General features: G+C 43.3%; 2 protein-coding genes and 1 non-coding gene across 3 annotated transcripts; 2 read left to right on the top strand and 1 right to left on the bottom strand.

Moving 5' to 3' along the window:
- Nucleotides 1–253: 253 nt before the first annotated feature.
- Nucleotides 254–5,754, bottom strand: RPL24 (ribosomal protein L24). Its single transcript, XM_066241138.1, has 6 exons — nucleotides 5,640–5,754; nucleotides 5,441–5,516; nucleotides 4,765–4,875; nucleotides 1,258–1,394; nucleotides 887–950; nucleotides 254–378 (listed from the first exon to the last, which is right to left on the bottom strand). Exons 1-6 carry the CDS (start codon nucleotides 5,642–5,644, stop codon nucleotides 298–300), a joined length of 474 nt encoding a protein of 157 aa, XP_066097235.1. The 5' UTR covers nucleotides 5,645–5,754; the 3' UTR covers nucleotides 254–297.
- TRNAV-GAC (transfer RNA valine (anticodon GAC)) lies at nucleotides 3,834–3,909 on the top strand. The gene has a single exon. It is a non-coding gene; the product is annotated as a tRNA-Val (tRNA).
- Nucleotides 5,755–25,185: 19,431 nt separating the features above from the next.
- Nucleotides 25,186–115,917, top strand: GABRR3 (gamma-aminobutyric acid type A receptor subunit rho3). The gene is made up of 9 exons (XM_066241203.1): nucleotides 25,186–25,594; nucleotides 41,080–41,198; nucleotides 64,691–64,758; nucleotides 71,279–71,502; nucleotides 76,737–76,819; nucleotides 78,313–78,453; nucleotides 94,532–94,684; nucleotides 107,477–107,673; nucleotides 114,375–115,917. The coding sequence occupies exons 1-9, from the start codon at nucleotides 25,473–25,475 to the stop codon at nucleotides 114,675–114,677; spliced, it is 1,410 nt and encodes a 469-aa protein (XP_066097300.1). The 5' UTR covers nucleotides 25,186–25,472; the 3' UTR covers nucleotides 114,678–115,917.
- The last annotated feature ends 5,979 nt before the right edge of the window (nucleotides 115,918–121,896 follow it).

Raw genomic sequence — 121,896 nt, 5'->3', positions numbered from 1 at the left:
GCGGCAGCTCTCCAGGGAGCACCCCGTGCCCCGCCCCCAGCATTTCCCTCGCCTCTCCCTTTCCCTAAGCTTCAACGGCCCTGCTTTTGCTTCTGTAACTTGTTCCCTGAGTCCATTTCTTCTACAGCTCGCTTCTCTCTCCCCGACTTTCTAAATAAACTATTCTTTGGGGGAAAAAGCCTAGTTCTTACATTCTTAACTTTGTAGTTCAGCTATCACCATACAGGCACAACATGTAAAAAACACACCACAATCTAGTTATAGCCAGGCCTTTATTTAGAAATCTGATATGTTAACTTAGCGTTTTCCACCAACACGGGGAGCCGAAACCTTCACAGGCTTCACAATCTTTTGCTTCGGCGCTGCCTTTGTGGGAGCCTGCAAAAAGATATGTTGTGTAGAATTATTCCACGCAACTTTGTGTTAATCACCCCTCTCTATGCCCAATGTGGGATACTGAGTTGTATCCTATGAACAAAAAAGGACATTATTTTTGTTAGTCATAAAGGACCATTATTAATTTTCTGGGTTTTTTTTAAAAAACTATGGTCATCTAAATTGATAAAAAAAAGGACATTATTTTTGTTAGTCATAAAGGACCATTATTAATTTTCTGGTTTTTTTTTTAAAAAACTATGGTCATCTAAATTGATAACATTGACCAAAGCTGCACACTCTACTATTATTGAAAACGTTTCTGTAAATTTAAAATTTCAAAATAAATTTTAAGAAACACTCACCCAGAAACCAGTCAAAACATCATTTTCATTAGAGCCTGCACTAAATTCTTTAAAAACTTGAAACTTTTATTTACTTATTACAATTTGGATTAAAAATGTTTTCCTGTTTTTTAAATAAAAAGAACCAAAGACAATCTCATAATTACCTTAGTAGCAGCCATTGCTGTCTTTTTAGACGCTTGCTTAGCCTTTTTTGCTTCCTTGGCAGCCCTGCAGGGTTAAAAATAACTTAAGGCAAAGCACTTTACTTCTTAAGGACACAGCTTATTAACAAGGAACCAGTGTGTTATGGAGAAATAGAATTTATCAATTTATCATATTCCTCCCCCATCCCCAATTATTTTTAAGAGAAATCAAAAGGGGTTGTCTATGTTATTAACCACCAAGTCAGTTTAACGTATATTAGGAATTACACAGTAGCTTTCATTGCAAATAGAAATGCCAGCAAATCAATCAGACTGTATTATGAACTTCTGACTATTAAACCTCAACAACACTCACAATGAAGGCTCCTCACCTGATAGCTTGTTCCCGTTGAGCTTTCCTAACTTCAGGTTTCTGATTCCTCTTGGCCATTATGTCAGCAAGAGAAGCACCAGTGATGGCCCTCTGGAATTTGACAGCTCGGCGGGTCCTTTTCTTTTGAATTTCTTCCTACAAAGAAAAAAGATGGGGAACAGGAATCATGAATTTGGGTGAGGAAGGGAAATGAAGTCTTTTAAGATTAGTTTCTGTCCTAATCCATTTAGGCTGCTGTAACAAAACACCAGACTGAATGGCTTGTAAACGACAGAAGTCTGTCACAGTCCAGGAGGCTGGAAGGCAGGGTTCCAGCATTATCAGGTGAGGGCCCTCTTCCTGCTGTCACTACGTATCACACGGCAGAAGGGGGAACGGCACAAGGGGGGACGGGAGCTCTCTCTTGGACCTTTTATTATGGGCTGGTTAAACCATTTATTGGAAATCCTGGCCATTTTTTACTACAAAGAGTTAAAACTCTAAGAAAGTTAACCGGACAGTACTTTAAAAGTGATTTGTAAAATCTTTTAAAGAATTTTACTTTTGGAAAAAATGATCAAACCTTAAATCACATATTTTGTTTTTCAAACCTTAAATCACATATTTTGTTTTTACTCAAAGTACTGTCACTGGGAGTAAGTCAAATTAGAAAATATGAGAAGAAAGTCACCACGTGTTAGGGCAGTGGTTGGCAAACTCACTAGTCAACAGAGCCAAATATCAACAGTACAACGATTAAAATTTCTTTTGAGAGCCAATTTTTAAAAAAAGATTTTATTTATTCATTTTAGAGAGGAGAGAAAGAGAGAGAGAAGGGGTAGGAGCAGGAAGCATCAACTCCTACATGTGCCTTGACCAGGCAAGCCCAGGGTTTCAAACTGGTGACCTCAGCATTCTAGGTCAATGCTTTATATCTACTGTGCTACGACAGGTCAGGCGAGAGCCAAAATTTTTAAACTTAAACTACATAGGTAGGTACATTGTTACTAACTTAATTAGGGTACTACTCCTAATTTTGTGGAAGAGCCACACACAAGGGGCCAAAGGGCTGCATGTGGCCCATGAGCCACGGTTTGCTGACCACTGTTTAGGGAATGTCCAGGAATCAAGACAGAACACTTCAAATATTTGCAGTGTACCCTAAGTCCAAGAAAAATTTTAAAAATACTCGAAGAACTGTTTATTAAGGCAAGGATATGCAATTATATTTAAAGTTTTAAACAAACTATATGTGGAAAACAGGGAACATTTGTGATTAACTGCTCATTTTACTTTAAACATTTTACTGAGATGAAATCTTATTATAGAGAATGCCATTATTTACATGTTTATATTAATCTCAAATACATCTCAAAAATATTTTCCTTATTGTGGTAAAAGATACATACCAAGTTAACCACTGTAAAGCATTTTTAGTGTCTAATTCAGTGGCATTAAATACAACCCTAATTATGTGCAACCACCAAGCTATCCATCTCCAGAACATTTTCAGCATTCCAAACGTCGTACTTATTAATGACAGCTCCCCATTCTTCCCTCCCCCGACCCGGTATCCTGTACTTTTTGTCTTTATGAATTTTTGCCTACTTTAGTTACCTCATAAAAACGGAACACTGGGCCCTGGCCGGTTGGCTCAGCGGTAGAGCGTCGGCCTGGCGTGTGGGGGACCTGGGTTCGATTCCCAGCCAGGGCACACAGGAGAAGCGCCCATCTGCTTCTCCTCCCCCCCCCCTTCCTCTCTGTCTCTCTCTTCCCCTCCCACAGCCAAGGCTCCATTGGAGCAAAGATGGCCCGGGCGCTGGGGATGGCTCCTTGGCCTCTGCCCCAGGCGCGGGAGTGGCTCTGGTCGCGGCAGAGCATCGCCCCCTGGTGGGTGTGCCAGGTGGATCCTGGTCGGGCACATGCGGGAGTCTGTCTGACTGTCTCTCCCCGTTTCCAGCTTCAGAAAAATACAAAAAACAAACAAACAAAAAAACGGAACACTGTAACATTTGTCCTTTTACTCTGGCTTATTTCACTTAGCACGTCTTAAAGGTTCGTGCATGCTGGCCCGCTGTCAGCTTTTTAAGGCCGAGTAATATTCCACGGTGTGTACACAACACACTTCATTATTCAATACACTGACGGGGCTCTGGGTTGTCTCCACCCTTTGGCTCTTTATTGTGAATAACAGTGCTATGCACACACCAATGTACGATTTTTCTGTGTTAAGTTCCTATTTACAATTCTCTTGGATATATACTTAGAAAAGAAATTGCTGGATCTTACATTGCTCATGCCATCTTATATGCAGCAATGCACGAGGGTTCCAATTTCTCCACTTTCTCACCAAAACTTATTTCCCTTTTTTGGTAATGGCCATCCCATGAAATGTGTCAAATCCATTCTTTAAAAAAAATTTTTTATTTATTGACTTTAGCCAGTGAAAAAGGAAGAAAGAGAGATGGGAATATCGACCCAGTCCTGGATATGCCCTGAACGGTATCGAACTGCCAACCTCTGTGCTTTGGGCTGATGCTAACCAACCAAGCTATCTGGCCAGGGCTCAAATCCCCTTTTAAATTCAGTACTGTGGCCCTGGCCAGTTGGCTCAGTGGTAGAGCATCAGCCTGACGTGCAGGAGTCCTGGGTTCGATTCCCAGCCAGGGCACACAGGAGAAGTGCCCATCTGCTTCTCCACCCCTCCCCCTCTCCTTCCTCTTTGTCTCTCTCTTCCCCTCCTGCAGCCAAGGCTCCATTGGAGCAAAGTTGGCCCGGGCGCTGAGGATGGCTCTGTGGCCTCTGCCTCAGGCGCTAGAATGGCTCTGGTCGCAACAGAGCATCGCCCCTGGTGGGTGTACCGGGTGGATCCCAGTGGGGCGCATGCAGGAGTCTGACTGCCCCCGTTTCCAACTTCAGAAAAATACAAATAAATAAATAAATAAATAACTAAATTCAGTACCGAGTAATGTGTTTCACTCAAGAAGTGCTTACTAAACATTCACAAGCTTCAATACTCCAAGTCTCCTGGATACTAATCCCACTGTTTTCTGCACTCAAACCTTTTCTCAAAAACCTCCATCAAGCTAAAAGAGCACTTAAAAAACCACATCCCGTTTTGAGAACAAATTTCTACACTGGAAAACTCCACTGCTATCTATTAGGACTAAACACCATAATACAAAAAACAAACAAATTACCTAAGCGCTCAGCTTTCGTTCACTGAAACACCTCACACTCTTCCACGGTGCCCTGGAACCCAAGCGCGCTTAATGTCCTTTACCTGACAGGCGAAAGGATGCTTTCAAATCTCAACTTGGCATTTACTGCGGGCCTAATAAAATATACACAAGGAGCCACTGTTTCTATCACTCAACCATTTCTTTCACTGTCTGGGGACTTACAACTGAAGAGCACGTCCGCACACTGTGTCATTTAGCTACCACTTTACAGAAGAGCAGCAACAGATGACCCGAGTTTGAACGACCCCGAGCCAGCCCCCCACACCAAGGCGCGTTCCACTTACCGACTGTCCCTTCTTGTGCTTCCTTCGGTAGAGGACAGTCCAGTTTATCTGCCGAGGGTTCCTCTTGGAAAGGAAGGCCGACTCGCATTTTGCATTTAGAAACTGGAAAACCTATCACGACAAATTCGAAGAGCCTAAGGTGCCTACTTAACGGTACCAAGCAGAGGAAGGCTGAAGCTGAGATCCTGAGCGGATTCATAGTTCTACCCTCATTTTACTCAGCTGAGGCCCAGAGACCAAAGAGCTCGGGTCGCAACCCGGCAGATGGCTGGGCAGCTGCTCGGAGATTTCTTTCTGCCTTTGGTCCCGTCTTTGAGGAGCTGGCGAAGCGGGACTCCTGTCGCAGGGGAGGGTGGGGCGTCACCTGGTTCCTGTCCCTCCCGGGACCCCCGGGGGTTTTGGTGTTCATAAAATCGCCGGACTTTATGGCTCATTTTCCTCACAGCGGGATATTCGTGTGACACAAACTCCCAACTTGCGACCTAACTCACCCCAGATCAAAGCTCTAGAACGGTTCGCTCGGAGGCTTCGGATCCCTACAGCCACCGCAGACCCGCCCTGGAGCCGGCCTCTCGGGGACGAAGAACGACGCCGCAAGCGAACCCGCCCAGCCCGAATGAACGCGGTCGCTCCCGGGGGAGCACAGACCGCGTACGCCCGACGCGGCCTCCAGTACCTTCCCGTCGGTCCTGGCGTAGCGCCTCCCGTGCCCGGGGTAGATCTTGTACCCGCTGAAACTGCACAGCTCCACCCTGTAAGAAAAGCGAGAGCCCATGAGGGAGGGCGTCTATGGCAAAGAGGAGCCATGTCGGGGACCCCGGGGAGGCGATCTGCCCGAAGATGGAAAAGGATTCGGATCCAAGGTTCCTGCTTACTTCATGGTTCCGGATGCCGGGAAGAAGGCGAGTGGGTGAAGAGAAGGAGAGGATCATGGGAAAAGGACGTGTCAAGTCGTCGGGGCAATCTCCTCCCCTATTTCCTTCTCTAATCCGGGCGCTTGGTGATGACGTCACTCCGCCAGGCGCCTGATCTACGTTTTGAGAGCAGCCCCGCAGGCACTTGTGCCGGAGTCATTCTCTCCTACGGCGGGATGTCCTAGAGCCACTCCCTGCTGCAGGAATGTGAACTCTTATAGTTTAGTGACCCACAGACGAATACCCCTCAGGTAAAACTTAAAGGCACATTTTTGCCCTCCGTCTTGGCCCATCCCTCAACAACATTAAATTTTAATAGTTTCACAATTAGCAAAAACGTAATGACATCTGAACTGTCTCCTGGCCGTGCGAATCGAATTGTGCGTGATGGTGCTTTGCATGAATGATAATGAGCATTCATTGAGTGCTCTATGCCAGGACGTGTGCTCAAGTATTTACATACATTAGTAGTTCACACAGTTTCCTAAATCCCATTTTGAGGCGCTACCGTACCTCAAAATGAGGACTGCCATCGAGGAAGGCCTGGGCTGTGGAGCTGCTGCCTAATGGAGCCCAGACCCCGATGTTGTGCAGAGAAGGGCAGAGCCCTTGTCAGAAGCTTGGAAAAGAGCTCTGGCCAGACCCACTGGACGGCCAACGTCTCAACCTCCTGTACCTAATACTATACACTTCAGCATGTATGATGGGTGGCAGTGGCAGGAGGCAATCCTAGGAAACAAATGTGAAGATTGATTTATATATAATACCTGTATAAGCAGCTTACCCCTGAAAACGTTCTGTAAATAGGTAGTTGAAGAGATTTAGAAAGTCCAACAAGGTGGCTGATGAATGTTAAGAAAGCTGTACAGCCTGACCTGTGGTGGCGCAGTGGATAAAGCGTCAACCTGGAAACACTGAGGTCGCCGGTTCAAAACCCTGGGCTTGCCTGGTCAAGGCACATATGGGAGTTGATGCTTCCTGCCCCTCCCCCCTTCTCTCTCTCTCTCTCTCTCTCTCTCTCTCTCTCTCTCTCCCCTCTCTATAATGAATAAATAAAATATTTTTAAAAGGATGCTTATAAAAAAAAAAGAAAGCTGTACAATTATGCTGGAACCAGTCTCAAGAACGAGTTATAGAACTCTGAGTGGAAATGAAGAGCAAAGAGGAAGAATTTGACAGCCTGGCCAACTCTGACCAGCTGTTGAGAATTCCTAGTATACTTTGGGAAGATATTGTCTAGACTGTAGGCAAATGACTGCCTCAGGCTTCCATGAACTTAATCAACTCTGACATTCATTTCACTCTGTTTTAAGTCATTGCTGATTAAATATATTGTTATTTACTTGTTTTTATTAACTTTAGGAAGAGGAAGTGATAGAGAGAAGAAACATTGATCTGTTCCTGTATGTGCTCAGGAACAATTATTGCTATTCATTGGGCCAAATAATCAACCTTTTTTATATCTTCATGTCGTATAGTTACCAGATATCCATTGCCCCTGAGAGTCACTATCTAAGGGAGGTGGTTCTCAGCAGCCGAGCCAGATGCTACTGACAGCTGGAGGATGCTGCTGGTCACCGTGCCTGTTGCTTAAAGGGATCTGGATAGGGCATCTCTATATTTACCATCCCTACAGACCAAGTAATCACATTCTGGTGTTTTCTTCCGATAACATCCTCTTCTCGGATGTAGCATGGGTCTTGCCTTTTTTACAATCTATCACCATAGTGCCCAGCAGGCTGGTCATTCCCAAGACTCTTAGGCATTGACTTCAGGGAGGGCTTTGAAAGTAATGCCCAGTTAACTTGGTTAGAAAATTGCTAGGTTTAATGTAGCATTAAAAATTATGAAGCTTTCTTTAAAATTATGATCCTTCCTTCCTTCCTTCCTTCCTCCCTCCCTCCCTCCCTCCCTCCCTCCCTCCCTCCCTCCCTCCCTCTCTCCTTTCTCTCCCTTTCTTTTCTTTCTTTCTTTCTTTCTTTCTTTCTTTCTTTCTTTCTTTCTTTCTTTCTTTCTTTCTTTCTTTCTTTCTTTTCTTTTTCTTTCGCCGGGAGAGACAGAGAGATAGGAACATCAGGCTGTTCCTGTATGTGCCCTGACTGGGGATCGAACTGGCAACCTCTGTGCTTCAAAATGACATTCCAGCCAACTGAGCTATCTGGCCAGGGCTTTAGAATTTTGAAGCATTATTAAAATTAAAAATCATGAAGTAGGTCTTAAACTTAAAAATTAGAAAGCATTCTTTAAAAGAGTATACGTCTAATCAAGTCTTTTGATCTACCGATTATATATGAAATATAGGGGACAGAGGGAGACGTGAGACGACTCCACAGAGGTGCCATCTGCAGGACTTAATTTCCTTAACGGCATGTAAATTGGGGGGGGGAGGGGAGAAATAAAAATGTCTATGGACAGGATTAGCTGAATAACTACTTTTCAGGGCCCAGGGTAATTTTCAGGACCCCCAGTGTCGGGTCCTTTGTGTCAATAGCAAGAAAACGATGCTATTATATATACTAAAATATTCAGTGATTTCTTCTGCAATTTATCTTTTGACCTCTCGTGGTATTTTTTTCATTTGCTAGTAGAGGTCAGGAAGTGGGGTCAGCCATCTCTTTGCACCACCCTGCCGGCCCAGCCTGTAGTGAGCTGGCAGGCCCCTGGGTGGGCATGAGCTGCTGGCAGAATGCATGGTGGCTTTGGAGAGAGGGGAGGGAGAGGTGGAGGCTGGCGTCAGCGGACTCTAGAACCTGCGGCTCTCTAAGACCCCTGTCTAGAGGGTGAGGAGGCCCAGGAAGTGGGCCCACGTGGGAGCCGAGGCTCCGAGCCCAGAGCATGTGCTCTATTGTTCCCCTATACTTCCCTTACACAGATGCAGAGGTACAACTATCAAGACTTTCCAGACAGCCACTGCAGAGCATTAAATCCCCAGCCTGAGGTGCTCCTGGGTGTTGGGCCCTGTGTAACTAGACTGGCTGATGAAAAGAAATTTAAGAGCCTCCTTAACAAATTACAACATATGGCTCTTTCCCCTCCCTTCTTTTCCAAATGAGAGGAGGGGAGATAAACTCCCACGTGCTCTGACTGGGATCCACCCAGCAACCCCTACTTTGGGCCAGTGCTCTGCCCATCTGGGGCCGTTCTCTCAACCAAGCCATTTTTAGTGCCCGAGACAGAGGCTCCATGGAGCCATCTTCAGCACCTGGGCTGATACACTTGACCCAATTGAACTGTGGCTACTGGAAGGGAAGAGACAGAGAGAGGGAGAGAGGAAGAAGGGGGAGAGGTGGGGAAGCAGACGGCGCTTCTCCTGTGTGCCCTGGCTGGGAATTGAACCTGGGACATCCACATTCTGGGCCGTCACTCTACCACTGAGCCAACTGGCCAGGGCGCAACCTATGGATCTTATTTGAGGCCTGATTTGCACAAACAAGCTGGTCAGGCAATGGGGTAATTGGAACACTGATTGGATTTTTGATGATATTAAGATGTATTGTTAATCTTTTGGGTCTTATCATTGCATTGTCATTACATTTAATTTTTAGAAGTTTACCTTCCCAGATACACACTAAACATTTATATTTATAAAACAGCAGGATAGCTGGCATTTGCCTTAAATTAATATGAGGGAGAGTCCAGTAGGTAAGGGCACGGATAACAAAATGACCAGGAGTGGATAATAACTGAAGCTGGGTGTTGAGCAGGGGAACAGTCTCTATATTGTGATGTACTCCTAATTACTTTTTCAGGGTAAAAAAGTTTCAGACAATGATAATCTGCTTTGGATAAAAAAGATTTAACCCCCCACAAGTCATTCCTGAAAAATAGGAAAAGTAAGTACCACCTGTATTATTTTGTAATAAAAATATTTACAGCAAAAAAAAAAAGTCATACAGGAATGTTTGTAGCATCTTTATTCATAATACCTACAGGAAACAGTGTGGGTGCCCCATCAACAGGTGACTATATAATCAAACTATAATGTATATACCTATACAATGGACTACTACTCAGAAATAAAATGGAATAAACTATGGATTTTCCACATCAACCTGAGTTCCAAAACCATTGTGCTAAGTGAAAGACTTGCAGAAAAGTACATACTGTGTGACTCCACATATATCAAGTTCAGTTCACACCATGCAAAGCTAGCGTGTGTGGCAAAAGGAAAGTCAGCCCAGTAGTTGCCTCCGAAGGGAGAGAGGAAAGTTTGAACGGGGAGGTGTGTAAGGGAACTTCCTGTGTTAATAGTAATGTTCTCTATTTGTATGGGTTTCAGGTTGATTACAGAGCTTGCCAAAATTCAGGAAATGTTCACATAAGATTTGAGCATTTCACTATATCTACATTTTAATTTAAAAGAAAGAAAATCGTGAGTAAATATTGAGCAGCTGTTAACAAAATACTTGCTTACGTATGTGGAGGGAGGCATACTGATCCGTCAAAAAACAAGCCGGGTGGAAGGACAGAGAGATGGATGGGTAGGGGAGGGGACAAGTATAACCCAATGTTGATAAGAGAATCAAAGCGGTGAGTTTATGAGTGTTAACTATGAGAGGCTTTCAAATTTTCTGTATTGTTGGAATCTTTTTTATAATAAAAATTTTTTATTTACTTTTTTAGGTTTTATTTATTCTTTTTTTTTTTATTAGAGAGAGAGGAAAGAGAGAGAGAACAGGGGGAGGAGCAGGAAGCATCAACTCCCATATATGCCTTGACCAGGCAAGCCCAGGGTTTTGAACCGGCGACCTCAGCATTCCAGGTCGACGCTTTATCCTCTGCACCACCACAGGTCAGGCCTATAATAAAATTTTGTGGGCCCTGGCCGGTTGGCTCAGTGGTAGAGCGTGGGCCTGGTGTGCGGGGGTCCTAGGTTCGATTCCCGGCCAGGGCACACAGGAGACGCGCCCATCTGCTTCTCCACCCCTCCCCCTCTCCTTCCTCTCTGTCTCTCTCTTCCCCTCTAGCAGCCGAGGCTCTACTGGAGCGAAGATGGCCCAGGGGCGCTGGGGATGGCTCCTTGGCCTCTGCCCCAGGCGCTAGACTGGCTCTGGTCGCAGCAGAGCGACCCCCCAGAGGGGCAGAGCATCGCCCCCTGGTGGGCAGAGCGTCGCCCCTGGTGGGCGTGCCGGGTGGATCCTGGTCGGGCACATGCGGGAGTCTGTCTGACTGTCTCTCCCCGTTTCCAGCTTCAGAAAAAAAGATAAATAGAAAAAAAAAAAAAATTTTGTGAATATAAAGGGAGCCATCTTCTGGACGAAACTGGTATTACTGATTGACTCAAAAAGTCAATGATTTATATGACTTGATATTGATAACTTGACTGTTTTTCACATACTCTATTGGTTCTCACTTATATGCCTAGGCCCTCTTCTTTGGCTGGAAATCTTTCTTCCCCTCCACGGGCTAACTTCCCACTCAGATTTTACTTCCTCTATAACAGAATTCTGTGAATAATAAATATTTTAGGCTTTGTAGGCCAAGAGGCAAAATTGAAGATATTATATAGGTATTTATACAGGGTGGGGCAAAAGTAGGTTTACATTTGTGTAAATGTAATTACATAAAATGCAGAATTTATTATTGTATTATTTATTAATTATTTTATTATTTTCTATATGAACAATTGTAAGCCCACTTTCCCCCCACCCTCTGTCACAAGAGAGAAAAACGATTTTCAAATTATCACTGATAAAATTTAAAACATAATAATATTGAGTACAAGTTGTTTTTTTTAGAGATTTTATTTATTGATTTTAGAGAGGAGAGAGAGAGAGAGAAGCAGGAAGCATCAACTCATAGTTGATACTTTCTTTTTTTAAAATTTTATTTATTCATTTTTAGAGAGGAGAGAGAGAGGGAGAGAGAGAAACAGAGAGAGAGAGAAAGGGGGAGGAGCTGGAAGCATCAACTCCCATATGTGCCTTGACCAGGCAAGCCCGGGGTTTTGAATCAGCGACCTCAGCATTTCCAGGTCGATGCTTTATCCACTGCACCACCACAGGTCAGGCTCATAGTTGATTCTTGCGTGTGCCTGATGCAGGGAAACCCCGGGTTTCAAACAGGCGACCTCAGAATTCCAGGTCAACACTCTATCCACTGTGCCACCACAGGTCAGGCGAGTACAGTGTTTGTAATACAGGTCTACGAAAGAGAAGAATGAAATTCTTTTTTGTAAAGGTGGATAACATTTCTCTTAATTAGGGTTTATCTGTTAATCCTGATCTGTAACTAGATATTACACAATTAATTTTTAACCCAAATTTAGTCTTTCTTTTAAAGACTTTATTTATTGATTTTACAGAGACAGAGGAGGGGCAGGAAATGAGAAGTCCTTGCTTCAGCATTCTGGCTGTTCATTGGTTGCTTGTTGCGTGTGCTTGACCGGGCAAGCCCAGGCTTTGTTGTTTTTCAGGGAGGGAGAGGAGAAAGACAGACAGGAAAGGAGAGAGATGAGAAGCATCAACTCATAGCTGTTCATTGATTACTTTTCATACGTGCCTTGATGGGGTGGGGTAGGGGTGACTCCACCCGAGCCAATAACTCCTTGCTCAAGCCAGCAACCTCGGGGTTTCACACCTGGGTCCTCAGTGTCCCAGGTCAATGCTCTATCTGCTGTGCCACCACTTGGTCAGGCAAGCCCAGGCTTTTTAATAGGCAACTTCAAAGTTCCAGGTTGGTGCTCTATCCACTGTGCCACCATAGTCCAGGCACCCGAATTTTGTCTTTTCACTCAGATAAACACTGCCCAATACTGAGATGAATCCAAGGGTGTATGATTTAAAAATTAAAAATATATATTTTTGATTTTAGAGAGAAACATCAATTTGTTGTTTCACTTATTTATGCATTCATAAATAAGTTGGTTCCTGTATGTGCCTTGACCGGTATTGAACCTGAAACTTGGCGCATCAGGAGGAAGCGCTAGCCCACTGGGCTACCTGGCCAGGGAAGGGCACGTGATTTAAATTGAGCATATTAAGCTCTGGCCGGTTGGCCAGGGGATAACATTGTTGGCCCTGCGTGTGGATGTCTTGGGTTTGATCTGTGGTCAAGGCACACAGAAGTGACCATCTGTTTCTCCCCTCCCCGCCTTTTTTCTCTCTCTTTTCCCCTCCTGTAGCCAGTGGCTTGATTGGTTCAACTGTCGCCTCAGGAGCTGAGGATAGCTTGGTTGATTTCAAGCATTGGCCCGAAATAGGGGTTGCAAGTGGTTCCGGTCAGGGTGCATGTGGGAGTCTGTCTCTGTATCTCCTCCTCTCAATTAAACAAAATTGAGCATATTACTCTCTTGGAAGGCAATTATAGAGTTATATCATTCTCTGTACATTTTCTGTTTAGCATGTGAGATCTAATCATTTCTTATTTAAAGTTAAGAAAGCCTGAAGGTGGTGGTGCAGTGGATAGAGCATTGACCTGGGATGCTGAGGGCCCAGGTTTGAAACCCCAAGGTTGCTGGCTTGAGCGGGGGATCACTGGCTCACCTTAGCCCCCTCCCACCCCATCAAGGCACATAAAAGAAGCAACCAGTGAACAGCTAAAGTGACAAAACTACAAGTTGATTCTTCTCATCTTTATCTCTTCCTGTCTCTTTCTTTCTCACTCACTCTCAGAAAATAAACAAAAAACAAAACTGAGAGCTGCTCAGTGGCACAACTAATGGGTCTTGAAATATGAAAATTTCCTTTGTATTTGCACTGAGATCTCTCTAAAATACTAGCACTGTAGCATGAGCTCGAAAAATATAACCGCTGCAAATTTGTATGAGAATGGAGATCTTGCCTTTCTTGCCAAATTTCTTTACTGCAGAGACCTCGGGGTTTCGAACCTGGGACCTCAGCATCCCATGTCGATGCTCTATTCACTGTGCCACCACCGGTCAGGCCTGTGCTCTGCTGTGTTGTCTTGTAAGCTTAGGTTGAATTTATTAAGAAATATCATTGAATGATCACAATTAGCAAGTTAGCAAAAATGATTTTTAAAAAATTTTTTTTTTAGAAAGAGAGGGACAGACAGGGACAGACAGACAGGAAGGGAGAAAGATGAGAAGCATCAACTCATAGTTGCAGCACCTTAATTGTTCATTGATTGCTTTCTCACATGTGCCTTGACCAGGGGGCTACAGCAGAGCGAGTGACCCCTTGCTCAAGCCAGTGACCTTGGACTTCAAACCAGCAACCTTTGGGCTCAAGCCAGTGACCATGGTGTCACGTCTATATTATCCCACGCTCAAGCGGGTGACTCCATACTCAAGCTGATGACCTCGGGGATTGAATCTGAGTTCTCAGTGTCCCAGGCCAACACTCTATCCATTGTGCCACTGCCTGGTCAGGCCCTAAGATCACATTCTTTTTTTTTTTTTAAATTATTTATTTATTTATTCATTTTTTAGAGAGGAGAGAGAGAGGGAGAGAGAAACAGAGAGAGAGAAGGGGGGAGGAGCTGGAAGCATCAACTACCATATGTGCCTTGACCAGGCAAGCCCAGGGTTTCGAACCGGCTACCTCAGCATCTCCAGGTCGACGCTTTATCCACTGCGCCACCATTGGTCAGGCAAGATCACATTCTTAAACACTATATTTTATTGTCTCCTAAGGGTCTTCCAAGTCACCTAAATCCATCTGCCTAATGAATACAGAAGAGAAAATGGAAGTCCAGGGAGGTTAAAAAGCTTTCTAAAAACCATGCAGTTAAAAAAAAAAAAATCATACACTTACTGTCACATACCCTCCCAGAGCCAAGTCTCTCAGCTCCTATCTCATGTCTTTTTATTTTATTTTATTTTTAAATTTTATTTGTTTATTTTAGAGACAGCGAGGAAGGGGGAGTGAGAGAGACAGAAGCGTTGATCCGGTTCTGTATGTGTCCTGAGTGGGGATGGAACCAGCAATCTCTGCACATTGGGGCAATGCTCTAACCAAACGAGCTGTTCAGCCAGGGCTATCTTGTGCCTTTCATTTTTATTTACTATTTTTTTTTTCTTTAAAAAAAATTTTTTTTTCTTTTCTGAAGCTGGAAACAGGAAGAGACAGTCAGACAGAATCCAGCATGCGCCTGACCAGGATCCACCCGGCACGCCCACCAGGGGCGACGCTCTGCCCACCAGGGGGCGATGCTCTGCCCCTCCGGGGCGTCTCTCTGCCGAGACCAGAGCCACTCCAGCGCCTGGGGCAGGGGCCAAGGAGCCATCCCCAGCGCCCAGGCCATCTTTGCTCCGATGGAGCCTCGGCTGCGGGAGGGGTAGAGAGAGACAGAGAGGAAGGAGGGGCGGGGTGGTGGTGGTGGAGAAGCAAATGGGCGCTTCTCCTGTGTGCCCTGGCCGGGAATCGAACCCGGGTCCCCAGCACGCCAGGCCGACGCTCTACCGCTGAGCCAACCGGCCAGGGCCTTATTTACTATTTTTAAAGATTTTACTTATTGATTTTACAGAGAGAGGAGATAGGTGGGGGAAGCAAAAAGTATCAACTCATAGTTGCTTCACTTTAGTTGTTCATTGACCGCTTGTCCTATGTGCCTTGACCAGACAAGCCCAAGGTTTCAACCCGGCGACTTTACACTCGATCCGCTGTGACACCACAGCCTTCTTACTACAGTACTCGTAATGGGCACTTTATTTTAGAAGGAAGTTTCTTTTCCCACAGTGTTTACCTCTGTAAACTATCTTTCCGAGAGAGAAAACAAAGTGCTACCCTTACATCTAGGAAAGATACTGCCTTCTTTAAATCTAGGAAAGAGTTGAAACCTTACAAATATCAGTGTTCAGAAAATCAACATTCTTGGTGAATCTTCATTTAAGATAAATACTAATTGCATTTTCCTTGATAACAGGGATTTCCTTTATGCCTGAATCATTTGGCATTATATCATCAATCTTTTCATTTGCCTGTATTGGTGAGCCCAGTGCAGTATGGTTTTCTTTTTGTAAGGAAAATACTTAATAGTGTAGTGTGGTCCACTTGGAATTTTGTGGCCTATGCTGCCATCTGGTGGTCTTATTGTACTATTACAGTATGATGGAGACCATTTTATTTCATGTAACCCACTTTTCTCTGAAGCAGAGCAAGATTCTTCAGATTCCCCGCTCATATCACAACTGTTTCTGTATTTTAGGAATGAAGTGGGAGAGAAGTGAAAGAGGATGATGAAAAGGAAAGATACCTTACTGGGGCTCTGTAAACTCTGGGAAACGGGGGAGAAAACACCATTTCTGAGTTGAGAGCAAGGTGTTTTGGAGGGATAGAAAATGCCCCCTACTGGCTGCTCTAGGCACAGACTAATTATATTGTATTTCCAATATACCAAGGCAAAAACCGAAAAGAAAGAAAGAAAAGAAAGTAAATACATTGTGCACTTAATCTCTCCAATCTTGGTTTCCTCATATGTAAAAAAGAGAATAGGGGAGTAGTCTGATCTCCAAAGGTCCTTCCACATAGCATAACTGCACAGTTTCCTACTGAAAATATTTGCCTATGTGACATCACGCAGACACGTTGGGAAATTTCTGGAGGCTTAGTATTTGTTGGCAGATGTTCTTGATTCAATCTAAATAAGACCTTTGCTTTCCTTTTGTTTTCTCTTTGTAAGCAAAATAATAGCTACATATCCCAAGATGAATATCGGGGACCCAGCCCTGCCCTGCCAGTTTCCTCTGTGGCTGCCTGCGAAGGCGTGGAACTGGCTGAGACGATCAGGGTGGGAGAGGAGGGAACGGGAGGCAGTGTGTGCGAGGAGGAGCTTACACCATTACAGAGCTCTGCGGGGACCTTGCGATTCACTTTATTTCCTGGTAGTGACCACTTTCTAATTTTGACAGATGTGGGTTTTTGATTGTTCTTAAAGAGGATTATGGGGCTCATAAAGAAAGCAGTAAAGGAATAAGGTTAAGGAGTTGATTCAGCATCAACAGAAGCAGATGTCTATTGTAATTAAATTGAAACTCTAAGACCTTATGTGGGCCAATTTTTGTAGCCTATGCCATTGCCTTATTTCTTCTTTTATCCAAGCCATTTCCCACTTAAAATTCATAACTGACACAATACAACTGCTTGTCTTCCTCCCTTAATGTTGATATTGATGTAAGTAGTTGGTCTGGCAAAGGTTATACAATAAAGAGGTCAGATGGATTTGCATAATTGTCATCTCTACGTTGTGGAAGTGGGCAGCCAGGACACCCTGACTTGATAAGAGATGGTGAGGAGGCATATGATCTATCTGCCGGATCGTTCTGAGAAACGTGTCCCCAAATAGCTTCACTGCTGGCCTGAAAGGTGGACAACTTCTACTTTAGGATTATCTCATTCTGTCAGGTCAAAGTTTGCTTCAACAAACCCCCTCTTAATGCCAGTATTGCCTACCCCTTCTCAGCTACCAATATTGCATTGTGAACTGAAAATTTTAGCAGTAATCAAAATTAGTCTCGAGCCTGACTGGTGGCGCAGTGAATGAAGCGCCAACCTGGAACACGGCGGCCGCCAGTCTGACTGAAACCAAGGGCTTTCCCTGTCGAGGCACATATGAGAGACAGCTACTACTAGTTGATGCTTCCCGTCCTGCCCCCTTCTTTCTCTCTCTTTTTCCTCTCTCTAAAAATCAATAAATAAAATCTTTAAAAAAATAGTCTCGAGATGATAGGGGGCATAGAATTTAAATGAGGAAGATCTGTAAAGCTCATACTTACCTGTATCAGAATTTCCCAGACTGGCTACTCTGGAGGATCACTGTTTTAAAGAAGAGTATTAAGCCTGACCTGTGGTGGCGCAGTGGATGGAGCATCAACCTGGAACACTGAGGTTGCTGGTTCGAAACCCTGGGCTTGCCTGGTCAAGGTACATATGGGAGTTGATGCTTCCTGTTCCTCTTGCCTTCTCTCTCTCTCTCTCTCTCTCTCTTTCTCCTCTCTAAAATGAATAAATAAAAAAAAAGTTAAAAAAAAAAGAGGAGTATTAATAGGCATTGTGAACTGGTAAAAAAATGAGATCTGCAGTCAACTAAGTTTAAGAAATACAGAATTCAGGAGAACTAAAAAGGCCCCCCCCTTTTTTACCGAGGCTTTTAATATGTTAATAATTATTCAATAAATATTTATTAAACACAGACTATATGACAAAAATAGTTATAAGTGTTTGGGGTAACCCAGGAAACAAAATAATCACTGTTGTGTAGAGCTTACGTTCTAGCAGGATTAGACAATGAACAGTAAACATAATAAGTGAAAAATATAAAACAAGCTTAGTGGTGTATAAGTTAGAATTGTAACAAGGGTTATTGGAGGAAAAGGAGCATACTGCCTTTTTAAAAAGGGTGGTTAGTGTATGCTCCATTGAACAAATATTTAAATTTGTTAAAGGAGTTAGTTATAAAGACACTGGGATTAAGAATGCGTCAGGCAGCCCTGGCTGGTTGTTTGAGTGGATAGAGCATGGGCCCGGCGTGAGGACGTCCTGGGATCTATCCCTGGTCAGGGCACACATGGGATGCAACCATCTGCTTCTCTTCCCCTCCCTCTCCCCCTTCTTTCTTTCTTCCCCTCCCGCAGCCATTGGCTTGATTGGTTTGAGTGTCAGCCCAGGCACTGAGAATAGCTTGGGTTGTCCGAGCATGAGCCTCAGGCACTGAGGATAGCTTGGTTGATCTAAGCATAGGCCCTAGATGGGGGTTGCTGGGTGGATCCTGGTCAGGGTGCATGAGGGGGTCTGTCTCTCTACCTTTCTTCCTCTCACTTTAAAAAAATGTATATATATTTTATTTTTATTTTTTTAAAGACTTTTATTTATTCAGTTTTCAAAGAGGAGAGAGAGAGAGAGAGAGAGAGAGAGAGAGAGAAAGAAGGGGGGAGGTGCAGTAAGCATCAACTCCCATATATGCTTTGACCAGGCAAGCCCAGGGTTTTGAACTGGCGACCTCAGTGTTCCAGATCGAGGCTTTATCCCACTGTGCCACCACAGGTCAGGCTGTGTGTGTGTGTGTGTGTGTGTGTGTGTGTATTTTTTTTTAAAGAACTTTTTTTTTTTTTTTTGATTTTATTTATTCATTTTAGAGAGGAGAGAGAGAGAGAGAAAGGGGGGAGGAGCAGGAAGCATCAACTCCCACATGTGCCTTGACCAGGGAAACCAGGGTTTCGAACCGGCGACCTCAGAACTCCAGGTCGACGCTCCATCCACTGTGCCACCACAGGTCAGGCTGTATATATATTTTAAAAAGACTTTTTCCATTGAGGAAAATAAAGAGTCATTGCAGAGTTTTGAGGAGAGGAGTAAGTTGATCTGACATATTTTTAAAGATTACTGGTTGTTGTGTTGATAACTGATGGAAACCTTGCAAGGGAAGGGCAAGGAGACCAGCTGGGTAATACTGCAATAATTCAAGCAGGAGATGATGATGGCTAAAAGACTAGGGCAGTAGATGAGGTAGTTGTGGGAAACATTTGGATCCTGGATGTGTGTGTGTGCGTTATATTTCTTTTTTCTTTTTCTTTTTAAATATTTTTTATTTATTCATTTTAGAGAGGAGAGAGAGAGAAGGGGGAGGAGCAGAAAGCATCAACTCCCATATGTGCCTTGACCAGGCAAGCCTAGGGTTTTCAACCGGTGACCTCGGCATTCCAGGTCGACGTTTTATCCACTGAACCAGCACAGGTCAGGCTCTTTTTTCTTTTTTTTTTTAAGTGAGAGAAGTGTAGATAGTGATACAAACTCCCACATGTGCCCCTATTGGGATCCACCCAGCAACCCCCATCTGAGGCCATGCTCGAATCAACTGAGCTATTTTAGGGCCTGAGGCTGACGCTTGGACCAAAAGAGCCATCCTCAGTGCCTAACCAACACTCAAGCCAATTGAGCCACTGGCTGTGGGAAGGGAAGAGGGAGAGAAGGGGGAGAGGGAGGTGGAGAAAAGCAGATGGTTGCTTCTCCTGGGTGCCCTGACTGGGAATTGAAGCTGGGATGTCCGTATGTCAGTCAGGCCCATGTTCTATCCACTGAGCCTACTGGCCAGGGACGCGGGATATATTTTTAGGTTGGATTGAAATATGGAGTGTGAGAGACAGGAGTCAGGAAAGACAGTATAGTCAGTTGATATGGAGAAGGTTAGGTGGATTGGAGGAAAATGTTAACAAGCTTACATTTTTTTTTTTTATGTGCCTTGACTGCGGGCCTTCAGCAGACAAAGTAACCCCTTGCTTGAGTCAGCGACATTGGGCTCAAGCTGGTGAGCTGTTGCTCAAACCAGATGAACCCGTGCTCAAGCTGGCGACCTCGGGTCTCGAACCTGGGTCTTCCACATCCCAGTCCGACGCTCTATGCACTGCGCCACCGCCTGGTCAGGCAAGCTTACATTTTTTAAAGTTGAGTTTATTTGGGTGACAATGGTTAACATAACTACACAGGTCTCAGGTGTACAATTCTACAGCACATCTTCTGTATACCATAGGGTTTGTCTCCACAAGTCAGGTCTCTGTGCATCACCATTTATTTCCCCGTATCCTCCTCCAACAAGCTTACTTTTGGACACATTAAATTCGGTATCCTCATCAGACATCTCAGTAGAGATATTAGGCAGTCAGTCTGACACGTGTCTTGGTCCCACTCAGGCTGCTCTCACATGACGTCACAGACTGGGTGGCTTATCAACAACAGAAATCTCGCACAGCCTGGAACCTGGAAGGCCGAGGTCGGGGGCCACTACAGGCAGATGAGGGCTCTCTTTCGAGTTGCAGGCTTTTCACAATATCCTCACGTGAGGGAAAGGGTAACGAGGTTCTCTGGGTCTCTTTTATAAGGGCACTCATCCCATTTATGATGACTCCATCCTCATGACCTGATCACCTCCCAAAGGCCCCACTTACTAAAATCATCACCTTTGTGGGTTAGGATTTTAACATATGAACTTGGGTGAGGACAGAAACATGCAGACCACAGCAACATGAAATGGAAATGAAAAGCCTGAACTGAACACATAAATTTGGGAGTGTTTATTTAGCCTATGTATGGGTGTTTTTTTTTTGTATTTTTCTGAAGTTGGAAGCGGGGAGGCAGTCAGACAGACTCCCGCATTCACCCGACTGGGATCCACCCGGCATGCCCACCAGGGGGCGATGCTCTGCCCATCTGGGGTGTTGCTCTGTTGCAACCAGAGCCATTCTAGTGCCTGAGGCAGAGGCCATGGAGCCATCCTCAGCGCCCGGGCCAACTTTGCTCCAATGGAGCCTTGGCTGTGGGAAGGGAAGAGAGAGACAGAGAGGAAGGAGAGGGGGAGGGGTGGAGAAGCAGATGGGCGCTTCTCCTGTGTGCCCTGGCTGGGAATCGAACCTGGGACTCCTGCACGCCAGGCTGACGCTCTACCACTGAGCCAACCGGCCAGGGCCTATGTATGGTTTTTAAAGCCACAAGACTGGATGAGATCACTAAAGGAGTGAGTTGATAGAAAAAAACCAATAGAGAAGGGGGATCAGATAATAGGACTGAGGCATAAGGATGAGAGAGGTAAGAGGAAAACAGGGTAAAGTATCCCAGAAGGCAGCTAAAGAAACTGTTTCAAATGGGAGGGAGAGATGGGGTCAGTCAATGTTTCCAATAGATCAATTCAGTAAGATAAGAACTGAGACTAGGCTCTGGCTGGTTGGCTCAGTGGTAGAGTGTTGGCCTGGTGTGCAGGAGTCCTGGGTTCGATTCCTGGCCAGGGCACACAGGAGAAGCGCTCATCTGCTTCTCCACCTCTCCCCCTCTCCTTCCTCTCTGTCTCTCTCTTCCCCTCCAGCAGCCAAGGCTCCATTGGAGCAAAGTTGGCCCGGGCACTGAGGATGGCTCCATGGCCTCTGCCTCAGGCGCTAGGATGGCTCTGGTTGCAACAGAGCGACGCCCCAGATGGGCAGAACATCGCCCCCTGGTGGGCATGCCAGGTAGATCCCTGTTGGGCACATGCGGGAGTCTGTCTGACTGCCTCCCCGTTTCCAACAAAAGAAAGAAAGAAAAAAAAGAACTGAGACTAGACCATTGAAGGAACATCCCCCATGTTGCTGAAGGACAAGAGTACTGTCAATGTGCCATGTCATGTGAACTGTGGATCTCTGAGTTATAAATAAAATGTTTTCCAAACTCAGCGCAGAACAGTTTTTTCATAAAATATCTCCAGTTTATCCAAAACTATGTTGGGAAATGTTGTATAGTGATATTAAATGAAGAGTGTAGCCCAGGTAGCAAAGAGTGCTAGGTCAAGGGCTTGGGAACCAGGATCTCATGATAACACTGAGGTGGAAAAGAAACTTGACCAGAGCGGAGTCCTGCAGCAGCCAAAGTAACAGTAAGTTAAAACCAGCAACTTGTCTTAAGTTTCTTCTGTTGGCTGGATCTTTGTAGAAGAGGAAAAGGTTACTGGCCCAGAAACACCTGAAAAAAGTGGTTAAACTTCTTTAGCCAGTAGGCAAATTAAAATTAAAACCAGACATCTAACCTGACCAGGCGGTGGCGCAGTGGATAGAGCGTGGGACTAGGATGCGGAGGACCCAGGTTCAAAACCCTGAGGTTGGCAGCTTGAGCGCGGGCTCATCTGGTTTAATCAAAGCTCACCAGCGTGGACCCAAGGTCGCTGGCTTGAGCAAGGGGTCACTTGGTCTGCTGTAGCCCCCCGTCAAGGCACATATGAGAAAGCAATCAATCAATAAACAACTAAGATGCTGCAACAAAGAATTGATACTCTCATCTCTCTCCCTTCCTGTCTGTCTGTCCCTCTCTCTGTCTCTGTCACAAAAAACAAACAAACAACAAAACAAAAACTAGGACATCCATTGGATTGAGTAACATCTAAAAGCCTGATAATACTAATGTTAAAAAAGATTTTAAGAATGAGAAGTCTCATTCACTTCTAGTGGGGTGGTAAACTGGTACAATCACTTTAATGTATGTAGTAAGTTTGAAATGTGGAAATTGTTCAGCCTAGCAATTTTGCTTCTAGGTATCTACTCTAAAAAGCTCTTACACAAGGCCCTGGCCGGTTGGCTCAGTGGTAGAGCGTCGGCCTGGCCTGCAGGAATCCTGGGTTCGATTCTCGGCCAGGGCACACAGGAGAAGCGCCCATCTGCTTCTCCTCCCCTGCCCCTCTCCTTCCTCTCTGTCTCTCTCTTCCCCTCCTGCAGCCGAGGCTCCATTGGAGCAAAGATGGCCCGGGCGCTGAGGATGGCTCTGTGGCCTCTGCCTCAGGCGCTAGAATGGCTCTGGATGCAACAGAGCGACGCCCCAGAGGGGCAGAGCATCGCCCCCTGGTGGGCATACCGGGTGGATCCCGGTCGGGCGCATGCGGGAGTCTGTCTGACTGCCTCCCTGTTTCCAGCTTCGGAAAAATGCAAAAAAATGCAAAAAAAAAAAAAAAAAAAAGCTCTTACACAGTGTACAAGAAACTACAAAAATTTACTGCAGGCCTGCTTATAATAGATTATTTATAATAGAAAAATAAGAAATAATGTCTATCTACAAAAGAATGAATATATAAAATGTTATATATCCACAGAATGAAATAACATGTAGCAGTTAAAAATTAATTAGGGCTCTATCTATCAACATAATAAATCTCTATATTAATTGAGAGAAAGAGTAAGTTGTAGAAGTAAAAGTATAATGTAATATTATACAGTTTTTTAAAATGTGCAAAAAATTTGTACATTATTTATGAACGCATATACCATAATGATAAACACTAGATAGAGGACTGGTGAGAAGCAAGGATTTATGCCTTCATTCTGCATATTTGTAATATTTTATATTAAACATATATTTTTAATATATATATTTTTTTTTACAGAGACAGAGAGAGTCAGACAGAGGGACAGATAGGGACAGACAGACAGGAACGGAGAGAGATGAGAAGCATAAATTATTAGTTTTTCGTTGCAACACCTTAATTGTTCATTGATTGCTTTCTCATATGTGCCTTGACCGTGGGGCTACAGCAGACCGAGTAACCCCTTGCTCAAGCCAGTGACCTTGGGTCCAAGTTGGTGAGGTTTTGCTCAAACCAGATGAGCCTGCGCTCAAGCTGGTGACCTCGGGATCTTGAACCTGGGTCCTCCGCATCCCAGTCCGACGCTCTATCCACTGCGCCACTGCCTGATCAGTCTTAAACATATATTTTAAAGAGAAAAGACATGTCTAATAAACATAGAAGAAGGTTTTAATGCCTGGGCTAAGAGAAGATGTAACCCAAGTCATAAATTAATGTGATAAAGCTATCACACAGGATACAAGGTGTTAAGGAGACAGAAAAATTTGAGGAAATTTTTTTTTTCTTTAAAGATGCTGCAACTAAGAGTTGAGGCTTCTTTTTTTTTTTAAGTCTTTATTCATTTTAGAGAGGAGAGAAGGAGGAGAGAGAGAAAGAGAGAGAGAGAGAGAGAGAGAGAGAGAAGAGGGGAGGAGCAGGAAGCATCAACTCCCATATGTGCCTTGACCAGGTAATCCCAGGGTTTTGAACCGGCGACCTCAGCATTCCAGGTCGACGCTTTATCCACTGCGCCACCACAGGTCATTAAGGAAATTTAAGAATTCCTTTCTCGGCCCTGGCCGGTTGGCTCAGCGGTAGAGCGTCGGCCTGGCATGTGGGGGACCCAGGTTCGATTCCCGGCCAGGGCACATAAGAGAAGTGCCCATCTGCTTCTCCACCCCTCCCCCCCTCTTCCTCTCTGTCTCTCTCTTCCCCTCCCGCAGCCGAGGCTTCATTGGAGCAAAGATGGCCCGGATGCTGGGGATCGCTCCTTGGCCTCTGCCCCAGGCGCTAGAGTGGCTCTGGTCTCGGCAGAGCGATGCCCCCTGGTGGGCAGAGCGTCGCCCCTGGTGGGCGTGCTGGGTGGATCCCGGTCGGGCGCATGCGGGAGTCTGTCTGACTGTCTCTCCCCGTTTCCAGCTTCAGAAAAATACAAAAAAAAAAAAAAAAAAAAAAAAAAAAGAATTCCCTTCTCACTATACTTCTGGGAAGAAAATAGCATTCTTCTTAAGCCCTCGTTAACAGTCCAGCTCTTGCTATATTACTTCACTTGTGATAGTCTACAGAGCAATTTAATTTCGCTGGCATGCTCATTCATTGATAGCTTGCATATATAGAGGGAATACTTCTGCTCTATGTATGCAAAGCGCCTTTAGGAGAATGTGTGCCCATAATTTAGCAGTGATGGCCCGTTCATTATCTGCTGCTCAAGACTTATTTTTTAGTTGTCAAAATACTAACAGTATTAAATCTAAAATTAAACCACTTTTGGTAGCGATGGAATAATCATTTAAAAATATACTTAATAGTTTGCCAAGAGTAATAATTTATATTTCTTTTGTTTGTACTATGGCAATCTGTATGCATTTAGAGAGATAAAGGAAAAGGTCTTCAAATGTGCAATTAAAATTAAATTAATCATCTTTGTTCTCAGTAAGCATATTACTTTGCCAAATGATTAAATATATTCCAATGATATTGTGTTGGATTAAGGGGATTTGATGACCAGCCTCCCTTCCTTGTCCGCCGAGGACTGCAGCTGAGAGTTCATTGCTCCTCTCTGAAGACCCTTTCCTGGGAGGGGGAACCGGAGGATATAAACTGAAAATGAAAAAAAAATCTGCTTTGTTTTTCCTAAATTGCTGAAGATCCAGACAGATGTCTGCCTGTAGGTGATGTGAGTTTAATTCACTAAAACAAAAGACCGGCACTGAAGGCAACGTCTCTTAGTTCCTTGATGCCTTCTACCTGGCACACTATTCTGTAAGAGGCACAGAAGCAAAATTGCTAACTGGATTGGTTGCATCCACCTGCAAGCCAGAAGAGATGGTCCTGGCCGCCCTGTCGGTCCTCACCTGTATCTGGATCGCTCTGCTGCCCGATGCCTGTGCTGCTGCTGCAATCCAGAGGCCCCGCCAGCCCTGCGCCTCGCCAGTGGGACGAGCCCGGTAAGCTCCCCATAGGGTCTCCTAGGCAGTTAACGCCCGGTTTCTCTCCCCGGCTGCCTCAGACTACGGGAAACCGAGAAACGAATCTGTAACGGTAGCACCTCTTTGTGGTGGTGATTATCTCTGGAGATAGAATTCACTCACAAATATAAACCGCCTCTGATAGCGTCAGAAGGAGCCGACTGTGGGATCACTGCTGGCATTTGTTAGTTTGTTTTTGGAAACAAAAGATAAAGGGCTCACATAAACATCTTTTTTTATTAGGGAATGTATTTCTTCAATGATTAATACATTCATTTTTAATGCATCACTGAGGAAACTTTATGTTTCTTCAGATTTTTGTTTCTGAGTGTTAGTCTAACCAGCATCCAATGTCAAGGACTTGTAAAGGTGTATAGTTTCATATATTGATGAATTAATGTTGAAAGGCATTAAAGCCCTTTGTTGTCTTTCAAGAACAGTTTCCATACCTTTGAAACATCGTTGAACGTCAATACATCATCATGTATTATCTAGCATCAATCACTGAGAGCACGTTTGGACATGCTGGTAAGAGAGCAGAGCTAACAACTAGGGTGACCAGTGCCTCCCAATTTGCTGAGTATTGTGTGGGTTTGGCACTCAAGTCTCAGGAATCCCTTCTGTCCCAGGCCGGAACAACTGTTTCCTGATTACCCATGCACCCTTAACAACCAAGAATGACCTCCTGTTGGGGAAAAGCTTTTCACCACGCACAAGATTTCCAGAAGGTCCCAGTCGAAGAAACTGAGGAATGAAGGTGAATAATACCCTGTTTCCCCGAAAATAAGATATCCCCCCAAAATAAGACCTAGTGCAATTTTTTTTCAAGCTTAGAAATATAAGGCCTCCCCTGGAAATAAGACCTAGCGCGTCTTTAGGAGCAAAAATTAATAGAAGACACTGTCTTATTTTCGGGGAAACAGGGAACCACCCAGACAACCTTGGCAATCAGTGGGGTGACAGACGTTTCAGCCAGATCGCCCTCACAGCTTGAATATTTGTGAAGCACTCACAATAAGATCAGGAAAGAGGACAGGAAAACTCAGAAATCCTTCTGAAGCCTCAGGTGTAACGACCCAAACCAAAGAGGTGTGGGATGAGGGAGGAAGAGGTGACTGGATTCCTGACCCCTGGTCTGCTCTGGAAGGTCCAGGGCCTCCCACACCTTCCTCGGGGCCTCTACTTCCACACCTGGGTCTGAGGCGGCAGGAAAGCCTGCCCGGCTCAATCGCTTTCTGAGTCTCGTTCCAGGCAATCAGGCAAGGCAGTATTTGGGAGACGTGGGGCATTCCACCAGACTATATATTTTTTTCAGGTTGTTTATAACATCTGTATAGAATATTTTATCTAATTAAAAAATATGTGGAGCCTGACCTGCGGTGGTGCAGTGGATAAAGCGTCAACCTGGAAATGCTGAGGTTGCTGGTTCGAAACCCCAGGCTTGCCTGGTCAAGGCACATATGGGAGTTGATGCTTCCTGCTCCTCCCCCTCTTCTCTCTCTCTCTTTCTTTCTACTCTCTTTCTCTAAAAATGAATAAATAAATTCTAAAAAAAAAACCCCGATATGTGGCGACTGTTTAAGACATTATTTAATACTCAAACAGGAGATGTGTCGGTTTGTTTGGTGAATGCGTAGATGAGAAGGTCGTCACAGGAGCTAACCCACCCCACTGTCCCACTCTCAGTGGCAGACTTGCTGCATGAAAATTTACCATGTGTGTTTTCAAAGTGTTACTGAAGGGGCAATAGGAGAACATTGCTCTCTGTAGAGGAGTAGGGATTGTTTACTTACGTTAGACGTTCACGTCGTCAGACCCTGTTTCAATAACGACGGGACCTCAGGGTCTCTGCCACGTGGGGCCACGCATGTTTATTCACTTCTGTGTATCCTAGGCGAGGTGCCCCTTTCAGCAATAAGTGAGAATATGAGTCATTCAATTTAGGTCTGTTGTTTAATTCTTCATAGAAAAATCCTCTAGGTCCCGAGGAATTGAGCAAACCGCCAACCGTGGTTCAGAAGCGGCCGCTTAGGAGGAAAGCTAGGCGTCGTCCCTGCGTGAACAGCGTTACCCAGCCGGCCAGTTTCTGGGCTGGCACTCGGGACGTCGTCACACATATTTTAAGGCATTTTGACAAAAAATACAGAAATTACTTTATAGGGTCGTTTCTGGAGCAAGGAGCCCAGGATTCTCCAGACCTTCCTGTGTGGATAGATGCTATGAGGCTCTTGGCCCCACAGCTAGTCTGATTATTAGTAACTGAAGAAGTAATGAATGATCTAATTAATACTCCAATCCTTCATAACACAAGAGAACTAATAGAATAAACATGGACGAAAGGTATGATCTTCCTTTGAAAATTATTAAGTAAAAGTTTTTGCATTACCTCACATTATTTGCATTATTTGGATCCAGTTTTCATGTAGTCAATCAGACCCTTAAATGTTTTGCTATTAATTACTTTCATTCAGACTATAATTTTACACTTTACCCTCAATGTTTTAACTAAACATTTAAAAAAATTTTACATCTAAATTCTCCCTTTGTTTCTTAAAAACAAAATGGGGGTGGTAGTGGTGAGTAAAATCAGTTATGGCAGATGAAAAATTTTCCTGTTTTGCCCAGGGAAGAGATTTGGCTGTTCAGGGATGCAAAGACAATTAGATGTGTAGACTCATTGAATATTAATTTGACAATTGTATTGAGTGCCTTTTATACGCCATCTTATGTGTTGGTGGTTAGGGATAGTAGGGGAAAATGCACTGTCTCTGGCCTTAAGAATAATGAGCAGAGTGTTGAGTCTGCTTAAATTGGCTGGCAAGAACCACCTGTTAAATTTTTAGGAAATTTTTAGCTGGCTGTTAAAACAAATATTATTAAAATTAAATTATATAAACATACATTAAATAAATTGTTTTTATTTTTTAATTGATTTTTTTAGAGCTAGAGCAGGAGAGAAAGAGAGAAACATCAATCTGTTGTTTCACTTATTCATGCCATCATTGGTTGATTCTTGTATGTGCCCTAACTGGGGACGAAATCCTTAACCTTGGCATGTTGGGATGATGCTCTAACCCAGGGGTCAGGAACGTATGGCTCGTGAGCCAGATGTGGCCCTTTTTTTAATATTTTTTTTACAGAGACAGAGAGAAGTCAGAGAGAGGGATAGATAGGGACAGACAGACAGGAACGGAGAAAGATAAGAAGCATCAATCATTAGTTTTTCGTTGCGCATTGTGACACCTTAGTTGTTCATTGATTGCTTTCTCATATGTGCCTTGACCGTGGGCCTTCAGCAGACCGAGTAACCCCTTGCTCGAGCCAGCGACCTTGGGTCCAAGCTGGTGAGTTTTTTGCTCAAGCCAGATGAGCCCGTGCTCAAGCTGGTGACCTTGGGGTCTCGAACCTGGGTCCTTGCACATCCCAGTCTGACACTCTATCCACTGCGCCACCACCTGGTCAGGCAATGTGGCTCTTTTGATGGCTGCATCTGGCTTGCAGACAAATCTTTAATAAAAAAACACAATAGCCTGACCAGGCGGTGGCGCAGTGGATAAAGCATCGGACTGGGATGCAGAGGACCCAGATTCGAGACCCCAAGGTCGCCAGCTTCAGCGTGAGCTCATCTGGTTTGAGCAAAAGCCTACCAGCTTGAACCAAAGGTCACTGGGTCCAACAAGGGGTTACTCGGTCTGCTGAAGGCCCGTGGTCAAGGCACATATGAGAAAGCAATCAATGAACAACTAAGGTGTTGCAACGCTCAATGGAAAACTAATGATTGATGCTTCTCATCTCTCTCCGTTCCTGTCTGTCTGTCCCTGTCTATCCCTCTCTCTGACTCACTCTCTGTCTCTGTAAAAAATAAATAAATAAATAAGAATTAAAAAAAAATAACATTAAAAATATAAAACATTCTCATGTATTACAATCCATTCATTTCCTACCGCTCATGTTCATGGTTGCGGGTGGCCTGAGCCAATCACAGCTGTCCTCTGGGGCAACACCAAATTTTTATTGGATAATGCGTAACATACACGGGTCGTTGTATGGCTTTCATGGAATTACATTTTAAAATATGTGGGGTTCATGGCTCTCTCAGACAAAATGTTTCCCGACCCCTGCTCTAACCAACTAAGCTCCCTGGCCAGGGCTAAATAAATTATTTTTTAAACTAAGATAATAAATACTTAAAACTAACCACTTCCTTACTAAATTTCACTATTACCTATTGTTTTTGAGAATATTTACATCTGTATGGTAGAAATATTATACTATACCATACCATCCTATCTTTTCCTATTCTGTCCTATAAACTATAGTATATACTACAATAGATTATTGCATTATGTTATGTTATATTATATTACATTATATTATATTATATGACACTACACTATGGGCTGTGCATATCTCTGTCATATCAGTAGCTTAAAAGTAGCCATGGTGGGAGTATTTACATCATGGAAATCAGCAAATACTACAAAATAGGGCTTTTTTCCCTCCTGGAGAGCAGCTCGTTAAACATTTACCAGCACATGTATGAACCTAATGTGAAAGCAAGCGGGTCCTAGGGATGCAAATGCAAGTAGGACAGAGAGAGACTGCTTCCAGAGGAAATGGCGGCTCAGGTCCAGCGTCCCTTTGTCATAAAGAACTTGCGGCCAGAGTTGCTAGATTTTCTAATTTTGAAGAAGAAGCAGGGAAATCGAATTTTCATGTGAAGTTTTCCAGTTTAGTACACCAGATGGGCTATCCAAAAAAGTATCTGAAGACCAGTTCCTAATGTGGTCCAGTTTCTTCATTTCACAGGTGAGGGATCTGAGACCTCATCACGAAGCTCATGATCTGCTAGAGCCCTAGGTCAGACTTAGGGGCTATTGTGATCTCCAGTGGGTCATACACTGGCAGCCGTGTGCAGAAATGTGCGTCTGCATAGGTTTCCCCTCTATGGGAGGTTGCTGACTAAAGTTAGGCATGGATTCCCAGAATTCAGGTGTTCGGGAATCAAAGTCACAGATTCTTCTGGATAATGCACCATGTCCTCGCTATGAAATCTCAAAAGCATCAGGGACTTTGTATAAATATTGGATCCAGAATTATGAAGGCCTTCTTAGTGATCAAAACTTAGATCAACTAATTTCCTCATTATTTTACTGCATTTTGTGCATTTGCATCTATGTAGCCTAATAAAAACATTTTTACTTCATTATATATATTTAAAAAATATATATATTTTTTACAGGGACAGAGAGAGAGAGTCCGAGAAAGGGACAGATAGGGACAGACAGACAGGAACGGAGAGAGATAAGAAACATCAATCATCAGTTTTTCGTTGCGAAACCTTAGTTGTCCATTGATTGCTTTCTCATATGTGCCTTGACCATGGGCCTTCAGCAGACCGAGTACCCCTTGCTCGAGCCAGAGACCTTGGGTCCAAGCTGGTGAGCTTTTTTTTTTTTTCTCAAGCCAGATGAGCCCGTGCTCAAGCTGGCGACCTTGGGGACTCAAACCTGGGTTCTTTCGCATCCCAGTTCGATGCTCTATCCACTGTGCCACCGCCTGGTCAGGCTATTTTTATTTTTTAGTGGGAGAGAGAGACAGATAGGAAGGGAGAGAGATAAGAAGCATCAACTTGGGGTTGTAGCACTTTTTAGTTGTTCATTGATTGCACAGGTCAAGACCTGTAATCTCCAGCCGAACCAGTGACCCCTTACTCAAGCCAGTGATCTGGGGTTTTAAGCCAGTGACCATGGGATCATGTTGATGATTCCACACTCAATCCAGCAACCTTGCACTCAAGCTGGTGAGCCTGCGCTCAAGTCAGATGGGACCTTGCTCAAGTTGATGACCTTGGTGTTTCCAACCTGGCTCCTCAGCATCCCAGGTCAATGCTCTATCCACTGCATCACCACCAGTCAGGCCATTTTATATTTTTCTAAAGAAAAATCATAAGTCTACAAGAAATTTTTTAAATGTTGCCTACACATTATTTGAGATGCTAGGCTGGGCTTCTCTGTGAACTGGTTCAAACAGAGTCTAAGTAGAAAAAAGTTAGCAGCAGGAAATTCTACTAGAATGACAAAGAAAACGGAATGATAAGGTGGAAAGCTATTACTGAATCCTTATTCAGAAAAGATCTTAGATGGCAAGCCCAATTTGCTCTAGATAATTTATAAAGCATTTGTTACACAAATCCAATAATGGGTGTTTTACATGGAAAAAAATACAAAGAATTTCAATCATGCTTTCCCTTTTTCAAGCTCACTTCTATCCATATTTAAATGCCTACATGATTTTTCATGTTTAAAGTTAGTGTAGCCTGGCTCTGGCTGGTTGGCTCAGTTGTAGAGAGTCAGCCTGGCATGTGGATGTCCTGGGTTTGATTTCCGGTCAGAGCACACAGGAGAAGTGACCATATTCTTCTCCATCCCTCCCTCTTCCCTCTTTCTGTCTCTCTCTCTTTCTCTCTCTCTCTCTCTCTCTCTCTTCACCCCCCACCCTCAACCAGCCATGGCTCTATTGGCTCAAACAAGTTGGCCTCTGCGCTAAGGGTGGCTCTGTGGTCTCTGCCTCAGGTGCTAAAAATAGCTTGGTTGTAGAGTAACATCCAAGATGGGCAGAACATCACCCCATAGAGGGCTTGCTGGGTGGATTCCAGTCAGGCACATGAAAAAGTCTGTCTCTCTGCCTCCCCTGCTCTCACTTAATTAAAAAAAAATTAATGTAACCTAACGAGGTGATGGTGCAGTAGACAGAGCATTTACCTGGGATGCTGAGGTCCCAGGTTTGAAACCCAGAGGTCACCAGCTTGAGCACAGACTCATCCAACTTGAGTGCAGCCTCACCAGCTTGAACGCAGGCTCACCAGCTTGAGTGTGGGGTCGCCAGCTTGAGCATGGAATCATCACCATGACCCCATGGTCACTGGCTTGAGCCCAAAGGTAACTGATTTGAAGCCCAAGGTTGCTGGCTTGAGCAAGAAGTCACTGGCTCAGCTGGAGCCCCCTGGTCAAGGCATGTATGAGAAAGCAATCCATGAACAACTAAAGTGCTACAACTATGAGTTGATGTTTCTCATCTCTCTCTCTCTTCCCATCTGTCTGTCCCTGTCTGTATGTCTCCCTCTCGCAAAAAAAAAAGAAAAAAATTAGTGTAGACAGTATTTTGTGCATTTCCCACATTGTTTCATGAACATCATAATGGCATTTTTAATCACTCCATATAATTACTTTGAATTAAAAATACCAAAATTACTTACTTCATTATTGAACATTCCTTTTCAAGTTTGAACTGCTATGAATAATGGCATTAAATATTTTCATGCATGTAATTTTTCCTTTACCAATAAAAAATATCATATTCCTGGAAATGAATTACTTACTTAAAGCATATAAATTATCTTGATAGCTTTTGAATTTTATTTCTAAAGAGGTTTTGCCAATATTTGCACTATCAACAAAGTATAAATGTTCCTATTTCATTATATTCTCAACAGCATTTTTAGATTTTTAGTTTTCTGCTCATTTAATAGGTATAAAATGGTACTTATGGTTTTAATTAGTATCTCATCGTTAACCCTCTAGATTAAATATTTTCTAATAGGCTTGTTAATTAAATCTTCCTGGGTAAAGAGTTTATTCCATGTTAGACCTCATTGTTCTCAAGTCCTCATCCCAGTGGACTAGTCAAACGTGTTGGCACTGGGGAAAGCAGCTTTGTGAAGCGACCATGTGAGTATGACTCACTTGAAATGAGTTGTTGTTATTCCACTTATTAAACTTCAATGGATCAGAATGACTTGGATGCATTTGCTTTTTCCCAACCAGTTTTATACTTAAAATGATTATTTTTGTCTAATTTGTTCTTTTCAAAGATTCCCTTAGTCCTCCTGAAACCACTCAAAATCTAGTTGTTGTTTTTTTTTCACCAAGACCTCCATTTTTTGTTTGTTTGTTTTTTTACAGGGACAGAGAGAGAGAGTCAGAGAGAGGGATAGATAGGGACAGACAGACAGGAACGGAGAGAGATGAGAAGCATCAATCATCAGTTTTTTGTTACGACACCTTAGTTGTTCATTGATTGCCTTCTCATATGTGCCTTGACCGCAGGCCTTCAGCAGACCAAGTAACCCCTTGCTGGAGCCAGCAACCTTGGGTCCAAGCTGGTGAGCTTTTTTGCTCAAGCCAGATGAGCCCGCGCTCAATCTGGCAACCTCGGGGTCTCAAACCTGGGTCCTCAGCATCCCAGTCCAATGCTCTATCCACTGCACCACCACCTGGTCAGGCTAGACCTCCATTTTTTTTAGTTACAACATTATAGTAGAGTTTCTGATACTGAGAAGAGGAGCATAGAAATGTTTCCTTTGTTTATTATTTTTAAAAATTTTTTCATTGATTTGAGAGAGAGAGAGAGAGAGAGAGAAAGAGGGGATAAAGGGGGGGGGAGAGAGAGAAAGAGAGAGAGAGAAGCATCACTCATTCCATTTAGTTGTGCACTCATTGATTGCTTCTCCGTACATGCCCTGACTGAGGATCAAACCCATAACCTCCAGGATGACACTTTATCCCCTGAGCCACCCTGCCAGAACAAAATATATTTCCTTTGTTTCACCCAGGAAGGAACAGTTTTAACTTAAAGAGAAAAAAATGATAAGCATAACCAAGCCTTACACTGCCTATTTCTCCATGTCCATAATGCTTTGTGGGAGGAGACAAAGATTGAGAATGAAGATGAAAGAGTCTTCCGTGAGTCGGGATTTCTTTGTTCTATCCCATCAGGACTCAGCCTTCTAGAAACCCCTGTCTTCAGACAGAAGTTTCCAAAACCTTTTTTTCAGTAGCTGGTAAAATTAAATCATTCTTTTCTAGAAAAGGGGAGAGGGCAGGAGGCACAAAGTAGTTTATAATGATCCATACATGGAATAAGGCCAGAAAGCTCGAGATAAATCTGATGCTCCACTATAAATTAATCCCCCTTATTAAGCATATTTGCTTGTCTTGTCTTTGTTCTATCCAGTCTTCATTTTATTTTATTTATTTATTTATTTTTTTACATAGGCAGAGATAGACAAGGACAGACAGACAGGAACGAAGAGAGAGATGAGAAGCATCAATCATTACGTTGTGACACTTTAGTTGTTCATTGATTGCTTTCTCATATGTGCCTTGACCGCGGGCCTTCAGCAGACCGAGTAACCCCTTGCTGGAGCCAGCGACCTTGGGTCCAAGCTGGTGAGCTTTTTGCTCAAGCCAGATGAGCCCGCGCTCAAGCTGGTAACCTTGGGGTCTCGAACCTGGGTCCTTCCGCATCCCAGTCTGACGCTCTATCCACTGCGCCACCACCTGGTCAGGCCAGTCTTCATTTTACTAACCTTTCTGTATACAGGGTGGGACAGAATTTACAGTTGTGAGTATGCAAAACAGAGCAAAAGCTATAATCATAATTTGTATGTCTTTTTCCATAAGAAACATTGTAAACCTACTTTTGCCCACCCTGTATGTCATTTAAATTTTTTTTTATAAAAGAAGGATCTTCAAATATAGCACCTATACTCTAAGAATATAATGTACCCCTCAGGGTGCTTGCAACCTATCACAGGGGCATGTGGGCATAAAGTTTTAAAACAATCATTTCTGGATCTTTGACTTCCTTTGACCTCTTTTCTAAAATTGAAACACCTGAAAACTGGCCTGAAGTATCCTTTATAGCAGTGGTCCCCAACCTTTTTTGGGCCACGGACCGGTTTAATGTCAGAAAATATTTTCACGGACCGACCTTTAGGGTGGGATGGATAAATGTATCACGTGACCAAGACAAGCGTCAAGAGTGAGTCTTAGACGGATGTAACAGAGGGAATCTGGTCATTTTTTTTATTTATTCATTTTTAGAGAGGAGAGAGAGAGGGAGAGAGAGAGGAGAGAGAGACAGAGAGAGAGAAGGGGGGAGGAGCTGGAAGCATCAACTCCCATACGTGCCTTGACCAGGCAAGCCCAGGGTTTTGAACCGGCAACCTCAGCATTTCCAGATCGACGCTTTATCCACTGCGCCACCACAGGTCAGGTGGAATCTGGTCATTAAAAAAAAATAAAACATCGTTCAGACTTAAATATAAATAAAATGGAAATAATGTAAGTTATTTATTCTTTCTCTGCGGACTGGTACCAAATGGCCCACGAACTGGTACTGGTTTGCGGCCCGGGGGTTGAGGACCACTGTTTTATAGCCTCTCTTCAGTGATTGCTTTGTCCTGTTTGACAAAATAAAGGCATACCTCTCCCTCTTCCTGAATCATGTTGCCTCAGTGTATACTATCTTTCTGGATACAGAGACCATTATAAATATTATTGTTGAGGTAGTAAATGACTTTATTTTATTTTTTTATTTTTTAAGTGAGCAGAGGGGAGATAGAGAGACAGACTCCTGCATGCGCCCCAATCAGGATCCACCCCGAAACCCCTGTCTGGGGCTGATGCTCGAATAGACCAAGCTGTCCTTAGTACTCTGGACCGATGCTCAAACCAATCGAGCTACTGGCTGTGAGAGGAGAAGAGACAGAGAGAAGGGAAGAGGAAGAGAAGCAGATGATTGCTTCTCATGTGTGCTTCGACTGGGGATTGAACCTGGGATCTCTGCACGCTGAGCTGATGCTCTGTCCCCTGAGCCAACCGGCCAGGGCGACTTTAGTTTAAGTGACACATTCTTTTCCAAACTGGGTGATTTCCTTTTTTTCTTTCAACTAAATTAAAGAAAGAACCTACTTTGTTAGGTTACAAATCATTAGAAATAATTGTTGATAATAACAATGTGATCACAATGTGAATTTCAGAATATAAGATGGAATTTAGATAATTAAGTTGAATTGCAGAAACAAAATTTCTTCTAATTCCATGAACTTACTTATATTTGAACAAAATTTGTCGATATTTTCATTTATGAAAGTTAAAAAATAGGATCATGGAAATGTAAATCTAAACCACAATGAGATAGCACTTCACACCTGTTAGAATGGCTATTGTAAGAAAGACAAGAAACAGCAAGTGTTGGTGAGGATGTGGAGAAAAGGAAGCCCTTGTGCACTGTTGGCAGGAATGTAAATTGTGCAGCCACTGTGCAAACAGAATGAAATTACCTCAAGGAAATTAAAAACAGAACTACCATATGATATAGCATTTCACTTCTGGGCATTTTCCAAAGAAAATGAAAACACTAACCCCAAAATATATGCACCCTCATGTTCACTGCAGCATTATCTACACAATGGCTAAGATACGGAAACAACCTAGGTGTTCATCAATGGATGAATGGATAGAGATGTGAGGTGTGTACACACACACACACACACACACACACACGATGGAATATTAGTAAGCCATAAAAAATTGAAATCTTGCCATTTGTGACAGGATGGGTGGACCTTGAGGGTCTTATGCTAAGTGAGATAAAGCAGTCAGAGAAGACAAATATCATATGACCTCACTTATATGTGAAATTGAAAAACAAAACAACAATAACAAAAGCCAAACTTATAGATACAGAGAACAGATTGGTGGTTGCGAGAGGCAGGAGGCAGGGGTGGACAAAGTGGCTGAAGGGAGTCAAAAAGTACAACCTTTCAGTAATAAAATAAGGAAGTCATGGGGATATAAGGGACAGCATGGTGATGACGGTTAATAATACTGTGTTGATTATTTGAAAGTAGCTAAGTGAGTAGATCTTAAAAGTCCTCATCACAAGAAAAAAATTTTTGTTAGTCTGAATGTGACAGATGATCATTATGCTGTATACTTAAAACTAATATGTTATGTTAATTATACATCAATATGTTAATAATTATACATCAATTATGTTTATTATACATAAATAAAAATAAAAACATTTTAAAAGTAAAAATTATTAATAGAATTTATTCTAGATCTGGTTTCATTATAGCAATGAGTAATATTAATACACAGATACAATAAATAATTGGAGATAATATACCATTACTCCATTAAATTTTATTACATTTTCAATAAAATTTTATTCATAGTTTTATTTATTTAATTTATTTTATTTTATTTACTCATTTTTAGAGAGGAGAAAGAGACAGAGAGGGAGAGAGAGGAGAGAGAGACAGAGGGAGAGAAGGGGGAGGAGCTGGAAGCATCAACTCCCATATGTGCCTTGACCAGGCAAGCCCAGGGTTTTGAACTGGCGACCTCAGCATTTCCAGGTCAATGATTTATCCACTGCGCCACCACAGGTCAGGCCTATTCATAGTTTTTTGGGTTTTTTTCTATTCATAGTTTTAATAAGTACTTATCAACTCTTATATGAGTTATGGTTTGCTCCATTTGTAGTAGTTAGAAAAGCTTTAAAAATTTATTGTCAATCTGCATATATGTGTCTTTGCAAAGAGGTATGATAGGCTGATAAAATTCAAGGAAGGAAAGAGGATGAAAATGCAAGTTTCAAGAAAACAAGAAATGAAATAAAATTTCTGATTTAAAATTTTAAATATTTATTGATTTTAGTGAGAGAGAAAAAGAGAGAGAGAGTAACATCGATCTGTTCCTGTATGTACCCTGACCAGGAATCAAACGGGCAACCTCTGTGCTTTGGCATGATGCTCTAACCAACTGAGCTATCTGGCCAGGGTTAAAATTTCTGATTTTTAAAGGGGAGATTATTTATGTATTAAAAAATGCAAAATATGGGTAGTTAGAGTCAAAGAATACATTAAAAGCAGGAATATGTTTTATTTTAAATTATTAATATTTAAGCAATTTTTAAATTTTATATAAAAAAGAGATGTCTACTTAAATATGTGTGAAAGAGTGCATACATTTTTTCAATTCTTTTTGCTGGTATACAAGACACATAATCCTTTTTGAGAAATAGATGGGGTACACATACATTCAAGTGTAAATAAATATAGGATACCTCACGGCATCAGAAGAACCCTCAGATAAGACCATGTACTTTCAGCTATTGTCAAGAGTGCATCTCATAGCAGGCTCAGTGCTCTGTGTACTTGAGACTCTTAATTAAGATTTATCCTTCCCAGACTCCGGAGGAGTTATGCTTCTGAAATGACACATATGGAATGTGCCATTTAGTTGTATTTTATTACCAAAGGAGTTAATAAATTTTCATGAGTTTCTATCCAAAGTTACACTGCATTTTTCTTAAAATAATAACTAGCTAGTTTTTACTAAATGTCTACCGTTTTCTAGACCAGCGGTTATCCTGAGAATTTTTTGTAAATATAAATTCTCAGATTTCAAGCTTATTGAATTCAAAGCTCTGGCCACAGGGTCCAGCAATCCAAGTGACTCAAATGCAGACCAAAGGAGATAATACTTAGAAACATCTGGTATGGGGTGTTGACCTTAGCAGACATTTAATCAAACTAGCTGCTATTACTTTTTCAATATATAGTTCATTCTAGCTCCTTGAAAGACATTTTCTAGTTAATTCTATACCCTCAGAAGTAGGAGTTTTATGTGTTTAATTATTCATAGGATATAATGACTTCATGTGTTTAACATCAAAGTCACTGTCTTCTACCAAAACAGATATTTTCCCTCTCGTCTCCTCATCTCTATCTACGCCAAAAATTCATATAAAAATCTCTAAGCGTTTCAACTGGAAATGTCCCCACTGATAGAATATACTGGGTACTGTCAGGTGCCCTTAAGCCCGAACATATTTCTTCAACCAGCCGCTTGAGAATGTGAAATTCTCACCATTAAAGTCACTTGACTGAGTTAAGAAATTGTATTCACAAGTCTTAGGCAAAAATTTACATCTCTTTGCTGGAGACGATATTCATCAATGTAAAAGCATGTCAGCAATTCAGCAACTAGAATTCACCTGGTAGACCTAGGTGTTATTGCTGCAGCTGCTGCTGCTGGTGACAGTGACGATGACAGGCATGCGTCTCTGGAAGGTGCAGCTGAGCAAAGTCTCCAGCACCCGGGACAGGTGACAGCTGCATGTTACTTACAGAGGAGCTGTGCTTTTGCAGCCATTCTGCCTCCATAATGTAGAATAACGCCGAGAAGTATGTATCACAGGACCAAAAACGGGTCAGGGAGACTCAGTCAGCCACACCCAGAGAGGAGCAGGGACTTCCTCCCCGGCCAGGACTCCGCCATCCAATGGGCCCCGCTCCGCTTTGTCTTGCTCTGGAGAAATGCAGGTGAAAACACACTTCACCTGTGTCATAACTGGACTCAGCATCAAGCCCAATCAGTTGCCAAATCCATCTACTTTTTCTTTGGATTCCTCTCCATTCTCATGCCCACTCCTCAAGTTCTAGAACCTACTACAGAGATTCGACCGCTAATGTCAACCGGCATCCATACTTTCTGCTCATTATGTCTTTGTAAAACACTATTTTCATCAGTTTACAATTTGGGAGGCTTTTTCTTGAACCATCTTAAGACAAACATAGTTAACTTCAAAGACTCCAAGAATCACTTATGTAGATGTTTAATGCAAATTCCTAAGCCCTGTTTTCTTGGCTTCCGTTTTAAGTGATTTGAGGTGGGGTTCATGGATCTGAATTTTGACCACCTCCACTCAGGTGGTAGGAATGAGGCTTTCCTGGTTTAAAAATCATGTTCTTGAAAATAGAACTACCTTATGAACCAGCAATTCCTCTACTGGGTATATACCCCCCAAACTCAGAAACATTGATACGTAAAGACACATGCAGCCCCATGTTCATTGCAGCATTGTTCACAGTGACCAGGACATGGAAACAACCAAAAAGCCCGTCAATAGATGACTAGATAAAGAAGATGTGGCACATATACACTATGGAATACTACTCAGCCATAAGAAATGATGACATCAGATCATTTACAGCAAAATGGTAGGATCTTGATAACATTATACGAAGTGAAATAAGTAAATCAGAAAAAAACAAGAACTGCATTATTCCATACGTAGGTGGGACATAAAAGTGAGACTAAGAGATATTGATAAGAGTGTGGTGGTTCCGGGGGGAGGGGGGAGAGGGAAAGGGAAAGGGGGAGGGGGAGGGGCACAAAGAAAACTAGATAGAAGGTGACGGAGGACAATCTGACTTTGGGTGATGGGTATGCAACATAATTGAACGACAAGATAACCTGGACATGTTATCTTTGAATATATGTATCCTGATTTATTGATGTCACCCCATTAAAAAAATAAAATTATAATAAAAAAAATCATGTTCTGAGAAACATTACCTGTCAGTGTATTATATCCAAACTCAGTTTGTCATTTAAGGGACTCCAAAATTTGGTTTATTGTATCCGTTCCACCCTTATCTAATAAAGAGCGAATGTTGACAGAGCGTTGGCTATGTGTAACATGCACTGAGAAAACGAGCTTTTATGTACAGATTTCAGAGGATACAATGTTGAACACCGATGTCTAACCTAAATCAAAGCTTCCAGGAGCATGTGTATCTCAAAGTATTTTTTCCTTCATAGGGACAGCAAACAAGAAACCGGAGGGAAGAAAGGGGACTGTGCCCGAGTGTGGCCGCCGCCGCAGGAGCCGCTTCTCCGCATAGACGACCACGAGTTTGCAATGAGACCTGGATTTGGAGGTGAGTATTATCTTTACAAAACCCTTATGTCACAATGTATTGCGCTGCCAAAATGAAGTTGAAAATATGAAGCAACTAAGACCAAAACAGGCCCTGGCCGGTTGGCTCAGTGGTAGAGCGTCAGACTGGCGTGCAGAGGTCCCGGGTTCGATTCCCGGCCAGGGCACACAGGAGAGGCGCCCATCTGCTTCTCCACCCCTCCCCCTCTCCTTCCTCTTTGTCTCTCTCTTCCCCTCCCGCAGCCAAGGCTCCATTGGAGCAAAGATGGCCCGGGCGCTGGGGATGGCTCCTTGGCCTCTGCCCCAGGTGCTAGAGTGGCTCTGGTCACAACAGAGCGATGCTCCGGAGGGGCAGAGCATCGCCCCCTGGTGGGCAGAGCATCACCCCTGGTGGGTGTGCCAGGTGGATCCCGGTGGGGCGCATGTGGGAGTCTGTCTGACTGTCTCTCCCCGTTTCCAGCTTCAGAAAAATACAAAAAAAGAAAAGAAAAAAAAAAGACCAAAACATCAGTAAAGGCCTTTCATTAAAAAAAAAAAAAAGGAAACAACCTGACCAGTGGTGGCTCAGTGGACTGAGCCTCGGCCTGCGATGCTGAGGGCCCAGGAGGAAGCCTGGAGGTGCCAGGTAGAGCACAGGTTCTTCGGCTTAAGTGCAGGATCATCAACAGGATCCCAAGGTCTCTGGCTTAAGCCCAAGGTGACTGGTTTCAGCAAGGGGTCACTGGCTGGGCTTGAGCCACCTGGTCAGGGCACGTATGAGAAGCAATCAATAAACAAATAAAGCAACTACGGCTTGATGCTTTTTTCTCTCCTCCCCTCTTCCTTCCTGTCTCTCTCTCTCAAAAAATAAATGAAAGAAAACAAACAAAATAACTTTTACAGTGATATTCTCTTGAATGAGAACAACTGATAACTTATTTTGTCTTTATGCGTTTTAAACTGACCAAAAAAGATAAATATCTTTGCCCTGGCCGGTTGGCTCAGTGGTAGAGCGTTGGCCTGGCGTGCAGAGGTCCTGGGTTCGATTCCCGGCCAGGGCACACAGGAGAGGCGCCCATCTGCTTCTCCACCCCTCCCCCTCTCCTTCCTCTCTGTTTCTCTCTTCCCCTCCCGCAGCCAAGGCTCCATTGGAGCAAAGATGGCCCGGGCGCTGGGGATGGCTCTGTGGCCTCTGCCTCAGGCACTAGAGTGGCTCTGGTCGCAACATAGCAATGCCCAGGATGGGCAGAGCGTCGCCCCTGGTGGGCGTGCCGGGTGGATCCGGGTGGGGCGCATGCGGGAGTCTGTCTGACTGTTTCTCCCCGTTTCCAGCTTCAAAAAATACAAAAAAAAAAAAAAAAAAGATAAATATCTTTAGTAAATATTAACACTATTGGCCCTGGCCAGTTGGCTCAGCGGTAGAGCATCGGCCTGGCGTGCGGGGGACCCGGGTTCGATTCCCGGCCAGGGCACATAGGAGAAGCGCCCATTTGCTTCTCCACCCCCCCTCCTTCTTCTCTGTCTCTCTCTTCCCCTCCCGCAGCCAAGGCTCCATTGGAGCAAAGATGGCCCGGGCGCTGGGGATGGCTCCTTGGCCTCTGCCCCAGGCGCTAGAGTGGCTCTGGTTGAGGCAGAGCGACACCCCGGAGGGGCAGAGCATCGCCCCCTGGTGGGCAGAGCTTCGCCCCTGGTGAGCGTGCCGGGTGGATCCTGGTCAGGCGCATGCGGGAGTCTGTCTGACTGTCTCTCCCTGTTTCCAGCTTCAGAAAAATACAAAAAAAAAAAAAAAAAAAAACCCCACAAAAAACACTATTAACTAATCGTAACTAGTATGAGTTCAATAAATAGTGAATAGATATATTTCCTACCACACACTAACTTGTTTCAATTAACACCCATAAATTGGATCATGTGATATTCATGAGCTCTTATTGAATGTTCTCATAAACCGGAGCCCCTGGCTGTCATGGAAGAACGAGGATGCCAAAGGCCCGGCTCCTGTCTTTTGATCACTTTTAGCAACTAAGACTGATCTAAATGTTGGCGTGTCAGGCAATATGCGCCACCTCCTTCCATCCTTACAGTGACGCTAGAAAGTAGACACTGTCATGGTCCCTAATATTCCAGTGTAGAAACTGGGGTTAAGAGATTTGCTCAAGGCCAAGAAAAAAGCAGTGGTGGAACCAAGGTGGAATGGCAGGTAAGGAGGGTAGAAGGAGGCCCTCCCAGAAGACCATACTTGAAACAATGTCTTTCTTCCCCTTGCTTTGTTTAATCTGTGCATCTCCGAGAAGGCCACCTTTTTCAGACATACATAGGATGCGGTGAATTCAGCTGGTTAAACAGGCTCCTCTGCCCACTGCCAAATCTACCCAGATTCTTCTGTCCTTGAGCTAAGTTTCCCACTCTCACAGTTCCTGAGTGGATACCTTTTCAGAACATTAGGGGTGCAGATAGAAGAAAAGTTAATGTGCTGGCGAGAAGGCAGGATCCTCTGCAGGGGCACAGTCTCAGCCTTTTGACAAATAAATAATATACATACTTCCAGTATTCAGGGTCAGGTGGGGGGACTTGATACTCACTATGTTGTGGTGAAATAAAAAAGTACATCCAGTAACAGGTTGTTATGTTGAGGGCTGTTTGTTTGTTGTTTTTTAATTTCCTGGAATCCTATGGGTTGCAATTCTAAGGGTCTGGCTTTGATTTTTTTTTTTTTTACAGAGACAGAGAGTGAGTCAGAGAGAGGGATAGACAGGAACAGACAGATAGGAACGGAGAGAGAGATGAGAAGCATCAATCATTAGTTTTTCATTGCGCGTTGCAACACCTTAGTTGTTCATTGATTGCTTTCTCATATGTGCCTTGACAGCGGGCCTTCAGCAGACCAAGTAACCCCTTGCTGGAGCCAGCGACCATTGGTCTAAACTGGTGAGCTTTTGCTCAAAGCAGATGAGCCCACACTCCAGCTGGCGACATCGGGGTCTCAAACCTGGGTCCTCTGCATCCCAGTCTGACGCTCTATCCACTGTGCCACTGCCTGGTCAGGCTGGTTTTGATTTTATTAGATTAGTAACTCAAACTTTAATGAGCATCAGAATGTTGTGAGGAACTCGGAACATGCAAGTTACTGGGCCCACCCCCCAAATTTTAATTCGCTAGATCTGGGTGGGGCCAAAATTTGCATTTGTAATAAATTTGTAGGTGCTGCTGCTGCTGCTTCTGCCGGTATTGGTCTGAGAACCATATCTGATAACTACTAAATTGGATTATCATCATCACGGTAAATCTTGGTGAGTGTGTTTTTTATGAGCATTACTCACAGTTACTGAACCTAATTTAAGACTTTAGGAGCCTTGCAATTAATAAGATTTGCAGGCATGCCCATTTTTTACTTCTAAGACTATTTCTTTTGCCCTGGCCAGATAGCTTGGTTGGTTATAGCATCATCCAGAAGCAGAGGTTGCTGGTTCGACCCCTGGTCAGGGCATATACAGGAACAGATCGTTGTTCCTGTCTCTCTCTGTCTTACCCTTCTTCTCTCACTAAAATCAATCAATAAACATAAAAAAGACTACTTCTTTCTCTTCTTTTTCTTTAGACCACTACTTCTCAAAGGTATCAGCCTTACCATAATTCTTCTCAATATGCCTGACTCAACTACCCTTCTCAGTAGATCCATTTTTTTCCCCAACCAAATTTTCCCAATAGGTGGATGATATACTCTACAGCTATCATGCAGATGGTCTATACCTTGGTCTTTTATGAGTCTACAGAAAGTGACTAAAATCTTTCCTCTACTACCATTTAGTTCAGGGGTCCCCAAACTACGGCCCGCGGGCTGCATGCGGCCCCCTGAGGCCATTTATCCGGCTCCCACCGCACTTCCGGAAGGGGCACCTCTTTCATTGGTGGTCAGTGAGAGGAGCATAGTTCCCATTGAAATACTGGTCAGTTTGTTGATTTAAATTTACTTGTTCTTTATTTAAAATATTGTATTTGTTCCCGTTCTGGTTTTTTTTTTACTTTAAGATAAGATATGTGCAGTGTGCATAGGAATTTGTTCATAGTTTTCTTTATAGTCCGGCCCTCCAACGGTCTGAGGGACAGTGAGCTGGCCCCCTCTGTAAAAAGTTCGGGGACCCCTGATTTAGTTGGTCTGAATCTTATGCAAGTCAAGTTGCCCGGTTATGGGTCTTTTCAGCCACAAGGGGCGCCAGTCTCACAGGAATGGTGTGGAACTAGCATCTCTCAAGCAGCAGTCAGAAGCTCAAAATGATACCCATGCTCTCTTCAACACCGATTCACAGAGCTGCCCTAATCCCTGTCAGGTCAGGGTCCTCGATGAAGTGAGTTCCTACTCCAGAGGAAAGGGTTTTTACGGGTCTATTTTACACTGTTGAAAGACAGAAAGATTGATAGAAAAACGACTGTCTTTGGGTTTGGACGTTGAAACAAACACTTGAGAAAGGCATTGTGGCTCAAAGTGGTTCAGGGACCACAGCAGAATTGCCTGGGAGTCAGAAATGCAGACACTCAGGCCCCGCCGCAGGATTTCTGAATAGAAATCTTCATTTTAACAAGATCCCCCAGGTGATGTGAGTGCATTTTACAATCTGAGAAACACTGTTGTAGATCTCTAGGTGCCTTCTGCTTTTATTTTAAAACATTTATGCCTTCATTCTCCTTCTCCATATCCTCCCCAATTCCCAGAAAAACTTAATATTGACCTTAAATTTCCAATTCTTTTGATGGGGAGACATGTAAAGATTTTTTTAATGTGAGAATATATTTTTTAAACATTTTCCTGAGGCTACTTGCTGGGGTAATAAAAAATGCAATTAAAATGTGCTATTTAGTGGCAGGTGGCAAATCATTGCACGATTAAGAATTTTTTTGACACTCATGGACTGGGGCTAAATGGTGTCCAAATGGCCTGTGTGTTCAGCTGAAAAATTCATAAATTCAGTCGAACGTGTCAGTCCGGTAGCTCTGTGAAATATAGTCCTTAACCTTCTGTTGTCTTGGTCAGAACAACTTATACCAGTGACCCACCTCCGTGTTCTCTCAAGGCTGCCTTCCTGAGGAAATGAGACTGCAGGATATAAAAGACAAGCTTTAATTTATGTTCTCTTCCCTTATACTTGTCCATGACACAAACACACGCACTCACTTCTTTCCTCTTGAGCTTAATGTAACTTCAGCGCTCTTTTGTTTTAATGTGTTTCCTAATTAGCTTTAACATTAAAGCCAGCTGCTGCAGCAGTGCTTTTTACTTTTATAAAGCATTAGGAGATTAATTGACTCATTATGTGGAAACAGGAAGATATAAATTTAGGGGAGTTTTTTGTTTAACTTGGATTATAAATTGTGGCTCATTTGCCTTATTTATGTTTTCCCTACCCTTTACATCTCCGTAACTAAGGGCCTTTTTACTTTAGTCTTATAGATGATACTTACTTTGTTTCTTTGTTTTTTTTTTTTTTTTAATTTTCTTTATTTTTCTGAAGTGAAAAGTGGGAAGGCAGAGACGGACTCCCACATGCGCCCGACTGGGATCCACCCAGCATGTCCACTAGGGGGCGATGCTCTGCCCATCTGGGCCATTGCTCTACTGCAACCAGAGCCATTCTAGCGCCTGAGGCAGAGGCCATGGAGCATTCTCAGCACCTGAACCAACTTTGCTCCAATGGAGCCCTGGCTGTGGGAGGGGAAGAGAGAGACAGAGAGAAAGGAGAGGGGGAAGGGTGGAGAAGCAGATGGGCACTTCACCTGTGTGCCCTGGCCGGGAATTGAACCTGGGACATCCACACGCTGGATGGATGCTCTACCAGTGAGCCAACTGGCCAGGGCTCTTTGTTTCTTTAAAGTGAAATCAACTCAGCATCTAGATACTGGCTACACAGTCAAGACAGAAGCGAAAGTTGTAAAAGCCACTTGTATAGTCAAACAGGAGGACTAGATGGGGAACCTGGAGGATCTCGCAATATTGAGCCTTACTCAGCTTTAGATTTAGGCCAGGTCTCTAGCCTCTCTGAGCATGAGTTTCCTCATATGTCATACGGAGCTAAAATCAGTTTTACCTAGCTAATTAGCAAATGGCTGCAATGCAAATATGAGGTAATATAAATATATTACATAACGTATTTAAAATATATTTACAGGCCCTGGCCGGTTGGCTCAGCGGTAGAGCGTCGGCCTAGCGTGTGGAGGACCCGGGTTTGATTCCTGGAGAGGGCACACAGGAGAAGCGCCCATTTGCTTCTCCACCCCTCCGCCGCACTTTCCTCTCTGTCTCTCTCTTCCCCTCCTGCAGCTGAGGCTCCATTGGAGCAAAGATGGCCCGGGCGCTGGGGATGGCTCTGTGGCCTCTGCCTCAGGCGCTAGAGTGGCTCTGGTCGCAACATGGCGACGCCCAGGATGGGCAGAGCATCGCCCCCTGGTGGGCAGAGCGTCGCCCCATGGTGGGCGTGCCAGGTGGATCCCGGTCGGGCGCATGCGGGAGTCTGTCTGACTGTCTCTCCCTGTTTCCAGCTTCAGAAAAATGAAAAAAAAATAATAATAAAATAAAATATATTTACAAATAAGATGTGTAACTTTCCTATCCCAATGTGCATACAAACCAGACTGATATATTTCAAAAGGACTGTAAATGTGTGTGTCACTGCATAGTTTAAGATCCTGGGAATCAACACCATAATCATAATGGTTAATATTTATTTAATTTTTATTACATTCCAAATGTTTCTGTATATAGACCTAATAGTACTTATGAAATATGGTTACTATTTATGTTGCGTGTATTGCTGATTCTATGGCTAGTAGCCACGGCCACCATCACAGCCACCTGGTCCATGTAGATTTGCATTTGATTCGGACAAACAGTAATGAAACAACGGAGCCAAGAACTGGTGGGCCATTACCTTTAATCTTAGCTCGCACCTGGTGGCAAGAAATACACACAGTGGGAAAACAGTTCCCTTTCCATTCAGGGCTCCCAAAGCCACTGAGTCATCCGAGTATTTCTAGAATCAAAGGCCCCACCAGCCTTATTCTCCTCTGTTTCCCATATCCTTCTCTCTGCATAAACTCTGCACAAACTGGCTTCTCCTTCAGCACTCTTCCACTGTGGCTGCCTCTCCTCTGCAATGCTAATGGCAGGATCTGAGTGAAAGCCCCCTGTCTGCCTCATTTTATAGTGTAGAAATTAAAGCCTTTAAGCCAATATGTAAATAAGAAAGCCTCTGATACAAAGCCACTTATCTGAAGCATAAATGGGATTCCTTATAAGAGTGCACCACCCCACATCATGCAACAGTCAAGGGTGTGGGGAAAAGCTCAGTTTTGTGAAGATCTTAGTATTAAAATGGTGGGAAAGGCTTAGTCTTAAAACCAAGCCTTGCCTGACCAGGCGGTGGCGCAGTGGATAGAGCGTCGGACTGGGATGCGGAGGACCCAGGTTCGAGACCCTGAGGTCGCCAGCTTGAGTGTGGGCTCATCTGGTTTGAGCAAAGCTCACCAGCTTAGACCCAAGGTTGCTGGCTTCAGCAAGAGGTTACTCGGTCTGCTGAAGTCCCGCGGTCAAGGCACATATGAGAAAGCAATCGGTCAGAGTAATGGCGGGGTAGGAAGCGATACCGATAAATCTCCCCCAAAACTCAACAAGATCTTCAACCAGAAACAGAAAAACCTATACTTGGAGCTTCCAGATGCTTCGCAATACACCCAAAGGTATGATTGAGTGAAAAATTGGCTAAATATATAACCAAACCCCGAAGGAAATAGGGAGCAAGAAATGCTCCACCTTCCTCACTAACCTAAACAGGGTGGCTTTCTCTGGTAACTGTGAATATAGAAACTGAGGCGGGCAAAGGGGGTGAATAGATCCAGGCCGCAACACAAACGGCTGAACCAGGCTGTGGCACGGAGATCCAAGCCCAGGAAAATCTGATCCTGTGGCAACCCGGGCAATACAAGCTAACAGTCGCGCCAAACACAAACAAAGAAAGACAAGCGGAGCGGCCATTTTTCCCGGTCTCCTGGTCGGTGCGCAGTTAGTGGGCGAGAATTTCTTCCTAGGCCCCGAGAGTGGGTGCCCGTGTTGCCCCACGGAGAGGCAGGGTCAGAGGCCTTTCTGTGGGCCGAGGGCAGAGTCTCTGGGCAGCCCCAGCGCCCTGGGAAAGCCACGCACGGGAGGGAGTGAGAACTAATTCCAACGGTGGAGATTTTCCGTGCTGGAGGGTATTTCACTCAGAGGGAAACGCGGCCGGCCTCATATCCTGGTGTGCGCGCGCATAAGGAGTGAGCAATTCCTCCGAGTGCCTTGGGAGTGTGCGCCCGTGTTATCGCACAGAGGGGCAGAGTCAGGGGCCTTTGTGTGGGCCAAAGCGGAATCTCGAGCCGCCCCAGCGCCTTGCAAAAGCCGCGCACGGGGACGGAGCGAGACTCAATTCCAACGCTGCAACTTTTCCCTGCGGTTGGGGGTTTCACTCAGAGCGTGAGACTGCTGGCCAGGTATCCTGGTCGCAGACAGTGAGTGAGAGTTTCCTCCAAGAACCCCGGAAGTGGGCGCTTGCTTGTGTTACCGGACAGAGTGGCAGAGCCAGAGGTCTTTGAGTGGGTAGAAAGCCCGCCTGATTATGCTAGCAGCTCTGACTGACTGAGCCTTACCCAGAGCCCTGTGCTGAGTGGAAATAGAGTGGGGAGTTGCCAGCTCTTTGAGCCTCTTACTATCCAGGCAGAGGCAGCAGCAACCCCATAGCTGGATTATCAGGCTACTAATTGAGGAAGGAAAGACTAGGAGAAAGGCTCCAGGAACACGGACTCTCTCACTGTTGGAGCCAATAAATGCTAATGAGCTTCAACTGCCAACGAGACTAAAGCACAATACATGACATTGCCATAGAGACTTATCAACTGCAAACCTCTACCTGAGCGTGCCAAAGGGGCAGAACCCGGGGTACAGAGTCACCGACCAGGAAGAGGGAGAGAAAAGAAAAAGCAAGAAGATAACCTCTCAAAATCAAGAATAATCTGCAGACTTTATAACCTATCCCATTTTATTATATTTGTTCGTTTGTTTCTCTTATCTTCATTCTTGATACTTTTTTTTCCTCCTCCAATTTGGCCGATTAACTCTCTACCGGTCTTACTCTCTCCTCTCCTTGAACTACACTACCCATAAGTGTTACATCTCCCATTATCTTTTCTCTTCTCTTCCTTTCTCTCTATGAGGGTTGCACTCCAAAACCCTTAACTCTCTCTCTCTCTCTCTCCTTTCTTTTTTCTTCTTTTAGTGGTTCCCTCTTTTTTTCTCTCTCTCTCTTTCTTTTCTCCCTCTATATTAGTTTCTTCCTTTCTCCTTTACATCTCCTCTCATTCAAACCTCAATAACAAACAAATTATCTTATCTGGGAATCAAACTTATGTTTGTGGCATTTTGGGGGGTTTTTACTTCACCTTTTTAACTCACTAGCAGTGCTCCCATCCCTGGCTCTCCATATTATCTAGTTCTTGTTCCACTAAATACAATAGTAATTTTTTAATTTGTCCCCCCATTTTTCCGTTTTCCTCTTATTCCTCTCATCATAACTCTTAGACAACCAACACCTAAAAGCAAATCATTTTATTCTTGACCCAAATTTTATCCTTATTTGCTTTTTGTGGGTCCATACGCTCTTTATTTTTCTTTTTTTTTTTCCTTTTTTTTTTTTTCTTTTTTTGCCCCTTTATTACTTTTCCCCAATTCAGGCCCTCCATCACAGGCATTGTTTGTTATAATTCACAGTCCACCACAAGATTTTCTCAAGAAAGAGGGGAGAGGAGAGGAGAGGAAAAAAGGAGGGGGGAAATAATTTCCTTTTTTTTAATTTTAATTTTATTTTATTTTTCTTTATTTCATTATTAATTTTTTTAAAAAAACAACTCTTTTCGATTTTTTATTTTTTTTAACTTTTTATTCTTTATTAAATCTCATTAATACTATCAACAAAACCACCCTCAGATACCATTAAGGAAGAGAAAATCGAATATCATGGATACAAAAGAAAGAGAGGTAACACAGCTAGATGAGGAAAAATCTATGGAGAAAAATTTAATATATTGGAAACCTTGGAGCTAAATGACAGAGAATTCAAGATAGAAATCCTAAAAGTCCTCCGAGATATACAAGAAAACACAGAAAGGCAATTTAGGGAGCTCAGAAAACAACTCAATGAACACAAAGAATATATGTCCAAGGAAATTGAAACTATAAAAACAAATCAAACAGAGATGAAAAACTCAATTCACGAGCTGAAAAACGAAGTAACAAGCTTAGCTAATAGAACAGGTCAAATAGAAGAGAGGATTAGTGAAATAGAAGACAAGCAACTTGAGGCACAACAAAGAGAAGAAAGAGACTCAAAAATTAAAAAAAAATGAGATAGCCCTACAAGAATTATCTGACTCCATCAAAAAGAATAACATAAGAATAATAGGTATATCAGAGGGAGAAGAGAGAGAAAATGGAATGGAGAACATACTCAAACAAATAATAGATGAGAACTTCCCAAGCCTGTGGAAAGAACTAAAGCCTCAAGTTCAAGAAGCAAACAGAACTCCAAGTTTTCTTAACCCCAACAAACCTACTCCAAGGCATATCATAATGAAATTGACACAAACCAACAGCAAAGAAAAAATTCTCAAGGCAGCCAGGGAAAAGAAGAATACAACATATAAAGGAAGGCCCATTAGATTATCATCAGATTTCTCAGCAGAAACTCTACAAGCTAGAAGAGAGTGGACCCCAATATTTAAAGTCCTGAAAGAGAGGAACTTTCAGCCACGAATACTATACCCATCAAAGCTATCCTTCAAATACGAAGGAGAAATAAAAACATTCACAGATACAGAAAAGATGAGGGAATTTATCATCAGAAAACCCCCACTCCAGGAATTACTAAAGGGGGTTCTCCAATCAGATACAAAGAACAAAAAAAAAAACAGAGCCACAAGTAAAAGCTCCAAGAAGAACACAATAAAACCAAATTTAAACTGTGACAACAACAAAAAGAAAGAGGGGGAGAAGATGGAGATTAACAGTAGCAAAGGACGATGGAGTGCAAAAGTACTCACAAAATAGTTCGCTACAATGAACAGGGTAGGGACCCTTTTCATTACTCAAAGGTAACCACCATTGAAAAAACCACCACAGAAGCACATGAGATAAAAAAGATAGCAACAGAGGAAAGATGTATGGAATACAACCAAATAAAAACAAAAGATAGAAAAACGAAAGAGAAGGATCAAACAAGACACAAAACTAACAGAAAGCAAGATATAAAATGGCAATAGGGAACTCACAAGTATCAATAATTACACTAAATGTAAACGGATTAAACTCACCAATAAAAAGGCACAGAGTAGCAGAATGGATTAAAAAAGAAAATCCAACTGTATGCTGCCTACAGGAAACTCATCTAAGTAACAAGGATAAAAACAAATTCAAAGTGAAAGGCTGGAAAACAATACTCCAAGCAAATAACATCCAAAAAAAAGCAGGTGTAGCAATACTCATATCGGATAATGCTGACTACAAGACAGGAAAAGTACTCAGAGACAAAAATGGCCATTTCATAATGGCTAAGGGGACACTGAATCAAGAAGACATAACAATTCTTAATATATATGCACCAAACCAAGGAGCACCAAAATATATAAGACAGCTACTTATTGATCTTAAAACAAAAACTGACAAAAATACAATCATACTTGGAGACCTCAATACACCGCTGACGGCTCTAGATCGGTCATCCAAACAGAGAATCAACAAAGACATAGTGGCCTTAAACAAAACTCTAGAGCACCTGGATATGATAGACATCTACAGGACATTTCATCCCAAAGTGACTGAGTATACATTTTTCTCCAGTGTACATGGATCATTCTTAAGAATTGACCATATGTTGGGCCACAAAAACAACATCAGCAAATTCAGAAAAATTGAAGTTGTACCAAGCATATTTTCTGATCATAAAGCCTTGAAACTAGAATTCAACTGCAAAAAAGAGGAAAAAAATCCCACAAAAATGTGGAAACTAAACAACATACTTTTAAAAAATGAATGGGTCAAAGAAGAAATAAGTGCAGAGATCAAAAGATATATACAGACTAATGAAAATGACAATATGACATATCAGAATCTATGGGATGCAGCAAAAGCAGTGATAAGAGGGAAGTTCATATCGCTTCAGGCATATATGAACAAACAAGAGAGAGCCCAAGTGAACCACTTAACTTCCCACCTTAAGGAACTAGAAAAAGAAGAACAAAGACAACCCAAAACCAGCCGAAGAAAGGAGATAATAAAAATCAGAGCAGAAATAAATGAATTAGAGAACAGAAAAACTATAGAAAAAATTAATAGAACAAGGAGCTGGTTCTTTGAAAAGATCAACAAAATTGACAAACCCTTGGCAAGACTTACCAAGGAAAAAAGAGAAAGAACTCATATAAACAAAATCCAAAATGAAAGAGGAGAAATCACCACGGACACCGTAGATATACAAAGAATTATTGTAGAATACTATGAAAAACTTTATGCCACTAAATTCAACAACCTAGAAGAAATGGATAAATTCCTAGAAAAATACAACCTTCCTAGACTGAGTCAAGAAGAAGCAGAAAGCCTAAACAGACCTATCAGTAGAGAAGAAATAGAAAAAACCATTAAAAAACCTCCCCAAAAATAAAAGTCCAGGCCCTGACGGCTATACCAGCGAATTTTATCAAACATTCAAAGAAGACTTGGTTCCTGTTCTACTCAAAGTCTTCCAAAAAATTGAAGAAGAAGCAATACTTCCAAACACATTTTATGAGGCCAACATAACCCTCATACCAAAACCAGGCAAGGATGGCACAAAAAAAGAAAACTACAGACCAATATCTCTAATGAATACAGATGCTAAAATACTAAACAAAATACTAGCAAATCGAATACAACAACATATTAAAAAAATAATACATCATGATCAAGTGGTATTCATCCCAGAATCTCAAGGATGGTTCAACATACGTAAAACGGTTAATGTAATACACCATATCAACAAAACAAAGAACAAAAACCACATGATCTTATCAATAGACGCGGAAAAGGCTTTCGATAAAATACAACACAATTTTATGTTTAAGACTCTCAACAAAATGGGTATAGAAGGAAAATATCTCAACATGATAAAGGCCATATATGATAAACCATCAGCTAACATCATATTAAATGGCACTAAACTGAAGGCTTTCCTCCTTAAATCAGGAACAAGACAGGGTTGTCCACTCTCTCCACTCTTATTTAATGTGGTACTAGAGGTTCTAGCCAGAGCAATCAGACAAGACAAAGAAATAAAAGGCATCCATATCGGAAAAGAAGAAGTAAAGGTATCACTTTTTGCAGATGATATGATCCTATACATCGAAAACCCCAAAGAATCCACAAAAAGACTACTAGAAACAATAAGCCAATACAGTAAGGTCGCAGGATACAAAATTAACATACAGAAGTCAATAGCCTTTCTATATGCCAACAATGAAACAACTGAGAAGGAACTCAAAAGAATAATCCCCTTCACGATTGCAACAAAAAAAATAAAATACTTAGGAATAAACATAACAAAGAATGTAAAGGACTTATATAATGAAAACTATAAACCATTGTTAAGGGAAATTGAAAAAGATATAATGAGATGGAAGAATATACCTTGTTCTTGGCTAGGAAGAATAAATATAATCAAGATGGCTATATTACCCAAAGCAATATACAAATTTAATGCAATTCCCATCAAACTTCCAATGACATTTTTTAAAGAAATAGAGCAAAAAATCATCAGATTTATATGGAACTATAAAAAACCCCGAATAGCCAAAGCAATCCTAAAGAAAAAGAATGAAGCTGGGGGCATAACAATACCTGTCTTCAAACTCTATTATAGGGCCACGACAATCAAAACAGCATGGTACTGGCAGAAAAATAGACACTCAGACCAATGGAACAGAATAGAAAGTCCAGAAATAAAACCACATATATATAGTCAAATAATTTTTGATAAAGGGGCCAAGAACACACAATGGAGAAAAGAAAACCTCTTCAATAAATGGTGCTGGGAAAACTGGAAAGCCACATGCAAAAGAATGAAACTGGACTACAGTCTCTCCCCCTGTACAAAAATTAACTCAAAATGGATCAAAGATCTAAACATAAGACCTGAAACAATTAAGTACATAGAAGAAGACATAGGTACTCAACTCATGGACCTGGGTTTTTAAGAGCATTTTATGAATTTGACTCCAATGGCAAGAGAAGTGAAGGCAAAAATTAATGAATGGGACTACATCAGACTAAAAAGTTTTTGCTCAGCAAGAGAAACTGATAACAAAATAAACAGAAAGCCAACTAAATGGGAAATGATTTTTTCAAACAACAGCTCAGATAAGGGCCTAATATCCAAAATATACAAAGAACTCATAAAACTCAACAACAAACAAACAAACAATCCAATAAAAAAATGGGAAGAGGATATGAATAGACACTTCTCCCAGGAAGAAATACAAATGGCCAACAGATATATGAAAAGATGCTCATCTTCTTTAGCTATTAGAGAAATGCAAATCAAAACTGCAATGAGATACCACCTCACACCGGTTCAATTAGCTATTATTAGCAAGTCAGGTAATAGCAAATGTTGGAGAGGCTGTGGAGAAAAAGGAACCCTCATCCACTGTTGGTGGGAATGTAAAGTAGTACAACCATTATGGAAGAAAGAATGGTGGTTCCTCAAAAAACTGAAAATAGAACTACCTTATGACCCAGCAATCCCTCTACTGGGTATATACCCCAAAAACTCAGAAACATTGATACGTAAAGACACATGCAGCCCCATGTTTATTGCAGCATTGTTCACAGTGGCCAGGACATGGAAACAACCAAAAAGCCCATCAATAGATGACTGGATAAAGAAGATGTGGCACATATACACTATGGAATACTACTCAGCCATAAGAAATGATGACATTGGAACATTTACAGCAAAATGGTGGGATCTTGATAACATGATACGAAGCGAAATAAGTAAATCAGAAAAAAACAGGAACTATATTATTCCATACGTAGGTGGGACATAATAGTGAAACTAAGAGACATTGATAAGAGTGTGGTGGTTACGGGGGGGAGGGGGGAATGGGAGAGGGATAGGGGGTGGGGAGGGGCACAAAGAAAACAAGATAGAAGGTGACAGAGGACAATCTGACTTTGGGTGGTGGGTATGCAACATAATTGAACGACAAGATAACCTGGACTTGTTATCTTTGAATATATGTATCCTGATTTATTGATGTCACCCCATTAAAAAAATAAAATTATTAAAAAAAAAAAATTGATGGGGAAAAAAAAAAAAAAGAAAGCAATCAATGAGCAACTAAAGTGTTGCAACGAAAAACTGATGATTGATGTTTCTCATCTCTCTCCGTCCCTGTCTATCCCTCTCTCTGACTTTCTGTCTCTGTAAAAAAACAAAACAAAACAAAAAACCCCCACCAAGCCTTAGGCTATAAGGACCTTACCAGCCTACAGCCTGTCTCCCACACCCAATGCAAACTATTGTATAAGTGAGCAACCATATATATTATATTTACAAACTTATTTGACTAACACTGATCCAATTGATAATGAATAAGTTGCTTGTAAAGATATTTGGATGGAATAGACTAAGGACACAACATGTATTCTTTGTTTTAGTCTAACAGCAACCCTATAAGGTAGGTACATTTTATTTATTTCCCTGTTTTACAGAGGAATAATATTGGTTTCTCACCTGTTTAATACTAAGATCTTTTCAAAACTAAGCTTTTCCCCACACCCTTGACTGCTGCATGATAGGGGATAGTACAGTACACTCTCATGAGGAATCCCATTATGCCTCAGATAAGTGACTTTATATCAGAGACTTTCTTGTTTGTTTATTGGATTAAAGGTTTTGATTTCTACACTATAAAATAGGGCGGAGGAGCCCCATGCTGGAGCAGGGCAGAAAAAGGCCACATGGAGGAGAGGAGAGGCAGCCAAGATGGTGGAGTGCTGAAAGAGAAGCCAGTTTGTACAGAGTTTGTGCAGAAAGAAGGAGATGGGGAACAGAGGTGAATAAGACTGGTGAGGTAGAAAACTTTCATTCTAGAAAACTTGAATAAGTCAGTGGCTTTGGGAACCCTGAATGGAAAGAGAAGTGTGCTCCCACTGTGTGTATTTCTTGCCCACTGGATGGGAGCTAGGATTAAAGCTAATGGCCCAGCAGTTTTTGGATCCGTTGTTTCATTACTGTCTGTCTGAATCAAATTTAAGCCTGACCAGGGGGTGGTACAGTGGATAGAGTGTTGGACTGGGATGTGGAAGACCCAGGTTCGAGACCCCTAGGTTGCCAGCTTGAGCGTGGGCTCATCTGGTTTGAACAAAAATTCACCAGCTTGGACCCAAGGTCGCTGGTTCAAGCAAGGGGTTACTAGGTCTGCTGAAGGCCCATGGTCAAGGCACATATGAGAGAGCAATCAATGAACAACTAAGGTGTCACAATGCTCAACGAAAAACTAATGATTGATGCTTCTCATCTCTCCATTCCTGTCTGTCTGTCCCTGTCTATCCCTCACTCTGACTCTCTCTCTGTCTCTGTAAAAAAAAAAAAAAAAAATTGAACCTGCGTGGGCCAGGCAGCTGTGATGGTGGCCGTGGCTACTAGCTTTACATTTGATGTAGTCAGCAGGATTTGAATCAGATCACTATGGAGCCACCACCACTTTGAGTGGTGGAGTAGAGGACTGGCTGCTGTTATGGTTCCCCATGGCTGTCCTTTTGGGGGCTGTAGGGTGGCTGACTTTTACAGCCATGCATGAGGAAACCAAGAACTCTGTGGAAGAGGCTGTCTGGACCTGCAAACCAAGCAGTGGAAGGAACTAGAGCAAAAATGAGAGAAAGAGATGCCAACCCTGGAGCTGGAGCAAGCACCAGAGAAGGAGGCCGACCAGGCTCGTTAGATTTGCTTGGAAATGGAACAGCCGCTGGAGAAGGAATCACAGGTTCATGAGGTGCAGATTTCCCTGGACATTGTGAAGAGCCAGCAGCAGTGGGAGGCCGGGGCTGAGGCTGGGGCTGGGGCTGGGGCTGCAAGGCCCATGGAGCAGAAGGTGGTGGCGGCTGGGGCTCAAGCCCGGCAGCAGGAGCTAGAGTTTTCAGTTCCTCTTTGTAGGATGAGGAGAATCAGGCTGGAGTTGTGATTCACAGTCTCCAGAAGGTGAGAGCCCAGCAGCAAGGAGTACCTACTACGGCCCTGGTAGGTCTGCGATTTTGGGACATAGGGTGAATGCCGTCATGCTCTCCGGAGCAGAGATGTAAATGCTGACTGCCATTGCCTCGTGCTCCTCTTTGGGACAGTGTAAGACCTGCCAGGACGGCAGGAATGAGGGGTGTGGCTGAGGCCCCATGTGCCTGGACTGATTCCTGGACTACGACCAGAGTGGGCACTGGCTCCTTTGTTGGATGAACTTACGGATTTTGGACAATGTGAAATATCCTGTTGGGGGTGGGGGGTGGCTTTGCTGGAGGCCCTCTCCTGCCCTGGGAAGTTTTTCAAACACCTAGAAAGAAGGCCGAGGACATTTTGCGCTTTTGGCAAAGTGCTCAGAGACTGGTGAAGTGTACCTTTGTAATTGTTGAAATTGTATGATTTGTCATGTTGTTGTAATTTGTGTAATATGCCTAATTTCCTTGTGCAGGAATACCTGTGCTTTAGATTGTGAAGCAAGGAAAAGGGGTGGAATGTTGGTCAAATAAGTTTGTAAATATGATATATATGTTTGCTCGCTTATAGATTGCATTAGGTGTGGGAGACAGGCTGTAAGCAGGCAGGATCCTTATAACCTAACGCTTAGTTTTAAGACTAAGCTTTTCTCACCCTTTTATACTAAGATCTTTTCAAAACTATGCTTTTCCCTACACCCTTGACTGTGCATGATGTGGGGTGGTGCACTCTCATGTGGAATCCCATTATGCCTCAGATAAGTGACTTTGTATCAGAGACTTCCTTATTTGTATATTAGCTTAAAGGCTTTAATTTCTACACTATAAAATGGGGCAGACAGGGGGTTCTCACTCATATCCTGCCATCAGCATTGCAGAGAAGAGGCAACCAAGATGGCGGAGTGCTGAAGGAGAAGCCAGGTTGTGCAGAGAGAAGGAGATGGGGAACAGAGGTGAATAAGGCTGGTGAGCTAGAAACCTTTGATTCTAGGAGTACTCGGATGACTCAGTGGCTTTGGGAGCCCTGAATGGAAAGGGAAATGTTTTCCCACTGTGTGTATTTCTCGCCTGACAGATGCGAGTTAGGATTAAAGGTAATGCCCACCAGTTCTTGGCTCCGTTGTTTCATTACCATCTGTCCGAATCAAATGCAAACCTGCATGGGCTAGGTGGCTGTGATGGTGGCCATGGCTACTGGACTTACAATTCTGCATCTTGCTTTTACATGCTTCTCATCCTCTACTCTGTCCTGAGAATGTCAGGGCACAGTATATACTCCTAGACCCAGGAGTAAGACATACTCAAACAAGGAGCTCAAAGGATACAAAAATGAGCTCAGATGACACCTAGATCCATTTCCTTGCTCATTCCCAAAAAGAATAGTAAAAATCACAGGGAGGAAAGAAGAAATCTAAGATGTTTTTAGAAACACCCTCCTCATGGATAAGCCATGTTTATACCCCACTTCAGACCAGCCTTCACAGAATTGCAGGAATCAAAGGAGGACAAAACCCCCAGACAACTTGATGAAGGAAGTAGGATTTATTTAGCCAGCAGAGTTCTGTGACCCCAAAAGAGGCAACAAAACACATGCTCCCTGAAGTTAGATTTCTTACATCTTATATACCTTTATGGCTTTAGCTTTCATGTGACAAATGCTTGATTTCTATGACTTCTTTGTTTGCAGGCCAACATGACTTTCTTGTCTTAGGGAGGGGGAAGGGGAGTAGAGGCCAGAGGGTCTGTCCTTAATAATTCTATCACTCATTTTTCTTAATGGAGCAGCAAGTTCGTTTCAAAGAACTGATAACATGCAAGGTCCACACCTGTGGTTTGTTATTTTTCAGACTTTTCTGTCTGCCCTTGTTCCCTCAGTCAAGAAGACTGAGGTCACAGGTTGGAGTGTAGACATTGCAGACTCCCCTCTCCTCTGCATTCTTCTGGTTTCTCCTCCTTCAACACAACCCTGAGGGCTCAGTGCTTGTCCAGTGTGGCATGAATGTGTCCTTGTATGGTGGCTTTATAGAATTATCCCCAGGCTTGTAGAGATGGCTGTCAGCTACTAGGATCTATATACTTACAAGTCACAAGATCTTAAATCCAAGTTTTTCTCGGGTTCTGTCATAAAATACATGTTCTGTGAGAAGCGCTGTATCATTTTTCAGGGAGAAATGGACTGACCATCTAAATGTTTGAGTGTAGGGTTGCGAGTCACGATTTGCATTTCCAGGGACAGGTTCTTATTTTTGCTGACTTGCAGTAGCATTAACATTTATTTAGTGTTGTCAGTTGAGTACCAATCAAGTTTACTAACTGTCTTTTTTCTAGTATGCAAATGAATCTCCAAGGTGATACTACTCCGTGGGTTTTATAGGTGAGGAAGCTAAGCTTAGAGATGTTACTTACCTTAGATCAATGTGAATGGTGGCACTGGACACAGACTCTAGCCTGTGAATTCTGTTCAGGATATTCTGCTACCTCTCCAAGATCTCTCTACACCAGGGGTCCCCAAACTACGGCTCGCGGGCCGCATGCGGCCCCCTGAGGCCATTTATCCGGCCCCCGCCGCACACCCAGAAGGGGCACCTCTTTCATTGGTGGTCAGTGAGAGGAGCATAGTTCCCATTGAAATACTGGTCAGTTTGTTGATTTAAGTTTACTTGTTCTTTATTTTAAATATTGTATTCGTTCCCATTTTGTTTTGTTTTTTTTACTTTAAAATAAGATATGTGTAGTGTGCATAGGGATTTGTTCATAGTTTTTTTATAGTCCGGCCCTCCAACGGTCTGAGGGACAGTGAACTGGCCCCCTGTGTAAAAAGTTTGGGAACCCCTGATCTACACCTTTCGTTTCCTTGGAGTAATGGAATTAATGGGAAGATGTACTCACACTGAAAGGCCAAGGAGAACCGTGGATGAGGTCTTTCCAAGAACTTTTTATTTTGATATCTCTACTAATTAAAGAGAAAAGGAGGCCCTGGCTGGTTGGCTCAGCGGTAGAGCATCGGCCTAGCGTGCGGAGGACCCGGGTTCAATTCCCAGCCAGGGCACACAGGAGAAGCGCCCATTTGCTTCTCCACCCCTCTGCCGCGCTTTCCTCTCTGTCTCTCTCTTCCCCTCCTGCAGCCAAGGCTCCATTGGAGCAAAGATGGCCCGGGCGCTGGGGATGGCTCTGTGGCCTCTGCCTCAGGCGCTAGAGTGGCTCTGGTCGCAACATGGCGATGCCCAGGATGGGCAGAGCATTGCCCCCTGGTGGGCAGAGCATCGCCCCCTGGTGGGCAGAGCGCCACCCCTGGTGGGCGTGCCGGGTGGATCCCGGTCGGGCGCATGCGGGAGTCTGTCTGACTGTCTCTCCCTGTTTCCAGCTTCAGAAAAATACAAAAAAAAAAAAAAGAGAAAAGGCAAATAGAAAGTATCAGCTGAATCTTATAAAAAAGTAATACTGAGTTGTTTCCAAGTGAATACTTAATCATAATTATCATCAAAGGATTTTATTTACAAAGTGGTCATTATTAATGTTGTAGAAAGTAAATGATCCAACATGGCAGAAAGTAATTGGAGGTCAAGATGCAACTAAGGTATTCCTGAAACCTGAAGCAGCAATATATTCAAGTGGCAGGCCTGGCCAGCTATGAGGAATGCTGTGGAGGCACAAACTTATGGAAGAGGGAACCTATTGATAAAGTAAAGGTAACATGAGCCAATTAATGCAGAAGTCATAGATGCTGGTTCTGGCAAGGCATATCTTGTTTTATAATGTTTTGTGTATTTAAAACACAATAATTAGGTACTTTATTGAATTATATGCATATATATGTCACTTGTAGCACATCCAGACATTAATTGACCTTCAGTAAGAAAGCCTTTCTGGCTCGGAAATCCCAAAATCCTGGCTAAGCTAGCCACCTGAGATCTATCAAGGCAAGATTTCTATTTTTCAATAAAAGTTGAAAGTGAGAGAGGAAGGGAGCGAGGGAGTGGGACAAGAACATCCCTCTATTCCTGCATGTGACTTGGGATTGAACTGGTAGCCCCTTCTCTCTGGGATGATGCTTCAACCAACCAAGCTAGTCAGTCAGGGCTGAAAGTTGTTGTTTTTTTTTTTTTTTTTTTTTTTTTTTTACAGAGACAGAGAGAGTCAGAGAGAGGGATAGACAGGGACAGACAGACAGGAATGGAGAGATGAGAAGCATCAATCATTAGTTTTTCGTTGCACATTGCTACACCTTAGTTGTTCATTGATTGCTTTCTCATATGTGCCTTGACCGTGGGCCTTCAGCAGACCGAGTAACCCCTTGCTGGAGCCAGCGACCTTGGGTCCAAGCTGGTGAGCTTTTGCTCAAACCAGATGAGCCCGCACTCAAGCTGGTGACCTCGGGGTCTCGAACCTGGGTCCTCCTCATCCCAGTCCAACACTCCATCTACTGCGCCACCACCTGGTCAGGTGAAGTGTTTTTTTTTTAACTCAAGAGTTACAAAAGCAAAATTTTAAAAATATTTTATTTATTGATTTTTAGAGAGAGGAGAGAGAGAGAGAGAGAGAGGAGAGAGGAGCAGGAAGCATCAACTCCTATATGTGCCTTGACCAGGCAAGCCCAAGGTTTCAAACCGGCAATCTCAGTGTTCCAGGTCGACGCTTTATCCCACTGTGCCACTACAGGTCAGGCTACAAAGGCAAATTTAATTGAGAATTGATCACTAAGAAAAGAGAACATATGAAGACTGTATGTATAAATATATAAACTACTTTAGCATATGGATGCATTAAGTTTCACACACAGTACTAAATGACAAGTTATTAACATAGCATCCCCTCATGCAGCAACTGGTGAAACCCTTTATGAGGCTAACAAGGAAATGCCTTGATCACAGTCTGGACTGAATTGTCTTGCATCATCACTCAGGTTCTCTGGGCCCATGAACCTGAGTCTAAGACTCAATTGCAAACAAAGCTCGGTAGTTCTCTGCAGTCGCTCCAGTTCTGACTTTCAGTATGTTCTCATCAAACGCATTTCTAAGAAAGTTTACTTCATCCCAACAGCAGGTGTGGTCGCTGATGATCCGGGAAGGGCCATTCCTGAATGTGTGGGTCCCTGTGGAGTGCTGCACTGTCATCATTGTCCCTTAAGCCTGTCAAGCACTGCCCAAGTGGAAAAGGCTGATTTTATAACTGGAGGGTAAAGCCTCACATTTCCCAGAGTCATGAACTCCATGACATCTCCACCCACTGACTATAATGTATGATCATTTACCAAAAAGAATACAGAATTCTACACACTCTTAGACAATGTTGCCAAATGTTCTTTCTTTTTAAATCACTACTTATTTAGTGTGTGTGACAGAGACAAAGAGAGATAGAAAGAGGGACAGATAGGGACAGACAGACAGGAAGAGAGAGAGATGAGAAGCATCAATTCTTCATTGCAGCACCTTAGTTGTTCATTGATTGTTTTCTCATATGTACCTTGAGCGGGGGCTCCAGCAGACCGAGTAACCCCTTGCTCAAGCCAGCGACCTTGGGCTCAAGCTGGTGAGCCTTGCTCAAACCAGATGAGTCCGCACTCAAGTTGGTGACCTCGGGGTCTTGAACCTGGGTCCTCCACGTCCCGATGCTATCCACTACCCAGTGCCACTACCCAGTCAGGCTAAATCACTGCTTGTTAAAAAGAACAAAACCCAGAACAAAAATCTGGAAATACCACTTTTGTACTAAGAGTGTACAGTAAGAAGGAAAATATTGAATTGTTCCTCAGCAACTGTGTAATGATTATTGGAATGACATTCATTTCTATATGTCTTTATTATTATAATTGAATGTATAATAATATAGCAGTAGATAATGGAGAAATGTGTTGTTAAAAAGTTTTGAGGCCTGACCTGTGGTGGCGCAGTGGATAAAGCGTCGACCTGGAAATGCTGAGGTCGCTGGTTCGAAACCCTGGGCTTGCCTTGTCAAGGCACATATGGGAGTTGATGCTTCCAGCTCCTCCCCCCTTCTCTCTGTCTCTCTCTCCTCTCTCTCCCTCTCTGTCTCTCTCTCTCCTCTCTAAAAATGAATAAATAAATAAAAAAAATTAAAAAAAATTAAAAAAATATTATAAAAAATGTTTTGAAAATATATTTGCAAGATTGCTTTCTCTCTGCTTTGAATATTAGCAAAATAATTTCAATAACTTCTCAGTACATTACCTATTCTTTCTGAAGGGTTTCCAGTGCCCGTGGGAATAGATGTCCAGATTGAAAGCATTGACAGCATTTCAGAAGTTAACATGGTAAGTTTCTCTATGAGATATTGATCTTTTTCTGAAAGGATGAAGACTCAATAATGTCAGCATCGCTGGTATTTTTACAAATCATTTAAATTATGTATATTGTTTGCTTTTCCTATTTTGCTTAATAGAGTTGTGATTGCTTCACTCTCTTCTACCCACTTCTTTCTGTCCTTGATTCCAACTCTTATTCCTTTTCTACTCTTCTTGTTTCATTCTAATGGTTTTATAGTGGTGGAGTGCTGTAAGACAACATGATCTATTTAGTTATGTAACATGATCTAGGAACAATTGTACAAGAAAAAGGGATATCATATATATATATATATATGTATATGTATATTTGAAATGAGATCACAACCATGAATTCTTACCCATAAAATGATAAACAATTGAATCACACTTGATGTATTGCTTTCGAATCTTTCAATTAGTATTCACTTTGCTTATTTGTAGATAAACCATCATAGAGGCCAAAAGATATTTTTTTTAATTTATGGGAACTAAAAATTTAAATTAAGAACATTTTGTTCGGCCCTGGCCGGTTGGCTCAGTGGTAGAGCGTCAGCCTGGCGTGCGGGAGTCCCAGGTTTGATTCCCGGCCAGGGCAAACAGGAGAAGCGCCCATCTGCTTCTCCACCCCTCCCCCTCTCCTTCCTCTCTGTCTCTCTCTTCCCCTCCCACAGCGAGGCTCCATTGGAGCAAAGTTTGCCTGGACGCTGAGGATGGCTCTGTGGCCTCTGCTTCAGGCGCTAGAATGGCTCTGGATGCAACAGAGCGACGCCCCAGAGGGGCAGAGCATCGCCCCCTGGTGGGCATACCGGGTGGATCCCGGTCGGGCGCATGCGGGAGTCTGACTGCCTCCCCATTTCCAAACTCAGAAAAATACAAAAAAAAAAAAAAAAAAAAAAAAAAAACATTTGGTTCATTTCCTTATATTTTCTAGAGATCTAGAAAAGACTGCCACTATTTTAGTTTGCAGTGGAATATCTGTATTTTCATGGAGTCTTATATGCAAACCACTGTCCCTAACTAAAACATCAAACTGATCATTTTTTCTGATCTTCAACCTTCTTTTTAGCCTTACAAAATGGCAAAGAAGACAAAAAGGCTGAAAGGAAGGTTGAAGATCATAGTAAATGATCAGTTTTTATCACTTTAGTTATTTTATGTTTTAATATTCCTTATCATAATTGTGCCATTTTATTTTTTTATTTTTATTTATTTATTATTTTTTTTTTTTTCATTTTTCTGAAGCTGGAAACAGGGAGAGACAGTCGGACAGACTCCCGCATGTGCCCAACCGGTATCCACCCAGCATGCCCACCAGGGGCGACGCTCTGCCCACCAGGGGGCAATGCTCTGCCCATCCTGGGCATCGCCATTGTTGCGACCAGAGCCACTCCAGCGCCTGAGGCAGAGGCCACAGAGCCATCCCCAGCGCCCGGGCCATGTTTGCTCCAATGGAGCCTTGGCTGCGGGAGGGGAAGAGAGAGACAGAGAGGAAAGCGCGGCGGAGGGGTGGAGAGGCAAATGGGCGCCTCTCCTGTGTGCCCTGGCCGGGAATCGAACCCGGGTCCTCCACACGCTAGGCCGACGCTCTACCGCTGAGCCAACAGGCCAGGGCTCCATTTTATTTTTTATACATTTTAGAAACACCTTATTTGTGTACCTAATCACTAGAGCCACTTTTCACTTAAGTAATTTTAAGTTTTTTCAGGATTTTACTTTAAAAAATAGTGTTTATTACCATGGCTAACTTATATGGACGAGCATATACATTATTTGTTTTCAGATACATTTCCTTTTTACCTACTACTCTTCTGTTAATTTGTTATTGTCTCAGAAGTTTGTGTCACCCATTTCAGTATATTTTTCTATGCCAAATAAAAAATGCTTTAAAGTTTCACATTTTCCATGTCCATTTCCTTGTTCTTACCTAATTGACATAAGTTCTTATACACGGAACATATAAAAACTCTTTTAGTTTGCAGTGGAATAGCTGTATATTCTTATATGTGGAATATATAAAAATATACTCTTTCACCTAATTTTGTTCTCTTTATTGTGATGTCTTTCCCATTGTCTCCTCTTCTTGCATTTTCTTTGTTTCCTATCAATACCACACCGTATGCCACTGTTAATGACAAGGGCCCTAAGAGGTACTCGCTGGTAAGATGTAGCTTTGAGTACGTTTTGTTTTTGTTTTTGGTTTCAGTTTTGGATTTGGTTTTGAAGTTTTGTTCCCACCTCCCCCCAAAGTGTGAAACAATTTAATTGGGAGTGCCTTTAGGTGAGGCTGTGCCCTCTAGTTTGCCCTGAATGCCAAGCCTGGCTTTCCTCCTAGATTCATCATCTCTGTGCTCGTTGGTGTTTCTCACCTGGTCCTGGCAGTCTTTTGAGATCTCAACCCTTAGCCTGTGTGTGTGTGTGTGTGTGTGTGTGTGTGTGTGTGTGTGGTGGGGGGAAGGGTAAAAATAAAACCAGGGAATACTTCCACGACTAGGGAGGATTTAAATTACTTTCATTTCAAACTCCGTTTTCCATCTGGAAAGATTTAGCTTGTTGTTATCCAGTCTAGTCATTTCATGTGGATTGTTATGTGCATTAATCCTTACATTTCTGTCCCTTTTTTGGAATCTTTTATATGTGTGTTCTTGTGAAATTTTCAAGTTGCTTTGGGATACTTTTTGGAATAAAAGTATTTTTTTATGTAAAAACTATAGCTTGTATGTAGTGTTTTTCATAGAATTAAGTTTTGAAACTTAGATTCATATTTTGTAATATGCAAATATAACAATTTTTTTTTTTAATTTAGCGAAAGGAGAGGAGGCAGAGAGATGCTCCTCCATGTGCCCAGACAAGGATCCATCTGGCAAGCTCACTAGGGGGTGATGCTCTGCCCTTTTGGGCAACGGGATCCATATGTTAGTGCCTGAGGCAGAGGTCATGGAGCCATCCTCAGCACCTGGTACCAACTCGCTCTATTAGAGCCATAGCTTTAGGAGGAGAGGAGAAGAGAGAGAGAGAGAGAAGGGAGAGAGGGAGGGATGGAGAAGCAGATGGGTGCTTCTCCAGTGTGCCCTGTCAAGGAATCGAACCTGGGACATCCACATACCAGGCCAATGTTCTACCACTGAGTCAACTGGCCAGGGCCACAAATACCACAATTTAAGGTAAACAAAAAAATAAAGAGAGAACAAAGTAGAGTTCTGTTAAGAAAGCAGAACCTAAAAAAAAAAAATTTTTTTTAAATGAGAGGAGGGGAGAAAGTGAGACAGACTAATGCATGTGCCCCAACTAGGATCTTCTTGGCAATCCCTGTCTGGGGCTGATGATCGAATCAACTAAGCTATTTTTAGCACCTGAGGCTGATGTGCTTGGTCCAACCAAGTTATCCTCAGTGCCTGTGGCCGACACTCAAACTAATCAAGCCACTGGCTTTGAGAGGGAAAGAAGAGAGAAGGGGGAGAGGGAAAAGAAGAGAAGCAGATGGTCACTTCTTTTGTGTGTGCTTACAGGAATCAAACCCAGGATATCCATATGCTGGCTGGCACTCTATCCACTGAGCCACTCGGCCAAGGCCAGAAATTCTAAATTGCTTACATTGTAAGGTCAAATAATCTTTTTATATGTATCTTAATTAATGTTTTTGTTGGTAGTGATTCCTCCAACTAGTTATTGTTATCTAGTTATATGCTAACTGAATGAAAAAAATCACAGGACACATAAAATTTCAGATAGGTCTAGCCTGACCAGGTGGTGCCACAGTGGATAGAGAGCGTCGAACTGGGATGCAGAGGACCCAGGTTCAAGACCCCGAGGTCACCAGCTTGAGCGTGGGCTCATCTGGTTTGAGCAAAAGCCCACCAGCTTGAATCCAAGATCACTGGCTCCAGCAAGGGGTTACTCGGTCTGCTGAAGGCCCGTGGTCAAGGCACATATGAGAAGGCAATCAATGAACAACTAAGGTTGTGGCAACGTGCAACGAAAAACTAATGATTGATGCTTCTCATCTCTCTTTGTTCCTGTCTGTCTGTCCCTGTCTATCCCTCTGACTCACTGTCTCTGTAAAAATAAATAAATAAAAAAATAAAATTAAAAATTTCAGATAGGTCTAAACAAAATCTTCTATGACCTGTTAAATCTTGTTTCAATCTTTACTTAATATATATATATTTCTGGTCCTTATCATTACCTAATTTAATATTCATTTTAGTTCAATATCCAGCCTTAAACAAAACTTCTTTCGTTTTAATCACCCTACTCCTAAAGGGAATAGCACCAATAGTACTCACTACTCAAAAACGCCTCATTTAACAAGTTCCGGCTTTTCCCTGCCCAAAGACAACGTTTACAGGCATTTCCTTGAGACTCTTGTGTTCCAAGAACATGCTCTCATTTCCCTTCTCTGTGAATAATCTAAATCATCCCTAATGACCCAGTCTGCAAAAGAAATTTACATTGTCTCTATCCTGCTGACCCCAAAATGGACCCTCATTCTTCTCCCCTGAATAAGGTCAGCTTTGGTGCTCCATATCCGCTAAAGCTGTATTGGGTTCTGCATGTCCTATTTCAAAAGGCTTTCTAATTATTTATTAGTGACCCCTGGTGTTGGCTTCATTTTTATTGCCTTCCCACCCTTTCTTGTCCCACACCGAATCCACTTTCAATCCCTTTAACTTTTGTCTCAATCTCCTTCCAACATGCTGTTTAGCCTGTTTCTCGCGATAGCTGCATCTGATGGTGGCTTCGATGTATCGCTGACGTGCACCACTGCCTGTCATTTGACTTCATAGCTTCAGTGTTGCCCAGTGACCTTCAGATCAGGTTGAACATCTGAGTCTAAATATATGCTTATTAAAGCAATCTGTGCGGTAACCCCCACAATTCCCTATAAAGTAGTGATATGGTAATAAATGAATCATGCTATTTATTCACTCTCATCCTAATCCCAAATTACACATATTTATCTTTTAGAGTAAACCAGAGAAATAGTACAATGTACCTCTTTTCTAAACCTTAAAAAAGCAAACTAGCTCATAATTAATTGGTGACTTATTTGTAGCTTACTGAGACTTGGCCTTTGTTGAATAATAAATGTTTAAAGTTCTATTATGTGTTAATTCAAGAAACCTTTGAGTATTGTTGGGAAATAAATGATACTAAGAAAACAGTAGTGAAAAGTGAAACATATCGTCATTGTCCACATCCAATGATTTGGACGAAGCTTGGAGAGTTTCTGTTCAAACAAACAAGATATTAAATGTAGCGCCTGAGATGCATGTTAAAAACATGATAAAAGATATACTGGTAGTTTTCATAATATTTTCATTTTTACAACTCCCATTTAAGTTTGAAATTATTTTAACATAAAATGTTAAAAAAATGTAGCATCTGAAAGCCAAACAAAACTCAAATTATTGGCTAACCCAGTGGTAGTCAACCTGGTCCCTACTGCCCACTAGTGGGCGTTTCAGCTTTCATGGTGGGTGGTAGCGGAGCAACCAAAGTATAAATAAAAAGATAGATTTAACTAGAGTAAGTTGTTTTATAAAGATTTATTCTGCCAAACTTAGCGAAAATCTGACATAAAGTACTTGATAAGTAATTATCATTATATGCTTTAACTTGCTGTAACTCTGCTTTATAAATTTTATAAAGTAAAGTTACTTCCCTACTTTATAAATCACCATTACTGTGGAACCGGTGGGCGGTTAGAAAATTTTACTACTAACAGAGATACAAAAGTGGGCTGTAGGTATAAAAAGGTTGACTACCCCTGGGCTAACCCATTTTTTTTCTGCTAACATGATGTCAATATAGCTTTCCCCCTCATTCTCGCCTGGCTGCTCATTAACAATTCACATCCCTAAGCCATACTGAGAACTAGCTTCTGGGGACTGTGCCATTTTAGTAAATTAACAGGTGGTTCTTTTGCACACCTGAATTTGAGAACCACCATTTCGTGGTACTTATGTCTCTCAAGCTGAGGAAAATCATTGCCTCTGTCCCAGGCCCTCTGACAACTTTTTTTCCACTAACAGCTCTACCAAATGCTGTATCCAGGTTTTTGTGGGACTGTGGTTTATTGCACTGGGGGTGGGGGTAGGGTCTTTAACCAAAATAATAAAATTTATGGCTACAAAGTAATTTATAAAAGTGAATATTTATCCGCAATGAGAAAAGAAATAAAAACAAGATACTAGAGCATGGAGTTTCAGGTCCTCTTCTTCTGAGATCTCTTTAGGTGATGAACCAGCGTGCTGATATAGGGATGCTTCCCAGTTATAACTGGCTTCCCTTCCCCAGCTTGACTATTCTGTGCTTCCCAGACACTCTCAGTGAGGGAGTGAGAGAGAGGCTCTGCAACCCAAGCTCCCGAGTTTCATCCTGAATCGACCCGAAAAGACAAGATAAGACACTCACTCCCGCGGCAATCCGCGTGGACGACCGGTGTGGAGCGGTCATCCTGAACCACATTCCCACCGCCTTTGACTTGTCTCTTTCTCTCTCTGCCTAGGACTTTACGATGACTTTTTATCTCAGGCATTACTGGAAAGACGAAAGGCTCTCCTTTCCTAGCACGACAAACAACAGCATGACGTTTGATCACAGACTGATCAGAAAGATTTGGGTGCCTGATATCTTTTTTGTCCATTCTAAGAGATCCTTCATCCACGATACGACCGTGGAGAACGTCATGCTGCGCATCCGCCCCGACGGCAACGTCCTCTTCAGTCTCAGGTGAGGGGCGTGTGTGCGCGGCCTGTGGCTCCCTGCACCACGGCCATCTGCAGTGTCTGCGCCAAAGCCGGCCTCACTTCACGCTGAAGTCACCATGTTGCTGTCTGTCTAGTGATGCCGGAAGTCGGGACACAAGCAAGAGCTGTGATTTTTCCTGGTTTAACTTCCAGATTTTATTTTTTTTATTTTTTTTATTTTTTACAGAGACAGAGAGTGAGTCAGAGAGAGGGACAGACAGACAGGAAGGGAGAGAGATGAGAAGCATCAATCATCAGTTCTTCATTGCGCGCTGCAACAGCTTAGTTGTTCATTGATTGCTCTCTCACATGTGCCTTGAACCCCGGGCCTTCAGCAGACCGAGTAGCCCCTGCTGGAGCCAGCGACCTTGGGTCAAGCTGGTGGACTTTTGCTCAAACCAGATGAGCCCGCGCTCAATCTGGCAACCTTCAGGGTCTCGAACCTGGGTCCTCTGCCTCCCAGTCCGACGCTCCATCCACTGCGCCACCGCCTGGTCAGGCAACTTCCAGATTTTAAAGAATGGTTTTCTAGTCTAACTATACCCGCTCCGGGAATATGTTAGAGAATAACATGAAATAAGACTGGAAAAATAGGGTGGAGGTGAATTATGGAAACCCTTAAAAGTCTGGCACACAATTTTATAGGTACGCCAAACTGCTTTTTCTCCTCACTCCTGCACCCCACCGAGCCATCCTGGAGTCCTGGACTAGCTAAATAATTTTCTTAACTCTCCTTCATTTTCCATGGGAAAGTATAGTCACCATACAAGTTCCTGTTCATTTCTTTACTTCCTTTTTCATGTTTTTTTTTTTTTTTTTTAATTCAAAACATTAGTTCTGACACTATGCTATAACGGTCTTCTATTTTTAATGCACCATTTGTCATTTTAGCCTAATGAATCTTGAGTAGCTTAGTATAAGTGATTCTAAAAATATTTGGTAAATTGAAGCAATTTAATTATTTTTCCATGTCATAGAAATTCTGGAAAGATACTAAAGTAAGCTGAAAAAAATATGACTCCACCAAGGAAACCCATGTCCTAGTCCCTGGAGTCTATGAAGGTTACTGTATGTGGCTGAAAAAGAAAAGATCTTTGCAGATGTGTTTGAGTTAAGAATCTTGAGATAGAAAAATCATTTGGACTATCTATTGGGATCTTACTGTAACGATTAGTATCTTCATAAGAAAAAGGCAAAGTAAGAGCACAGGAAATGTGACCATTAAGACAGAGATGGTAGTGGCCCTGGCCGGTTGGCTCAGCGGTAGAGCGACGGCCTGGCGTGCGGGGGACCCGGGTTCGATTCCCGGCCAGGGCACATAGGGGAAGCGCCCATTTGCTTCTCCACCCCCACCCCCTCCTTCCTCTCTGTCTCTCTCTTCCCCTCCTGCAGCCGAGGCTCCATTGGAGCAGGGATGGCCCGGGCGCTGGGGATGGCTCCTTGGCCTCTGCCCCGGGCGCTAGAGTGGCTCTGGTCGCGGCAGAGCGACGCCCCGGAGGGGCAGAGCATCACCCCCTGGTGGGCAGAGCATCGCCCCTGGTGGGCGTGCCGGGTGGATCCCGGTCGGGCGCATGCGGGAGTCTGTCTGACTGTCTCTCCCCGTTTCCAGCTTCAGAAAAATACAAAAAAAAAAAAAAAAAAAAAAAAAAGACAGAGATGGTAGTGATGCAGCCACCAGTCCAGGGATGCTGGCACCTGCCAGAACCTATAAAAGGCAAGGAATAAGCCCCCCCCCCAGAGCCTCTGGAGGGAGTAGAGCCTTTCTGATACCTTGATTTTAGACTTCTTGTCTCCAGAACTATGAGATAATAGTTTCTGTTGGTTTTAAGCCACCAAGTTTGTGGCAGTTTGTTCTAGGAGTCATATGAAACTAATACAGATTTTTTTCTTTATGAAAAACACCTTGTTTACTTAGGTACAAGATGTTATTGCCAGACGTTTCATAAAAGGATGTCAATATTTTTAAGAATTCAATTAAAGAAAGTACTACTTTCAATAGTAATTTAAATCAGGAGTAAAGTTAGGACTCTAATAAACACTGGAGTCAAGCTTCAGTAGGAATCAATTGTTTTAAGTTAATTATTTTGGTGAAGGGATGTCCATTAAAGAATTAATTCAACCCTGGCTGGTTGGCTCAGTGGTCGAGTATCAGCCCATTGTGTGGATGTCTGGGTTCAATTCCCAGTCAGGGCACACAAGAGAAGCGCCCATCTGCTTCTCTATCCCTACCCCTATTGTCTATCTATCTGTCTGTCTCTCTCTCTTTCTCTTCTCCTCCCCTCCTGCAGCTATGGCTCAATTGAAGTGAGTTGGCCCTAGGCGCTGAGGATGGCTCTATGGCCTCTGCCTCAGGTTCTAAAAAATGACTCTGGTTGCAATGGAGCAAGGGTCCCAAATAGGCAGAGCATCACCCCCTAGTGAGCTTGCTGGGTGGATCCCTGTCGGGGCACATGCGGGAGTCTGTCTCTACCTCCCTTCCTCTCACTAAATTAAAAAAAAAAATTAGGCCCTGGCCGGTTGGCTCAGCAGTAGAGCGTCGGCCTGGCGTGCAGGAGTCCGGGATTCGATTCCCGGCCAGGGCACACAGGAGAGACGCCCATTTGCTTCTCCACCCCTCCCCCTCTCCTTCCTCTCTGTCTCTCTCTTCCCCTCCTGCAGTGAGGCTCCCCTGAAGCAAAGATGGCCTGGGTACTGGGGATGACTCTGTGGCCTCTGCCTCAGGCGCTAGAATGGCTCTGGACGCAACAGAGCGACGCCCCAGAGGGGCAAAGCATCGCCCCCTAGTGGGCATGCCGGGTGGATCCTGGTCGGGCGCATGCGGGAGTCTGTCTGACTACCTCCCCATTTCCAGCTTTGGAAAAATGAAAAAAAAAAAAATTAATTCAGTTGATTGTCCATAGTCTGCATATTCTAAACAAAGCCTGAGTCCTGGCCCAGCTCCTGGGAGGTAACCTCAAAGCCCTTGGAAAATCCTGTTGGATGAGAGCATCTTTGTTTATCTGGAGTTCTTGGGCCACACCAGATTGTCTATATGACTTATGATAAGGTTCTTGAGCCACATATGATGATACCTCTGGAGGAGCCAGAGACTTAAGTCAGCCATACCTATGTGACCAACACTTAATTAATTTTTTGGACCCCAAGGCTCAGTACATTCTCTGGTTGGCAGTACTCCAGGTGTATTGTCACACATCATTCCTAGGAGAAGGAAGCACTGTCCACATAACTCCACTAGAATAGAACCAGTGGAAACTTGTTTCTCATCTCTCTGGGACCCGGCCCTGTGCACTTCACCATTGTTGATTTTCATCTGTATCCTTTCGTTGCAATAAACTGTAGCTGTTCAGGTAACAGCTTTTATGAGTTGGGTGAGTCCTTTTAGCTAATCATTGAACTTGAGAGTGGTTTTGGGGGAATCCCTGAACAGAGGAGGATTTGAAATTATTATCTGTACAGCTGTTCCAGCTGACAGCTGAGCCAGTCCCAGCCCAGAGCCAGGTTACCTGGTTCCAAGCTTGATTCTGGTACCACATGTTGACAAAATTATTTTCTTAACCAAACTCTACTGAAGCTCCTCTGAGCTCTCCCCTCAGGTAGAGCCTGACTTTGAGCTTTTTGTGTTTGTGTCTGTGAAGTCAGTTTAGCCAGAATTCTCCATCCTCAATATTCGATCCCCCTTCAGATCTGATCAGGCCCCTCACCCCCCACCACCCTCAGGTGATGTCTGGTCAACCAGCCCTGCCCTCGGCAAGAATCCCGTTAGGGCCGTTTAGCCATAGTCTGCCCTTAAACCTGGTATTTCCTCTGAGTAATTTTCTATTCACTGACCCCCTCCTTGCTTCTTGGCTATAAATTCCCACTTTTCTTTGTTATATTTAGAATCATGTCCAATCTCTCTCCCATATTTAAAAAACTCTATTATTGTAGTTTCCTCAATAAAGACTTCCTTACCACTCTTTAACAAATGTTGTAAGTAATGTTTTCTTTAACACCACCTACCTAACCTTCATGATTGTTAATTTATTTGTGTGTACTATAAAGAAGGTAGACTCAGAAGACTTCAGAGCTCCCTTCCCACTTTGAAATGCTAGGAATATGCCAAAGTGAGTAGTATTTGGGACACAAAGTCATCCAGATACTCTCTTGGCATGACATTTTGCTAGGTGACTGTTGACAGTAGAATTCAACCTGTAGAAGATACAATGGTTCTACTTCTCTGATTAACTTGAGGACACCACGGGTAGGGGCAGCTCTTGCCTTTGTTTTTTTTTTTTTAATTTTTTTAAAAAAATTCATTTTAGAGAGGAGAGAGAGAGACAGAAAGGGAGAGAGAGAGGAGAGAGAGACAGAGAGAGAAGGTGGGGAGGAGCTGGAAGCATGAACTCCCATATGTGCCTTGACCAGGCAAGCCCAGGGTTTCGAACCAGCGACCTCAGCATTTCCAGGTCGACACTTTATCCACTGCGCCACCACAGGTCAGGCCTTGCCTTTGTTTTTTGCAGATTCGCTCAGGGTCCCTTCATGAACCTCTGATCTGATATTGTGGGTACCAGATTTTCTACTTTGAAGTAGTACCATAGTACCACAGCCTCTGCTTGAAGCCAGGAAAATCTAGGAGAACATAAAATTGGAAAAATAATCTTTACAAGTATGCAAGTCTTTGAGTTAATAGCACCTGAATTTTGCATTTTGCACATAAATCTATAACTGAAATTGCTCTGGGCTTTTCCCTCACTACTAGAAAGAGAATTTCCTTGGGTAAACTTGCTTTGTGAGAGAAACCTTTACCAGTAGGTTTTTATTACCACCACTCCATTTCTTTATTACTAGAAACTAATTAAATTTGGGTCTCCCAAAAGGCAGAAAATATTTAAATCTATTTAAAGTTACTTCACTTTGAAGTATGTTTTTATGAAGACTTAAGAACCAGAAAATTAAAAAAAAAAAAAAAAGAACCAGAAAATATAGAGGGAGTTGACCAGGAAATGGTGAGATCAGAAGCAATTATTAGAGTAGGAATTCAGCCATTAACTCTGTGTCTAAAGCAAATCACCCACCATCCTGGCGTTATTTGAATAGAAGATGGTAGCGCCTGTTTTGCATTACTCTTGAAATACACACAAAACAAGCCAACAGTAAGAGAGCGTTAGTATTGCATGCTTATATGGCCATGTGGTTAAATAATCTGCAGTTTTCTTTTTCTTACTCTTTTTCTAGGATAACCGTTTCAGCCATGTGCTTTATGGATTTCAGCAGGTTTCCTCTTGACACTCAAAATTGTTCCCTTGAACTGGAAAGCTGTAAGTCTCACTTCCTGATAGAGTGCTTACACATGATCTGAACATTCTAGCATGCTCTTATGGATTTAAAAATCTTAATAGAAGTTAAATATACTGTAAATCCAGTAGCCACAGCCACCATCACAGCCGCCTGGCCTGTGCAGGTTCGCATTTGATTTGGACAGACGGTAATGAAACAACAGAGCCAAGAACTGGTGGGTCATTACCTTTAATCTTAGCTTGTACCCAGCGGGCAAGTAATACACACAATGGGAAAACACTTCCCTTTCCATTCAGGGCTCCCAAAGCCACTGACTTATCTGAGTTTCCTAGAATCAAAGGTTTCTACCTCACCAGCCTTATTCACCTCTGTTTCCCATCTCTTTCTCTCTGCACAAACTGGCTTCTTTTTCAGCACTCTTCCATCTTGGCTGCTTCTCCTCTCCTCCACGTGACCTTTCTCTGCAGTCCTCCAGCATGGGCTCCTCTGCTCCATTTTATAGTATAGAAATCAAAACTTTTAATCCAATATACAAACAAGGAATTCTTTGATACAAAGTCACTTATCTGAGACATAATGAGATTCCTCATGAGAGTGCACCACCCCACATCATGTAACAGTCAAGGGTATGAACTATCTTTCATTAAGTCACAATCTTTCATTAAGTGTACTTGGTAAACATAGATCCCCTAAACAAAGCTAAGTCAAGGCCATGTGAGCCAGCTCCTTGTCTATCACTTTGGTCCATCAGCTATTTTTGATATGGCATCATAAAAGCTGAATGTGATTTTTCATAATGAGGGCAAAATACTAGGACTCTCAATGAATATCTCCTACACAGGTGTTCCTTCCCAAATCTATTAGAAACTTTTTAAAAAAATAATTTGGTTTTAGATTTTATTTATTCACTTTTAGAGAGAGAGAGAGAGAGAGAGAGAAGAGAGAAAGAGAGAGGGAGAGAGATAAGGGGGGAGGAGCAGGAAGCATCAACTCCCATATGTGCCCTGACCAGGCAAGCCCAGGGTTTTCGAACTGGCGACCTCAGCATTCCAGTTCGGGGCTTTATCCACTGCGCCACCTCAGGTCAGGCCCCATTGGAAACTTTCTATAACACTATTTGGTTATAGAAGAAAAGTCTTTATGAGCTCAGCTTATTTTAGAACTTTATCCACCAGACCTATATAAAACTAAAGTGTGTGGAGACCTGAGGTCATGTCAGTGATGGTAAGCCACTGCTATGACATCACTCAATGCACACAGACATGGGAGCTGCTATTTGGAGAGTTTTGTCATCACATAAACACAAGAAAAGTCTCCACACTATGCCAGTCATCAGGGTCTAATTTTTGGAGATTTTTTTATTTGGCAGGTGTGGGTATTGGCAAACATTTCTCGGCACCTAATACATACATGTCATTAGACCAGGCACTGAGGACACCGAGCTGTGTAAAATATGGTTAGAGACCTCTTGCTGACAAGAGCTTAGTCTAAGAAGATCATATTCTTGTTTCAGATGCCTACACCGAGGAGGATCTCATGCTCTACTGGAAACATGGCAACAGGTCTCTAACTACTGATGAGCACATTTCCCTGTCTCAGTTCTTCGTTGAGGAGTTCAGTGCATCCAGTGGAGTTGCCTTCTACAGCAGCACAGGTAAAGTATTACGTGTAGATAATTCATAAGCACTTATTGTGCACCTACTGTTTGCAAAGCAACATGTGAAGAGGCCTGAATCCATACAAGGGTCCCATTTGGCCAATACCGTCATCCTTCTTTTACAGGTGGCCACCTTCACCTTTTGGTACATCGTTTCTTTCCCCATGCAGCCACTTCTAACCAGAGGCCTTGCTTCCATTCTTGGCCCCTGCAGGCTACACTCAATGCAGCAGATGGAGTCATTTTGAAAACATAAAATTCACAATTCTTCCCTGCTTAAAATCACCCTGTGTTTTTTCATCATGCACATCAAAATTTAGGCTTTGCCTGACCAGGTGGTGGCGCAGTGGATAGAGCATTGGACTGGGATGAGGAGGACCCAGGTTTGAGACCCCGAGGTCGCCAGCTTGAGCGCGGACTCATCTGGTTTGAGCAAAGCTCACCAGCTTGGACCCAAGGTCGCTGGCTTGAGCAAGGGGTTACTTGGTCTGCTGAAGGCCCGCAGTCAAGGCACATATGAGAAAGCAATCAATGAACAACTAAGGTGTCGCAACGAAAAACTAATGATTGATGCTTCTCATCTCTCTTCGTTTTTCTGTCGGTCCCTATCTATCCCTCTCTTTGACTCTCTCTCTGTCTCTGTTAAAAAAAAAAATTCAGGCTTTTCAGCAAGACCAGTAAGGCCCTACGTGATCTGTCTGTAGGACCTGCCTGCTACCCCTGACCCTCCAGCACATCCTACTCTCTCCACACCGGCTTCCCTGCTTGTCTTCAAACACACCGCTCTCATTCCATCAGCAGGGCTTCTGCTCTGGCCTTTCCGGCCTCTGCCCAGAGTACCACCCCCCAGTCTTCTCATGACCAGCTCCCTCATTTCATTCAGGGCTTTGTTCAAATACCATATCTTCAAAGAGTGTTTTTGTAATCATCTTATCTGAAATAGTCCTCTTTCCTCACCATTATTATTATTATTATTATTATTATTATTATTTATTTTTGTATTTTTCTGAAGTTGGAAACGGGGAGGCACTCAGACAGACTCCTGCATGCGCCCGACCGGGATCCATCTGGCATGCCCACCAGGGGGCAATACTCTGCCCATCTGGGGCGTTGCTCTGTTACAACCAGAGCCACTCTAGTGCCTGAGGCAGAGGCCATGGAGCCATCCTCAGCGCCCAGGCCAACTTTACTCCAATGGAGCCTTCGCTGCGGGAGGGGAAGAGAGAGACAGAGAGGAAGGAGAGGGGGAGGGGTGGAGAAGCAGATGGGCGCTTCTCCTGTGTGCCCTGGCCGGGAATCAAACCTGGGACTCCTGCACACCAGGCTGACGCTCTACCACTGAGCCAACTGGCCAGGGCCCTCACCATTATTTTTTAATTCATGAGAGGTGGGGGGACTCACAGGGACAGACAGACAAGGAGAGAGATGAGAAGCATTAGCTCGTAGTGGTGGCACCTTAGTTGCTCATTGATTGCTTCTCATATGTGCCTTGACCTGGGAGCTCCAGCTGAGCCAGTGACCTCTTGCTCAACGCAGTGACCTTGGGCTCAAGCCAGCGACCATGGGTTCATGCCTATGATCCCAAGCACAAGCCAGTGACCCTACTCTCAAGTGGGATGAACCTATGCTCAAGCTGACAACGTTGGGGTTTGAAACCTAGGTCCTCAGTGTCCCAGGTTAATGCTCTATCCATTGCACCACCTCCTGGTCAGGCCCTCACCATGACTTTTTTTTAAAATTATTTATTTATTTATTAATTTTAATGCAGTGACATTGATAAATCAGGGTACATATGTTCAGAGAAAACATCTCCAGATTATTTTGACATTTGATTATGTTGCATACCCCTCACCCAGAGTCAAATTGTCTTCCGTCACCTTCTATCTGTTTTTCTTTGTGCCCCTCCCCTCCCCCACCCCCTCTCTCCTTCTTCACCCCCTCCCCACCCCCACCCCCCATTACCATCACATTCTTGTCCATGTCTCTGAGTCTCATTTTTATGTCCCATCTATGTATGGATTCATATAATTCTTAGTTTTTTCTGATTTACTTATTTCACTCTGTATAATGTTATCAAGGTCCATCCATATTATTGTAAATGATCCCATGTCATCATTTCTTATGGCTGAGTAGTATTCCATAGTATATATATACCAAAGCTTTTTTTTTCTTTTTTTCTTTTTTTTTTTTACAGAGGCAGAGAGAGAGTCAGAGTGAGGGATAGACAGGAACGGAAAGATGAGAAGCATCAATCATTAGTTTTTCGTTGCGCATTGCGACACCTTAGTTGTTCATTGATTACTTTCTCATATGTGCCTTGACCATAGGCCTTCAGCAGACTGAGTAACCCCTTGCTTGAGCCAGTGACCTTGGGTCCAAGCTGGTGAATTTTTTTGCTCAAACCAGATGAGCCCACGCTCAAGCTGGCGACCTTGGGGTCTCGAACCTGGGTCCTCTGCATCCCAGTCCGATGCTCTATCCACTGCGCCACCACCTGGTCAGGCTATACCAAAGCTTTTTAATCCATTTTCCCACTGACGGACACTTGGGCTGTTTCCAGATCTTCACTATTGTGAACAATGCTGCCATAAACATGGGGGTGCATTTCTCCTTTTGGAACAGTTCTATGGTGTTCTTAGGGTATATTTCTAAAAGTAGAATAGCTGGGTCAAAAGGCAGTTCGATTTTTAATTTTTTGAGGAATCTCCATACTGTTTTCCACAGTGGCTACACCAGTCTGCATTCACACCAGCAGTGCAGGAGGATTCCCTTTTCTCCACATTCTTGCCAGCACTTATTCTGTGTTTGTTTTGTTGATGAGCGCCATTCTGACTGGCCTCACCATGTTTTTAAAAGATTTTATTTATTGGTTTTACGGGGTTGTGGTGGAGTGAGAAATATCAACTCACAGCTGCTTCACTTTAGTTGTTCATTGATTGTTTGTCATATGCGTCTCGCCTGGGCAAGCCCAGGGTTTTAAACCTGGGTGTTAGCGTTGCAGGTCAACACTCTAACCACTGTGCCACCACAGCTCAGGAGCCATTTTTTATCTGCATTTGTCCTCACTGGTATTACCACTACCTGAAATACATGTTTATTTTGTGATAAGGTGCAGAAGAATTGCAAAAATTAACGTTAGTATTTTAAGGGGAAGAGTCAGGCCCCCTTACCCCTCCTTTCTGAAAAGAAAAATAACCCAGAGAAAGAGATTGAAGGCGCAAAAGTTAATAACTAACTTTAGTTTAACTATAGTTCTCTGGAGGGACTGAGGCCACTTGCTGGACAGCGAGGAGGGTGGGGGTTGTCTGAGGGCTTCCTCTTCCCCTTCAGTGAGATCCTTTAGGAGACCATGTTTATTCTAACCCTTCCTCCCCTCCTGGAGTCCTGAGGGTGACTGTATGTCTCTAGACAAAGGGATCACGAGCCCACTTCCCTTGCTTGAAAAACCTGCATTCTGTAACATTTTATATGCTTTCTAATAATCAATCATCATCTTGAAATTCTTTATATGTATAAAACTTGTAAACTAAAGTTAGCCCCAACACTTTTATCAAAGGTAATTTCCTTCGGCCTAGCGTGCGGAGGACCCGGGTTCGATTCCCGGCCAGGGCACACAGGAGAAGCGCCCATTTGCTTCTCCACCCCTCTGCCGCGCTTTCCTCTCTGTCTCTCTCTTCCCCTCCCGCAGCCAAGGCTCCATTGGAGCAAAGATAGCCCGGGCGCTGGGGATGGCTCTGTGGCCTCTGCCTCAAGCACTAGAGTGGCTCTGGTCGCAACATGGCGACGCCCAGGATGGGCAGAGCATCGCCCCCTGGTGGGCAGAGCGTCGCCCCTGGTGGGCGTGCTGGGTGGATCCCGGTCGGGCGCATGCGGGAGTCTGTCTGACTGTCTCTCCCCGTTTCCAGCTTCAGAAAAATGGAAGAAAAACAAAACAAAACAAAACAAAACAAAAAAAAAAAGGTAATTTCCTTATCCTAAGCTAAAACTTTTCACTGTTGTGGCAACAACCCTAGAAGATTTAGGAATGTCTTTGATATGTAAAACATTTATCACTACTGTGTTATCTTGTAGTTAATGTGTAGGAGTGTTTTTTCCTTTTAATAGATCCTATAGATAAATGTTGTAAGCTTGTTAATGGCTGACTATTATGTCATGCTCCCCCTCCTTTTCCCTAAACCTGTATGTGATCAAGTCTGTATAACTAGCTTCAGAGCTATATTCGAGGCTGCACGATTTGGGTTAGCTATACCCCGTGTAAGTCATACGTATTCGGCTTATTAATAAATCTCCTAAAATTTCTTCTGTATCCTGCCTTGGTGTCTCTATGTAATCCGTGGATTAAGGTAATATACTTTGTAACAATTTAACTGCGTTATTGTCTGAGTGCCTGTTAGGCAGATAAAATATATTATGCTCACTTTGTTAAAGATGGCCCTGCCCATGTGGAAGCCCATCGCCAGGTGATATGTTAATATGTGTTGGGGGAGGGCTTTCATGCCAAAAGGTTTTAAAAGGAAGAGAGATCATGTTGTTCTGGGAGAAGAGTGATTACGTGCTAGGAGGAGCCCATGCTGTTGGAGAGCAGAGAAAGGCCACATGGAGGAGACCAGGAGAGGCAGCCAAGATGGTGGAGTGCTGAGGGAGAAGCCAGTTTGTGCAGAGTTTGTGCAAAGAGAAGGAGATGGGGGAACAGGGGTGAATGTGGCTGGTGAGCTAGAAACTTTGATTCTAGGAAACTCGGATAAGTCAGTAGTTTTGTGAGCGCTGAATGAGTGGGTTTTGGAGCCCAGTGTGTGTTTTTACTTGCCTGCCAGGTGCAAGCTAGGATTAAAGATGATGACCCACCAGTTCTTGGCCCCGTTGTTTCATTACCATCTGTCCGAATCCAATGCGAACCTGCATGGACCTGGCTGCTGTGATGGTGGCCATGACTACTGGCTTTACAGTGCCCAACTAGGAAGAAGGCAGAGAATATGTTCGTCTTGTTCATCACTTCTTTCCCAGCACCTGGCACGTCTCTGGCACATGCTCAGTGTTCAATAAATATTAGCGGACCGAGTGAATTCATCAAGTGCATAATTGTCTCAAAGAGAATGTAAGGCCAGAGGCCGCCATCGTGGCCATTCACATGCAGGTTCTCATTGAATTCAGGCAGACGGTAAAGAAACAGCAAAGTTGGAGGATGGTGGGCCATTCTGTTTACTGGTGTCTCACCAAGACAGGCAAGCCACAAGGAAAGCCAAGGGAAAAGCAGAAAACCTGCTTTTCCCATGGAGGGCAAAGGGATCAGGGAGGCCTCTGCAATGGTTATAGCAGGACCAAACTGAGAGAGCAAGCCCCCCGTCTGTCCCCATTTTGTAGTGTAGAAATCAAAACCTTTAATCCAATGTACAAATAAGAAAATCTCTGATACAAAGTCACTTATCTTAGGCATAAATGGTATTCCTCATAAGAGTGTACCACCCAACACCATGCAACGGTCAAGGGTGTGGGGAAAAGCTTAGTTTTAAAACTAAGCCTTAGGCCAGGGGTCCCCAAACTACAGCCCGCGGGCCACATGCAGCCCCCTGAGGCCATTTATCCGGCCCCCACCGCACTTCTGGAAGGGCACCTCTTTCATTGGTGGTCAGTGAGAGGAGCATAGTTCCCATTGAAATATTGGTCAGTTTGTTGATTTAAATTTACTTGTTATTTATTTTAAATATTGTATTTGTTCCCATTTTGTTTTTTTACTTTAAAATAAGATATGTGCAGTGTGCATAGGAATTTGTTCATAGTTTTTTTTATAGTCCGGCCCTCCAACGGTCTAAGGGACAGTGAACTGGCCCCCTGTGTAAAAAGTTTGGGGACCCCTGCCTTAGGCTATAATGACTTTCCCAGTTTATAGCCTGTTCCCCACACCCAAAGCAAGCAAACATATATGTCATATTTAAAAACTTATTTTGACCAACAGAGAAAATAGAAAATCTGTTCAAAATTTGGCCTATATTATATATTCTTTACTTTGACAGACAGATTTTTGACAGCATTTATACAAGGTGCTTTTAAAAATTATATTTGAAGCCCTGGATGGATAGCTCAGTTGATTAAAGAATCATCCCTGTAAAGCCAGTAGTCACGGCTACCATCACAGCCGCCTGGCCCGTGCAGGTTCGCATTGGATTCGGACAGACGGTAATAAAATAATGGAGCCAAGAACTGGTGGGCCATTAGCTTTAATCCTAGCTTGCACCCAGCGGGCAAGTAAAAACATACACTGGGCTCCAAAACCCACTCATTCAGCGCTCACAAAGCTACTGACTTATCCGAGTTTCCTAGAATTAAAAGTGTCTACCTCACCAGCCTTATTCACCTCTGTTCCCTATCTCCTTCTCTCTGCACAAACTGGCTTTTCCCTCAGCACTCTCCACTATCTTGGCTGCTTTTCCTGGCCTCCTCCATGCGGCCTTTCTCTGCTATCCTCTCTAATGCTAATCTCAGGAACCGAGAGAGAGCAAGCTCCCAGTCTGCCCCAATTCATGGTGTAGAAATCAAAACCTTTAATCCAGCGGTTCTCAACCTGTGGGTGGTGACCCCAGCGGGGGACGAACGACCAAAACACAGGGGTCGCCTAAAGCATCGGAAAATACATATTTATTATACAATACATTTTAAAATAAAATATGTATTTCCAATTGCTTTAGGCAACCCCTGTGTTTTGGTCATTCGACCCTTGCCGGGGTCGCGACCCACACGTTGAGAACTGCTGCTTTAATCCAATATACAAACAAGGAGGTCTCTGATACAAAGTCACTCATCTGAGGCATAATGGGATTCCTCATGAGAGTGCAGCACCCTATATCAAAAAGGGTGGGAAAGGCTTAGTCCTAAAACCCAGCCCCAGGCTATAAGGATCCTGCCTGCTCACAGCCCACCCCCAACACACATTAATATAGTCACGTCCATCCCAAGCAAGAAGGGTAACTAATATAATCACCTGGGTGACAGGCTTCCACGTGGGCAGTGCTATCTTTAACAAAGTAAGCATAATATATTTTATCTGCCCAACAATCCCCATATGCCAAGGCTATGGGCTTGGTCCCTGGTCAGGGCACATATGAGAATCAACCAATGAATGCACAAATAAGTGGAACAACAAATCAATGTTTCTCTCCCTTCCTCTCTCTCTCTCTCTCCAATCAATCAATCAATCAATCAATATAAAAATAAAATATTTGATCCCTTGTAACTAAAGTTAGAAGTAGCCTCTTTTTCTCTGGTTATTAGCATTCTGAGTGATTTCAGACAGAACCCATACAAGATACTATTTGAGTTTCTTTCTTTCTTTTTTTCTTTGTAATGCAGGGGAGAGAGAGAGACAGACAGACAAAGACAGACGGGAGAGAGATGAGAAATATCAACTCATAGTTGTGGCACTTTAGTTGCTCATTGATTGCTTTATCATATATGCCTTGACCCAGGGGCTCCAGCTGAGCAAGTGACTCCTTGCTCAAGCCAGCGACCTTGGGCTTAAGCCAGCGACCTTTGAGCTCAAGCCAGCGAGCATGGGGTTATGTTTATGATCCCACACTCAAGCCAGTCACCCTGTGCTCAAACTGGTGAGCCTGCACTTAAGCCAGCAACCTGGGAGTTTTGAACCTGGGTCCTCTGTGTCCCAAGCTGACACTCTATCCACTGCTTCACCACCTGGTCAGGCTATAATATACAGTTTTAAGTGAGAAAGATTAAAATGGGCTCTATCTAAAGCTCTAAAAAATATGAGTAAAACATTTTGAAAGTTGTATTCAAATATCAATTTGATATACATATCTAGGCTCACTCAACCATATTTTCATTTTTGGAAAGATCAGCACTTAGAAATTCATCTTCTAAATTATCACAAGTATGGGGTAGTTCTGCCTCACATTATCCACAAATTATTAAACATGGTCTTTTGAGAGGTAAACTCAAATGCTTTCCTCAGATTAGTATTCTGTTTAAACATATTATCTGTTGGGCAGATAAAATGTATTATGCTCACTTTGTTAAAGAGGCCGTTGCCTGTTTATTTTGATATCAGTTTCTCTTGCTGAGCAAAAACTTTTAATTCTGATGTAGTCCCATTCATTTATCTTTGCCTTCACTTCTCTTGCCATTGGAGTCAAGTTCATAAAATGTTCTTTAAAACCCAGGTCCATGATTTTAGTACCTATGTCTTCTTCTATGTACTTTATTGTTTCAGGTCTTATATTTAGGTCTTTGATCCATTTTGAATTAATTTTAGTACACGAGGACAGGCTGTAGTCGAGTTTCATTCTTTTGCATGTGGCTTTCCAGTTTTCCCAACACCATTTGTTGAAGAGGCTTTCTTTTCTCCATTGTGTGTTGTTGGCCCCTTTATCAAAGATTATTTGACCATATATATGTGGTTTTATTTCTGGGCTTTCTATTCTGTTCCATTGGTCTGAGTGTCTATTTTTCTGCCAATACCATGCTGTTTTGATTATCGTGGCCCTAAAATAAACAGACAGCCAACTATATGGGAACTGATATTTTCAAACGACAGCTCAGATAAGGGCCTAATATCCAAAATTTACAAAGAACTCATAAAACTCAACAACAAACAAACAAGCAATCCAATAAAAAAATGGGAAGAGAACATGAACAGACACTTCTCCCAGGAAGAGATACAAATGGCCAACAGATATATGAAAAGATGCTCAGCTTCATTAGTTATTAGAGAAATGCAAATCAAAACTACAATGAGATACCACCTCACCCCTGTTAGATTAGCTATTATCAACAAGACGGGTAATAGCAAATGTTGGAGAGGCTGTGGAGAAAAAGGAACCTTCATTCACTGTTGGTGGGACTGTAAAGTAGTACAACCATTATGGAGGAAAGTATGGTGGTTCCTCAAAAAACTGCAAATAGAACTACCTTATGACCCAGCAATCCTTCTACTGGGTATATACCCCAAAACCTCAGAAACATTGATACGTGAAGACACATGTAGCCCCATGTTCATTGCAGCACTGTTCACAGTGGCCAAGACATGGAAACAACCAAAAAGCCCTTCAATAGAAGACTGGATAAAGAAGATGTGGCACATATACACTATGGAATACTACTCAGCCATAAGAAATGATGACATCAGATCATTTACAGCAAAATGGTGGGATCTTGATAACATTATAAGGAGTGAAATAAGCAAATCAGAAAAAAACAAGAACTACATGATTCCATACATTGGTGGAACATAAAAATGAGACTAAGAGACATGGACAAGAGTGTGGTGGTTACCAAGGGTGGGGGGGGAGGGAGGACATGAGAGGGAGGGAGGGAGAGAGTTAGGGGGAGGGGGAGGGGCACAGAGAACTAGATAGAGGGTGACGGAGGACAATCTGACTTTGGGCGAGGGGTTTGCAACATAATTTGATGACAAAATAACCTAGACATGTTTTCTTTGAATATATGTACCCTGATTTATTAATGTCATCCCATTACCATTAATAAAAATTTATTAAAAAAAAAAAAAAAAAAGAGGCCGTTGCCCAGGTGATATTAATGTGTGTTGAGAATTGTTGTAGCCTGAGGCTTGGTTTGGGGATTAAGCCTGTCCCACCCTTTTTGGCGTGAGGTGGTACAATCCTATCATGCCTCATAGAAGTGATTTTGTATTAGAGACTTCCCCATTATGTATATTGGATTAAGGGTTTGGATTTCTACACTATAAAATGAGAACGGAGTGGGAGTTTGCTCTCTTGGTTCCTGAGGTTAGCATGAGAGAGCAGAGAGAATAGAGCCAGCAGCGGGAGGAGGCCACGTGGAGAAGGCCAGGAAAAGCAGCCAAGATGGCGGAGTACTGAGTGAGATGCCAGTTTGTACAGAGTTTGTATCTGGGATAAGGAAGGAAATGGGGAACTGAGGAGAATAAGGCTGTTGAGCTAGAAACCTTTGATTCTAGGAAACTCGGATAAATCAGTAGCTTTGTGAGCACTGAATGTGACTGGGGTTTTGGAGCCCAGTGTGTATTTTTACTTGCCCGCCGGGTGCAAGCTAGATTAAAGACTATGGCCCACCAGTTTTTGGCTCCATGGTTTCTTTACCGACTGTCCGAATCCAATGCGAACCTGCATGAGCCAGGCAGCTCTGATGCTGGCCATGGCCCTGCCTCCTGGCTTTACATGATCTCATCAAAAATAATTTTTTATAATTTATTATTATATTGGATGACAGAGTAACTAACATCCTATCTTTATAACAATGACCATAACCATTACTGCCATTACTCCCAAATCACCTCTACAGAGAAATACTGTACTTCTGAATCTGGTTATAAGCGTTACAGGTAGAGTTCTACAGTTGACTTTGAATAGCACAGGGGTTAGAGGCATTGATCCCCACAGTTGAAAATCTGTGTATAACTTAAGACTCTCCCCTAACTTAACTACTAGTAGCCTATTGTTGACCTTATCAATAACACAGACAATTGATGAATACATATTTTGTGCATTATATGTATTACATACTATATTCTTACAATAAACTAGAAAAAGGAAAGTATTATTAAGAAAATCACAAGGAAGGGAAGATACATTACAGTCCTATTCTGTATTTATCGATACCATAGATTTACACCATCTATTTACAGGACACGTGTAAGTGGACCCATGCAATTCCAGCCCGTGTGCTATGGGACTTTAGTTTCCGTTTGCCGGCTGAATCGCCAGGTCTGCACCCTTTCCCTCGGCACTGCCTTCATCGCTGCCTGGCAATGTTGATAAGAGGAGAGGGCTTCTGCTCCCTCTTTCCTTTCAGTGTCTCTCAAAACCATGTACTTTTTTTTTGCAAAGGAAAGGAAATCAATCCTGCCCTCAACTGAAAGGAAATCAATCCTAAGGGATGCACTGTGTTGGGCAGATAAAATATATTATGCTCACTTTGTTAAAAATGGCGCTGCCCACACGGAAGCTGTCGCTCAGGTGATATTAATGTGTGTTGGGGGCGGGCTGTGGGCAGGCAGGATCCTTATAGCCTGGGGCTTGGTTTTAGGACTAGGCCTTTCCCACCCTTTTTGATGTGGGGTCGTTTTAGGACAAAGCCTTTCCCACCCTTTTTGATGTGGATGGTGCAATCCCATCATGCCCTAGATAAGCGACTTTGTATTAGAGACTTCCCTGTTTTGTATATTGGATTAAAGGTTTTGATTTCTACACTATAAAATGGGGGCAGAACAGGAGCTTGCTCTCTTGGTTCCTGAGATTAGCATTAAAGGAGAGAGCAGAGAGGAGAGCAGAGAAAGGCCACGTGGAGAAGGCCAGGAGAAGCAGCCAAGATGGTGGAATGCTGAGTGAGATGCCAGTTTGTGCAGAGTTTGTGCAGGGAGAAGGAAGGAGAGGGGGAACAGAGGTGAGTAAGTCTGCTGAGCTAGAAACCTTTGATTCTAGGAAACTCGGATAAGTCAGTAGCTTTGTGAGCACTGAATGTGAGTGGGTTTTGGAGCCCAGTGTGTGTTTTTACTTGCCCGCCGGGTGCAAGCTAGGATTAAAGATGATGGCCCACCAGTGCGAACCTGCATGGGCCAGGCAGCTATGATGCTGGCCGTGCCTACTGGCTTTACACACTGAATGAATTATCTTTTTTAATTTAAAATTTTATTTTATTTATTTATTGTGTTGACATGGTTTCAAGTGTCCCACTCAATATAGCACCCTCTACACACCCCACATCATGCCCCCCACATCCCATGCAAAGTCACCTTCCACCTCCATTTCCCTCCTTTTCCTCCCCTCACCTCCGTCCCCCTTTCCCTCTGGCTATTGCTACTCTGTTGCCTGTATCTATGTGTTATGTATATATAACTTGACTAATCCCTTCACCTTTTATTTTTTATTTTTGTATTTTTCTGAAGCTGGAAACGGGGAGGCAGTCAGACAGACTCCTGCATGCGCCCGACCGGGATCCACCCGGCACGCCCACCAGGGGGCGATGCTCTGCCATCCGGGGCGTCGCTCTGTCGCAACCAGAGCCACTCTAACGCCTGGGGCAGAGGCCAAGGAGCCATCCCCAGTGCCCGGGCCATCTTTTTGCTCCAATGGAGCCTCGCTGCAGGAGGGGAAGAGAGAGACAGAGAGGAAGGAGAGGGGGAGGGGTGGAGAAGCAGATGAGCGCCTCTCCTGTGTGCCCTGGCCAGGAATCAAACCCCGGACTTCCGCACGCCAGGCCGACACTCTACCACTGAGCCAACCGGCCAGGGCCCCTTCACCTTCTTTGGGCCCATTCCCTCTTCCCCCTTCCCTCTGACAGCTGTCCATCTGTTCCCTGTGACCCCGCCTCTGTTACTATTTTGTTCCTCAGTTTACTGTGTTCGTGAATGAGTATTCCTTATTAAAGCACAGTGTAGAGGCTCGGTGTACAAGTTCTAGAGAAAGACTGTGTGAGTTCAGATTCCGACTCTACCACTTATTAGAAATGTCACCTTGGACTAGTTGTTTGATTTCTCTATGCTTCAATTTTCTCATCTTTAAATTGGTTTCATAATATTCTCTATCTTGTAGGGTTGTGAAGATATATGATTTAACACATTTAAATAATTTAGAATATTGCCTGCCATAAATAACTTTGAACACTGTGTGCCATCTACTGTAAGTGCTCAATAACTATTAGCTAGTAGCTATCAGCATCGTGACCATTTTCATCAACATCATCTTGATTCTTTCAACACAGGGCGAGGCCTCACATGTTAATAGGCCACTGAAGGCGACAGCTTTGAGGAATAAAAGCTTTCCTGAACCTGTTTTGGGGCAGACTCCCCATTTATTGCCCTTCTTTTCCATTTCCCTGGCTGCCAACTCCCCAACTCTCTTCTCTCTTTCATAAACTGCCCTCTTTTTCTAAACTGTGGCAACCTGACAGAGGCAGATGGACCCCTCCACACAAATTTTTTTCACATGTCAAAATTTACGATGCCACACACATACCAAAAAGGAATAAAGAGATTTATTACTCATAGAATGAGGTGTTCTAGAGACAGCAGGGTCGGCTGCCAAGCAGGTCTGGAAATAGCTTGAGAGAACAGGGAAGGGCCACTGGCTTGGGGTTTTATGGTGATCAGAAGGTGGGACTGGGGTGAGGGTTCCCATGTACAAAGCGGAGCTTGCACTGTTTAATCTTGGATGCCAAAAGAGGGAGCACATGGCTTTCCTGTTAGCTTGCCCCGGTGTGGGGCAGAAGGATAAACAGGGCTAGAGAGCTGTCAGCGGTCAAATATAAAAATGGAGTCAGACCATTACGCTACCCAAGTGAGGGCCCCACATCTTTCCAAGGCCGTGTCGCCTTTCCTTGTTGATAAAGGGAGCTCTTCCTAGACCACAGCTATGACCACAATACCATCCTCGTCTCCCCCTCCCCGAAGAGCCGCAGGACAGAGTAACAGTTATCTTTCTCATTTGTACCCCCCCACACACACCAAAAAAAATCAGGAATTTACACATAAAAAAAGAACCTTGTTACCTAAGTTATTTCAAGACTTAAAACCATGAAATACTTTCACAGCTTTTCCTTATCCCTTTTAATCCACAATAATGAAGCCGTAATAGCAGAGATGCTGTTATTCCACTCCATAGCCACGGTTAAAACTCTTCATCGCACACAACACCAGATTGGGGCGATGACATGGGTAATACAAGACAATCAGTAGTTTAAAAAGTAATGTGTATATTTTGACTTTAGAATACACTGCATAGTGTATCTTTTATTGCCCTTGATAATGACAGTATTTAATATCATGGAGACATACATCAACTGATGGTAAGAGAACTACGAGACAGGTAAGGAAGAGAAAGGTAATCAGCACGTAACTGAGAGTAGAACACTAGGAGTAGCCTCCTGACGCAGTGTGGGTGGTGAGGCGTGTGTCTTGGGCTAAATGCCTAAATATTAACCTGATCCACCTGATAGGTGTCTATCCCGGGTTTCCTAAGAGATTACTGCTGGACTAGAGACAGGGTTCTCTAACTTTGCAATACCTATGATTCTGTTTTATAATTTTTAACCTGTAGTTTCGTGTTTTGACTAATTTTGTCTCAAAATACACTGTATTTATCATAGAAAAATTAATATAACTGCTTATTCAAAAAAGGTATCTTTTCATTTTTGTTCATTTTAGTATTCATTGCCTTATTTTAGTAAAGGTTTAATAAGATTGGTCACAGTTATTGTGAAATAAAGCAAGATAAAATGAGTTAGAAATGTGTGAGAAAGAAAAAGTAAAGGCAAGAGCACAGCATTAGATAGACTCTAACATGGGGTTATTAGAGAATGACACTCAGAGAAGTCCTATAGAGCAGTGGTCCCCAACCTTTTTTGGGCCACAGACTGGTTTAATGTCAGAAAATATTTTCACGGACCGGCCTTTAGGGTGGGATGGATAAATGTATCACGTGACCGAGACAAGCATCAAGAGTGAGTCTTAGATGGATGTAACAGAAGGAATCTGGTCATTTTTTAAAAATAAAACATCATTCAGACTTAAATATAAATTAAACGGAAATAATGTAAGTTATTTATTCTTTCTCTGCAGACCGGTACCAAATGGCCCACGGACCGGTACCGGTCGTGGCCCGGGGGCTGGGGACCACTGCTATAGATGGTTTGACAATTTGGCTTAACGTTTCCTTGCTGTCAATGTGAAAGGGGAAACTCAAATAAAATGCGTGTGTAGACGCGGCCATAATTTGTGCTTTTGATCGGTATGGATTAACCAATGTTACCAATATGAGTTTATATAATGCTAACGAGAAAAAAAAGAAGCATCGTCATTTGATTGTCTTTTTCCAGATTTATCACAGCTAAGTGAATGGTGCCCACGAGACTTTAAAATAAAATTAGTGTATGGATACTCCTTCCCCCAGCCCTCTCTGTGAATTCCTAGCTGTCTGGATCCCAACTTGGAATCCAGTGACCAAGTAGCTAAGGTGAATCTTTTCCTTCAGAGAAGATGTTTTCTTTTATTTGGCACAGCTAATCAGGGGTTTAATGACTCCTGCACGCACTCACTAGTCATGTATTCAAGACCTGCCCGCCTGCAGGAACGCTGCAAGCACAATGTACTTTGGAGTAAGGTTTTTAGAAACCATCCCACAAAAGATAATTACCACACATTCTTGAACCGCAGGTATGAGATTTAAGGGAGATTTTTTTTTTTTTTTTTTTTTTTTTTTGGTATTTTTCTGAAGCTGGAAACGGGGAGAGACAGTCAGACAGACTCCCGCATGCGCCCGACCGGGATCCACCCTGCACGCCCACCAGGGGCGACGCTCTGCCCACCAGGGGGCGATGCTCTGCCCCTCCGGGACGTCGCTCTGCCGCGACCAGAGCCACTCTAGCGCCTGGGGCAGAAGCCAAGGAGCCATCCCCAGCGCCCGGGCCATCTTTGCTCCAATGGAGCCTTGGCTGTGGGAGGGGAAGAGAGAGACAGAGAGGAAGGAGAGGGGGGGGTGGGGTGGAGAAGCAAATGGGCGCCTCTCCTATGTGCCCTGGCCTGGAATCGAACCCCGGGTCCCCCGCACGCCAAGGGGAGATTTTTTTTTTTTAATAATATTTTCAAAAAAAAATTGTCACAGGACGAGCTAAGGTGGCGCTGGGCTGGAATTTGTCTTGCTCGGTCCTCAGAGAAAGCTGTGGCTCCGTGAAGGGCCACATGATGACGTTCAGGGTCCCCTGGCCCTTCCGCCTCCACGGGCATGATTTCCCCGTTACTGTTTTCTGAGGACTTGAAAGTCTTTTCCCTCCTGCCCGATCACTCCTGCAGCTCCAGCCTCTGAAAAGAGCACAGGCTCTGAAGGCGGCAGGACTCAGGTCTTAAGGGAGATCTTTGAGACACGTAGTTAAACAGACTGCAGTTCAGTTTATTCAACAAATAGCGGAAGAGCGCCAGGCCCAAGTCCTGTGCGGGTGCCGGGTGGACAGGGGTGAGTGGGTTGCGTTCCGTGTTCCCGAAGAGCTTGGGACGTGAAGAAGCAGGTTGGTTCAGTAAGTGTGGTGTTTCCATGAGGAAGCCTGTTCTAATAAAAACTTGGCCTTTTTCTCACAGGTTGGTACAACAGGCTTTTCATCAACTTTGTGCTAAGGAGGCATATTTTCTTCTTTGTGTTGCAAACCTATTTCCCAGCTATGTTGATGGTAATCCTTTCGTGGGTTTCATTTTGGATCGACCGAAGAGCTGTTCCTGCGAGAGTTTCCCTGGGTAAGTCCTTCCACACCTCGGTGTAATGTCAATGTGGGAGAAAGGCGGAAGAGGGTAAATAAAACTGGGTGATAAGTGGAGAGGAAGACAGTGAGGGTCTCCTAGGAGTAGTTTGAGATGTGTTCTCAGGTCACAATATTGATCTTAACAGCCTCAAGGGCTAAGTGTTATGGACTCTACCTAGGAACCTAGACAGCAGGTGTGAAGGCTATACTGATTAACCAACAGCTGCATGATAGTAAGGAGGGAGGGTGAAATTATGAAGTGTAAATAGTTTCACTTTACAAATCCATCTCTTCCCCCTTTCAGGGAAACCTCCCTATCCCGTGCCCAAGTCTATTTCACTTTGCCTGACAAACCTTTACGTCAGGGGTCCCCAAACTTTTTACACAGGGGGCCAGTTCACTGTCCCTCAGACCGTTGGAAGGGCCGGACTATAAAAAATACTATGAACAAATCCCTATGCACACGCACATATCTTATTTTAAAGTAAAATAACAAAACGGGAACAAATACAATATTTAAAATAAAGAACAAGTAAATTTAAATCAACAAACTGACCAGTATTTCAATGGGAACTATGCTCCTCTCACTGACCACCAATGAAAGAGGTGCCCCTTCCGGAAGTGCGGAGGGGCCGGATAAATGGCCTCAGGGGGCTGCATGCAGTCCGCGGGCCATAGTTTGGGGACCCCTGCTTTACATCATAGAAGAAAGAAACTTCCAACAAATTCACACTATACTTTTGGTATTTGAATAAATTACTTCCTGGGGAGTGAGGAGCTTGAATTTGGAAACACTATTGCTAGTTAGAAATTAGGGCTTAATTTAAGCGCCAAAATCAGAATCAACTAGAGTGAAATATTAGGTATTGTGGCACTTCCATTGACAAGAGATTTCAGGTGGAGAGACAGTGTCAGCCTCATTAAATTTCCACACCGGTGTTATTATCTACTCCATCTGACATGTCATATGTCACTGTCACACACACTGCTTTATAGGAATTAATATAGACCCACTTAGCAGTAATTGAGTCCTTAGTAAGTGCAAGGTGCCAAGGTGACCACTTAGAGAATGTGTTACTTAACGAGAACCCAGGAGTCAATGTCCCTTGCCTTCTTGGCTGATTCAGGACAGAACTCACTCATTTTGACTGATTTTGTTCTTTGACCTATAATGCTCTGTCTAGAGGGAAGATTATTGTAAGTGGTTCAAAATCATTGTAATTAGCACACAATTTATTCCAGAAAGGGTGATTTCTAAGTTAATGTTCACAAATTATATGCAGGCTTCTAAAGATCATTTGAAAGCTATAAATGGTCATTAATATTAATACTTTGTTCACCTCTTTCCCCCATTAAAAACTTCAGTGTACAACAAGCATTTAAAGCTTGAATATCTCAAATGGAAAAAATGCAATCTGAATGAATAATTAAATTATTGTGGCTATTACTTCACATCTGAGCAGCTGTGCCCAGACCTCAGTAGGGCAGTGGGTTAGTGTAGACCCACACAGAAGACTAAAGGCACAAGTCCAGCTCTTGAGACAGGATGAGAAAGTCATTTCCTCTCCAACAGTTTATGAACGTGATTTTCAATCAGATTCCTGAAGCCAATGGCTCAGCTCTTGGACTTTGACAGTAAAGGCTCATTCCGGGGCAGGTTGGGGTGAATGGAAACATTGAAATGCATTTAAGTTGCCCCTGAAATTTTGTGTTTCTTGCATCTACATATGATCGCTCAGGGTTAGGAAATTGCTATGCAGATTTATGTAAAATAATATCAAATCAGAAGTGCCCCTTCCCTGACCTCCTTTTCAATGAAAGATAACAGTACTTTAACACTGTTATCCTCTCAAACTTTTGCTTCCTGCCACCTCGAGTCTTTTCCAAGATACTTTGCCCGCTGCTTTTCTCACTGTTCCCAAATAAGCTACCTAGTTCCGGGGCAGGTCCCTCTGACTATCTATCTGCCCCCTTCTTCATTTTCTCTGAAACATTGGACACTAGTAAGCATCCTCTCCAAATTCAGAACAAAGTATAGCAGTCAAGAGCTCAGCCTCATCTTCCTCGCCAGCAAAATGAGATGATTAATACTGCCTTTGAAAGGGTCACCATGAAGAGCATTCATGTCAACCGCCCCGGCTGATGCCTGGCCCGTACTGTTGGATAAAACCAACCAAATGATAAATCTGGTTTCATTACTCTGAATTATAGTCTAGTTTTTCTTCTCCTTTAGACTTTTATTTATCTTTCACACTTTTTACTGATTCCTTCCACTCCTTAAGTATGGGTAACTTACTCCCCAAATTTTTTTCACTTTTGATTCTCGCATTAACTGCTGTCCTTATGAAAGCAAATCCCAGATCTATGTCCTTACCGCAGACCTTTCCCCCAAGATCCGGGCAGGTGTTTCCAGCTGCCTCTGAACTTCGTTTTCAGTTCTGCAGGCACTCGGCCCACTCAGAACAGAACGAACTACTGCTCTCCCTGTGCCCGAATCCCACTTCCTCTCTCTCTCTCTCTCTCTCTTTTTTTTTTTGTATTTTTCCGAAACTGGAAACGGGGAGAGACAGTCAGACAGACTCCCCGCATGCGCCCGACCGGGATCCACCTGGCATGCCCACCAGGGGGCGACGCTCTGCCCACCAGGGGGCATGCTTGCCCCTCTGGGGCATCGCTCTGTTGTGACCAGAGCCACTCCAGAGCCTGGGGCTGAGGCCAAGGAGCCATCCCCAGCGCCCGGGCCATCTTTGCTCCAGTGGAGCCTCCGCTGCGGGAGGGGAAGAGAGAGACAGAGAGGAAGGAGAGGGGGAGGGGTGGAGAAGCAGATGGGCGCCTCTCCTGTGTTCCCTGGCCGGGAATCGAACCTGGACTTCTGCACGCCAGGCCGACGCTCTACCGCTGAGCCAACCGGCCAGGGCCCCACTTCTTCTCTTGACTTGACTTGTTCCATTGGGGCCCTCGGTTCACTCAGTCTTTCGTATTTGTATCCTCAACATCCTTCTTAGTCTTTGGCAGTGGTTCTCAAACTCTGGTCTTAGGCCCATTTATATTATACTTTATTCATTTATTTATTTATTTAATTTTATTTTTAGAGAGGAGAGGGAGAGACAGAGAGAGGAGAGACAGAGAGAGAGAAGGTGGGGAGGAGCTGGAAGCATCAATTCCCGTATGTGCCTTGACCAGGCAAGCCCAGGGTTTCGAACCGGTGACCTCAGCATTTCCAGGTCGATGCTTTATCCACTGCGCCACCACAGGTCAGGCAGGCCCATTTATACTTTAAAAGATATTAAGGACCTCAGAAAGCTTTTGTTTTTGTGGGTTATATCTACCATTATTAATCATGCTGGCTATTAAAACAGACTTTTTAAATATATATATTAACCCACTTAAAAACAGAAATACTAAACTCATTACTAGTTTAAGTAATAGCATATGTGAAAAAATAACTTTTTTCTAAGACAAGAAAAAATGTAGTGAGAGGAGTGGCATTGTTTTACATACCTTGCAAACCTTTAACATCTGGCTTCATGGAGGGCAGCTGGATTCCCATCTCTGCTGCTTTATTCAATCTTTTGTAATAGGTTTTAATTGAAATATAAGAAAAGAACCTGGACTCCCTCAGATATGCATTGGGATAAAAGTCATATTTTAATAGTGTTTTTAGGTAACTGTACATAGTTTTCCTTGACATTGCACCAAAATTCAGCAAGTGATAGTTTCTTAAAGGTTAGTTGCAATATGGAATATGAAACCATATCTATGATTAAAATTTTTCCCCCACCAATTTGAGAAAGAGTGAAAGAGGAAGAGAGGGGGATAAAGGGGGGAGAGAGAGAGAGAGAGAGAGAGAGAGAGAGAGAAGAATCACTTGGTTGTGCACTCATTGGTTTCTTCTCATTTGTGCCCTGATGGGGGGTTGACCCCACAACCTCAGTGCACTGAGATGACACTCCATCCACTGAGCCACCTGGCCTGAGCCTAGAATTCTTTTAATCTATTAGATTAAAATCCACTGACCTATTTTTCACTTTGACTAGGTCTCTTTACTCACATATTTATTGGTCATTTAAAAAATACTGAGTTATGGGCCCTGGCCGGTTGGCTCAGCGGTAGAGCGTTGGCCTGGCATGCAGGGGACTCGGGTTCGATTCCCGGCCAGGGCACATGGGAGAAGCACCCATTTGCCCACCCCCCCTCCTTCCTCTCTGTCTCTCTCTTCCCCTCCCGCAGCCAAGGCTCCATTGGAGCAAAGATGGCCCGGGCACTGGGGATGGCTCCTTGGCCTCTGCCCCAGGCGCTAGAGTGGCTCTGGTCGCCGCAGAGCGACGCCCCGGAGGGGCAGAGCATCACCCCTTGGTGGGCAGAGCATCGCCCTTGGTGGGCGTGCCGGGTGGATCCCGGTCGGGCGCATGTGGGAGTCTGTCTGACTGTCTCTCCCCGTTTCCAGCTTCAGAAAAAAAAATAAAATTGAGTTATGCAGATCTTCCCAATCTTCATCTAATTCATTATGTTAGTGGTTCAAAGGTCTGTGTGCCTGATGTTTCAAAAGGCCAAAACTCAAACCATCAGAGTTTGGAGTAAGAAAATGTTTACTGATCAAGAAGGCTACAAATCAAGAAGATGGCCTTACTGGTTCCTCAAAGCCATCGTGAGAAAGCACAGGGTTCAGGCTTCTTTTATGTCAAGAGAAGGGAAAATGGGAGGGGCTGTTTTTGTTAAAACTCAAGCCCCAAGCAGAATTCCTCTTATGTCTAAAGCAGGAGCTACTAGCCCAGGGGCCAGGAACCTTTTTGGCTGAGAGAGCCATGAGTGCCACATATTTTAAAATGTAATTCCATGAGAGCCATACAACGACCCATGTACGTTATGCATTACCCAATAAAAATTTGGTGTTGTCCCAGAGGACAGCTGTGATTGGCTCCAGCCACCGGCAACCATGACCATGAGCGGTAGGAAATGAATGGATTGTAATACATGAGAATGTTTTATATTTTTAACGTTATTATTTTTTTATTAAATATTTGTCTGCGAGCCAGATGCAGCCATCAAAAGAGTCACATCTGGCTCATGAGGTTCCTGAGCCCTGTACTAGCCTGAAGGCCATGAGAATAACACAGGCCCAAACATCACCGTGTCAGAGAGACCAAGCACTTCACTCTTACAAGTATATGTATAAAAATATCCCTCTTACAATTCCATGTATTACCACTAATAAAATTGTTAGTATTACCACTAATCTCACCAAAAAACCTTCGAGTAGTGGGATGCTTTCAAGCTGCTAGTGATGGGTACAAGTTTAATATCATTCTAGTTTGGCTCGAAACTCAAATTTTATCATTTGGCAACAAATCCTTTCAGTAATTTTACTCCAAGTGATGGGCTTACTTGGTTTTGAGAAAATATTTGCCAGCTACTCCAATCTGAACAACCATAGTTTGTCCGTCAGTTGTGTTCCATTGAGTAAAAGTGGTGTTCTATTTCTTTAAATTTAAAAATTTAAAAATTAATTTTAGTGAGCGAAGAAGTGAGATAGAAAGACAGAAGCCTTGATCTGTTCCCGTGTGCGCCCTGGCCGGGACTCAGACCTGCAGCCCCTGCACTGGGGGAGATGCTCTAGCCCAGTGAGCTATCTGGCCAGGGCGTGTGCTGTTCCATTTTAAAAAGTGTCCTCTTGGCCTGACCTGTGGTGGCGCAGTGGATAAAGCGTCGACCTGGAAATGCTGAGGTCGCCGGTTCGAAACCCTGGGCTTGCCTGGTCAAGGCACATATGGGAGTTGATGCTTCCAGCTCCTCCCCCCTTCTCTCTCTCTGTCTCTTCTCTCTCTCTCTTTCTCTCTCTGTCTCTCCCTCTCCTCTCTAAAATGAATAAATAAAAAATTAAAAAAAAAAGTGTCCTCTTGATGTTCAGCTCACAACTCAATGACCTGATTGTTTTTCCTCAAACAGCCATTGTACTTTGTGTGCAGAAGAGCTTCATATATACTTCTCATTTCATCTACCAGAATGTTAAAAAGGCATGTATGGGGTGTAATTTAATACAATTAAATTTTTTTTTACCGATGTTGTGTATGAATGTGGTCCTGGGAGTTGAAGACTATAGTGACTGTTCAGTGGGTTGAGTGCTGCTGCCTTAATTCATGCTGGAGCAATAGCAGTTTTCCCACCATTAGCTTACACCATCCACGCAAATGCCAGCACAGTGCAAAAGGTCAATAACGTCTCAGTGTTGTAAAACTAATTTTCACTGTGTAGACCCTCTGGAAATGTCTTGGAGATCCCACACGATCTATGACCACACTTTGAGAAGTATGTCTTTGAGGTGTCTAGCTCTTTAAGGTCAGCCTTGTCTATAAAAAGTCCTTAAATATGCTGATCCTTACTTTTGCATTCCTTCCGCCTTCGCCAGTGCTGGGACCCTTGGTAACTTTACCCTGGATTGCCCTAACTGACTCCTTCCTGCCCAGGGCCATCTTACAAGGCTTTGTGACATCTGACCCAAGGGGCACTAAGGGGCAGAAATCCAGTCCAAGCTTCAATGGCCATGGTGTGGGCTGACATTCTCCAGAAGAAGGGACACCTTTTACTACACTTTTTTTTTTTTTTAAAGAATTCCTGCTACAATTTTCTTTTTATTTATTTATTTTTTATTTATTCATTTTTAGAGAGGAGAGGGAGGAGAGCTAGAGAGAGAGAAGGGGGGGAGGAGCTGGAAGCATCAACTCCCATATGTGCCTTGACCAGGCAAGCCCAGGGTTTCGAACCGGCGACCTCAGCATTTCCAGGTCAACGCTTTATCCACTGCGCCACCACAGGTCAGGCTTACTACACTTTTTACTGTAATTTGTACAAAGCTGTAGCATGGGCTTGTAGAAGCCTTGTCACTGCTTGTTTCGCCGCCTGTTCCTTCTGCCCCGGTGAATCCTACCCGCAGAGTAATAGCTGTAGAACACAGTGTGATCACAGTGCTCCCATGTCAAACGCCATTGGATAAATACTCTCAGCCTGGAATCCAAAGTGTTCCTTAAGTGATGCCAAGTAAAATACAGAACACTCGGTCAAGCCTGAATTTTAGATAAGCACTAAAAAATGTCTTAGTATTAGTATATCCCAAATATTGCATGGGACATATTTATACTAAAATGTTACTTGTTGTTTATCTGAAATTCAAATATAACTTGAGTGTCCTGAGCTTATATTTCTTAGGTCTTCAACCATACCCCCCGCTCTAGTATACTTGCCCTAAGCTTTAACCAGTTTGTGTATTCGGATGCCTAACTGCCCATCTCACCTCTGTCCCTTTGTTCTGGCTCTCACTCTGCCTGGAATGTCCTCCCTTACTTGTCTCTCCCTGTCAAAATCCTGCCATCTATCAGTAGCCAGTAGCCTTTGCTGATGGCTCTAAGCAGACATGGTCTCTCTCATCTTGGAACCACATGGCGCTCTGTATCTCTCCTAAGTACTTCACTTCCTCTAATCTGTGTTTAGCTATGAGGTGGGTTGGTGCTTTATCTTGTCTCTTCTATTAGAATGTGAGTTCTTTAAGGATAAGATCTTTTTTTTTTTTTTTTTACTTTTTTTTTTTACTCCTGCAGTTACTAGCACTGGTGAGCCAGTGCTCAAGCCAGATGAACCTGGGCTCATACTGGCAACCTCAGGGTTTTGAACTTGGGTCTTCAGCATCCCATGTCAATGCTCTATTCACTGTACCACCCGGCCTTATAAAACTGTATTTTAGTTACTAACTGAGAACAATGATGACTCATTGCTGGTTAAGAAGCCTCACATTTGTCATGTTTCAGATAAAAAAAAACCAACGAATGCTGAACAGCACAGAAGTGCCCATTGTGATTAGGTAATTCTTGTAAAAAATAACAGCAGTCATAAGTTGAAATGTGTGATGAGTTAAAAATACTATTCTACCTTTATGTTTGATTTGGTGTGGAAAGAGAGCAAGACTGGTGAAGCTGATCAAGGGTGTTTCATCCTCCTAGAAGGAGGCGTAGTGCTGTATTTTCTTTTCTCCCTTCTATCTCCTCCTTCCTTCCTCACCTCCATCTTTTTCGCTTGGCACCTCTGGATGGGATATGCCGCTCATGGACAACGTGCTAAGTAATGGGTCATCTCCCAGGAAACAGACCTGGCAGAAGAAGACAGCTAACGCTTTCAGGCATGTAGTCACTCATAAAGAGAACTGTCGCCTGCTGGAGGATTTGCCACATACCTCAAAAAATAATTAGGAGTAATTCATTTAACTATTATAGAAGTTACCAGAACTTCGGGCCCTGGACTCTGGCATTCCTTTTGTGGGATATAGTTGTTTGTTTCTATTCATCTCTGCCTAAGCTTATAGGAAAAATGTTTTGACTTCTTTAAAAGTGAAGGCAGATACCTCTGCCTTCAAAAGAGCTACTTACACACAGCTACTGAGGGGGTGAAGTGGCTCATTAGTTCTGTAAGCGACGCCTGCACCCCCTACTGTTTCACACCAGTCAACGGGCTTCTCCATCACGTATGCCAACAAAAGTGGCCAACGGAACACAACGATAAAGAATTCTCCCCAGACTAAAGGGTTCTTAGGACCCCTATGTGTCCGCAAGAGCTGATGTGGTGAAAGCACAGGCCTCAAGGGGAGTGAGACCTATGGGCCCGATTGTCTTATAACACTTTCCTAACTACGCCTGGCGGCCTTAGTGCGTGAGAAGATAATTTTCTAATCCTGACACAGGACCTTTCTTTGACTAAATGATCCCTTCATATAACTCAAAACTCTGTTATTGAGATACTAACTTTAATGGGTTTGGAAGGAAAACTATTTGTCAAGATTAATGTATTTCAGCAGGGTAGCTCAGGACGGAGTGTGTTTAATGTAGCTGTGATGCCCCTTAACTCCCAGTTCTGTTGCTTGAGGAATATATGTTTCACTGCTCCCCATACTCAATGACCCCTCCTCCCACTCTCTTTTTTATTGCTTATTTGAAACAAGAAAGATATAGCATGCTGGTCTCAAGATAAATAAAGCTGTAGTAAATTAGTTGGACTAAGCACTCCTTTAAAGAAAATAGCTGATAATTTATTGCTCAAATATAGATAATGCAATTCTTTTTTATTGGCCCAAACAGTCATCAACTTAAAATACATGACTAGACCTATTTGGCATGTAAACTCTTGTGTCTGTTCTAAACCCTTATTTTGTCCATTAAGCTCCATATTATTATCCATGAAAAAAAAATCGGCCCTGGCTAGTTGGCTCAGTGGATAGAGTGTTGGCTGGCATGCGGACATTCAGGTTCAATCCCCAGTCAGGGCACACATGAGAAGCGACTATCTGCTTCTCTTATCCTCCATCTCTCCCTTCTCTCTTTCTTCCCCTCCTGCAGTCAGCGGCTCAATTAGTTTGAGCATCACCCCAGGCACTGAGGATGGCTTGGTTGATTCAAGCATTGGCCCCAGATGGGGGTTGCAAGGTAGATCTTGGTCAAGGTGCATGCGGGAGTCTGTCTATCTCCCCTCCTGTCACTTAAACAAAATCAAGTTCTATTTTTTATATCATAGAAAACCAGTAAGAGAAGACACTTTGAAGTTTTAAACTTCCTGACCAGGTGGTGGTGCAGTGGATAGAGCATCGGCCTGGGAAGCAGAGGACCCAGGTTTAAAACCCTGAGGTCACCAGTTTGAGCATGGGCTCATTGAGCTCGGGCTCACCAGCTTGAGCACGGGCTTACTGGCTTGAGTGTGGGATCATAGACATGACCCCATGGTTGCTGGCTTGAGCAAGAGGTCACTCACTATGTTGGAGCCCTCTAGTCAAGACACATATGAGAAATCAATCAATGAACAACTAAGGTGCCACAACAAAAAAATTGATGCTTCTCATCTCTCTCCCTTTCTGTCTGTCCCTATCTGTCCCTCTCTCTATTGCTCTGTCTCTAAAATGAAATAAAATAAAATAAAAAAGTTTTAAAATAATGAGGTAAGCTAAAAAATAAGGATGTTAGTTTAGGATTTATTCCATTTTACCAGTGAAGTCCTGGAGATAGTAAGACTTTGGCCTGTTGAAAAGCATCAAATGCCTTCATTCTTCCTGACTTAATTCTGCACTCATTCTATAATGTCTTGTCTCAGAGATGCTCCATCTATACAGATTGGTTTATAATCTTAAAATCAAAGGACATTCCCTTTAGAGGTTCAGCACAAGAGGCAGAGAGTTTGCATGTAAAAAGCATGTGCTCTACACTCACAGAGAAAGGTTTCAGTCCTGCTCCTGATAAAACTCAGGCTAATCACTGAGATACTCCCAGCTCTTATTTCTTTTTTCTTTTCTTTCTTTTTTTTTTTTTTTTTTTTTTTTTGCATTTTTCTGAAGCTGGAAACGGGGAGAGACAGTCAGACAGACTCCCGCATGCGCCTGACCGGGATCCACCCGGCACGCCCACCAGGGGCTACGCTCTGCCCACCAGGGAGCGATGCTCTGCCCCTCCGGGGCATCGCTTTTGCCTCGACCAGAGCCACTCTAGCGCCTGGGGCAGAGGCCAAGGAGCCATCCCCAGCGTCCGGGCCATCTTTGCTCCAATGGAGCCTTGGCTGCAGGAGGGGAAGAGAGACAGAGAGGAAGGAGGGGGGGTGGAGAAGCAAATGGGCGCTTCTCCTATGTGCCCTGGCCGGGAATCGAACCCGGGTCCCCCGCACACCAGGCCGATGCTCCACCGCTGAGCCAACCGGCCAGGGCCCAGCTCTTATTTCTTTTCTGCAACATGTGGCTAATGATCTTGACCGGGTTTTGTGGTGAGTAAACTTTCTATAAAGGCAAGCAAGTTTTATTTCATAGTTTTGGTTACACACGCATCTGGAATGTTAATAAAAACTGCACGTCCTCTTGTTTGTGTAGCAAGGAATGCAAGCAGCATCCACCGACAAGCAAATTGTCGCTGTGACCATTGTTAGGGAAGCTTGAAACTCGAGGAGACAGTGGCCTGCATTTAATGGTAAGAGCTAGAATAGCACCTAGGTTTCTTTTTCTGGAATTCAAACCAGTGGGAAGGTGAGATTGTGGGCCCTCCCATGGTGACTGTCAATTGCCAAACTACATTGGCCTTGATCAAACAAACAGAAAAACTTCATTAGAAATTCAATAGCGACGTGGCCTTGCCGCTGCCGCTGATGCGGGCCTCCCTCGGATGGGAAGCTTGCAGGGCTACTGTGGGAAAGTTAGAAACGTGTGGGTGAGAGCTGTCCACGGGCTGCGTCTGTACACTGAGGGGTAAATCACGGTCTCCTCTGGCTGTTTGGACTCTGTCTGTTGACATTAAGATGTCCTCACAACTTATAAAAATTATTAAGGATTCCCTTTGCATATCCCTGGTGCGAAGTTAAAAAGATAAAACCATGCCAGCCTGTGTACATTTCAAATAGTTACAATACTAGACTTCCTCTCCAGGCAGTAATTTGGTGGCATCCTTCTGAGAAATTAGTGTGAACACTGAATAGCCTTCCCAAAGGCCAGCGTTTTCTTAAAGAAATCTCAGAGTCATTTCCTTCTCCATTGTCCCCAGAAACCCTGATCTCTTACCTCTGATGCTCATGCCAGGGAGTAAAGAAGGGAAAGTGGCCCTGGCCGGTTGGCTCAGCGGCAGAGCGTCGGCCTGGCGTGCGGGGGACCCTGGTTCGATTCCCGGCCAGGGCACATAGGAGAGGCGCCCATTTGCTTCTCCACCCCCCCTCCTTCCTCTCTGTCTCTCTCTTCCCCTCCTGCAGCCAAGGCTCCATTGGAGCAAAGATGGCCGGGGCGCTGGGGATGGCTCCTTGACCTCTGCCCCAGGCGCTAGAGTGGCTCTGGTCGCGGCAAAGCGACGCCCCAGAGGGGCAGAGCATCGCCCCCTGGTGGGCAGAGCATCGCCCCTGGTGGGCGTGCCGGGTGGATCCCGGTCGGGCGCATGCGGGAGTCTGTCTGAATGTCTCTCCCCATTTCCAAAAAATACAAAAAAAAAAAAAAAAAAAAAGAAGGGAAAGAAAGAGAAGGTACAGGAAAAAGAAGGAGAAGGCAGTGGGAAGGCAAAGGAAGAGAAGAACGGGGGAGGGAAAGGAAGATGAGGGTAAGGGAAGAGAGGAAAAGAGAGGAGTGGGGAGGGAGAGGAGGAGAGGGAAAGAAAGAAGTATCTCCTTTAGCAGTTTGCTCAGGTAATATTTACACGGAACTGAGCTCCCCAGCACACTTCCATTCTGAATCTCAGTTAGACGACACTTCAGTAACAAGGGACAGACCGAGCACAGCAGTGACGACGGCTTGTAAGTATTCTCCATGAGAGAAAAATACGGGGAATAGCAATCTTTAATGCTATAAGGATCACTCCTCGATGAAGGAAAGATTAAAGGGAGACGCGGAGACAATTTCTTAACCGTAAGAGTTGTGAAATGGTGAGGCAGGTAGTGGAAGTGATCTTGGAATATCTTTCCTAGAGGAATATTTTTTAAATGGAGTATGTGTTTACCTTTCTGGGATGGTTAGAAGAGGCCCGCCCCGGGCGAGAAGCACTGAGTCCTGAAAGACTGGAGTCTTTAGCTGGAAAGAAGGAAACTTTATGGACAATGGGGTGTGGGCAGCAAAGAGAGGTAGAAAGAGAAATCCAAGGATGTGACCTGGGTTAACACACAGCAACTCCTCCCCACCATCACCCTGAGCACCAGACTGATATCGTCCCGGAAATATTTAGAGATCTGCGGGTGGAATCCAGCACCTGACCTGGAACTGAATGGGTATTTCACTGACCTTGTCACTGTTCTCAAATGGCAGGAATCACCACCGTGCTGACCATGTCCACGATCGTCTCTGGCGTGAGTGCCTCCACGCCCCAGGTGTCCTACGTCAAGGCCGTGGACGTGTACCTGTGGGTCAGCTCCCTCTTTGTGTTCCTGTCGGTCATTGAGTATGCAGCCGTGAACTACCTCACCACCGCGGAGGAGCTGGAACAGCTCAGGAAGACAGGGAAGGTACTGCCTTGCCTTCATCATCACAGCCCTTAAGAATGTAAAAAAGATTAGCCTCATCAAAAACCCTCTCCTGCCTGACCAGGCGGTGGCGCAGTGGGTAGAGTGTCAACCTGGGATGCTGAGGACCTAGGTTTGAAGCCCTGAGGTTGCCGGATTGAGAGCAATGCTCACCAGCTTGAGCATTGGGTTGCTAACTTGAGCGTGGGATTATAGACATGACCCCATGGCCGCTGGCTTGAGCTCAAAGGTCGCTGGCTTGAGCAAGGGGTCACTAGCTCGGCTGGAGCCCCCTCCCCCTCATCAAGACACAAATGAGAAAGTAATCAATGAACAACTAAGGTGGTGCAACTATGAGTTGATGTTTCTTATCTCTCTCCCTTCCTGTCTGTCTGTCTCTCTCGCTAAAAAACACCCCCCCCCCCCAGCCCCTCTTCTGGCAGTATTGTCAGCCTTTGTATTAAGTACATATCCTTGTCAAGATGCCAGTTTACACGACCTTGACAATGTAATATTGAACTTCATTCTCTGTGCTCGGTGCTGGCTGGTGACCTCAGAATCCTCACTCCCCGTTGCCAGGTGTCTTTTGTGTGAGGAATTTTTCTGTGTGCTAACTCTGTCGCTGGAAAAAAGGGCGTCAATGAGCGTGTTTTATGTATTGACATTGTGCTAATCATCTAACATGTAGTGTGTCATTGAATTCTCAAAGTAACCCCAAGAGGTCAGCACTTTATCACCCTCGTGTTATCGCAGTGAAATAGGAGCAGGTGGGTAGTCACTTGGCCGAGGTCACACAGCTTAAGAGGAATCAGGATTTGCTTCTGGATCTCCCCGACTCCAGGCTGTGCTCTCAACCAGTAAATGACATGTTTGTCTCCGGCAAGAGCTAGGGTTATATTTCTCTTCTTGTTTCTCAGGAGAGTGGTAGAACATGAAGGGAGGTCCTTCTCCCCACGGTATACTGGGAATAAGGTGCCTGCCGGGTTTTAAATGTTATTACATGGTTCTGTGACACTGCTTAGTAAATATGGACAGACTGATCTCTACCTGCTTCATTTCACAAAGGATTGGGGCACCAGTTCCCTGTTATTAGGAGAACTGACAGACGATATTGTACTTCAGACTCACTGATCAAATTAATCAGTTAGCTAGCTAGCATACACTTAAAAGACTACATATATAAATATACATATATCTATACACTTATAACAATGTAATATATTCACACTGGTTTGAGAAATTCTGATATGAACATTTCTATACACCCACGACATTATTTTATATTGTTTATGTGTCTAGTAGAGCATGCCATACTTTTCAGAATGTTTTTATAGCCTCTTCTCCACTGAACCTTCAATATCAGCTTCCTGATGTATGCCTTCCAGAGATTATCATCTCTGTTTTAAAAATGAGGAAGCAGACTTTTAGTGAAAAAGCGATTTTACCAAAATTTCATAGCCAACAGAGCTGCAAAGGCAATTCAGTTTTCCTGCAATGCTGACTTTGTTCCTTCATTTTGTATCCCTTGAGTCAAAGCTGAAATAGGAGCTGATTTTGCTTTATTGCAGATGCCTCAATTTCTTTTGTTGAAAGCATGTGATTCTGTGTCCCTGTCGCATGCGTACTCCACAGAGACTGATACGCAGGTGTGAGCAAGCCAGAAGCTCATGGATGTGAGCACTGACGGGTGTGTACGCAGCACGTGGGGCCTGTCACAGTTTTCATTCAGCAGGGCGGGGGTGGGGCCTGCGAGTCTGCATTGCTAACAAGGCCCAGGTGCTGCTGACCCATTGCCCACGCTGTGACTAGTAATGATTTAGGTAATCTGTGAAATGAAAGGTGACACAGAAAAAACATGTGACAAGGGAAAGAATTTGTTGTTCTCATTTTGAGCTCTTGTTTCTTTTTATGTGGGGGCTGGTTAACCCAAGATGGAGGCAGTGAAGTAATTGTGGCCCACCTCTATGTCTCCTGTGACTTTAATATACCTATGTCTCCTGGCCCCAACCTGCCGCAAACACACGGCTTCACCTCGGATTTCTTTTTTCATTTGAGGGGGTTGTACACAATCTCCTTTTGTGTATCATTAACAAGGGATTTTGGGGGGGGGTTGATAAGCATCATCCATTTTTAAAATTATTATTTTTTTAAATTGTGGTAAAATGCAACATAGAACTTACCATTTTAACCATTTTTAAGTTCATGGTTAAGTACTTGTTAAGTATATTTACATTGTTGTGCAACCAACCTCCAGAAATTCTTCATCTTGCAGAACTGAGATTCTGTACCCATTAAATGTCCCCACTTCCTCCTCCCCCAGCTTCCGGAAACCACTCGTTCCAAGCATCCGAAAGGTGTCATTGCCTCAAAGAACTGGTCTGCCCGACATTCATGTAGTTGTTAGACATCAGGAAGGAGCACGAGGTTTGGAGTCAGGAGAAGTGAGGAAAACCTAACTCTAGCACTTCCTGCCTCTGTTTCCAGGTGATGTCTCCTCCTGTATTCTGCATTTGCAAGATTGTGGGATTTCTTCCCTCTTCACTTCACAGGGCTGTTGTGAAGATCAAAGGGTATACTATATATATAGGTCTGGAACTTCTGCAAGCTATGAAGTGCTACATAAATATTAAGTTCTCATTGTGATGAATGCCCAGAGCATCTGGTGTGAAGGAACAGGAGTTTGATAGGGGCAGAGCAGAAGGACATGTGGATATGTCTGTGCGTTTGGGGCTAATCAGTGATACCGAGATGTATGAGCCAGATAGATAGATATAATATCATGTGTTTTGTTTGTTTGTTGATAAAGCAGTTTGGAGAAAGTGGCTTAGATCTGTAAGCAGGCGGGCTCACTAATACTTCATCACTAAATTAAACGTACTTAATCTCTTGGTCACTGGCTAAGCTAGACAATTCTGGACTCTCCCTGTGAAGAGTCTCCTTTTGCCTTATTTCAGAGATCAAACCTGGACACCAATGCAGATCTCATAGTGAGGACTAGAGTGAGACTGAGCCACACCTGCTGTTCCTTCTCCAAGTCCCCAGGGTGGAGTAATTGAGGGATGGTGAGAACAGCTAGGAATGTTAGGCTAGCGGAGGTCCTATGAAATCATGAAGTCAGGCAAAGCTCTCTTCCTGCCACCACACAAGCGTGTCTCAGCCCCACCCCGGATACCAGGAGCTGGGGGAACAGCAAGGGCTGTGGAAAAATTATCCTCACTGTTGACTGACCTTTACCCAAGGAAGGAGAAAGAAAACAATTCTCTTTCTTTTTCTTTCTTTCTTTCTTTCTTTCTTTCTTTCTTTCTTTCTTTCTTTCTTTCTTTCTTTCTTTCTTTACAGGGACAGAGAGAGAATCAGAGAGAGGGATAGACAGACAGGAACAAAGAGAAATGAGAAGCATCAATCATTAGTTTTTCGTTGCAACACCTTAGTTGTTCATTGATTGCTTTCTCATATGTGCCTTGACCGTGGGGCTATAGCAGACCGAGTAACCCCTTGCTGGAGCCAGCGACCTTGGGTCCAAACTGGTGAGCTTTTAAAAAAATTTTTTTTTGCTCAAGCCAGATAAGCCCGCGCTCAAGCTGGCGACCTTGGGGTCTCAAACCTGGGTCCTCTGCATCCCAGTCCGAAGCTCTATCCACTGCGCCACCGCCAGGTCAGGCTGTTTTGTTTTTTACAGTGACAGAGAGTCAGAGAGAGGGACAGACAGATAGGAACAGAGAGATGAGAAGCATCAATCATCAGTTTTTCATTGCGCATTGCGACACCCCAGTTGTTCATTGATTGCCCTCTCATATGTATGTGCCTTGACCACGGGCCCTCAGCAGACCAAGTAACCCCCTGCTCGAGCCAGCGACCCTAGGTCCAAGCTGGTGAGCCTTTGCTTAAACCAGATGAGCCCGCGCTTATGCTGGCGATCCTGGGGTCTCGAACCTGGGTCCTCAGCATCCCAGTTCGATGCTCTATCCACTGTGCCACCACCTGGTCAGGCAACAATTTTCTTTCTTATTCTTTCATGCAGATGTTTTCATAATTCCAAAATTTAGAACTTAGTCTAAAACAATCATATCTATAGTTCAGATATAATATGCCTTAGCTATGTGATTACTAATAGGCCGGAGTGAAAAATTAAAGACTAGTGCTAAAAGTGTTTCTATTGGAAAAACCGACTTATAGACTTGTAGAAATTAGATCAGCTTACTAGTAAATTATATATTATAAGATTTAATCAATTATACAGCTAGTTCTAAATTGTCATAATGGAGGAGAAAAATGACACCCTTGCTCTTCACAGATTATGTCCTCTTTAACACAATCAGATTTTTTTTTTTTGTATTTTTTTTTTTCTGAAGCTGGAAACGGGGATAGACAGTCAGACAGACTCCCGCATGCGCCCGACCGGGATCCACCTGGCACGCCCACGAGGGGGTGACACTCTGCCCACCAGGGGGTGATGCTCTGCCCCTCCGGGGCGTCGCTCTGCTGCGACCAGAGCCACTCTAGCGCCTGGGGCAGAGGCCAAGGAGCCATCCCCAGCGCCCGGGCCATCTTTGCTCCAATGGAGCCTCGCTGTGGGAGGGGAAGAGAGAGACAGAGAGGAAGGAGAGGGGGAGGGGTGGAGAAGCAGATGGGTGCTTCTCCTATGTGCCCTGGCCGGGAATCGAACCAGGGACTTCTGCATGCCAGGCCGACGCTCTACCATTGAGCCAATCGGCCAGGGCCCACAATGAGATTTTTGTTAGGATGAAAAGTGGACGCCCAGAGGGATGACTTAGCCGTCTTCCGGGTGGTTGGCAAAACCACGGAAGAGACTGTGCATAGTTATTCTAGTCTCAGCTCCAGAGTTGAATATATTATTAATCTTATTAAATGGCTGTCTGAGGTTGCTTATTCAGCCTTGATTTCATTTCATGTTTATTTTGTCCATTTTCATTTTATTATGGAAAATTTCTACAGTTACAACTAAAAGGAACAGCATAACTTGATATGGGTCCCTGGTTAATTTAACTGCACAGAATAAACATTCTCTGTTTCTTTTTATCTTTAAGTTTTTTAAATTAAAAAGTATTTTGGCTGAATATAAAAGATAATTTTATTCAATCACAGTTGACTTTCAATATTATATTAGCTTCAGGTGTACAGCATAGTGATTAGACACTTAGGTAACTTACTAAATGACCCCCTTGGTAAGTTAGTACCCACCTGGCGCCCTACACAGTTATTACAATATTATTGATATATTTCCTGTTTTGCTTTACATCCCTGTGACTATTTTGTAACTACTCATTTGCACTTCTTAATTCCTTCCCCCTTTTCACCCGGCCCCCACCCCACTCTCATCTGGCAACCATTGTTTTGTTCTCTTATCTATGAGTTTCTTTCTGTTGTGTTTATTTTGTTTTTCAGAGTCCAGTGTAAGTGAAACCATATGGTATTTATCTTTTTTTTTTTTTTTTTGTATTTTTCTGAAGCTGGAAACGGGGAGAGACAATCCGGCACGCCCACCAGGGGCGACGCTCTGCCCACCAGGGGGCGATGCTCTGCCGCGACCAGAGCCACTCTAGCGCCTGGGGCAGAGGCCAAGGAGCCGTCCCCAGCGCCCAGGCCATCTTTGCTCCAATGGAGCCTTGGCTGCGGGAGGGGAAGAGAGAGACAGAGAGGAAGGGGGGTGGGTGGAGAAGCAAATAGGGGGGCGCTTCTCCTATGTGCCCTGGCCGGGAATCGAACCCGGGTCCCAAGCATGCCAGGCTGACGCTCTACCACTGAGCCAACTGGCCAGGGCCTGGTATTTATCTTTATCTGACTTATTTCTAGTCTCCATGTCTTTTGAATTCAGTAAAATATTAGGCTTTTAAATCACTACGACCCAAATACACATTTTGGCAGTATTTACTCTGCTCCCTCCATTTTGAATTCTGAATACTTTCATCTACTTGTAGCCTGTTCATAAATGTTCATTCTCTAACTTCCCGATAGATCAAGAAGTGATTTTCTATTCTCAGAAAACAATTAGTAACGGCTGCTTCCTAGACACTGCTTTGTACCAGAGAATCTCTCTCTCTCTCTCAAAGTAAAGCCTTAAAGAGAAATGGTATTTATATTCAACCAGACACAAGCCAGAAAACACTGTAATTTGCTTCATTAAAAAAGTAAGCCGATTTTATCTCCAAGGCAGTGTTTTCCATTTATTATTAAAATGACCTTTAGTCATATACCAGAAGCAAAACAAAAATCCTTTTATTTATTTATTTTTTTACAGAGACAGAGAGAGGGATGGACAGGGACAGACAGACAGGAATGGAGAGAGATGACAAGCATCAATCATCAGTTTTTCGTTGTGACACCTTAGTTGTTCATTGATTGCTTTCTCATATGTGCCTTGACCGCGGGCCTTTAGCAGACCGAGTAACTCCTTGCTCGAACCAGCGACCTTGGATCCAAGCTGATGAGCTTTTGCTCAAACCAGATGAGCCTGCGCTCAAGCTGGTGACCTCGGGGTCTCGAACCTGAGTCCTCCGCCTCCCAGTCTGATGCTCTATCCACTGCGCCACTGCCTGGTCAGGCCCAACATTCTTTTAAATAAGCAAAACATTCTTAGCATTTGTTGAAATTATGTCTTTTTAAATCCTGAGTGTTTAGATTTTTATTGTAATTTCTATTCATAAAACCACATTCATGACTTACTAACAAAGACCTTCTTATAGATTTCTGCAATGTACAATATTGATGCAGTTCAAGCTATGGCCTTTGATGGTTGTTACCATGACGGTGAGACTGACATGGACCAGATTTCCTTTTCTTTCCACTCGGAAGAAGAATCCATTCAAGGAAGAGTCACAGGCAGCCCCAGTGCAGATTCATCCTGGAGAAAGAGAAGAAAATCCCTCGGAGGGCACGTTGGTAGAATAATTCTGCAGAATAATCATGTCATTGACACCTATTCAAGGGTTTTATTTCCCATTGTATATATTATATTTAATTTGTTTTACTGGGGTATATATGTGTAAAGAGGCATTTCCAATATATAAAACTTATTTTGGAGTCAGAGTACGTATTTTAAACAACAACTGATTATATACTGAACAGCACTGGACTGAACTGAGAGTCAGCCAAAGAAGATTTGAAAGTTGACTGATATTCTTCTAGAAGAGTTTAAGGTCTTAGGAGAATTGACTCCATAAATAAGAGTCACAGGCATGGGTGTTATAGAAAAAACCATTTCTATAGGGAAGGGCTTTGTAGCGGCTTCATCTGGACCCCTTTGCTTTCTAAGTGTAAATTTTCCATCTTTAACTAGGGGATAAAACTGGACTATGACAATAATACAAGAGGACTTTGTTCCCTAGTGTTAGCCTAGTGCCAGATTACCTAACAGAGCTGAGTCGTCCTAAGGAAACACATCAACATGAAGGTGGCATAATGGCCACTACATGGCTGAGATTCCCATAAAGACATTTCCTCTACCACGTCTAGTCAAGTCTTTTATCTTATGTCACTAATATGTTTCTTACGTTATTGAGTCCAAGGGAGATGAACAACTGTAAGCTTCACTCAGTCTTCACATCCTAATGTTAAATTAATATGTCATAATTCAATAATAGCATCTTATATTTTGTAGTTGAGGTATAGTTTTCATAGATTTTGGAGGTATTTAATTTGTTACTTTATTCGCCAAATGTTTATTGATATCCTTACGTGTGCCAGGCACTTTATTAGGTGTTATGTACTCAAAAATAGATCTATATCTATAGGTACCTATATTTATAGATATATACAAAATGACATTCCTGCCATCAGTGAATGGGCAGCTGGAGCAAGTCACATATGTAATGGGTGTTAAAGCAGAGGTATGCACACCACACTGGGCTCTGAGAAATGCCGAAGGAAGAAAAATAATATCCACGAAGACATGTGAACTCTCAATTTATAAGCTGAAGAGGTTTTCAGACATGGTTTTGAGGACAAATTGAATGAAATTTATATATCCCATAGTAATTTTGGTAACTTTGGTTGAACCAAGTAATTCAGGCCAAGTGGGTATTAAATTGCTGTTCGTTAAGTAGAAAAACCTCCAGTGATCAGCATTCATTTTGTAGACTGGCAGTGTGCTTACGTTTGTGTTGAGTATTTTGTGACAAAGATTTCATTTAGAGATAAATCCTTCATCGGAAGTATAAAATATTGTATTTCCTTTTCTATTTTGATTTCTGGGACTGAATTGAGGGAAATAAAGTAAACCGTATTAGTTGTAGTGTGTTGCCATTTATTTTACCATAAGGCGAACCAAAATGATTTGAAAGATTTCATGCCAGGTGAAGAGGCAAATAACTTCTTGTTTTCCAATAACATTGGTCTTGAGTGTCTGCTGTGAATGATACAGCATTCTACAAATTTATCTTTCCTTTGGGTGCAAAAAATTTAAAAGAAAATTCTTTTTCTATGATGTCTTCCCTCACGGGCAGGTTAATTCTGGGATACTTTATTTTATTTTCTTAATACAACTTTTCCAATTCTTTCAAAAATCTTCCAAGGATTATATTTTTCTAAGAAACTGTCCAGCCCTGGCCGGTTAGCTCAGCGGTAGAGCGTCAGCCTAGCGTGCGGAGGACCCGGGTTCGATTCCCGGCCAGGGCACACAGGAGAAGCGCCCATTTGCTTCTCCACCCCTCCGCCGCGCTTTCCTCTCTGTCTCTCTCTTCCCCTCCCACAGCCAAGGCTCCATTGGAGCAAAGATGGCCCGGGCGCTGGGGATGGCTCTGTGGCCTCTGCCTCAGGCGCTAGAGTGGCTCTGGTCGCAACATGGGGACGCCCAGGATGGGCAGAGCATCACCCCCTGGTGGGCAGAGCATTGCCCCTGGTGGGCGTGCCGGGTGGATCCCGGTCGGGCGCATGCGGGAGTCTGTCTGACTGTCTCTCCCTGTTTCCAGCTTCAGAAAAATGAAAAAAAAAAAAAAAAAAAAGAAACTGTCCAAACTTGAGCTAATATAATTTATTCAAAACGTTGCTTCATTCAATTGTAGACAGACCATAAATAAAATTTAAAACAATTTATATAATAGTTTTTAAGCTTGACTTCAAAGGGACAGTATTTTTGCAGGATTATATTTTCAAAATACAGAACAGATTGATATTTCAGATGGCTCTTTAGGAATTTGTTTCTATTATTTAAGCAGAGTACTACAGTTGGATTACCGTTCTGATTTTGACATACTCTGTATATAACTGACTTTTTTTTTTTTTTTAACCAGGGCAAATTTATAAATAAACAGAACAAATCTACACTGTTCTCTTCTTCCAACTCTGGTTCTCCAGACATTGCTGTTTTTCTTCTGCATTGAACTATAATATTTACTATGTCTAATGCTTCCCCTGGGTATGTTCAGTGTACAGTGCATCACTGAACACATCTGGCAATGTCACCTGCAACAATGGGTCACACCACACACACACTCGGTGTTGCTCCTTTTTTTTGGTGACAGAGTCAGACAGAGGAACAGATAGGGATGGACAGACATGAAGGGAGAAAGATGAGAAGCATCAATTCTTCATTGCAGCACCTTAGTTGTTCATTGATTGTTTTCTCATAGGTGCCTCGGCTGGGGGGCTCCAGCAGACCGAGTGACTCCTTGCTCGAGCCAGCGACCTTGGGCTCAAGCTGGTGAGCCTTGCTCAAACCAGGTGAGCCTGCACTCAAGCTGGCGACCTCAGGGTCTCAAACCTGGGTCTTCCACATCCCAGTCCGACGCTCTATCCACTGCGCCACCGCCTGGTCAGGCTCGGTGTTGCTCTTGAGCGGCACTAATGCACAACTGTTGGCCAGTCGAACATAACTTATGTTTTTGTCTAGAAACACAGGCATTGCATTCTTCAGTAGTAAATATCTAACACCGAGAAATAAAATATGTTTACTGCTCAAGGGAATTATTAGAGCATTCAGAAAGAGCTTCCAGGATTTTAGCCAGTTTCTTCTCCTCCAATTGGTAGCTTGTGAAGTCTGTGAGAACATTGCTGTTCTTGTAAACTTCATTTCTGTTAGGGAGCAATCAAGTTTCTGGTTCATGAGACCACATTTACATGGGAAATATACAAACGACAGACAGCATATCATGGTTAACTCATTTTGATTTCCGCTCCATTTACTGATCACAATCTGAAACAGACTGTGTGAAATTGTTCGCTGAGGGGTAAGCGTGGCTAAAATGAAAGGACATCAGAAAATAAGCTGCTTGCCAAGATTAAGAAGCAGCCAGCCAGCTTTCAATTGCCTAAAAATAGAAATGGGCTATTCTGTAGGATTGCTCTGGAAAAGCTATAAAGGGCTATTTTTTTAACTTAATCTTTCTCTTTTTGTTCTGATTACAAAAGAATTTCATTATAAAAATTAAAAATACCAATTGGCAAAAGAAGAATAATCCACTCAAAATTAGATAGCTAATATTTTAATGTATAGTCTTTTTTTTTTTCTTTTTATTTATTCATTTTAGAGAGGAGAGAGAGAGAGAGAGGAGAGAGAGACAGGGGGGAGGAGCTGGAAGCATCAACTCCCATATGTGTCTGACCAAGCAAGCCCAGGGTTTCGAACCGGCGACCTCAGCATTTCCAGGTCGATGCTTTATCCACTGCGCCACCACAGGTCAGGCCAATGTATAGTCTTAGAGTTTTTCTATGCATAATGTGTTTTTCTAGTGGAACCATTTTGTATACACTGTATTAAACACATATAAAAAAAATACTGTGTTGAAGATATAGTAAAAAAAAAAGTTGGACTTAGTCCCTGACTTATTGAGCTTGTATTCTATTCAGAAATGTGTCTAAATTAAGCTATCTGTAATCAGATTTTCTTCTTGGGATCGTAAACAAGTTTCTTTTATTTAAAAAATATTTTCATAAACAATTGATATGCTATTTTCTTTCCTGCATACAAACTTTTTTTTTTTTTAATTTAAGTGAGAGGAGGGGAGATAGACAGACTCCCACATGCATTCCAATTGGGATCCACCCAGCAACCCCTGTCTGATGCAGATGCTCTGCCCATTTTGGGCCCATGCTCACAACCGAACTATTTTTAGTGCCTGAGGTGGAGGTTCCACAGAGCCATCCTCAGAACCCAGGGCCAATGTGCTCGAATCCATCAAGCCATGGCTGCCAGAGGGGAAGAGAGAAAGAGAGAGAAGGAGGTGGGGAGGAGAGACAGATGGTTACTTCTTCTGTGTGCCCTGATTGGGAATTGAACTTGAGACTTCCACACAATGGGGTCTACACTCTACTACTGAGCCAAGAGGCCAGGGCCCTGAGTACTAACTTTTATATGCTGCAGAGTGGTGCACTGAATGGGTTCACCATAGTTGACTTAACCTGTCTTTATTTCCTGTTGTGTGCTATTATAATAGGTTGCAAGCAGCAAAATAAAGAATTTTTAGACATCAAGTTATTTTTAGAAACAAATGGAATTCCTAGTCATACTCAAATTTCAGCATTTATTTATTTTGTAAGAATTCCTATTTGTGACTAGAATCTGCCAGGTCAGGCTCACTCACTTGCTCTCTGTTGTAAAAGGACTAGTGTGTTCCACAAAAACACTCAAGTTACAGGAAAATGTCAAAGGAGGAGTTTATTAAGCCGGCTGCTACACGGGGCATAACCCCAAATCATGCAGGCCCCAATACAGATCTGAGCCTGCTTTTGAAGACAAAATCATGTACTGGTTGGTGTGGGTAAGAAGGGGCTCATGATCCTTTTGTCTAGAGGTATACATCATTGTCACGACTTTAGGATGGGAAGGAGAGTCAGAGTGTAGGAATTCCTTTTTTTTTTCTGAAGTTGGAAACGGGGAGGCACTCAGACAGACTCCCGCATGCGCCCGATCGGGATCCACCTGGCATGCCCACCAGGGGGCGATGCTCTGCCCATCTGGGGCGTTGCTGTGTTGCAACCAGAGCCATTCTAGTGCCTGAGACAGAGGCCATGGAGCCATCCTCAGCACCCGGGCCAACTTTTTGCTCCAATGGAGCCTTGGCTGCGGGAGGGGAAGAGAGAGACAGAGAGGAAGGAGAGGGGGAGGGGTGGAGAAGCAGATGGGTGCTTCTCCTGTGTGCCCTGGCCGGGAATCGAACTCCGGACTCCCGCACGCCAGGCCGACGCTCTACCACTGAGCCAACCGGCCAGGGCCTAGGGATTCTTAATTAAGGTACATAAACATTCTTTTCTAAAGGCTTTTAAGAAAAATGAAGAGGACGGGATTTTCAGATCAGTTTCATCTTCCTTGCTCTGGAGTTAAATTATGACTTAGCTGACCCAGTTGCTCTTGCAAGCCCTCCCTCCTACATTCTTCTCTTTCCTTTCTTCAGAGAAAGGAAGGGGTAAGAGGCCTGACTTTTCCTCTTTAAAATGGCATTGCTAATGCTAAGTTTTATAGTTTCTTGGCACCTTATCCAGAAGCTCTGGGCTATAGATTACCGTAATTGAAACTTTTTCATTTTTAGTTTATTTTCCCCCCAAAAGCAAAGCCTTCGTTTTGTATTGTGCCACTATATGCCTGTTCAAATGACACACACACACACACACAATTTTTTAATATGGAGATTAATGAGGAAAGGAATTATACCTAATTTTATAATCATTAAGGTAAAATTCCAATGAAATTAAACAACAGCCTCAAAGAATCAAGAAAGAGGCGGTGAAGAAACTGCAGTTTCAAGTAGAACTCTGTGCTGGTGCTGCTGCTCTGTCCCAGCAGGGCCTTAGGCGGGCAGCCGATGCTATATTCCAACTACCTCATCTATGGAGTGGAGCCACCTACTCTGTCCTTGTCAACACTCGGTCACACTGTAAAGTCCTGATCAATTTCAAAGTCATATCACTTTCCAACTGCTATTGACATCCTTCCATTTAACAAAAACTTGAACTTACTTTTTCTCTTAAAGAAACTGTGAAAGACAAAACGTACAGGATAAGCCTGACCAGGAGGTGGCGCAGTGGATAGAGCATTGGACTGGGATGCGGAAGGGCCCAGGTTCGAGACCCTGAGGTCGCCAGCTTGAGTGTGGGCTCATCTGGTTTGAGCAAAGCTCACCAGCTTGAACCCAAGGTCGCTGACTCCAGCAAGGGGTTGCTCGGTCTGCTGAAGGCCCGCGGTCAAGGCACATGTGAGAAGGCAATCAATGAACAACTAAAGTGTTGCAATGCACAATGAAAAACTGATGATTGATGCTTCTCATCTCTCTCCGTTCCTGTCTGTCTGTCCCTGTCTATCCCTCTCTCTGACTCACTCTCTGTCTCTGTAATAAATAAATAAATAAATAAATAAATAAAATAAAATAAAATAAAATAAAACGTACCGGATAATTAAGGGGAAGACTTAACACGGTTATCACAATAGAAATCTGAAGAGACAAGTAAACAAGGGAGAGAGTCATATTCACTGAGGAAGAGAGAAGTGCATCTTATCTCAGAATATATGAAGGTGTGGTCGTCATGTCTTGGAAAACAAAATGGTGGTGGTGGTGTTTTCTACTCTTGCTACTTTCTAGGTACACAGGGGTTCAGTTAAACTTCAATATTATCCATTGTTCTTCCATTTCAGTCAATTGCTAACACATACTTTTTTTTGTTCCACAATGGGACTAAGCATAGAAGAGAGATTTCACAGTCACTGAGAAAATTAGTAAGTTTTGTTTTCAATATATTGATTCTTAATTTATTGTAAGAAACATTGAACTGCCTATATTTTATTATCGATTAGGTCACTTGAAAGGTGAACTATTACTTTTAATCCTAGGATCAATACATTATAGAAACTTATTTTCTACAAGAGTGCTTCAAAGGTTTCCTACCAAGCTGTGTAGTTGATCACTCCTTGCCTTAGCAATTAAAAGTAGATGAAAGGTGCAATGTCTCTAGCAACTCTTTTTAAACATATTTTTTATTGTGAAGTAATAGGACTTTCTCAAGTTTGGTGTACAAGCCTGTGTCCTTTAAAAGTGACACAGAGGTACTAATCTTTCCAAAACGACTAGCAACTGAACAAGGCACCTAAGAAAGGAAGTGTGGTGGGATTCAAATAATTTAACAATCAGTTCTCTGCCCTAATGACCATTTTAAGTATAAAAAAACTATCTACTGAAAGGTAGTTTATTATTTCATGCTAAAATAAGAACAATAAGAGGTACACAAAACTAGATAAAAAAGAGTTATAAAAATGTTATAAAAAGTTTTAAGATATTGATG

Source organism: Saccopteryx bilineata, chromosome 8 (assembly GCF_036850765.1).
Source record: "Saccopteryx bilineata isolate mSacBil1 chromosome 8, mSacBil1_pri_phased_curated, whole genome shotgun sequence".
Taxonomy (NCBI): domain Eukaryota; kingdom Metazoa; phylum Chordata; class Mammalia; order Chiroptera; family Emballonuridae; genus Saccopteryx; species Saccopteryx bilineata.
Note: the sequence above shows the minus strand (reverse complement) of the source record. Positions and strands in the feature narration are given on the sequence as shown.

Excerpts from the sequence above, each read along its gene's own strand:
- GABRR3 (XM_066241203.1), top strand. The coding sequence starts at position 25,473 with ATGGTCCTGGCCGCCCTGTCGGTCCTCACCTGTATCTGGATCGCTCTG. Across the intron at positions 64,759-71,278 it reads GCATTTCAGAAGTTAACATG|GACTTTACGATGACTTTTTA; the intron begins GTAAGTTTCTCT and ends CTCTCTGCCTAG. Across the intron at positions 107,674-114,374 it reads AGCTCAGGAAGACAGGGAAG|ATTTCTGCAATGTACAATAT; the intron begins GTACTGCCTTGC and ends ACCTTCTTATAG.
- RPL24 (XM_066241138.1), bottom strand. Across the intron at positions 1,395-4,764 it reads AGCACAAGAAGGGACAGTCG|GAAGAAATTCAAAAGAAAAG; the intron begins GTAAGTGGAACG and ends TTTTCTTTGTAG. Across the intron at positions 379-886 it reads CAGCAATGGCTGCTACTAAG|GCTCCCACAAAGGCAGCGCC; the intron begins GTAATTATGAGA and ends ATCTTTTTGCAG.